The sequence below is a fragment of the Lynx rufus genome, unplaced genomic scaffold (assembly GCF_022079265.1).
Source record: "Lynx rufus isolate CCGP_SWC_20201006 ecotype Redwood Valley unplaced genomic scaffold, mLynRuf1.p SCAF_4, whole genome shotgun sequence".
Classification (NCBI taxonomy): domain Eukaryota; kingdom Metazoa; phylum Chordata; class Mammalia; order Carnivora; family Felidae; genus Lynx; species Lynx rufus.
The window spans coordinates 11783563-11916499 of NW_025814856.1; the positions used below are offsets into that span (position 1 = coordinate 11783563).

Sequence of the window (132937 nt, forward strand, 5' to 3'; positions counted from 1 at the left end):
ACAACTCTTAAGGAAACCAGTAAAATGCATACTCCTGGGCGAGATGAACTTGAAGAGACCCCTCCCGCCCACCCCAAGAAGCAGACTGGAAAAATGTCTAAAGCCATCCTGCTTTGACCTGCAAACATGCTGTGAAGGATTTATCCCAAATCAGAAGTATGTGCTGTGCTGTGCACTGCAAAGTTATCCCATAAAATGGTGTTTAAATGTGCAGCAGTAGGGATCGGTTAATTATAGCACATTCCCTCAATAGAATTCCCTCAATAGAACAGACGCACAAAATCAAGAGGATATTTAATTGCATGAGGAAATGTTTCTGGCATACTTTTTTTTTTTTTAATGTTTATTTATTTTGAGAGAGTGCGTGAGCAGGGGAGAGGCAGAGAGAGGGAGACAGAAGATCCAAAGCAGGTTCTTGCACCAAGTGCAGAGCGCCCAGGTGGGGCTTGAACTCACAAATTGTGAGATCATGAGCTGAGCTGAAGTTGGATGCTCAACTGACTGAGGCACCCAGGCACCCATGGCATGTTTTTTTAAAGCAGGTTATAAAATAATATGCATATGACATGTTTTGAAAGAAACATGTATAGGGGCGCCTGGGTGGCGCAGTCGGTTAGGCGTCCGACTTCAGCCAGGTCACGATCTCGCGGTCCGTGAGTTCGAGCCCCGCGTCAGGCTCTGGGCTGATGGCTCAGAGCCTGGAGCCTGTTTCCGATTCTGTGTCTCCCTCTCTCTCTGCCCCTCCCCCGTTCATGCTCTGTCTCTCTCTCTGTCAAAAATAAATAAACATTGAAAAAAAAAATTTAAAAAAAAAAAAGAAAGAAACATGTATATAACAGGGCGCCTGAGTGGCACAGTCAGTTAAGCATCCGCCTTTGGCTCAGGTCATGATCTCGTGGTCTGTGGGTTCAAGCCCTGTGTCGCGCTCTATGCTGACAGCTCAGAGCCTGGAGCCTGCGTCTGATTCTGTGTCTCCCTCTCTCTCTGCCCCTCCCCTGTTTGCTCTGTCTCTCTCAAAAATAAACATTAAAAAAAAAAAAAAAAAAGACGCATATATACCCTTCCCACAGGCAACTGCTGTGTTGTCTTTTGTGTGTCTTTCCAGAAACATACTGTGTATTCACAAGCACATTTATATATCCATATATTTTGGAAATTGTTCCCTTCACACATAGATCTAGCTCATTTTTTTTTTTTTAAGTTTATTTATTTTGAGAGTGAGAACACAAGTGGGGGCAGGGCAGAGCCCAACTCGGTGCTCTATCTCACAACCTTAAGATCGTGACCTGAGCCAAAACCAAGAATTGGACGCTTGACTGACTGAGCCACCCAGACACCCTTAACTCATTCTTTTTGATGTCTGTATAGTACAGATATTTTTTAGCTTTAACAATTTTTTTTCAAGCTGAAAAAATACATAGACAATAAAAGTTGTTATTAAAAAAGTAGCGGGTGACTAAGGAAGTCTAATGCCCATCCGGACCTGTAGTCTCAATAAAGCCAAAGCTTGGTGTTACTGTCAACCTCGTTTCCTACAGTAACTGAACCCCGTGTGGTCAACTAGCTGAAGCCACAGCAGGAGGAATGATGTGGGAACAGAGAAGGTCCCATCCAGTCTTTGAGGGAGCAGCTTTCCTCAGGGCCTGATCTTGTCACCGAGCCAGCCTCTGGTCACAAAGGAGTTGCCCTGGGGAGATAGATAAATGGGAGTATTCCAGTCCCTGGAGTGTTCAGCCCCAGGTAGGAGTTGAGACTAGTGTCTGAACAATGGGGCCGCATGCAGCATGAGCTGTTATTCTCCGTAGGACCGGGTCTTGAGTTGTGAGGCAGCAACTCCATCCTGGGGCAGAGCCTCTGGAGGCCCCGTTGCAGCTTCAGTGGCGGACTGCCAAGCCACCAGGTCGCCCAGACGGGAGGGCTCCGTCGAGGTCTTACTGTGGCAGCACGGCCCACGAAAGGACACACCCCTGAGGACATCACCTCCTCTCATGGCGAGTACATGACAAAGGTGAGGAAAAACAAAACAGCGCACTTTATCTTGGCCGCTCTGCCGGGCAAAGGGCCCTGGCTTGGAGTCAGACACTCCTGGATTCCTGGCTTGGTCCATGGGCTTTGTTTCCACTTCCCTGGAAAATGGTGCCAGTATCTCCCTCTTGGGTTCTGATGGTTAAATGAGATGTGTATAATATAAATTTTTTTTTTTTTTAACGTTTATTTATTTTTGAGACAGAGAGAGACAGAGCATGAATGGGGGAGGGGCAGAGAGAGAGGGAGACACAGAATCGGAAGCAGGCTCCAGGCTCTGAGCCATCAGCCCAGAGCCCGACGCGGGGCTCGAACTCACGGACCGCGAGATCGTGACCTGGCTGAAGTCGGACGCTTAACCGACTGAGCCACCCAGGCGCCCCGAGATGTGTATAATATAAAATATGCAAGTAAAATAACCTGAGAATTGTAAGTGTAATAAGGCAAACATTTCCATTCCATTTCCCTCAGATAATTATCCTGTACTTCCTTACCGTTTTCCATATCTCCAATATAGCCCCTATATGCTACTTAACTTAGTTACACATCTACAAATTAAGCCAAGCGTGCTCTGAGGCCTAGGCATCTGTTTCCTGTACTTGACTCAAATGAAGTGTTCAGTAAATCAGTGAACAAAAGGATTATGAATTAAAAGGATGTGGGCAGTTGTTGTAGCAGAAACTCCTACTCTTCAACTGTGGCTGAAGGAAATTCTGTAGGTAATGGGTTTCTGAGTTAATATGCGGGGGGGAATGGGCTTTGGAGGCAGACTTCCTGTGTGATAACCCCCTCGAGCCTCATTTTCATCTGTAAAATAAGGTTAATAAACCTTGTAAGGATTGTGTGGGGAAAATCCACCACTGTGTTAGGCGTGGAGCAGGTCTCACTATTAGCCATTACTCCTCAAAAATACGCTCCATGAGCACAGCTGCTACACGTTCTTGGGTTTTCCGTGTTATTTTGTTCAATAAAGGCATGTCATTAACTGCTGAGCTGTGTCTCTGGTTTTATTCTACCATGTCATAAATTCACACATCACATGTCCTCATCTTTGGCTCAGGAAAAAAAGTTGCAGTTTACTCAGATGTGAGAATCAAGTTGGTTCGTTCTTTCTATCTCTTACATGTTTTGTTGCCGGGCACACTGAAGACAGGGTCACTCAGACCCTCACTGACAAATTAGGACCAGTCATGATTCCCTGGAGACCATCGTTTATTTTTGGTAAATGCCATCAATGAATATACACACAGTATCAATCCCACAGAAGTCTATAGCATTTAATTCGTGAAAACAGGTGACCACTGAAAAAAAAAGAATTCACAATTTTCAGTTCCTTTAATAATTTAATGTTCTATCCCCTTAAGGCTGTTAGACCTTAAGTTACCCGGGTCTGGTTGTATCCCAGCAACAATAAAGGGCCTGTTGCATGATGTATACCAAATACACAGCAAAATTGAGAAATCCCAAGTGCTTCTTCACTTCAACATGTTTGGTTTCTCTCCTTTGTAATAGGGGTTTGATTTTCCCTATAACGAATGACTTAAAATAAGGTGCTTAAAAAGTCCACACCAAGTCTCAAAATAGTGAACAAACACTATTCGAAAATGCCCTCAGCCTCAGTTTCCCCTTCTGTAAAATGAAGGAGTTGGGTTCGAGTTAGTGTCGTAGGCAAGACCACACAATGGATGGGTAGATTAATTTCCTGCCACAAACCCCAGCAAGGAAGAGGGAGAGGGGAACAGAGCTGCAAATGGGAATGTGGGAGTGGGCAGGGGTGGTAGGCCAGGGCCAAAGTGGCTGGAAAACTGGCCTTCAGGAGGTCAGTGTCAGCTCTGAACCTTCAAGTCTCAAAAATATGTCTTTGTCTTTTGATCGGATGATTTGGTCTAATATGATTGTCTCATTCATTCCAGTGTATGTACTTGCTGCAGATTTATGTACAGAATTAAATACCCCATTTATTAATTTATAAACCGTAATAAAACCAGTCCGTTCCCCTCGCCAGCAGATCTTGCATTGGAAAAGGGAAACAATATACAAATTTTAGCAACATCATAAATTTCATAAAACCTGAAAAGACACACAGTTCATTTTGGAGTTCAATTATCTGTTCAAGGACTCAGTCACTATAATCATAAAAACAACTACCACAGTATCTTTGTGGTGCAGAATTACCCCCATTTGTTGCTAGTCACCAGTGAGAAAAGTTCAGCTACAGACTGTAATGCCTCTGTGAAGACACTCAGCAAACTCTTTTCACAAATGCCCTTCAGATTTCCCCTTCCCGTTTTACACAGCAACCGTCTCAAAACTTGGGGCCAACCAAAATAATTACAAAGAAAGTGAACGACACGTGAACACACAGGGACCTGAGGCTGGTGGTGCATAAACTCCGGCCACAAGGGGACCGGGTGACCTCCAGGAACAGCCCACTCATAAGCTGACAAAAATAACCAAACCAGGAGTCCATCATAAGCTATGGTACTCCCTCAGACGGGGAAATGTCTCACCAAGACATAAAGGGTGACCCACTGTCCCACCTGCGGCTTCCTCCGAGTGCCTATTCAAGAGGTTGGGCACGGCCCCGAAGGAAGGCAGACATCACCAGGGACCCCAGCAGCTGAGCCAGCGGTCCCCTCTGCGAGGACAGCATCCTCTTGTGACGCTAGGAAAGATGGAGACGCTGACCTGAACCTCGGCACATGGGCTACCTGCTGGGGCCACATCATTTTCCTGATATGTGATTTATCCAAACCCAAATCCTAGCTTGGTGCTCGCCGCTTCTCCCCTTCACCAGGACATGGTTCCGATCCTAATGCAGACACCCCACCAGATCAGGTCATGGAATCAAAGTGCTGTGGTCTCATCTATTACACAAACTGTTGAGATGACATTCTTGATTCATTCTGCTTTCGGTGGCTGGGGCCATTAGGAGCTTCAGAAACTTCAGCGCTTCCTACTAATGCTGAAATGTATCATGACACGCATCACCAGAAGGAGTTTTTCTTGTTTTTAAAACATTTAAGAACAAAAGCGTTTTCAATCTATAAGCCAGTCCTCATGCGCCCCACCCCCCATAGGAGACAACGGCATAAACACACACAACTGCAAAATATTCCCTAGAAAAATGCAAGATCCTCATCAAGTTAACATCTCCCCACCAAACATCCTACTAAGTCGTCACAGAAGCGAAGACTCATCAGAAAAGACAAAACGAATATTACAAAAACAGAGCTTGAAACACTGAACGTGACTTCCTAATGCTCTGACAGCCCCTCAGCCACTCCCCCTTTGCTGTCCCCAGCAAGGAGAGATGCCCTGCTCTGGCTAGGAAAGAGAGGGCACAGGAGACAGCAGCTGCCCTTCCCTCTGGATCTGGACATATACTGACTCTGACTTGCAGGTCAAAGAATTAGGCTCCAAGAATTCAAGGCTAATTGCAGTAGCTTTTCTCTTTGGAAGATCTGCCAGTAACTGCAAACAGCCAAGGGGTTGGCCGGAAACTGGGTCCATCTTTGTTGCTGGACATGCTTTTAATTAGTACCCCTCTGCTCCATGCCTGCCTCGGCCCTTGGCCTATCTGAGCAGCGGAATTGAGGCAGCTAGTTTGTCACTCTCCAGCATCATCCTACTGTCCTTTCCTTGGCCCCCAGGAACCCCCTCTTGCCTGCTCAGGGAGGTCTGCATCCACAGTGATCCCGCCTCTCCGGAGAGTTACCTGGAAATACTATCTGGAAAGCAGAACGAGAACTCTCAAAATACATAACTTGGGGAAGAAGTCCACACAGAAAGGTAAAAACCTGGCCAAGATCTCCACAGCAACACAGCCCTCGGATGACAGACTCCAGGAAGAAAGGGCCTGGAACACGGGAGCTTGAGGGCGGTGGCCCTTACTGCAGGGCAGCGTCCTGCTGCCCCCAAGGGGCTGGGAAGCCCAGGGTCTTCTGATGGTTGTGCACCGTCCCCTCGGCTGGGTTGTACATTCACTGGTTGTCAGAAGTTTCTGGTACTGCTAGGGAGTGGGGGAAGGAGTCACACAGGTACCACCCTGCCCTCTACACTCTACACGTCATAACGGTTCAAACTGTATGAGTTTGGGTAGCTCTGCCGACTGTACTGGAAGTGATCTGTTAAGATGTTGTTGCGGCCATACTGATAGTCCCCGTGCTGGGGGAAGAGGATGCCATTGTGGGGTTTTTCCAGGGGGCTCCGGTGATGTTCCTTACTGCTCAGGTCCCCCGTTGTGACAGGGAGGAGGTGCTTCCGGGCTTGCTGATTGGCATCGTATTTGGTCTGCAAGATCAAGAGAGTCAGTGAGACAACTGGCTCCTTCCCCAGGACATGCGCACAGGACAGAGGAGCACCCCTTCAAGGCGCCACCGAAGCACTGGCCCTAGCGGGGCTCAGGCATGGCCAGCCCTCCCTGTGAGCCATCTGTGTCTTTACACTGGACCGAACACGGTCTTCTTGAGGAGACCATGAGATCCCTGACAGAGTCTCCACAGACCCAAAAGCCACAGCTGGAGTATGGCACGGACCCAGAATAATCTACACAGGAAAAGGAAAGCCGGGCTAGGAAGGGCCACACCAACACCATAAACCAGTCAGCCACAAAGCTGGGAGCTGGAACCCCAGCCTCTTGGCTCAGGGTGAGGCCCTTTCTTCTCCCCTCCACCGACTCTTGGTGCCTCCTTGGGTATCGAGGGGACACCCCACCCCACCTCAGACTCACTTTGTTATACAGAAAGACCCCCAGGATGGCTGTCATCATGCCTAGGACGTTGGTGCTGGTGACTGGGTTTTGCAGCATGATCAAGGACACCGTGATGACCATGATTCTCTTGGTGGCATTGGCAACGGAGTAGCTCAGAGGGCTGATGAGGTTGAGGATGCTGAAGGCAATGACATTCTGGGCAAAGTTACAGAAGCCGCTGACAGCCAGGAGCAGGAGCGTCCAGGGCCACTGGGACACATAGGTCTACAGAGACGAGAAAACAAGAACAGCACTGGGGTCACATGCTGGCCCTGGCAGAAGTGGGGGAGAGGCACAAAGTGGCTTACTGGGGTCAGCGTCTAGGCGGGGAGCAGTTCCAGCTGTGTGTTGCCGTGTAATAACAGGTGCCTGCCTGATCTGCGCAACCTCTGACCCTCACGACACTGCACGCAGGCACAGCAATAATCCACTCCGTTGCTGCTGAGGACGGGGAGGCTCCAAGAGCCCCAAGGGTGGAGAGCACGAGGTGAACTGGAGCTTCCCTTGTCCCGGACAGTGAGGACTGGGAGCTGTGGGGTTAGCGGAGCAAGGTCTGCTTACTGGACACTGTCTCAGTCCAATTGAGCTGCTATAACAAAATGCCATGGGCGGGTGGGGGGTATAAACAATAGACATTTATTTCTCACCGTTCTGGAAGCCAGGAAGTTCAAGATCAAAGAGACTCAGTGTCTTGTATGAGCTTCCCAGTTCATAGGTGGGGTCTTCTCACGGTGCCCTCATGTGGTGGAAGGGGCGAGAACTCACTGGGTCTCATTTTATAAGGCCAACCAACCCTGTCTGACGAGGGCCTCACCTCCTCATACCATCATATGAGGGGCTGGGTTTCAACATAGAAATTTGAGTGGGGGGGACACATTCAGACTGTAGCAGACATGACACGTTCTGTAGGACAGGGAGGCCCTGGGAAGGCAGCCCCTGAGTATGCACAGAACCTAGTAATACAAGAGTCCCAGGCTAGAAGCAAGAAGCCCTGGGTCTGCCCTGTTACTGAGAACCACCCCCCCCTCCTCCCCGCCCTTCACCTCCAGCCACCTGACCTTTCAAGTCACACTTTCTTCCTCTGTGCGACAGAAGACACTGACCCTGCTGAGCCCACACAGTGCTGCTGTGGGAACAATCAAAAGGGTTCATGGCTGTGAAAGTGCTTTAAAACAGTCCCAAGCCAAACACGAGATGTTCTCAAAAACTTTAGTTATCATCTGACCCTCTCTGGAATGAGGCACTCTGATCAAAGGGGCCCAGAAGTTAAGAACTCACAACCAGCAGACATCTGGACCACAGAACCCCCTTCCCCCACCCATCCCCCTGAGCCTGGGTTGATCCCAGAACAGGCAGCAGCTGAGAATTAGGTGGGGGGCTGCCCCCGCCAGGCGGCTGGGAATGCCCAGTGCTGAACATTTACGGACATCTATTCAGAGCTGGATACCGGAAGGCATGTGGCACCACTCCTATGCCTCCCCACCTCCCACAGTCCTACCTCGGTACCAGTCCTGAGGAACCAAGGGGCACCAAGAGGCTGCTACAGGGCAGGGCGGCCAGGCCGGTGGAAGGGCCCCAGGAGACAGTACACCAGCCACGCACAGCTCCAGGCTGTCCGCCTTTGCAGTGTCTGACCTCGTCTGGAGTGCTGGGACAATCCCCACGTCCCTGTGCTCCAAGGGCAGAGCACCCTCAAGACCTAGTGTGGCTCAGTGAAGGTAGCAAAGCCACAGCTGCGCAGTGGCACCTCCTCTCTGCATCCCAGTCCTCAAGCCACATTGGTACTGGACACAGCTGGGTCCCTCCAGGAAGGTGGCATTTAGTGGCCTGCCAGCATGGGAGCTGGAATGGTCTTAGAATGGCCACCTGATTCCATCTCCACCACCCTGAGAGAGAGAGAGAGGGATCACAAGGTCCTCTCAAAGGGCAGCAAGATACACTTAGGTGACCTCACGGTCACTGACTTTTGCCCCTCGTTGGAACAGCCCCTGTAAGGCACATGAGCCCACCAGCATGCTTCTGTGGCAAGCTGACCTGTTCACTCCCGAGTCCTTTCCTGAGATGACCGACATGGCCTTACAAGCTGTTTTTATGAGCCAGCCAGCTTGCCTAGATCCCTATTTCTCAGAAAAGGAACCCAGTCAATCCAGCTTTTAAAAAAAACTGATACCAGTCAAGTGTTTCTTCCCCACACAATCAGGATTCAGAACCACTCCCTCACCCCGAAACACTCTCCCAGGCCTCTTGGTATGAATCCCCTTCCCCAATCCAGGTAAACTAACGGTGTGTTCTCCTTCCCTCTAGGTTTGTCCTTTTAGAGACGATCCTAGAACTGGAATGATACAGGATGGAACTTTCTCAGACAGGCTGCTTTCACTCAGCAATAATGCCTGTGACATCCACCCAAGCTGTCATAAGGAACAACAGCTGATGACCTTTTTCATTGCCAAGCAACTCTCCGTTGTATGAATGTACCAAAGTGGGCTTGTTTCGTTTTTTATTCACTCGCTTGTTGAAGGACATCTGGGTTGTGTCCAGTTTTTGGTGGTCATGAGGTCATGAGTGGAGTTGCTATAAACATTTGTGTGAACTTGAATTTCATTTCTCTAAAGTTAACACCCACATGTGAGATTGCTGGGTCATACAATTAGCGTATGTTTAACTTCAGAAGAAACTCCCAAATGTTTTCTAGAATGGTTGTACCATTCTGTATTTACTCCAACAACATATAAAAATTCTAGCTGTGCCTTATCCTTGACAAACATGGTATTGTATTTTTTTATTATTATAGCCATTCTAATAGGTATGAGATGGATCTTATTATGGTTCTGTTTCTCTCTAGTGCCTAATGATGTTGAACATATTTTACTTGCCTATTTACATGCCATCTAGACAGTCCCAATGGGAAAAAGTCTGTTCAAGTCCTTTGCCCATTTTTAAGCAAGTTATGATCTTGCTATTGAGTTCTTTATATATTCAAAACACAAGTTCTCTGTTAGTACGTCATTTGCAAATATTTCCTCCCAGTTGGGAGTCTGTCTTTTCTTTCACTTAGTAGTGTCTTCACATAGCAAAAGTTTTAAATTTTAGTGAGACTCCATTTACCAATTTTTTCTTTATGGACTTTGCTTTTGGTGGAATGTCTTAAGAACTAATCCCAAGTCATGATGAAGATTTTTCTCCTGTGTGTGTGTGTGTGTGTGTGTGTGTGTGTGTGTGTGTTTTCCCCTAAAGGTTATCATTACATTTAAGTCTAGAATACATTATGAGTTTTCTGTAATGTGTGAGGTCTAAGTCAAGGTTCAGATTTTTGCTTATCGATGTCCAGTTGTTCCAACACCATTTGTTAAACTACCCTTTGCCCTGTGATTGCTTTTGAATCTTTGTCAAAAATCAATTACCCAAATTTGTGTGCGTTTAGTTGCACACGATTCTGCTCCACTGATTTATGTGTCTCCCCCTTAACCAGTATCTGTACCTTAATACTAAGTCTTTAAATAATGTGATTCCTCCAAGTTTATTCTTTCTCAGACTTATTTTGACTATTCCAGTTTGTCTGCCTATCTATGTAAATATTCCAGTCAGCTTTAAGGTTAAAAAAAACTCAATACCTATCTATCTATCCACACGCGCGCGTGCGCACACACACACACACACACACACACACACACACACACACACAGATATACAGGCATATATCTTCGCAATATTGCAGGTTCAGTTACAGACCACTGCAATAAAGGAAATATTGCGATGAAGCAAGTCAAGTGATTTTTTTTTTGTTTCAGTGCGTATAGGAGTTATATTTATACTGTAGACTGTTAAATGTGCAATAGCATTATGTCTTAAAAAAGGGGTACGCCTTAATTAAATGTACAGAACTTTATTACTCCCAAATGCCAACCATCACCTGAGCTTTCAGTCAGTCATAATCACTCATCATAGATCACCATAACAAATGCAGTAACAAGAAGTTTTTAAGATTGCAAAGATTACTAAAACATGACACAAAGACACAGTGAGCAAATGCTGTTGGGAAAACGGCACCAATAGATTTCCTTGATGTGAGGTTGCCACAAACCTTCAATTTGTAAAAAAATGGAGTATCTGCGAAGTGTGATAAAGCTAAGTGCGATAAAACAAGGTATGCCTGTGTAGATTAATGGATCTCAACTTTTCTTCATTACCACCTTTTCCAAGGAGAAAAACTGAAGTTAAAATTCAAGCAATTATTTATAATTAATACTAAGGAACAAGGTTTTGCTGGTTAGAGAGAATTTTATTTCTTCCTTTCAAATCTATTTATTTCTTTTTCTTGTCTTATTGCACCGGCCAGGATGTCAAGTATGACGTGGAATAAACATGTTGAGCATGAACATCCTGAAATTATTCTTGAATTTAGCAGGAAAAACCTCCAATCTTTCATCATGGTGTTAGTATTCTGCAGTGGCTGAGAATGCAGTTTTCAGTGATTGCAACTACTAGCTCATGTACTCTTTCTTGCTGTATCTTTCTTTCCTCTGTTCTCTTCCATCTTTTTTTATCATGTTCTCATACTTAAGACTTCTTTTCTGTGCCAACATCGGTAACGTTATACTGGGGAAGGGACACCGTCCTTTCAAATGGGCCATCTAAGGCAGCTAATTATGCATCACATTGAGGTCTCTACTGAGAAAAATTCTGTGACTTGAACTAAGTATTTTTAAATGTGGATTTTTTGGGAAAACTAGTATTTAACATTGTTTCTCCTGCATGGCAAAACTGCCTATTCTGCTACTTAAAAACCCTCAATGACTTTATTTTCAACTGGCTGCTTTTTTCATGTACAGCCAAAATGAAAACGTCTAAATTAACTATGTTGTACAAATGGTACCCAACACAAAATTTTTAAAAATTAGTAAGACTTTTGTTTTATGTTTGCATTTTGACTATTTTCATAAGGATGTAGGTTGTGTGTTTAACCGTTAATGTTAAAAACTGATGTGTGTGCAGAATATTCTATATGCATGTTCATGTTTAAAGAATGGCTGTTGACAATAATCAGCTTTCATGTAAAAAAAAAAATCAGGTTGAGGAAGTTTCCTTCTATTTCTAGTTTGTTGACTTTGTATTTTATTTATTTTATTTTGAGAGAGAGCATACATGTGCATGCATGAGTCGGGGAGGGGCAGAGGAGGAAGAAGAAAATCTTAAGTGGGATATGCGACTCCGGGCTCGATCTTACATAGTGAGATCATGACCTGCACTAAAACCAAGAGTCGGATACTCAACCAACTGAGCCATCCAGGCGCCCCTAGTTGTGTTTATCTTCATGAACGATGTTGGGTTTTGTCAGATGCCTTTTCTGTATCAGTTGAAATGAATAAGTGATTTTCTTTGTTAAACGGTTAGAGATTACACTGATTTTCAAATATTGAATTAGCCTTGCATTTGTGATTTAAATCCCATTTTGTCATAGTGTATTATGCTTTTTATACATTGCTACATTCGATTTACTAGTATTTGGGGCTTTTAAAAATATTTTTTTATTTTTTTTAAGTTTTAGACGGAGAATGTGAGTGGGGGGAATGGGGGAGCAAGCGAGCGAGAGAGACAGAGAGAATCTTAAGTAGGCTCCATGCTTGGCAGAGAGCCCTATGTGGGGCTTGATCCCATGTCCCTGGAATCACGATCTGAGCTGAAATCAAGAGTTGGATGTTCAGCCAACTGAGGCACCCACGTGCCCCTACTAATATTCTGTTAACAACTTTTGCCTCAACATCCATGAGGAATACTGGTTTTGTTATATGGCCCAAAGCATTCCCCTGTCTTCTGTTTTCTGGAGACTGTAGAATTGATATTTATTTTTTCTTAAATGTCTGGTAGAATTTGCCAGTGAAACCAGCTGGGCCTGATGATTTCTTTTTAGAAAGTTTGAACCTATGAATTCAATTTCCTTAAAAGCTATAGGACTACTGGGGTGCCTGGGTGGCTCAGTTGGTTAAGTGTCTGACCTTGGCTCAGGTCATGATCTCGCGGTTCGTGAGTTTGAGCCCCACATAGGGCTCTGTGCTGACAGCTCAGAGCCTGGAGCCTGTCTTGGATTCTGTGTCTCCCTCTCTCTCTCAAAAATAAAAATAAAACGGGCGCCTGGGTGGCGCAGTCGGTTAAGCGTCCGACTTCGGCCAGGTCACGATCTCGCGGTCCGTGAGTTCGAGCCCCACGTCAGGCTCTGGGCTGATGGCTCAGAGCCTGGAGCCTGTTTCCGATTCTGTGTCTCCCTCTCTCTCTGCCCCTCCCCCGTTCATGCTCTGTCTCTCTCTGTCCCAAAAATAAATTAAAAAAAGTTGAAAAAAAAATTAAAAAAAAAAATAAATAAAAATAAAAATAAAACATAAAAAAATTAAAAAAAAAAGCTATAGGACTATTTAGGTTATCTAGTTCATCTTGGGTAGGTGAGTTTTGATAGTTTGTGGTTTATGAAGAATTGGTCTATTTCATCTATGCTGTATATAGAATAGTCAGTAATATCTCTATCATTTTAATGTCTGTGAGGTCTATAGTGATATTCCCTCTTTCACTCTTGATGTTTGTAATGTCTTCTTTTCTGTTTTGCTTCAGTTGAAAATATATTTTATTTCCCTTGAGGCTTCCTCTTGGGCCCTGCATCATTTAGAAATGTGTTACTTAATTTCTAAATGTTTGTGGAGATTTTCCTGTTACTGCTATCAGAGAAGATACTTTGTATGTTTTAATATCTTTTTTTTTAATTTATTTATTTAGAGAGAGAGAGAGAACAGGTGGGGTAGGGGCAGAGAGAGAGAGAGGGAGACAGAGAATCCCAAGCAGGCTCCGTGCTGTCAGCACAAAGCCCGACACGGGGCTCAAACCCACAAATCATGAGATTGTGACCTGAGCCGAGATCAAAAGTCAACACTTAACCAACTGAGCCACCCAGGCACCCCTGTATGTTTTCAGATTTTTTGTTAAAGTTTGTTTTATGACACAGAATATGGTCTGTCTTGGTGAATGTTCCATGAATACCCGGAAAGAATGTCTATTACACTGTTGTTGGGTAAAATGTTCTACAAATGTCAGTGAGATACCCAGTTGGTTGCTGATATTATCTTTTTGCTTGGTGGGGTTTTTTTTTTTTATAGTTCTATTGGTTCTGGAGGTTCTATATTCACTGGATATAAAACTATGTGTTGCTAGTTCTTAGTTTCAGTCCTTTAAAAATGTTACTTCACCTCTTTCTGGTGTTCATGGTTTCTAATGAGAAATCCACAGTCATTCAAACCGCTGTTCTGTAAGCAATGCATCATTTTTCTCTGGCTGCTTCCAGATTTTTTGCTTGTTTGTGTTTTAATCTTTTTTTTGTGTCTGTGGGTCAAACTGGATAATTTCTATTGATCTGTCTTTGAGTTACTGACCCTTTCCTTTGTCATTTCCATTCTACTACTGAACCCATCCAGTGATGGGTTTTAAGCTACTCTTTCTGAATTTCCAAAATTTCCATTTGGTTCTTCTGCCTTTCATTCTTTACATTGGTCTCAAGAGAATTCACATTACCTTTTGGGGCATGATTATAATCATTGCTTTAAAGTCATTGTTCAGGGGGTGCCTGGGTGACTCAGTTGGCTAAGTGTCTGACTTTGGCTGAGGTCATGATCTCACACCTCATGAATTTGAGCTCTGCATCAGGCTTTCTGTTGTCAGTGTGCAGCCCACTTCAGTTCCTGTCTCCCTCTCTCTCTGCCCCTTCCCAGCTGGCGCTTTCTCTATCTCAAAAGTAAATACTTTTTTTTTTTTTTTTAAAGACATTATTCAGGGGCGCCTGGGTGGTTCAGTTGGTTAAGCATCTGACTTTGGCTCAGGTCATGATCTGAGGTTTGTAGGTTTGTGGGTTTGTGGGTTTGAGACCTGCATCTGGCTTTACAATGACAGTGCAGAGCCTGCCTGAGATTCTCTCTCTCCCTCTCTCTGCCCCTCCCCCACGTGCCCGCTCGTGCTCTCTCTCAAAATAAATAGATAAACTTAAAAAAAATAGTCGCTGTTCAATAATTCCAAGATCTGTGTCATCTCAGTGTTGGCATCTGTTAATTGTCTTCTGTGAGAAGGGACTTGAAATTTCCCTGGTTCTTCATATGCCGAGTAATTTTGGATTATATTCTGGACGTTTAGGATATTGTAAGACTGTAGGTCTTACTTAAATCCTCTACAGAATGTTGATACATAATTTTGTTTTAGCAGACTCAGTTGGGTTCAGGCTACAAGCTTGACAGGCCTTCTGGGGGTGTTGGTTCCACTGTCAGTTGTGTTTCCAAAGCCTCTCCAGCAGTACGCGGCTCCATCCTGAGTGTGCGCTACCCAGCAGTGAGTCTGGGATGTGGGCAGCAGTCTACCTCATAATTCAGTGTCAGTCTTTGGTGTGCTATTAGGGTCAGATCCTCACAGGTACAGCTCAGGGGTGAGCCTAGGATTTCATGGTGTTTCTGAGGTCACTTTCCCAAGTTCCTCCTTCTCCACGATCTCCCTGGTACTGACCGTTGCCTAGGGTTCCCCTAGGAACCAGTCCTCTAGTCAAAGGGCCGGGGCACAATTATCCCGCTCTACACTATGGCCTTCCCACAACTGTACCTCTACTTGGGACCAAGCAGTGGGCTGATTAAAAGAGAAAAATACACAGTGGGGGCTAATCCCACTCTGACCGCAGAGCGAGGCTGCCCTCACTCAGCATCTCAGGTGCTGTGGGACCCTGCTGCTACCATTGCCACGGGATTGCCAGGGGCCTGGGACACAGGAGAACAAAGAAACAAAAATAACAGAAAAAGCCAGAAGGGCATTTCCCCTACCCTGAGCATCAGGAACCCCCTTTCCTATTCCCTGATCCAGAAGTAGAGGGTGTCTCGCTCTGTTCTCACCATGTGCAGCACCCGGGGCTGCGAGTTAAGGCTGAAGATACAGGAGGCAAAAGAAAGACAAACTGAGGGGCACCTGGGTGGCTCAGTCAGTTAAGCATCTGACTCTTGATCTCGGCTTGGGTCATGATCTCACGGTTCACGAGTTCGAGCCCCATGTCAGGCTCTTCACTGATGGCAGGGAGTCTACTTGGGATTCTGTCTCTCCCTCTCTCTGCTCCTGCCCTACTCACTCTTGCTCTCTCTCAAAATAAATAAACTTAAAAAAAAAAAAAAGAAAAGAGGGGTGCCTGGGTGGCTCAGTCGGTTAAGTGTCTGACTTCAGCTCAGCTCATGATCTCACGGTCCGTGGGTTCGAGCCCCGTGTTGGGCTCTGTGGTGAGGGCTCAGAGCCTGGAGCCTGCTTCGGATTCTTTGTCTCCCTCTCTCTCTGCCCCTCCCATGCTCATAGTCTGTCTCTCTCTGTCTCAAAAATAAAAACATTTAAAAAATTAAAAAAAAAAAAAAAAAAAAAGAAGAAAAGAAAAGCAAACTGCTGACTCAGTGGTAATTTGAAATCTGGTCTTCAACTCCAGCCTGTCCACTGCCATTTACTTTTCTGTTCTCAAATAGCTGCTTCACTCATCTTGTAAAAGCTTTAAAACCAGGCCGCCTGCTTCGGAGTCTAGTGATCCCTGCCTGGCTTCGGTCAAGCTGTCAGCAGTGGGGCTGCCCGTGTGCAGAACTACCCACCACACACAGCCTTTGAATCCTGGTAACACGGCGAGCGGCAGACTCCAGGTGATGCTCTCCTACCTGATCCTTCTCCCTGTACCGCCACGAAGCACAGCACTGGGATGGGGCTACGTCACCCGGCGTCCGTGCCAGAGACACAGGGCAGGGAGGGGGAGCCCAGATAGGTAGGGGCCCTGCCTTCACACCCCAGCACTGTCAAATACAGAGTGCTCCCCGGAAAGCTGTCGGAACGTACAAGGACCCCATCAAGGTAAAAAATATGTATGGGCTCGACAAAGAGAACAGGTCACTAAAGGTATTACAAACAAGGTAATCACTGGAATAAAACTAAAACGTGTCCTGAACGCAAATACAAGCAAAGTTACTAGAGCCGAGCCTGGAAGCACGTGTTTGTGTGCATGTATACAGAGACACTAAGGAGTTGTCACAGGACGTAGTAAGAGAACTGAGACGAAACCCACCAGCAGTATCTGCAGCCAATAAAAAGAATGAGAAAGACCTAAATATGTCAATAGGGAATAATCGATCCCCAGGAAATATCAGTGAGGGAAAATAGCAAAATGCTCCTTTCTACCTAAAAAGTCACTTTCTGTGTAAGGAGGAGAAAGGTAGGAATATATACAGATGTGCTTATATTTGCAAAAAGAAACACTGAAAGAATAAACCAAGAGCATAGCAATGAAGAACTCCAGGGAGGGACAAGAAAGCAGGAGGTGATAGGGACTGAAGCCAGACTTCTTGGGGTTTTTTTGTTTCTTAACATTTTTATTTTTTGTTTTTATTTTATTTATTCACTTTGGCGGGGGTGGGGAGTGCGTGCTTGCGAGGAGGGGAAGGCGAGAGGGAGATGGAGAGAATCTTAAGGAGGCTCCACACCCGGCACAGAGCTCCACGCCCTGAGATCATGACCTGAGCTGAAATCAAGACTGGACATATAACCCACAGAGCCCCCCAGGCGCCCCTGAAGCCAGACTTCTTTGAATAAACCTTCTCATCTCATTTGGCTTTGGAAATACAAAGGTATCTGACAAATTCAGTGTTGGGGGGGCGGGGGGAGGAAAGCAATGCCACAAATGGAAAACAGATGGAAGTAAAAGAACCCAACCGGACAAGCTGGTGACACAGGCACACTGTGAAAACAATTATTTCCAGTGCCCTTAGAACACAGCATTCCAACTGTGCATCTTTAACGGGACATGTCCTAAGGACAAAGAAGACCGGCAAAGAAACCTTAAACTCAGAATCCTGTCCGCAGCTGGCCTGTGGGCATTTTCACTCTGAAGCGATTATGTGTGCATACAGTGGAATCTTGTACGTGAGTAATTACGGGAAGGAATCAAGCGTACCCGAAAAGATGTACACTTAAAAATCACAGCCGTGACAAATCCTGTCATGTTACATTGCAACGAACTGGAATGAACTCTCCCCTCTGCCCCAACAGGGCTTTCCTAGTTTTTTACCACAAAGACTTAAAAGCAATGACAACCCAACAGCGGTGAGCACCACGGCCTGTCTCTCTCAGCAGCGCTCTCTACCACAAGCAACCCGGACTCTCGAAGGAGCGGCTGACTGCAAGTCTGGGACAGGAGAGGCACAATATGGGAAACAACATCCTGCTGGACCAAAAGCTACCAAAGGCTGACCTGTGCTGTCAGAAGGACAGGGAGCCAGTGGAAAGGACTCCATTGGCCGAGACGGGATAATCTGAATAGAAAAAGTGGTAACATGTGCAACTGACATAGGCGTCCACAAAGATGTTGAAAAAAAAGAATATATAAAAGGACCTTCCTTTACCCCCACAAAAAACACCCCCCCCCCGTTCACTGGTTAACATTTGCAGTAAGCTAAGAAGTGTTCTCTAAACATTGGTAATTAAGAAAAAAAGGAAAGAAAAGCACTGAACTGCTTTTCGTGTAGTTGAAAGTAACACACTAGTCCTGAGTGATGATGGAAAGCTCTTTACAGAAAAATTACAGCTAATCAATATGGAAAGGAAGTGAGAACAGAGCCAGTTTCCTCATCTGGAAAATGGAAATAACGTGCACTGTGTCTCCAGGCAGTGCTGAGGATTGAAGACCAATGCCAAGAACTCTATCGGGCCTCATTAAGCCCTAATAAAATTTACTACCCTCTCTTACCCTCTCTGTAACTCCGGCTTGGAAGAAGTCTTATCACTTACCTCCTCCTTATCACTGTCATCTGCTTAGTTTCTTTCTTTTTTATTTATTTATTTTTTCACCTGCTTAGCTTCCAGTGAACCGTCTGGAGGCTGGCCCTGCACGTGGTAGGAAGCTTCTCTTGCCGGCGCTCAGAGAGCTCCGCACACACCCAGAGTAAAGGAAGTACGGACAGAGATGACACCAAGAGAGGAATCAAGCTATGCAAGCACAGTTTTGACAAGTCAAAGTGAGATCTGAGCCAGACAGACTGTCAGGACAGGAAAGTCGCCTGTGCCGGCATTTTCCTTCCTGATGCCACTGGCACAAATGAAGCAGCCATCAACACCTGAGATCCAGCGCGCTGGAGGAGGAAGTGCAAAGGAAGACGACTTCCTCGACTGCACGAAAACTGCGTCATGACAAAGCCGAGCCTTAAGAGGGCTGGCTGGCTGCCAGGGGCCCCGAATGTCCCAAAGTCAACACAGGTGTAACTGCCCGGCAAAGCAACTGCTTTGGAACTCGTTAAGAAAAGGGTGTGTCCGTGGCACTGGCCAACTCACCAGGTCGCTGCTGACCAGGAAAGCTGAAAGGTCCACCAGGACCCACGTGGGGATCATAAAGAAGACAGCGTGGCAGCCCAAGATGTTCAGCAGCCGGAGATGGTGGATCCGTGAATCTCTTAACACCTGAGAAGAGAAAACCTCTTTAAAGGCCGATCGAAATGAAAAATGGCAAGAAGGGCTCCAGTTACCCAGGCCCCAAACACAGGGACTATACATAAGCCCTGACATCTGACCTTGACCGCCAAACCTACCAGTGCCCTATGATGAGACACACAGCCCGTGCCCAAGACAAATATGAAGGACTGACAGTGAAAAACACCAACACTCAAAACTGGTAAAGCTGTAGTGAAACAGGCACTCTGAAATTCTACTGGTTTATGTCTAAATCAGCTCGTGCACATTCCAGAATGCAACCAGGCAAAGTCTATCAGCAGCCATAAATGTTTCATATACTCCGACCCAACAACGTAAGGAAATAACTCGAGACAGAAAACCTGCACACACAAAGATGTTTGTTGCTGCGTTCCTTATAATGAATGGTTGGAGAGCAATAGTTTTTTTCTTAAATACTTATTTTTGAGAGAGCGCGAGTGGGGGAGGGGCAGAGAGCAGGGGACAGAGGATCAGAAGCTGGCTCTGCACTACTAGGTTGACAGCAGCGAGCCTGATGTGGGGCTCGAGCTCACGAACCATGAGATCATGACCTGAGTCAAAGTCAGATGCTCAACCGACTGAGCCACCCAGGTGTCCCTAGAGCAGTAATTTTTAATGAAATGGGAGAATGTTGTAATCGTAAATGAAAATGTACTAATTTTACTTTTCAAAAGCACAATTCTGAAACGTACCTATAATATCACAACTCTAAAAACTGTACAGAAAAAGACCCCTACTAGCATTAACAGTAGTTCTCTTTGGGGCACCGGGGTGGCTCGGTGGGTTAAGCGTTGGACTTCGGCTCCAGTCAAGATCTCACAGTCCGTGAGTTTTGAGCCCCACGTCAGCTTCTGTGCTGACATCTCAGAGCCTGGAGCCTGCTTTGGATTCTGTGTCTTCTCTCTCTCTCTCTCTCTCTCTCTCTCTCTCTCTCTCTCTCTCCTCTTCTCCTGCTTGCACTCTCTCTCTCTCAAAAATAATAAACATTAAAAGAAAAAAAAAAACCCAGTACTTCTTTAGGGGAAAGTACTGTGATTTTGCTCAATAGCGTGGAAATCCCTGGGCGCAGGGCAGGTCTCTATTGATTAGTCATCTCCAGCACCCACTATGGTACCTGACACAAGTTTTCTGATTTTGGGGGGTGGGGGGGCTTTTCTCTAGTTTTCCACATTGAATATATGCTAATTTTATAAAAGGAAACAAATTACTTAAGAAAATGAAACAAATACAAAACCAGCAGAAGGGCCACAGGATTTTTGTTTGTTTCAACACCAAGGGAATCCCTCCTTGACCGCATTTTCACAGGCCACCTGCCTGTGCACCCGCAAACCGCCAGGCAGATCCCAGACGGTACCCAAATACCTTTTTGGAGAAAATATTCTGAAGCGAGAAGCACAGTGTGGCAGCAAGGGCGCTGATGAGCCCCCACATGTCGAATGACAACTCGGTGACGGTGGCCAGCAGGACGCCGCTGATGATGGGAATGAGCGACAGGTACACCTGCGGGAAGGGGGGCAGGAGGGACGGATGGCCGAGGCTGAGCCAGGCTGCCCCCCACACGCCCCTGGGCCTGGAGGAGAGCCTCGGTCTCCCGTCCCTCACCAAAGGGAAGGTCCAACTTTACAAGGCCCAGAGCGTATGCGATGGTTCCTGAGATCTGGTGGCTAAATGGCTCCAAACTTCCGGAGAAATGGGATCCGTTTTTGACCTCTAGCTCACCCTTTTCCTACAAAGGACACTTTAAAAGCACTGCAGGAATTTTAGGAGGTGGTATAAGGCCCTCTCAAACGCCCCTGAGGGTCAGAGCAAGGGTTCCGGACTGGGGGGACCTGAATTCCAGCCCCCCCCCACCCCCCTGCTGGCTGTGGGCCTCAGGCTATTAGGCTATTTGACTCTCCCCTTTCCCTTTAAGTCCCACTTCTTCCCCTGCGATCAAGAATGACAATCACCTGCCTTATCTATCTCATAGGGTGGGTCCCTACATATCCTGTCTTTATCGTTAGTCTTTCCCTAGGCCATTCCTCAGTCCTTCCCCACAGTGGAAGGTGCCGGCTCCTTGCCCAAGCTGGGTACAATGTCCCGAACGACAGGGAAACCTGATAAACATGACGTGATATCGAGTGATGAAGCTACACACCTCCCAGGCAACTCGGACCCAGGGAGACAAGTCACACCTGACATCACCCTGGGGGCGGGTTCCAGAGCACACCCAGGTCTTACAGACAAAAAAGAGGCGGAAACAAAAAAGTCAGCCAGAAGTGGCCCAATTTCTATAAGCCGATCCAGGGCACCGCCACTCTGAGTTACATAAAATACAGGATGCCAGAAACCAACCACCTAGAGAAGAGGCGCTCTGTCCAGCATGAAATGGATTCCAGCTGGGACGACAGGAGTCGCACTTCCACTTAAGGGCAAGGAGCAAGGCCGTCTCTGGCTGAAGCCACAGCTCCTCTCGCCCCAAGCCAGGAAATACCCAGGCTTGGCATCTTGAACAGACACTGGATTGTGCCCAAAGCATCTTCCCTATGCAGTCCTAGGCTCTGCGTGTTGCTTTCGTTTCCAGTCCCAGACACTCACAGTTCCTGGTTGTTTTTATTTCGAAGACTTTGTTGGATTTTGCCAAAATCACTCCTTTGACTAGCACCTCACTTCGGACCCCAGAAGTCCCCAACCTGACTGCGGTCACTCGCGAAGAAGTGAAACTTTGTCAGAGTTCCAGCAAGACGTCAGATGTTCCATTCCGGGTCCCCCTGGAGGGGCACGTGGGGCCCGGCCAAGATGGGACCGAGTCACTGCCCACTAGCAACCACACGTAGGGAATCAAAACACGAAGGGAAGCTGGACCTGAGAGGGACAGGAGTGTCCCTAAGACCACACGGCAGAGACAACTCGGGGACACACACGCTGCACACCACTGCCCCCAAAGTGATTACAGAACATTAGTGAAAGGGCCACCAGAAGCCTCTAAGCAGACTTCCTGATTTGACAGGAAGCCAGGAGCCGCGACCACGTCACCAGCTGGGCACCAGCCAGGAAGCCCTTGGGGCCCCCACCGGCCCAGAACCCTCCCAGGTTACCTTGGTGCTTTGCTTCTCCTTCATGATGATCCGGGACAGGAGAACCACCCAGATGGGCATGGTAGCCTTGACTGCAAAGAGAGGCCAGGGGGCTCTCAGGGAGCCGTCTCCGTCCCAGAATCCACCCTGGGACCCCGTCCCAACTCCACTAGTGCGATGGGAGCGCCTGGCAGCCCTTCAAGCCTCCTCGGCCCTTCTCTTTCCGGGGAGCTTCCCCGCAGCCCAATAGCTGCGACCCGCCCTGCTCAGCTCCCAGCTCTCTTCCCAGCCACTTCCCTCCCCTAGACCCCTGTGCGAGTCGCTCCCCTGCTAAAAGTCTCGTTGGCCCCCAGCCCCTTGCCAACAGAAGTTGACTTCTCGGTCTGGTATTCCAGGCCGTCGGGCCGCAGCCCCGCCAGCGCACTCCTACCCACGCGCCGAAACCCCGGGCGGCGCGTCCCGGCCGCCGCCCCCCAGGCCGGCGGCTGCACCCACCAGTGTGCGCGTAGGACACCGGCACCTTCCAGATGCTGACGTGCGCCGACACGGACGCGAAGTACTTGCCGAAGGCGAGTGGCAGCACGTAGCGCGGGTAGAAGCGCGGCGGCAGCAGCGGGCCGGGAGACGGATGTGGGCCGGGCCCGGGGCCCGAGACGGGCGGCGCGGGGGGCACGCGCCAGGCGCGCAGCAGCGGCGGGAGCCCCGCGCACAGCGCCAGGATGTGGCACAGCGACACGGTCACAGGGAACGGGAAGGCGCTCAGGATCACCTTGTTGACCACGTTACCGCCCGCGCTCAGCGCGTACCACAGGAGGCACAACGCCGCCACCCGCGCGCCCTCGCGCGCCCCGCCGCCGCCGCCGCCCGCCGCTCCCGGGCCCCCCGCGCCCGCGCCCGCGCCCGCGCCCACCGCCGCCGCCGCCGCCATCCTGCCCGAGCGGCCACCTCTTCCCGCCCGTCCGACGGCCCGACGCCGGGCGGGGGCGGGGCCGGGTGGAGGCGGGCACGCCGGCCAACGCCGCTCTCCACTGGTCGCCGCTGCCTTGCGTCACCGCCTCGCGCCGGCCGACGCGCCCGCCACCACGTAGCGGGCGCGGGCCCCGCCCCTCGGGTGGGCTTCCGGCGGCGCTAGGCCTATTCCGGAAGCGGAAGGGGGGGGACGCGGACCCTAGCCCGGTCGCCGCCGGGTTTCCCCGCCGGTGGGTTGGCCTAGGGGACCCGGAGCCAGGTCTGGAAGTGAACGGGCAGGAGCGCAAAGACCCTGTCGCGTCAGCGTCTGTGATCGGGCCATCCAGCCGGGGGTCAAACCTCGATGTCCACGCTACATCGGCTCCTTTCAGCCAGATTCCTCATGGGCAGGAGGCAGTGGCGGCGGACAGCAAGGGTAAAAGAGCAGGTCTTTACTGAAAAGAAACCAAATTGTGAAAGCTTCCCATAAGCTACATCCTTTTTCTGCAAAAACACGGGAACGGACTCCCGTGGCCGGACTCCGATAGAGGGGCAAGCCCGGTCTCTGGGAGCTCGTTCTGAGAATCACTGCGACGTGCGCTGCGCGGTAGGTATTACCCCATCCCCATTTCACAGACGGACAGACCGAAGCCCAGAGAGGGGAGGCGACTTGGCTCAGGTCCCCTGGCCCATTCGGGAGCTGTGGCCGTGGTAGTCTACTTGGGCACCTGTCTCCAGAGCTCTTGCCGGAGGGAGAGGTGCGAGGCCCTGAGCGCTGATGCCCAAGGCCAGGCTAGAGCAGCCCCAGACCCTAGCAGAGGAAACAGGATGGTGTTTTCAGCAAGATGTTCCTATACTGAAAGACTGATGTGTGTTCCAAACATCACGTACTGACGAACTTTCCGGGGAGCGGGGGGGCGGGAAATGGGGGGTTAAGCTGCCCTTTTACAACGTCCTTACTTGGCAAATTATAAAGTGGCAACCCAATGATTTCCAATATGCGAGAGGGAAATCTCAGCTTAACCATGTTCCCCAAAGCAGGCACTATGTTTGTCCTGGGCTTACTGGACACTCAGAAGTGGTCCCTGCAGGTGGGGGCAGGGAGCAGGGACCCATCCTAACGCCCAGGTCTGAGAAAGGGAGATGCTCATAAGATGCCAACCTGTACCCTAGTATCTTACAGCTGTGCCTACACATCTGTGACCCTTTGTCACAGAGCAAATCACTTCCTGGGGAAGTCCACACAGCAGCAAGGCTGGCCCACATTACAGGCCACAGTGGACTTAGCAAGGAACTAGTTTCTCCATAGCAAACAGTTCTCTGACATGGCTTTTTTTTTTCTTTTCTTTCTTTCTTTCTTTTTTGTTTTTGTTGCTTAAACTCTGATCATTTAACTTAGTCCTCACAGCTCTGGGGTAAGCACTTTCATCTCCCACATGCGGACACATGCATAGAAGTGAAGTGATTAGGGGCGCCTGGGTGGCTCAGTCGGTTGAGCGTCCGGCCTCGGCTCAGGCGATGATCTCGCGGTCCGTGAGTTCGAGCCCCGCGTCGGGCTCTGGGCCGACGGCTCGGAGCCTGGAGCCTGTTTCGGATTCCGTGTCTCCCTCTCTCTCTGCCCCTCCCCTGCTCACGCTCTCTGTCTCAAAAATAAATAAACATTAAAAAAAAATTAAAAAAAAAAAGTGAAGTGATTAGCATAGAGCCACGCAGCTGATAGGTTGCAGGTCCAGAATTCAACCTGACTGTCCTCAAAGCCACTTCGCCGATCCACTGGGCGCCCATCCATTTCGCCTTATGTTAGGGTGGGTGTGCCCCGCACCAAGGCCATGTCATAGATCCCTGCTGGTTCTGAAATTGTGGTTCTGGGTTGACTCCCAATGCTCCCGGACCCCTTGTTCTGCCCCGTGGGACTGTTCCCCTTCAGGGGAGGCAGCTCCCTCATCTGTGAAAGGAAGTAGGTACGTCCAACGTGACCTGTTCTGGAGTAAAAAAAAGGACCTGAAAACCAAAATCTTAGCTTATGGCTTCAGGGATGAGGGAGAAGAAGGAAATAGTATCACTTTGTAGTCAAGGCAGAAAAGTTACTTTTAAAAATAGCACCAGCCACACACTAAGACAGCCCCAGGCCTTCATGGGGAGCTAGGAGCCTGGGACCAGAGCCAAGGGTGGCTTTGCCAGACATGGCTCTGGGCCATGCCCTGTAAGAACTACAGCTTTTTGTGGGGTAAAACGAGGTTACGGAGACCTGGGACATGGAACCTCTGTGGAGGGCTTCCCTGGGGCAGGAAAGGACCGGACAGAGACGGGGTAACATTCCTGCATGTGGACAGTGACCAGCATCTGTCACCCAATGCTAGTAGGTGACCCCGGAGGCGGGACAGGCAACAAACGGGGCCCGAATGAGTGAAAGGCGGGTGGAGGTCAGTCTTCATGCAGAAGGTTAATAGGCTGACTTCGCCACTCCCGGCCCTGCCGGCCTCCCTGCAGTCTGGCCATGCAGCCCAAACCTTGGACACGGGGTCCACATCTCTGCAAATCCAGAAAGGCTGATTTGTCTGTAAGGGACCGAATCAATAACGGTTCTGAGACTGGTTTGTGCAAATGGTTTTTTTTTTTTTTATTTCCACATTTATATCACAAGTTGTCCACTTACTGGACCAAATAGCAAAGTTGCTCCCTTCTGTGTCCTGAGAACACAGAAGTCTAGGTACTGTACATTCACTAAGGCTCCTTGTTTTTGCAAATCGCGTTTATGACAAATAACCATAAGGCAAACGAATCTAAAGGAATGGTTATGAGTGTTTCCAGCGCACAGACAGGTCTCCTCTTGCCCAACAGTACAGCTTACACACCAGTAGCACCCGCGATTACTTTTGTCTTTGGGGAGGGGGGGAATCTGGAAAGGTGAACTTTTCAAGATATGTGCAGGAAGGGGAAAACGAAAAGGGAGAAAGAAAGGAAACTTATTTGGCTGATGGTCAGATGGAAAAGGCGGATAAAATAAACTCCTAGAACACTTAAATTTTTGCAGCATTTTTTTCAAAACCGGGTCTCAACGGAAACCAGATAAAAACGTGTGGATGCCCATGGAGCGCAGGTCACAGCAGCCGGCCAGCTGGCCGCTGCGGCTGCCGAGCTTCTGGCACCGTAACTGAAGCACTGGCCGGTGGGGGTGCAAACAGAGGCCACGGTGCACGTACACCCACTGCCTCACACACTCAGGGCCAAATTTAGAAAAAGAAAACGCAAATGGATGAGATGCGTGCTTCTGTTGCTGTGTTTAAAGGTAACCTCTCCCACAGGTTTTCTGTGCCTGCCTGCAACTGAGGTCCCAGCTTACAGGTGCCGGGAAGTGTCCACACCGCTTCCGGGGTGGGGAACTGACGCTTTTTATAGCTGGTTCGCTATAGAGTTCTGAACTCACTTTGCCGGCCTTCCTTCCACACGGTCCTTCCTTTGCAATTTTGTTAGTAAACTGGTAGCAGCATTTCACAAAAGAAGGAGAATTTTGAGGGAAGGGCTCGGAGAGACCTCGAGACTCCCGCCCCCTCCCTCCGCCCCGGGCCGGACTCCCCGGCTTCCCAAGCACGGGGGGCAGCCCGCCCGCCGTGCTGACTGCAACGTGGGAACGCACCGAGAGGCCGCCGGGCCGCTCAGTCCAAGCAGACATAAGGCAGAATGTTCAACCGCCCGTCGTCGCCGTGCGGGTCGAGCGATATGCACTGCGTCCAGTCATACCAGTTACCCTGTGTGTCCTGACACCCGTTCACCCCAGGCCACCGGTGGCCCTGGATTCTGTCCAGATCGTCCTGTGTGACCTCGCGGCTCAGCCCCGGGCGGTCCGTGGGCGCGCTGTGAGGCACCAGCACGTGCGGCTGCCTGGCCCCACGCCGGGTGCTCTCCTCCTGCCTCAGGTACTCGGACATGAAGTGGTGGGCGCCCGGGGTCTGCGCGCCCGACGAGGAGAGCAGGCTGCTCTGCCGGCTCAGGTAGGACTGGATGATCTCGTTGCGCGACAGCTCCTTCCAGTTCGTCTGTTCGAAAGGGCTCTGGAGGCTGGCCTTGGCCTCGGGCTTGTCCAGCTCTGTCCTGGGCTGCTCTGTGTGCACGGGGCTGTCAGCCCGCACTGGCTCTTTCTGGGTCAGAGGTTTGATCTGTCTGGTCATGGGGTCAAAGGTGAGCTTCCGCTCTTTTAACCGGACGGGCTTGACGCCCGCCTCGGCCACCTGCCCGTCCAAGTTCACCGTGTAGTCACGAGGCCGGTACCTCTTCTTCTTTTTGCTGTCCGAGCCGCCAGAGGAGGCAGCGTCGCTGTCCGCCTTGGAGGAGTCTGGGGAGAAGCCGGCCCGGGGCAGCAGGGGCTCGGCCGGCGGCAGCCCCACTTTGCAGCCCTGCCCTGCCGGCCGCTGGTGGCCCTCGGGCTGCTCCAGCCAGCGCACCGGGCTCTCCGCACTGGGCAGCAGCTCGAGCCGCCTCACGGGGGGTGTGGACGGCCGGGCCAGCGGAAGCGGCGACGGCACCTGCGTGGCGTCGAGCGGCTGGGGCCGCGGAGAGGGGCTGGGCGTGGAGCCCTTGGGCGCGTACGGGCTCCGCTGCCGGGCAAAGGAGCCCTCGTGCCGTGAGTTCCGGGGACTGAAAGAGCAGCGAGGCGGCCCCTTGGGGTGGGGGGGGCCCGGAGTCTCGTCCACCCGGTCCAGCTGCTGCAGCACCGCAACCTTGGTCTGCAAGCAGGGCCCGGGCGGCTTGCCGAGGCCCGGGGAGCTGGTGTGCGGCCGCACCGCGTTGACGGGAATCTTGCCGCCGTGCTTGTCGTTCTCGCCGTGCTCCAGGCGGCCACCCTCGGGGCCCGTGTGCCCGCTGCCGTCCAGGGGGCCGGGGAAGCTCTCGGGGCTCCCGCCGATCCCGTTGGTGGGGAGGGGGGAGGAGTTGGGTACCAGGGAGTCGTGGCTCGCCTTGGAGACCTTGGGAGGTGGCCCGGGGTGGCCGAGGTCACGCTGGTCTCCCCGGCGCTTGCGGCTGCCCAGCCTGTCCAGCCGATGCCCCCGCAGCCTCTGGAGGTCAATGCGGTTCTTCAGGTCGTGGATGCTCTTGGGCGTGCCGGCCGCCCCCGCCTCCGGCCGGCAGTTGTGAGCACCCCCGTTGGCGGAGCCGGCGCCCCCCGCCAGTCCCCGCAGCGCCGCCTCATTCTGGTGCACGGGCTCGATGAGCTTCTGCCAGCTCCGCAGCAGCTTCTTGGCCCGCTTGGCGAGCTCCTCGTTCTTCGTCTTCTTGCGGACGTCGTTGATGAGCTTCCCAAGTCGAGTTTCCTGCAACCAGAGAGGGACGATGACACGCTTCTGGGACAGGAAGTCCCCGTGAAAAGGGAGCAGAGCCGGAAACCGTGGGAAGGGCCCCCCTGGTCTTTGGACTAACCCCACTGACCCTTCCATCACAGAATTCCTGGATACAAAACCCATAGGGATTTGGGGGTCCTTTGTGACATCTACCTTCTCAAATTTAGTCCTCAAGCCTTAGGGCCCCAGGTGGCATCTCAGAAGCACCATCCCACAGGCTCCCGGCACCTGGAGACTGGGGACCGTCAAGGCCAGTGCAAGAGCACTTTGCCAGGGAAGCTCTCTGGGTGAGAGCGCTCTATGGCCAGGGCAACAGTGAAAGGAGGGATGGAGCCAGCCTGGCTCACCGGAGACGCCCCCAGGCATGCCTCCCAGCTGGCCCCGCGGCGTGACAGACACCCTGTGCAGGAACGGGCCCCAGCCAGGGAACTAAGGCTACCCAATTCCCACGCTACCCAGAGGAAGACGTGGCTTTTGGCACAGCACAGGTTGGGGGGCGGGGGTGCTGCACCCCCGCCACACGGCACTCGCAAGTCCTCAGGTTGGGGAAGCCTGGGCCCGGCCCACCCGGCTCCTCCCAGCGTTGGATGCCGGGGACACTCACCTCCAGCGCCTCTTTGGTAATGGGGTATTTCTCCAGGCTGGAGATGACTTCCAGCACCGCCACCATGTTCCGGATCTACAAAACAAGAGCCACTTGTCAGACGTCTGCCCTTCTCTCTGTCCTAGCCCACTCTGGCCTCTGCGTCCCCAAGAGCCAGTGGAGTCAGTAACACCAGAGCTTCTCCTCGCCCCACGCAGCCTCCTACCTGCTCCTAAGGCCAACAAGGTGCCCAGTGGTCACCCCCATCCACCTCCTCTAGTGCATGGGGTACAGTTTACCAGAAGCCCATCCATGGTCATGCCCACCTGCCCAGGTGCTTGTCACAAAGCTGACACTTGTGACATGTATGAGCTAGGATCTGCTCTTGCTATGGGAGATGTGCTCAACCCTGCCACCTCATGGGGGGGGGGGGCAGGATGCTGAAGGATTTAGCAAATAAAACACTAAGCTTAAAAGATCCATACCGGCATTCCTCCTTGCAGTGTTCTTAGCTTTAGTGCACTTCACAGATACTGTGTCTTTCACAAACCGAAGGTGTGCGGCAACCTTGCATCGAGCAAGTCTATTGGGGCCATTTTCTCAAAAGTATCTGCTCACTTCGTGTCTCTGTGTCACATTTTGGTAATTCTCACATTTCAGACTTTTTCATTATTATTATTATTTGTTATGGTGATCGGTGGCCAGTGATTTTTAGTATTTACTTATTTTGAGAGAGACAGAGACAGTGTGAGTGGGGGAAGGGCAGAGAGAGAGGGAGAGACAGAATCTCAAGCAGGCTCCAAGCTGCCAGAGTAGAGCCCGACGTGGGGCTTGAACTCACGAGACCACGAGAGATCATGACCTGAGCTGAAACCAAGAGGCAGACAGACATTTAACCGACTGAGCCCCTCAGGCGCCCCTGTGATTAGCGATTCTTGATGTTACTGCTGTAGTTGTTTCGGGGTGCCACAAACCACACCACACAAGAGGGCAAACTCCGTGATACTGTGTGTGTTCCGCCTGCCCCACTGCCCAGCCCTTCCCCATCTCTCTCCTCTCCTTGGGCCTCCCTGTTTCCCGAGACACAACAGTGTTGAAATTAAGCCAACTGGCAATCCTACACTGGCCTCTAAGTGTTCAAGTGAGATAAAGAGTAGCATGTCTCTCACTTGAAATCAAAGGCTAGAAATGATTACACTAGAGGGGAAGGCGTGCCGGAAACTGAGGCAGGCTGGAAGCTGGTAGGCCTCTTGCGTCAGTTAGCCTGGTTGTGAAGGCAAAGAAAAGTTCTTGAAGGAAATTAAGGTGCTTCTTCGGTGAACAAACACAAGTGATAAGAAAGCAAAACTGTGTTACTGCTGATGTGGAGAAAGTTTGAGGTCTGGATAGAAGGTCAAGCCACCACGACGTTCCTTTAAGCCGAAGCCTCGTCCGGAGCAAGGCCCTAACCCTGTAATTCTACAAAGGCCGAGAGAGGTGAGGAAGCTCTCACGTTGGAGGCCAGCAGACACACGTCGGGTCACGAGGTTCCAGGAAAGACGCCATCGCCCCTGACGCGGCAGCGCAAGGCGAAGCAGCAGGTGCAGACGCAGAAGCTGCAGCAAGTGATCCAGAAGTGCTAGCCGAGATCATTCACGAAGGTGGTTGCAGTCTAAACAAGACTTTTTTTTCTCTAAAAATTTTTGGAAGTGTATTTATTTAGAGCACGAGCGGGGGAGGGTCAGGGAGAGAGAGAATCAGAAGCAGGCTCCGCGCACGGTCAGCACAGAGCCTGTTGTGGGCTCAGTCTCATGAACCGCAAGCTCACGACCTGAGCCGAAATCAAGAGTCCACCATTAACTAACTGAGCTAAATAACCCATGGAGGCGCCCCTAAGCAACAGATTTTCAGCGGAGGCCAAACAGCCTTCTATTGGAAGAGGAGGCCATCCAGGACTTTCAGAGCTAGAGACGAGAAGTCAATGCCTACCTTCAAAGGACAGGCTGACTCCTACTGGGGGCTAATTCAGCTGGTGACTAAGCTGAAGCCTGGGCCGATTTACCACTTGGAAAATCTTAGGGCCCTTCAGAGTAATCGGCGCTGCCTGTGCTCTAGAAATGGAACAACAAAGCCTGGAGGACAGCACATCTGTTTACGACATGGTTTACAGACTCTTTAAAGCCCACTGTTGACGCTTACTGCTCAAAAAAAAGGATTCCTTTAAAAATATGACTGATAAAAAAAAATTAAAAAATAAAAATAAATATGACTGCTCACTGACAACACACCCAGTCACACACAAGCTCTGACGGGGATGTGCAAGAGATTCACGTGGTTTCCATGCCTGCTGACATAACATTCATTCTGTGGCCCATGGATTAAGGAGTAATTTCAACTTTCAAGTCTTATTAAGAAATACATTTTGTAAGGCTGCTGGATCTGGGCAAAGTAAACTGAAAGCCTTCCAAAAGGGTTCACCATTCTACATGCCATTAAGGATATCTGTGATTCATGGAAAGAGGTCAAAATATCAACGTGACCAGGAGTTCGGAAGAAGTGGATCCCAGCCCTCACGGATGACTTTGAGGGTTCAAGACTTCAGTGGAGGCAGTGACTGCAGGTGTGGTGGGAAGAGCAAGAGAACTAGAATCCAAAGTGGAGCCTGAAGACGATAGGCCTGCAGTGCTCCGATCTCGTGACAAAACTTGAACGGAAGAGGAGTTGCTTCTAACGGACGAGGAAAGAAGGCTTCTTGAGCTGCAATCTGCTCCTGGTGAAGATGCCGTTGAAGACTGTTGGAACGACGACACAGGGTTCAGAACGTCACAGAGGCAGAGTGGAGGGGGCGGCGGCAGCGGGATTTGAGGGGACGGACTCCGATTCCGAGAGAAGTCCCACCGTGGGTGAAATGCCATCAAACAGCATCGCATGCTGCAGAGAAGTCGCTCGTGAAAGGAGGGCTCCTTCGACGCAGCGAACTTTACTACTGTCTTATTTAAGACATTGCCACAGCCACCCCCGCCGTGAGCGACCACCACCCCGATCAGTCAGCAGCCGTCACGTGGAGGCAGGACCCTCCACCAGCAAAAAGATTACGACTCGCAGAAGGCTCAGATGATGGTTAGCATTTTTTTTAGCAATAAAGTATTTTTTAAGTTTTTAAAATTTTTATTTAATTTTATTTTTAAAAAGTGTTTATTTTTGAGAGCGTGAGCGGGGAGGGGCAGATAGAGAGGGGGACAGAGGATCTGCAATGACAGCAGAGAGTCTGATGTAGGGCTTGAACTCACGAACCACGAGATCATGACCTGAGCTGAAGTCGGACGCTTAACCGACTGAGCCACCCAGGTGCCCCCCAAATTTTATTTGAGGGACAGTGGGCGCATGCACTCACAGGTGCACAAGTGGGGGAGGGGCAGAGAGAGAGACAGAGAGAGAGAGAATCCCAAGGCTCCATGGGCTTGATCCCATGAACCGTGAGAGCATGACCTGAGCCGAAATCAAGAGTTGGACACACGGGCGCCTGGGTGGCTCAGTCGGTTAAGCCTCCTACTTCAGCTCAGGTCATGATCTTGCGGTCTGCGAGTTCGAGCCCCACATCAGGCTCTGTGCTGACAGCTCAGAGCCTGAAGCCTGTTTCAGATTCTGTGTCTCCCTCTTTCTCTCTCCTCCCCCTCTCATGCTCTCTTTCTTCTCAAAAATAAATAAACGTTAAAAAAAAAAAAAACAGTTGAACACTCAACTGACTGAGCCACCCAGGTGGCTCAGCAATAAAGCATTTTTAATTAAGGTATGTACATTGTTTTGTTTTGGTTTTTTTTTGGACGTAATGCTACTGAACATTTAACAGACTATGGTACAGTGTGAATATAACATCTACAGTAAAACCTTGATTTGCAAGCATAATTCCATTCCAGTAACATGCTTGTAATCCAAAACACTCATATATCCAAGTGAATTTCAAGAACCATTGGTTCAGTTGTGCTCATGTGACATCCAGCGTCATGTACTACTTGTATTGCAAGACATCATTTATCAAGTTACAATTTATTAGAAATGTTTGCTCGTCTTGCAGAACACTCACAGAATAAGTTACTTGCAATCCAAGGTTTTACTATATATGCACCAGGAAACCAAAGCATTCATTGGCCTCCCTTTACTGCGATAGTTGCTTTATTTCGGCAGTCTGGAACCCACCCCACAGTATCCCTGCGTGCCTGCACACAATCATCCGATCGGTTTGGTTACATTAGCAAGACCTTTAGAGTTCATCCAGAGACAGCAAAAAGTCACAAAGTGGGGAGATGACAGATGCCACAGTGCCGTGAGGATCTGTATCTGGAACACAGAGAGAACCTGGCCCGGGAGACATGAACAGGCACCGGGCGGAACGGGAAACTGCAGCACCTGTGCCCAGCTCTCTCCAGAAGCCACGAGCAGCTGCCCTGCAGACGTGCCCACCAACCGGCAGAAGTGGCATCTGATGGTACTAGGTAGTTCAGGGGCCCAGCCAAGCCTGGGGAGGGATGGGCTTTGTCTGGTGGTCTCCTGTTTGCAGATCTGACCCAGCCACTCCATGCCCTCCCCTCATACGATGTGTTTTCACACAGCCCTGCTTTGTGTAACGTAACCACCCCGTGGGGAAGGTACTATTACCACCACATTTTACAGACAGGAGAAGGCACACAAAGGTGCAGGTCAGGTGGTCAAACGTTATGACATCAATGTCTTCCAAGAGTCAACGGAACAGAATGAAAATTCCAAGAGCAACAGAAATGATCAACTGTAGTTTCAGTGCATCGACAAGACAAAGCTCAGACCATGGGAAGTGAAGTCACAGAACATACAGACTGCATGATTCCATTTACACCAAACATCAGAGCAAAGTCACAAATTAAATTTAAAATTTGTCAGACTTAGCCCCTGGCTGGCTCTGTTGGTAGAGCACGTGACTTTTAGTCTTGGGGTCACGAGTCTGAGCCCTATGTTGTGCATAGAGCTTACTTAAAAAATACACACACACACACACACACACAAACACACACACACACTCAAGCAAAAACTCTTAAGTCTTCTCGAAGAAACAGGAGACTATCTTTGCAACCGTGGGGTAGACAAAGATTTCTTAAGACCCCCCAAAGCAGTAACTGCCCAAGAAAAAAGCCTGACAAACTGGGCTTCATCGAGATTGAGAACTTCCACTTACCTCAAGAGGCAAACAGCCCGGGAGCACTGACAAAGCGCCCAGTGAAGGACGCAGCTCTGGAAGAGGTGAAGAACTCCCTCAGCTCAACAACCCCCAGCAGCTGCAGGTTTTGGTGGGCTGGCCGGCTGGGGGAGCCCATATGCCAGGAGGAAGCCCCCCCTCCCTTCCAAGATCACACAGCCCATCACATGCCCACACACACTGGACGGAGCATGCAGGCGAACGGGAAGGGCACGAGGAAAGGTACATGTCCCACCCAGCCACCACCACCACAGTTCCCTGTAGGTTTCCAAAAATATTCCTTGCATTGTATATACACTTACCGCGCATTAAAAACAACAACAACAAAGCAAAACATGATTCTATGCCTTGCTTTTCTCACTAACATCAGAAACAACCAGCATCGCAGACATCCCCCCTTTCCTCTTGGTTCCAGTGGGGTGGGGGTGGAGTGAGGGGGGGTACTTGAGCAGAGCTGTGTCCCCCCTTTTCCACTTACTGTTACAAACAAGGTTGCAATCCCTACCTTTACTAGAGGAGATCCTGGGCTAACACACAAACTGCTAGAGGGGCTATTGGCACAAGGACCAGGAAGGATTGTAATTAGCCCCCAGGGAGGCGGCTCCAATTCCAGGCCCCCTATAGGAGAGGAAGGCGGGAAAGCCTGTTTCCCAGTCCTTGCCAGTACTGTGGTGTATCAGTTTCCCGTTGTTGCCAAAATGATGCACATGATCACAGAAGGAGAGGCTTAAACAACATGCGTATATATATCATGTCAGTTTGGGGGGGGGGGGACGGACAGTAATGTGGTTCAGGTCGCCCTGTGCTGAGACCCAGCACAGGAGGGTAGGCAAGCCACCCTCCTTTCAGGGAAGTTCTCAAGGCCGTTTCCTATTCCTTTCCGTGTTGACAGAATTTCGCCTCCTTGCTGTAGAACTGAGGGCTCCCTTTTCCTGCTGGCTGGCTGGCTGGCTGGCACTGAAGGCCATTTCAGCTTCTAGAGGGCACTGCATTCCCCAGCTCATGGCATCTCAGTTCACTTCCCACGTCTGCAACAGCACCAAGTCCTCACACTGCACCTCTCTGACCCGGCCAGACAAGGGTCTCTACTTCTGAGGATCTGATTAGGCTGGGCCCACCTCGATACTCCAGGTATGTACCCTTCACACCCACATAGTCCCTTCTGCCACACAAGGTACCACGTGCCCAGGTTCTGGGGACTAGGATGCAGACATCCTTTGGGGCTTTTACTCTGCTGGCCACATGCATTCCTCGGCTTTTCTGATCTGCCTTCTTTGCAGCTGAAGGCAGCTGTCACCTCCACCCGCCACCTCAAGTTCTTGGTGTCTTTTTTTTTTTTTTTTTTAATTTTTTAATGTTTATTTACCTTTGAGGGAGACAGAATGAGGGGCAGAGAGGGAGACATGGAAACTGAACAAGGCTCCAGGCTCTGAGTGTCAGCACAGAGCCCGATGCGGGGCTCAAATGCACGAACTGTGAGATCATGACCCGAGCCAAAGTCAGATGCTCAACCGACTGAGCCACTCAGGTGCCCCTCCTGGTGTCTCTTCTGAGTGTAAACTGCAGTGACCACACAGCAACAACAGTGGCCCTCACTCTGCCCGTCAGAGCTCCCACAAAGCTGCCCCTATGCCACGGGGTCCAATCTGCACGTTGGCAACAAAGGCCTCCCCTCGCAGTGTTTTCATTCAGGGCCGTGTCCGGGAACACATCTGGATGGCCCCCAAAACCTACTCCAAGCTGCACTGAGGGAAGGGGTCTGAGAGGAGACACTCCATCACTTACATGCCTTTGACGCGCCACAGACAGGGACCCTGAGCAAGAGGAGACGGGGCAGTGAGGAGGCCGGTACCACAGGGACAGCGAGGCCGCCGTCTCCCTGTCCCCAGCCCTGGGATTCCAGCCCTGATGGGCTCCTGGGCTTGCCACATGGCCTGTCTCCACCCCAGTGACTTCACCCTGGTATATTTAGAGCCCTCGGCCCCATACACTCCTGAACCTCAAGGCAGGCTCTGGGCAGCTCTGCAGGCCAGAGTCCCAGGGCCACGTGCAAACCTCTTGCTGTCAGGAACAGCCTGGCGCACCTGCACCGGTGGCCCTTTCCTGCTCTGGCTATCTCCCCTGGGATTCATTCTCAACAAAAACAAGAACACCTCTCAAAACCACCTGCCAAAGGGCTGTCCCAAAAGGGGCGGAATTCATAAATGAAGGATGTTCTGAGCGCCCGAAGTCTCTCATTTTCTCATTAAGGTTCCTTCAGCAGATGCAGATTAATTTGTATTTCCTTAACAATTAATGAAGCCGAGTGTCACCTCCCCTTTCTACCAATGATGACTGCCCATGTGAGCTGCTCACCATTCCAAGCCCACTTACTCTCTAAGACCACCCTCTTTATTGGAAACAATTAATCACCCGGCCAAGGAGCCCACAGGGTGGTGGTGGTGGTTGCCCCACCCTGTGCACATGGCAGTTGGGCAAGGAAGGTGTCAGGAGTGGGGGAGGACTACTCTGGAAGTGCAAGGAGCAGGCAGGGCAGGTGGGGAAGGCTGGGCAGTGGTGGCACAGAGAGGACCCCAGAGGTCTGTTCCAAGGCAGGGCAGGAAGTCGGCAGGTGATTACTGGCGGAAGTGACTCCTTAAGTATCTCACAGAGTGCCTTCGGATCCTAGACTGGAGGTTGACGGGCACAATCAGATATCCTCAATAAGACAGGAAAGTCAATGTCACACAGACAGCTGTGCCAGCCAGCATCTCCAGCATCAAATACACAGGCACCCCCTAAACAAGGCGCCTCCCAACTCCGGCATAGGGAGAAAGAAAACACATCCTCCCTCACACCTACGGGCCACCCCAGGGACACATGCTCCTCACCACCAACCCAGTTCCCAGGGCTCTTATGGGGACTTCCCACCGCATGATAACCAAGAACAGGCACAAAGGAAGCAGAAAGGCCTTGGTTCCTGGGGGTGCCCTCAGGGCACGCCAAGTCACCGGCAGCCAGGCTAACCGGCAATATTAGCTGCTCGACTCACAGTGAACAGGAAGAAGGGGGTCTGGACACGTACAGGCGACAGTCCAAAGGAGAGGACGGCACCCCGCAGCAGTGGCCTGGGTGCGAGTCTGGACCACGGAGCGCAGGACGCTCCCATACTGCTCAGGCCTGAGGCTGGTGACACCCCCGTCCTCCCACACCCACGGTCAAGTGGGAGCAACGAGGAATGTGCACCGCACTCCACAGCACACTGCGCTGTGTGAACCATTAAAGCACACTGTTCATCCTCATCTTTTTATGACACATTTTAGAGTATTTAGTGAAGAAACGAGGCACCCTGGAATCTGCTACAAAATCCCCTTGGATGTGGGGCGCAGAAGGGGACGAGATGAAGCAATGCGGATTGGCTCTAAATCGGTACCTGCTGGAGCAGGGGCACGGTTACGTTATTCTCTCTACTTTTATGTTTGAAACCTGCCACAAATCTAAAAGGTTACAAACTACACCCATTTCCTAACACGTGGACGATTTCACTGGGTCTGGAATGAGACGGCAGTTGGCAGCGGTGCGGAGATGAAGTGAACAAATACTTGTTTTTCAATTCCACACGGTGGCTTCTCACTGCACCACCCGGCACCTGCATGGGGAGAGGGGCCGAGGGCTGCTGGGATGCTGTCTCCCTCCAAGTGAGCCTGTCTCTGGCCCCCTCAAGCTCTTCAAACTACTGGGTATGTTCTATCTGGTGCGATCTTTGGAGCTCCTCACCAAGCCCCCCGCAGGCTGCTGAGCTGCTGCTCAACGGACTCGGTGTAAACATTCCTACTAGAGTGGAAAGGGGTCTGGGGTCTGCTCTCCCAAGGTGGGTCCATGCCTCCCTAAAAAGAGCCCAGAGAGCCAGAACTCCTCCTGCATCCAGACCTGCTCTCTGCCCTCAGATAGGGAAGATGCCACAGGGTCCAGGAGACACCCACCCAGACATGGGCCAAACAGCTTCCTGGGGGGCTCTCCAGAGAGCTGGGGATTGCCGTGCCCACGGAGAGGGCAGGTTCTGTGGTTGGGTTCCCAGGGTGCTGAGGCCAGGGAAGGAGAAGTCAGCGAGAGGGGGCCTAGGCTGCTGACGTGATGGCAAGCCCCAAGCCATACCAAAGCCCTCGCCCATCTGTGGATGCTAGAGTGTCCGTGTCCACACAGGCCTGAGGTCAGAAGCCAGGGGAAGTCAGAGTCAGGGAGCACCTCACAGCAGGGCCAGGCCAGGGCAACAGTAACCCAGGGAAGGGACAGCTGGCCAACGCTGCCCTGTGGCTGCCCTCTGAAACCCGGGGATGCCACTGGCTTCTCCAGAGTCCAGGACACCAAACTGGCTTCAGAAAACCTGCCGACAGCAGGGTACAGGGAATCATCTTTAAAACCAAACCCAATGGAAAGACTTTAACTGGCCCTCATCACATGTCTGAAAGTTGCCCTGTGAATAGGATCACTGGTCTGACCCTGGATCTGTGTGTAGCGCTGGGGCCAGTGCAGTGGGGTACACCCACCCCTGACCAGCTTCTCCTCCCCTATTTCAGGGGATATGCAGGTAAACCCCAGGCCCTGAGTAATTAATTAGCACCCTGTGGGGGATTTCCAACCCCATGTGAAACAGGAACTGAGACACTAAGCTTCAGAGTCTCTGAGCCCATGGCTGACCATTCTGTTCTCCACGCATCAAGGGTTCCCACTCTGTCTCAAATCCCCAGTCTCTCAGGAATTAAGCTGGATGTGTGCAGCCATGGTGGCAAAGGGGAAACCCTGTGCTCCTTGAGCTCTGAGCACTGGTGGGGCCCAACGGAAATGAGCCAGGGCAGGCCCACCCAAGCCAGATTCTCATCGGGCTGTTGGGTTCCCCCAGGAAGCTGAGCTCTCTAGCTTTTCATCCTTGAAAGCCCACTTTACAGATAAAGAAACTGAGAGTCTGAGAAGGTAATAAAGATTCAAGGTTCATCACACAGCTAGAAGGTGGCGGAGTGTGGTCCTATACCAGCCTGGCATAGACTCTGCCTATCACACACAGGTGCTTTACTAGGTGAGGTGAGGGAGGGCACCCAGATGCCACCAGGCTGGTAACGTTGGCATCCCGCCCGCATACTCTCCCCAACCTGCCCCAGCAAGTAAATGCACAGGTTATAGTTTCTTGAGCCACCCAGGGCCAGTGCCCTCATGCCCAGCACATCTCTGGGCTGCCTCTGCCTTCCCTCCAGGGTAGCCTAGAGCCAGGGAGACCCACACACCTATCCAGCATAACAGGGGCTTCAGCTCACCCCCAGTGTTCACCCTAAGCAGCAGGCCACTTGGTAAACGACAACAGCACTCAAGCCTGCCTCCCGCTAGGCCCCAGCAATGGCGCACACAAGCCTTCCTGCTTCTGATGCTGCACACCATGTTCCCAGGTGGGTGTCATTCTTTCTGTGACTCAAACTGCCTCCTGCCGCGAGCTGGTGCGAGAGATGGTGGCACCTGCACCCCCCAAAGATCCTGGCTGAGCCCAGCCCATGTCCCACCCTGTCTCCCTGAGGAAGGAAAAGAAGTCAGTGTGGCTTGATCCTCCCTCTTGGCTCTGGAAGGTGCATCCTCCTGGCCCTGCTGTGCCCTGCCTGGTTCCACAGCCAAGCAGGAGTAAGAGGAACCTCCCTTAGGTCATCTGCACTCTGCCTGGCCAAGATGCCTTCTTCTGCCAGGCCCCCAGTGGCAGCCTTGCACCCACAGGGGTGAAATCTCTCTCATTCATGGCTTCTTATAGAAAGAAGGACATGGGGGGGTGGGGGGGGGCCGTGTCCCAGCTGCAGCAGCGAAGCTCAACACTTGCAAAAGCACAAAAGCACTTCCTCATCAGAGGGGCCCATCTGCTCCCCAGGAGCGTCCACAGCTGGAGCATGGCCACTGCGTGCATGGCCCTGATTGTCACACTCACAGCCCACAGAGCACCCACGACCAGAACATGTAACTGCAGCTGCAACTCAGCCGAGGGGATGGAAAACCCAGCCTGGGCCCAGAGAGCGAGCCAAGCAGCCTGCATCCCACGAGCAGCACAGCACAGGAAAAGGAAGCCCAGGGCAGTGGCCGGAGCTCCCCGTCAGCTCCCCGTCAGCATGAGCGGCCAGCATGAGCGGCTGCCATCCTCCATCACTGAGGGAGAGGCTAGCAGGTGAGGGCGTGGGGAGGGCAGGAGAGGCAGCACTCTCCCCGCAGCAGCAGTCCCCAAAATGTTCCTCTCTCCCTCCTACTTTTTATTTCAGCAGCTCTCTCCAGCAAAACTATGTACTTAAACTTTCCTGACCTCTGAATCAGGCCAACAGGACACACACAATTCTCATTACGATCCGGTCCCTTCTGAGAGTGCAAGAGCTCTCAATGTGTCATCCGTAAACTGGTTCGTTCCTGCACTGATACAACTGCAAAGTCAGAAAGCCAAGCAGAGCACTTGTTTGCAGGGGGGTCCAAGTAGCAGAGCATCCGACGACAGACAGCACTCCGGTCAGGGTTTCTCGTTCCCACCCTGGCACTCCCAGAGGAACAGCCAGGAAGAATACCAGCTGTGCCAGACATAATGGCCCGATGCCCATGGGAGGGGCACCCACAGCGTTCGACCCACATGCATGGAGAACACAGACAATCCAAAGCGAGACCCAGCCAGCTTTACAGGAACTCATAGGGGCCAACCTCCAAGAGACCGTTAAGCAAACCATTGAGGTGACAGGAGTGCGCTCCAGCACTGCCACGTGAAACACCCGGTGGTGGGGCTGGGCGGGAAAGGGCCAGGCGGGGGAGCTGTGCACAGATGCCACGGGGCTGAACCTGGCCTCTACTGTTGGCCCAATTTGGACTGAAGCGAGAGCAGCCACCAGTCAGCCCAGCTCCTCCCCATGAGCAGGGAAGCCCGAGGGAAATGCTGGGAAAACCACACATCATCTCTGCAGACCCAGAACGGGTGTGCTGACCACCGTCCTGAGAGACTGTGCCCACGGGGGGGGGGGGGGGGGGGGAGGCAGGTCAGGTGCACCCTGCCTACCCACCACCAGCCTGCTCTGTGGTCTCTGAGATCCCTTCAGGCAGTGCAGTGCCCAGCATGGTGCCAGGCTACCAGTCTACCAACCTGGGCTGCTATAGGATCTTGGGAGCCAAGAATACTCCAGAATTCCCCCAACAAGTCAGCAGTTGCTTCCTAAGCAACTACGGCAGGCCTGGAGTATGCAGGAAGGCAAGTGTGGCCCAGGCCTGAGGTGTGGATGGAGACGGCCAGAGGCAACAACAGAAGCAAAAGGGAAGCACCACAACCAAGGCTCACCTGAACGGCCAGGAGCCCAGGTGCAGGGGGACCGGAACTGCGGCTACATCCAGAGAGTGCTTTTAAAAAGGAGGAGTAGGCTGGGCAAAAGTGACCACGCCACACAGGAAGTCCAAGATGCCCCTGGTTAGCAGTAAGAGTGTGTAACATGTGCATAGCATTCAGGGTCTGGTGGCCCTCACTTTCCTGAGTGGGGGCCACACTGGTTAAGTCATTTGGCAAGTCTCCGGGTTAGGTATCAAGGAGCTCTTGTCTCCTTTTATTTATTTTTTTTAAAGCTTATTTATTTATCTTAGAGAGAGAGAGAGAGAGAGAGAGAGAGAGAAAATGCAAGTGGGGTTGGGGCAAGGGGAGGGGGAGGGGGGAGGGGGAGGGGGAGGGGGAGGGGGAGGGGGAGGGGGAGGGAGAGGGAGAGGGAGAGGGAGAGGGAGAGGGAGAGGGAGAGGGAGAGGGAGAGGGAGAGAGAATGAAGCCCAAGAAGGCTCCCAGCTGTCAGCGCAGAGCCCGACGCGGGGCTGGAACCCACGAACCATGAGATCATGACCAGAGCCGAAGTCAGACACTCCACCCTATGAGCCACCAGGTGCCCCCTCGTCTCCTTTTAAATAGGAATCTGAGATCAGCAAACCCACCAGGGTTTAAACGTAACTAATGAAGGTGTGCCTGTCCTAAACTGGATGGTAGCCATCAGCCAGGACACCACCTCAGCCCATTAGGCCACGAACTCCATATCAAGTGCTCCAGGGCAGAAAGCACCAGAGAAGACTGCACCGGAGGTCAGTGGATGGCCTCTGATCCTGCCCACCCACCCAGCCCACTCGGCTGTTTCCTTAGCCACTAAGTGGGAGGATGACAGAGGCTTCCTACAGGCTCCTAGAAGGGGAACAAGAAACACACACGGACGTCTAGGATGCTGCCTGGCACACAGTAGCGCTCAGAAAGGAGTCACCTCCTACACTTGGGCCCAAGACCCCTCACCTATTGCCCTACAGCTCAAGGGCTCTGTGTATCTGTGTGGAGCTGGAGGAACCACAGTGGGCGCAGGGACTTTCTCAGCAGGCAGTCCTGTAACAGGGCCACCGTGGAGAGAACCAAGGACACAGTCACCCATGGAACAGAAAGGTGAATCTGTACATTGTGTCAAATGTCATATAAGGATGGACACGCATAGCCCGTGACCCAGCGATTCCACTCTGAGGCACATACCAACAGAAATGTGAACACCCACGCATGGAGAACGTATTCAGAACAGCCCCAACTAAAAACCACCTGAATGGCCGTCAACAGCATCATGGATGCCCAAATCACGGTCTATCCATTTAGTGTGGAATGAACAAACTGCTGCTACGCACAACATTAAAGATAAATCTCAACACAGTGTCCAGTGAAAAAGTCCAGTAGAAAAGAATGCATTCTACATTGGATTGAAAGCTCCCAAGCAGGCAAAACTTCTCAGTGGTGACCAAAGTCAGGGAAGCTGGGGATGGGGAGCTGCTAAGACAGGGAGCAAGGGTGGCTTCTGGGGAAACAAATGCTCTATTCCTGGACCCGGGTGAGGGGTAACTAAGATGCAATCATTGCACGTGCATTCCGTAAAATGTAAAGCTCACAACCGGCGCCCTTCTGGATGATCCTAAAGGCCATCCTGTCCCAGAAACTGATGCCAGAGCTGCGGGGTTGAAGAGGAGGAGAAGGCACTGGAGAGTCAGTCCCTGGCTCCCCCACAGTGGCACAGACCACTCTGAGGTCCCGCAGAGAATTGCCGCACAAGCCCCGGCTACCTGCTAAATTCACTTGTTCTTTGAAGCATACCTCTGCTTCAAAGCTCACAGAGAAACGTGTCCACACACTCCTGCCCCCGGCAGAGGTCAGGTCTGGGGAGGTCAAGTGTGCTCTGCAGCTTCCAGGGAAGGAGTAAGTCCGCAGCTCAGTGTCCCCAAGAAGAAGGAAGCTTGAACGTTACTAGAGAGACAGGCAGGCAGCACCTACTGCCTGGGCACTGCTGGCCAGCACTGTGCTGGGCATATGTCTCTTACCATACACCATGGCCTCTTTTGAGGCCACACACCCCCAAGTAGGTATTATGCTGTTTCCCCAGCATGGAAGCCAGGGCACCCATTAAACACCTGGCCACAGGTTCAGTTCTGACCTAAGCTGTTAATTCTGGGCAGTCAGCCCATGCCTGATTCCATGCAACAGGCCATTAGCAAGTATACAGGTGACCTGGGCAGAAAACGACAGCCGGCTTGAAGGAGGGCAATGGAACAATTAAGGTAAGGAAAGTCTTCACGCCTAACCCAGGAAAGAAGATACCAAAGAAAACTAGAAATTAGAGGAGGGGGGAGAGTGGCAGATAACATTTTAAAATCAAAGTAACTTGCCATATTAAGAGGCTAAAAATGAAAAAGCCTTGTGATTGTTTCAAAAGATATGGAAAAAATATTTGACCAAATTGGGCATGTCTTCCTGATAAAAACTTTGAGCAAACTAGGAACAGAAGAGAACCTCCTTGGTCTGACAAAGTGTTTTGACAATATCCACGGCTAACATCATATTTGATGGTGAATGGCTCCATGTTTCCCCCTAACAGGTACAAGACAAGGATATGTTCTATTCAGTCTTGTCAGGAGGTTCCAGTCAATGTAATAAGGCAAGAAAAAGGGGAAAACAACAACAACAACAACAACAAAAAGGACATCTAGATTGGAAAGAAGGAAGTAAAATGGTCTTTATTCACAAATAACAGAAGTCTATATTGAAAATCTTAAAGCATCTCCAAAAAAGTTACCAGAACAAGTGAATTTAGCAAGGCTGCAGGATACAAGTTCAATATAAAATTCGACTGTACTTCTATATGCATTTTCATTCAGAAAATGAAATTTTAAAAAACCAATTCCAGGGGTACCTGGGTGGCTCAGTTGGTTCAACACCCAACCCTTGATTTCAGCTCATGTCCTGACCTCATATTTGTGAGATCAAGCCCCGCATGAGGCTCCGTGCTGAGCATCGAGCCTGCTTGGCAGTCTCTCTCTCCCCCCTCTCTCTGCCCCTCCCCCGTGCATGCACCTGCATATGTGCTCTCTCTCAAAATAAATAAACATTAAAAAGCCCAATTCCATTTATAATAGCAATTAAAAATATAAAGTACCTAAGGATACATCTGACAAAAGACATGAAAGCCTTCAACAGTGAAAAGTGCAAAATATGGCTGAGAAAAATTAAAAGAAGCATCAATAATCGGAGAGATACACACAGTTAATGGACTGGAAGAGTCAATAGTGTTAAGATGCCATTTCTCCCCCAAACTGATCTACACAGTCAATGCAATCCCAACCAAATTCCAGCAGGGTCTTTTAGAGAAACTGGTAAGTTGATTCTAAAACGTATATGGAATCACACAGGTCCTAGAATAGCCAAGAAATTGGAAAAAAAAGAAAATCAGAAGATTATAATTAAGACAATGTGGTACTAACAGTAAAGACAGACAAACAGACCAATGGGAACAGAACAGAATCCATTAACAGACCCACACATTCATGGTCAACTGATTCTTAACAAAGGTATTAAGACAATTCAATGGGGGAATGAATAATCTTTCAATTAACAGTGCTAGAATAATTGGATAGCCGTATGCAAACAACAAGTAAAAAATCCTTGACCTCTACCTCACAAGATATACAAACATTAACACAAGATAGATCATAAACCTAAATGTAAGAGTTAAAACTATAGAACATCTAGAAGAAAACACGGGAAGAAAATACTAGTGACCTTGGGCTTGGGAAGGACTAAAAATATAACAGAAAAAGCATAAAATTTAGAGAAAACATAAAGTGGATTTCATCAAAACTGAAAATCTTTGCTCTTCAAAACGTGACACTATTATGAAAAAAAGGGGGGGGGCAAGCCACAGACAGGTTGAAAATATATATGAATCACATATCTAAGAATGGACTTGCATCTAGAATACATTTTAAAAAACCTCTTTCAACTCAATGAGTAGGCAAAGAACCCAATTCCAAAAAAAAAAAAAAGGAAAAGTGGTTTGAATATTCAAATCTTTCATAGAAAAGACATGCATGGGAAATAAACACATGAAGAGATGCTCAGCATTATTAGTCATTAGGAAAATGCTTAAAACCATCACTACAAAACTATTAGAAGAGCTAACGTGAAAAAGGCTGACCACACCAAGTGCTGGCCAAGATGTGAAGTGACAGGAATTCTCATACACTGCTGGAAGTTATCATGTGGTATAATCACCTCGGAAGACATGTGGGCAGATTCTTAACCCGGAAGTCCATCAACACAGGGGGTAGCTAAGTGAACTGTACTATATCCATAGGATGAAGTAACGGATCTTGCTCAGTATTCAAAAAGCAACAAAAAAGAATGAACTCTTGACATAGAGTTTTCAGATGCATGAATCTGAAAATATGCTGAATGAAAGAAGAACCCAGACCAAAATAAAACAAAAAACAGCACATAGTGCATGATTTCACAAAATTCTAGGAAAGGCAAGCAAATTCTACAGTGACAGAAAGCAGATCAGCAGTTGCCTGGGACTGAGACAGACTAGAGGGAAGATTACAAAGGTACGAAAAGAAACTTCTGGAAATGATGGATATGTTTATTACCCTGCTTGTGGTGATAGTTTCTCAGAGGTATATAGGTCAAAATATATCAAATTACACACTTTCAACGTGCAGTTTACTATAGGTCAATTCTACTTCAATAAAGCTGTAAAACAACTGTGGAGGGAGATGATGCATGCAACAAGATGGGTGAAAAGAAGGGGCAGTAGGCAAAGAGCAAGAACACTTTTTTGTTGCAGGGGAGGCATCAGCGCCCCCAGACCTCCCTGGGGGTGGAAGGCGGAGCTGCAAGTTCCTTCTCCCCTCACTAAAATGAAGAGGCTCACGCCTGGTCATCCCACCGGTATCATAAAGACAACAAATTCGATGTTGCATGTAACAAGGCTCCAGGAGGCACCAATAAACATCAGCTTTTCTTTCTGGGACATTCTACATGCCCCTACAAACACCTGTGCATCCAACACACTGTGAATCTGAACTGTGGCTTAAAATAGGTGATCTGTGGCTTAGAACAGGGCCCCAGCCCTCAGGGGGACACACTATGGCTGAAGCTCGGTGACAGCGTCTCACAGGTTGTGAAATCAAAGGCTTAGCAGCCACCAAAGGCTGAACTTAAGGACATGTGCCCTCCTCAGCCTGTCCTCACGGTTTTGCCATTCTTCAACCGGAGACCCAAGGGAGGGGGCCGCCTTCCCATGCTCACATGGAAGAAAGGCCATGGCCACGAACATCTACAGAAAATCTTTTTTTTTTTTTTTAATTTTTTTTTTGTTTTCTTTGAGAGACACAGTGAGTGTGGGGGCGGGGCAGAGAGAGACAGAGACACAGACTCGGAAGCAGGCTCCAAGGCTCCGAGCTGTAGGCACAGAGCCCGACGCGGGACCCAAACCCACGGACCGTGAGATCATGACCCGAGCCGAAGTCGGACGCTCAACCGACTGAGCCACCCAGCCGCCCCAACATCTACAGAAAATCTTAGGCGAACGACAGTCCGTCTGTTCTTCCCTAAACAATGGCGTGAGCAACGACTGGTATCCATCCTCCTGACAAGAAAATAGCCTCTATATGTCTGAGGTTTCTTTTCCCTCCCACCTCTGCATGGTTTTCTCCAATGGGAACTAAGCTCCTGTGACCAAATCTGTCTGGAATCCTGACTCTCCCTCCAGACAGCTGAGCTAGACCCTTAGTTAGCACCGTCAAGTGTGACCTGGGGCTCAGCAGCAACAGAAGGGTGAAAAGAAGGGGCAGCAGGCAAACAGTAGGAAGCACCGTCACCCAGGGTTTCTGAAAGAATTCTGCTTCAGCTCCAACAAGGACCAAGTAGCTTCTGTGGGCTGGGCCAACGACCGATTACAACACCAGTGACATTTCGCAAGGGGAGAGGATACTTCCCAGGTTCCAGTCAACTGCTTTACATACCACTGCCTTGGAGGAACATACCTGGTTCAAAAGGTAGCAGCTGTGAGAACATCACCAAACCCTCAGTTCTGAAAACATTAAGTCAACTAAAATAAAAACTCACACACCTCACACTCAGCTGAACCTCGCCCAGGACTTGACCGGTCAGCCTGCACCAAGCTGGTGCTGCCTCTGCCACAGATGCCCACCCGTCCACACTCCACCTACCGCCAGGCTCCCGCAAGGAGAAAAGCACAAGTCCCCTGCCACAAGGCAAAAGGCACCACTGCCTGGCGGGGGGGGGGGGGGGGGGGGGGTGGGGAGGCAGAGGGAAAGCCAAGGCCAGAGCAGGAGGAGGCTGGCAATTCCCCGTCCCCTGAGGCTGTGGCGGCACAGACTTTGTTGCTCCTCCAGGCGAGCGTATTTGCTCAGCAGGACTCAAGGGCTTTGGGGAGAATCTTTCGTTTTCAATACAGTGGCCTGGAAGTTACCACAACCACAAATATTTTCTCCAACTTACCTTCTTGGCAACCCTGGAATTATTCCAAAGGGTTACATAAGGAAGGAGAAGAAGCCGTGTGAGGTTTCTGCAAAGCCAGACATAAAAGGAACAGAGAAACCAAACATCACAATCCACCACGGTGGCTTGGTGACAGCGGTGACAGCATTATCTGCTGGGTGGCGGCACTGCTTGCCATGGCGGATGAGTGGGAGGTTGCTGGTAAAGGATGAGGGCACAGTGGAGGGTCACGACAGCTCCGGAGGCCACATGCCACCAAGAGCCAAATCAACTGCTTCCTGCCAGCCTTCGCTGCTGGAGGCCTCACTGGGCCGGCGCGGACTCCCGCAGCACTTCCTGTCTTGCTCCAAACTACCTGCATCTCACAGCAGGGGAAGCAGCGGCCAAGCTGACCCTGAGGCCAGGAGCCCACCCCATGGCTGACGGGCGGAGGACAGAGCCCGCAGCGAGTCCCATGGTCCCCTTTACCAAGGTCCAAGGACAGCAGGGTCCCGGCTGGACTCCGGGACAAGCCCTGCAGCGGCTTTTCCTGGTCTTAAGTGCACGCAAAGAACACTGAGGGGCACTGGGAACAAAGAGGATTTCACCATGCACCGTATTTCCTTTTACGTATCATTTGCTAACATCACTTCCTCAATATTTTAAACCTATTTTCTGACGTATTTTCTTGAGCCTGTTTTTTCCCCTTTTCATCCTCACCATACAATTGGGTAACCAAACACGTCGGCCACAGCAAAAAAATGCAGGAGCGCAATTAGGGGAAGAGAGAGAAGGAGGGATTTGACTGCAACCTATGGTAACACCACAGAGGAGCTTACCTGCCACCACACTGAGCACCCAAACGAGCACCCAAACAGCTTTGCCTGGGCAACCTGTCAGCAGAGCTGAAGAGGGGCTGCCCGCTCTGCCTCCCCTGCTCTCTCTTCACAGCTCGTCCGGCACCCGCCCTGCGGCCTCATCTCCCTCCACCCAGAGCTCCTCAAGCCCCAGCCCCACATCCTTTCCTTCTGTCTCCACATCTCGTCTCGGAGCTTCCTGGACTTCCTGCACGGTCCCACCTTACGCGCTTCGTATCTGCATTGCAAGCCCTGGTGTTCCATCCACACTCCAACCGCCCACCTGGAGGCTCTTCTTCCGCATCTCAGAGGCACTCGGGGTATCCACGGGCCACTGGGCACCCCCCCCGCCCCCGCTTGTTGGACCCTGCTCCTGCAAGGCTTGTGTGCTGGGAGCAGGAGCACCCCTGGAAAGAGGCAAGCCCAACGCCCGCTAGCCCCCCTTACCCTCCCCTCTGGCAGGCACTGCGCCTCCCAGTAAACCCACCCGCACTAACCCCTTAAGCGTGTGGTCTTTACACCCTCATTTCAACCCCCAGATATGGTGGGCCTGAGCCCACCTCTTTAGCCAACTGTGTCAGGTGCTTTGTCTGAGTGTGCCAGCATATGGCTCCGTAACTTTTTAAATTTTTTTTAACATTTATTTATTATTGAGAGACAGAGACAGACAGAGCATGAGCATGGGAGGGGCAGAGAGAGGGGGTGAGATACAGAATCCAAAGCAGGTTCCGGGCTCTGAGCTGTCAGCACAGAGCCCGACGTGGGGCTTGAACTCCCAAACCGTGAGATCACGACCTGAGCCGAAGTTGGATGCTTTACCAACTGAGACACGCAGGCGCCCCCTGGCTCCATAACTTTTTATGCCCTGAGTCTCCTTGGTCCCTTTGGTTTTCCTCTCCTCTGAGAGCATCTTCTGAGCCACCACCTTTGTCACATGTGTGCCCTCTCGAACTCCCAAAAGCCCGAGAGATAGATACCAACATCATGGCTCAGGTCTGACCCCAAAGGCCAAACTCTGCAGCACTGTCTCCCCTGAGCCCCTTGCATTCCCACTGACCTGAGCCGTGGCAACGTTTCTGTGGGTGACTTTCTGGCACTTGTCCAGAAACAGTGACAATTACGTAGTTGAAATTGCATTACAGATGCTATTTTCTCTTTTCATTTAACTCTCACTTCCTCTTATTGCTACATAATCTTCATAATGATCACGTTTAACAGCTAAATATTTCATCAATGCCTCATAATTTCCCTGACCTTCTCCAACTGCTGGACATTCCATCTCCTTCCAGGTTCTCTGATTGCAACCAATGTTGCAATGAACATCTTCAAACATACAACTTCCTTCTCTCATTTTTTTTTTCCTTAGGAATAAACCCCCAGGTGTTAAAATTTGCTCCAAGGGTCCAAATACTTTAATGGCAACGGGTACCGCCGCAACTGTTTTTGATTCTCGGCTTACACAATGCAGTGACCCCTTTGCTAGGGGAGGAGAAAGCAAAGTGTCCCAAAGAGGTGGGCCCACCTGCCGGGCAAAGCTGCACACAGGCTGTCAGGGCTGCTATCCTACTCTTGTCATCTATCCATCGACTCTGCACAAGTATGGCAGTGTGTCTCCAGATAGGGGTGCCAGCAGGGGAAGGAAAGGGGACCCAGGACAGACAATCCTCCAGGTTTGGCACTGAACCCACCTCCTTGCACAGACATACAGGGAGAAGAACTGGGCTCCGCCCACCCACTGCTCGGCTGCTGGGGAGACAGGCACATTATCAGTGAGACCGTCACCCTACCTAGTGGGGCTATGACACACCTGCATGGACACAACGGCAAAGGGCTGGGGATATTCCTGGAATGTGGGCTGGCCAGGAGGCTTGAAATGGAAGTAACTGGAGCAGATCTAGCCGCCTGCCATCACTCTCTTGCACCCCTCCAAAAAGGAACGGGGGTAGCAGGATCTGGGGTGGGATCTCTAGAGACTCATCTGGGTGTCTTGGGCAAAGTGAGGCCCTGAATGGGGGATGACAGCTTGCTGTCCCTTCCCGTCTGCCCACCTCTCGGCCGGTGACCGCTATGTGGCACAGCACACTACAACCCCAAACCTGAAAACTAGCCACAAACTGGGCCAACCTAAGGCAATGCAGATTCAAACTCCACAAGAGGACAGCAACCCCACCACGCAGTCTGCATCCTGTAAACCACGCAACAAGAGGATGGCCCGTTCGTGCTCACTAATGGGGACGTCAGAGGTAACAAATACCCCTGGGCCCATGAGGATGGCAAGCATGAGCCCCTGAGCACTCCATCAGGCATTGCCCGGACAATGAAGTGTCTGGCTCTTTCTCCAGGAGCTCTGGGTATTTTTAGGACCTACGTACAGTGGGTGAGCCACAGCCTGGGATGACAACCCCAGCCGCTGTTCCCAACTCTGTGCCCAGCACTACTGGCTTACAAACACAATCTCTATTCAAAGCAACCTCAAAGGCAAGTTTAATTCTCTTTTCACAGATGAAGAGACAGAGACCCTCACCCAAGGCCAGACCAGGTGAGCCAAGATCTGAACCCACACCTGTCTGACTCCAAATCTAAGGGCTCTGGTGCTGCTACCCTATATACTATATCCCGGTGTAACAAATTCTCCAACATTTCCACTTTTAAAAGTCCATTGTGGCAATCTATTTCTTTGCAAGCAAGAAGCTGACTTCCCCTTGTAGTTTAATGCCCATACATTTATGATGAGAAACTGGAAGCAACCAGCTAGGACAAGCACGCATAGGCAAGCATTAGAACAAGCTCATTTTCAAAAACTGCCACTGGAAAACGCTGGAGAAAGGACACTGAAACTGCCTTCCCCGAGTCTGTCCTCTCCAGTTCCCGCTTGCACACAGAGGTACCCAACTATGTGGGCGACTCGGTGCCTTGCAGCCACTATCCGTCCCATAGTCTTGCAGCATCATTGCATGGCCACTTTCTGAGGCTCTTTTTAAGCTGCCTCCTTGGGGCTCCCAGAGCCCAGGCCCGTCCCAGCCCCAGGCCAGTCCAAACACAAACTATCCCTTTGATCCAGGTCCCATGTGGGTTCTGGGGACACAAAGGTGAGGGGACCCAGCCTGCCTCATAGTCTTCATTACCTCAGCAGCACCTGCTGATAGCGCACCCTGCACCATAACCCTGTTTTTCTCTCCCCCAACACAGCAAGTAGAATTCACAAAACTTGTTACCATTGAGAAGTCACATCAACAATTAACATCCTCTGCATACCCTGTGATGACTGCCAAACTGTGCAAGCTGCACGGCACTAGATAACGGTCCCAGTCTCCTGGGATATTCCAGACCTGGGCCCCTACCTTGCCACCCTGCTACCCTGTGACCCCACGGTCCACAGCTCCCAGGTCACCTGCGGCACCAATGATGAAGACAACCTCACTTCCGACACCAGCGTATCAGGCCTGCCACGCTACACTGATCACCTGTAATAAGCATTAGGACTAACTCTAAGGGAGAAAATGTGCTAAGATGACAGACATATTAGATATAGTAAGTTCAGCAGTAGCTGGAAACTCAGACACTGTTAATGAATAGAAGTAATGACTACAATAAACAAAACAGAAGTAATAAAAAATACAGTACATGGACCGGGAAAACAACTGATACCAAATCCCAGGTCCCACTCAAACCTCCAGAGCCCCACACACATCCCCAGAAAGCTCCTGGAGGGGGTCAGCACTCCCCTGGACCCTGAAGCAGGAAGAAGCCTTGTAGAGAGACTGCTAGTCAGGCCAGGGCTCCTAGGGCACCTGAAGGCGTGTCCTTTACATTGTCCCCACTTCACTCCTGTCCTAAGCAATAGTAACTGGCCTTTGGGCAACGAGTTATATTTTTTCTAGTGCCATTACAATAGATGCACAGCTGTGAAAATAAAACATGTTCACCTCCAAACCCACAAAGCCTTTTTCCACGGTGGGCAACACTGATCCCCCCGCCCAGAGCCTTTGCCTTATCTACTGGCAGCCTCTTCAACTCACAGACGGGCTGGAGTCTCTGCCCCTCCAAAACAGATGCCACACATCTCACAAAAAGACCACAGACATGATGCAAAGTGTGTGCGGGCCCTGCCTGAAGCAGCAGAGTGGGACTGCAGCAGCGACGGGAGGGGAGAGCAGGACCACGTTTCAACTAAAGTACTAAACACTACTTTTTCTGCCCCTGAACCCCACAGTAAGGTGAGAGGAGCCAGAAAAAAACCACTCACACACTGCTACAAACTCCTGGCCAAGGGATCTTCTCACTTCTCCCTGCTTCTCTAAGACTTGGGTTGGGGCCTCCTCTCGGGGTGGCAGGCATTCATCTGATCCCCGCTCAGTGCCTGCTATATGCCAAATTCTGTGTGGGGGTGGGGTGGGGACTGTCCTCAAGCCCGCAGTGAGAGTCCCATCCTGGTGATGGAGACAGGCGAGTGTACCGGCAGGGCTCCAGTGAAGGCACTGCAGGGAGGGGAGAATGGGGGTACAGAGCCATAGGCATGCACAGACATGGAAGGGGGAGGTACAGGGGGACTGTGAGGCAAAAAGGAAGAGGCAGGCAGAGGCCTGCTGTGCCAGACATTGGTTTGGGAGGAGCTCCAAGCTCAGCCTGTCTCGTCGAATTTGGGGTGCTCTGGGGATGTGCGGTGGAGGGGGCTGAGTTGGGCTGGGGTTCCCAAAGCCCCTCCACATGCTGCTGGTACTGCCTCCCCCACCCGCACCAGCCTTGGGCTAGAACTCGGGTTCTGCTGTAGCACCCTGCTGTGGGGCAGGGCCAGCCGCTCTGGGTCTCGTCTGTGCCCTGGGACCCCACGCAGAAGTCTTTCCACCAAAAGGCACTAACCGCCACTTGCCACAGGGGCACGGGCTCTGCCTCTGCCTCCCTCTCGGCGTTAACACTGGGTTCCCACCAGGGTGAGTAAAAGAATAGAGAGATAAACCCCGCTTCCCCTTCACTGATCACCGACCAAGGCCCTTTGCTCCTGAAGTTGGATCTGGACTCAGAATCTTTTTTAATCTGGGTAGGTAAACCGCTGAGCACTGGGGTGCAGGGGGAGCCCAGCCCATCCTCTTCAGTAATACGCGGCAATCTCCCCCTCCCATGACCTGAGTTCCTCTAACTGTATGTCTGCCAACAACACCCAAAGGGAGCCCGTGTCTGACGGTCTGACCAAGACTCTAAAACACACAAACACCAAAAACCACACATGCGCCTCCCTCCCCCCACCCTGACCCAGAGGCCCTGTCATAATGTCGCAGCCCTGCTTTCTAAGCCCCGATCAGCACCTCAGGCTCCTTTCTTCCAAGGCTGTCTTCTCACTGCAACTCTGATACTGCCCCCGCGTCAAGCAGGAGGAGGTCTCTGGGTGTCCCCCCCCCCCAGTCTGTCACTCCCAGTGATAAGCCTGCAGGCGCTGCTTGTTGTGGGAGCTTTGCTTGGAAGATGCACTATGAAGAACTGGGTTCTTTACAGCCTCAGTAAGGCCAATTAGGCACTACTCTATTAAAAAATTCTTTCTTTCTACACACACACACACACACACACACACACACACACACACACACCAGAAAAAAGAAAGAGAATAAATTCTTACACACAGCTCTATAAATTATAGTCCAAGGGGGTCAGCCTCTATCTGCCCCTTTTTACAGGGAGGAAGTTAAGGCACAATGAGGTCACCTACTCTGCCTGAGGTCACACAGCTGGGTTTGGGGCCCAGGCAGCCTGGCAACCAAAAACTGGCTCTTCACCACATGCTCCACTGCCTCTCACAGAAATACACAGATAAAGCACAACCGTGGCCTTGAAGGCGCTCCCGGTGTGGCTGGGCAGGCAGGCAGGCGGACGGGGCTGTGGGACGTGCAGGGTCTTCTGAGGCCTTCAAGGGGCAGGATGGGGGCGCCTGGGTGGCGCAGTCGGTTAAGCGTCCGACTTCAGCCAGGTCACGATCTCGCGCTCCGTGAGTTCGAGCCCCGCGTCAGGCTCTGGGCTGATGGCTCAGAGCCTGGAGCCTGTTTCCGATTCTGTGTCTCCCTCTCTCTCTGCCCCTCCCCCGTTCATGCTCTGTCTCTCTCTGTCCCAAAAATAAATAAACGTTGAAAAAAAAAATTAAAAAAAAAAAAAAAAGGGGGGGGCAGGATGGAGGGTGTTTCTGAGGAGACCTTCAGGGTACACAGGAGTCCGTAGACCAGCCCAGAAAGGTGAGAACTCGGCAGGCTGAGAGCAAAGGGTCAGCAGCACACAGGAGCACAGGTACAGAGAACACTGGGCGGGGGGCGGGGGAGGGGCAGGTCACACAGTGGACCCCAGGCCATGCTCAGAGCAAGGAGTTACATGGTCAGATCAGACTACAGATTTTTGGACACAGCTGCCTGGTGGAGAACTCACAGCTGAGGCAGAGAGAAAATCTGCGGGCCTGGCCAGCCCCACAGAGTGAGATGGTGACAAGCAGGACGGCGTGGATATGAGACAAAGGGGGACACGGAGGCAGGGAGGACCCAGGGGCTCAGGCCCTGGCTGAGGAGAGGGACGTGGGCAGGAGGGGATGGCCTGCAGCTGGATGCCAGGGAGCCACCACGTGTGTCTCTTAGCTCGCTCGCTTCCCAAGGTCCTGAGCGTGAACTTCCCACGGACCACCATGATTCACCCATCCTGAGATGCACCAACGTGTCACCAACCACTAAGAGACAAATGGTGCCTAATGGAAGACGAGGCCTGGCCCCAGAGACATTAAAATGTGACTGACAGGGACACCTCACTCCTCAGTCCTCGTACCCTGAGTGTTCAGAGGCGGGCAGAAGCACACGGTCTCCCTCACACCCATGATGCTATCGGGGACCAGATGCTGTCCCCAGCCATGCCCTCCCCTCAAGCATGTCTGAACAGATCCCAAGCCTGGCATCCCCAGCTTCCCTGCCCCCACCGGGGCTGTGGCAGCAGCTGGCACACCTGAACGCCACATCTCCCAGCTCTAGCTCCCCCACCCCCAGCTCCACAGGCAACCTTTCCACACTCCATTCAGAAACCACTTGGGACCCCAGTGGGAGAAGCCTCAGCCCTTCCCTCCACCGGCATGCCTCTGCTCTTCTGCACAGAGCCACTGCACCCTGTCACCCAGGTGATGCTCACACAGCACTGTGGCTGACAAGCACTGCATATGCAATTGGATGGGGCAGCCAAAGGAGTGAAGGGGTGGGGCATGGAACCAGAACCTTCCACTCTAAGGTCATTAGCAAGTCACCTGTCTGGACCCTTGCTGTGTCTCTAAGGATGGCAATGCCTCTCCCGTGGGATTGGGTGAGAATCTGCCCTGCACACGGTCAAGTGCTAGCCAGCCAGGGGTCCCGATCTGTGCGATGGGAAACGCTGCAATCATCGCCTCCACGGGCTACCGCTAAAGCAGATGTGCTCAAGTGCTCAAGAGCTTTTCTGATCACCAAAGTGACATTGGACGGGAGCCGCAAGACAGCCAGGTAACAGAGCCCAGTGGTCTTCCCGTGGATAAACAGCAGGACTCTAACACTGGCTGCTTCTGTGTGTCAGGGACAGACATGCCCCCCTGACTCAGCCCCGCAGGCCTCCTGGAGCCAATGCCAGCTCCATCCGCACTTGCCCTCTCACACCTAACCTCCGCTTGAGAGAAAGTGGGGGGAGGAATGGGAAGGTCTCTGGCCCAGTGAGTCTCCAAACGGTGCTCACAGGGACCTGTGGTTGCACAGGAAGCTGTCTCTCCCTGTTCCCCATCCTTCCAGCACAGATCTGAGCAGGGCTATGCAGGAGGCTGCCTGCCCTGCCCTGCCCATAGGGGGTACCCATAGAAGTTGCCTCTCCATATCTGTCACTGTGAAAACCAGCACTCCACACTTTTTTTTTTTTTAATGTTTATTTATTTTTGAGAGAGACAGAGCGTGAGTGGGGAGGGGCAGAGAGAAAGGGAGACACAGAATCCGAAGCAGGCTCCAGGCTCTGAGCTGTCAGCACAGAGCCCGACGCGGGGCTCGAACTCACGGACCACGAGATCATGACCTGAGCCAAAGGTGGACACTTAACAGACTGAGCCACCCAGGTGCCCCAACCAGCACTCCACACTTTTACTGGCTGACAGACCTAGTGGAGACATGCACACAAATATTCAAAAAGCACTGTTTTATTAATAAAAACTCTGGGAGTCAGCTCCATGACAATGAAAGAGATACTATCACAGAATATTATGCTGCAGTTAAAGGAATAAATTCTACTCATATGTAACAAAGACAGAGCCAGGACATGCTGAGGGAAATGAGCTGGCTTCAAAATGACAGACTTGTGTGCCAGAATTTATTTAAAAGTCATGCACAGTGTTCTAGGATGTGTCTTTACACACAAAGAAGACGTACTCCAGACTCGAGAGTGGTTCCCTCCAGAGTGACAGAGGAAAACTGCATCAGTGACAGAGGCCAAAGGGGCCTTCGCTGTAGCTCAAACACTTACATTTTAAAAGAAGGATGTATTTATTGTTTGTTGTACGGACAGATCAGTGAAAAGGAGAGGGAGAGAACAGGGCAAAGGAGGGCCCAGGAGTGCAGGCCACACCTGGATGTGCAGGCTGGAGAGGGCATCAAGGTTTGGGGGGGGGGCGGGAAGGGGGGTGTCGTAAGTTGCCAGAGGCCGTTCTGCAGAGGGGACATTCTGGATCTACAGGGACTGCAAACAGGGACGTCAGCTTTCAAACAGAGACAGCGGGGTGTGGAAGGTGACCTGAGACCTGGTTTGCCAGAATGCACATTTAACACCTGTTGTCTTGTGTAACTTTTAATAGTGCCTCGTTCACTCTCAAAGTGTCCTGGTCTGGAGGTTGAGAAGTATAGTTGCCTTGGCCATGGGTGCAGGGAAGGAATCACAGCCAGGCCTCCTGAACACCTCCAGAGGAGGCGGCACGGGAAACCCCACTGGCCTCTGCCAGCGCCCCTGTGCAGTCCAGTGAGAGCAGCAGCAGAAGGGACTGGCACAGGGCACCCCGACCAGGAGGTGGCACCTCCAAGCTGCCGAGGCACTCCAGGAGTGGGGTCTCCATGCTGGTGCCGGTGGACACTACCGGAAAAGTGAGAGGCTCAGAGGAGCGGTGGGCAGGGAGACACGGGTATGACAGGGGAAGGGGTCAGGTGGAAGATTCCCAGGGAGAAGAGAACCAGCCCAGATTCCGCAGCACTGGGAGGGAAGGAGCTAAGGGGCTCATCCTGCAAACGCAAGGCCCTAGGAAGGAAACAGCGGAAGGCTTCACGAAGCTCTTAGTAACAAAGCACCTTGTCACATTGGTCTTCTCCTCCAACTCTTAGCAAATCTGTCACTCAATGGGGCCAGCTCTCCTCCTTCCTCACTCACCTCACTCACACACATACTTCTTCACTTCTGCCTCCCCGCAAAGAGATGGGCATCAGATCACTGGTCTGCCAGGCAGCTTGACAGAGTGAACCAATGGCAGCACCTGACCCTTAGCGGATCACCAGCCTTTACAGGCCTGGGCGCGTGCACGTCTGGAGACTGCAGTGGACTGGCTTCTCAGGGGATGCTATTTCCCTCCTCCCTACAAGATCTGGGATGTGATGGCTTTGGGGCTGGGTCCCCAAAAGCACAAACACCTTCATCTAATTAGGAATGACACTAGTTTGCACGCTGGGCCAGTCCCATCTCACTGACCCGGCAGTGTGACTCTCCATAAAGCAGGGATACTGGGCCCTGTGGCCAGGAGGGGACAGGCCATTGAGCCTCTGGACTCTCCGAAGCTGTCTGGCCCTGTAAACAAGGCCCACGCAATTGGCGCAAATTGCAATGGGTCTGGGTTTCATTCTTTCCTTTTTTTGAGGGAGTGGAAACAAACATGGCATTAGCTATGCTGAAACCCAGAGCAACTTGTATGGCCCAGGGGTGAGGTTAGCACCTCACCTTGCTCTGGGAGGAGGAAGTAGCCAGAAGATGGAGCTGCTCATTTCCCACACACGCTGAAAAGGAACGCGTGTCTCTAACATCAGGAAACCTTGGACGTGGGAGCCCAAACCCATCTGGACCGCACACTGCCAACTGCTGCTGACAGCAGAGAACAGACACGAGCTCTCATTCAGCAGCTATCTATTTACGGGGAAAATAAAAATGCATTGCGCACGTGCTGAGGAGGAAGTCAGGGAGCGGACAGAGCTGTGGGGCTTCCATAGACAGGCGAACACGACAATGTGAGTGTACCGAAAGCTATGAGGAAAACAAACACGCAGCGTGTTACAGGAAGGCTTCCTCTGACTGCTGGGCCAGGAGAGGTAGGTGGGCACCACAGCCCCAGAGAACCAGGATAGCAAAGGATCTGGAGGAGAGTTCTGGCCCTTCCCTACCTTCACTGCAGCTGGCTCACTGCACGCCCCTGAGGGGCTCTGAGCACAGCCTCTGAACTGAGAGAACCATCCAGGCGGCCAGCTACAAAGGCCGTGATGCCACCTTGGACAAAGAGCCTGTGGCTTGCAGCCCAGATCTCCATTTGCACACATACCAATACTTCTGCTCTTCTTGGGCTGCTGTGCCCTGCAGCCAGGGTCCTAACTGGCTAGCAGGAGGGACTCTACCCAGGACTAGGCTGGAGGCAGCTCACACCAACCCATGAGAGCCCATGGCGAACTTTCAGGAGTCTTGGGAACCAGATGTTAAAACACAGCCACTGTTAAAAAATGCAATGATAGAGACTCACAAGTTATACTGAAAACAGAGGTGATGAGGGGCACCTGGGTGGCTCAGTCAGTTGACTGTTCGACTTCGGCTCAGGTCACGATCTCACCGTCTGTGGGTTCAAGCCCCATGTCAGGCTCTGTGCTGACAGCTCAGAGCCTGGAGCCTGCTTTGGATTCTGTGTCTCCCTCTCTCTCTGCCCCTCTACCACTCACCCTGTCTCTCTCTCAAAAATAAACATTAAAAAATTTTTTTAAAGAAATCAAATTTCTTTAAAAAAAAAAAAAAGAAAGAAAACAGAGGTGATGAAATGCAACTCATCATTTCCCATTTACTTTCCCACATTACTATTATTTAGTTTTTGAGTTTATTCATGACTATTGTATCTTCACGGTGAAAATGGTGTGCTACTGAGGCATTTCTTCCCAGCTCCATGTTTGGTGACATCATGCTAGTGGCCTGAAATCAACCCACCGTGGAAGTATTTATACCATGGAAATTGGCAAATACTACAAATCAGGGCTTAACTGTCATGTTGGTGGCCTCTAGACCAGGAGTCTACAAACTCATAACTCCTATGAGACTGCATATCCAGTCCAATGCCTGTTTTTGTAAATAAGGTACTTTTTTCCATATCACCTATAAATTCAGATAACAAAATTAGCCATGTAAATAAAGTTTTATTAGAACACAGTTATACTCATTCATTTTCATATTGTCTGTGGCTGCGTCTGTGCTATAAATAAAGGCAGAGTTGTGACAGACTACATGGCTCACAACATTTACCATCTGGCCCTTCACAGAAATAGTTTGCCAACACCTGGGGTTTAGACTTAAGAAAGTGATGGAGAAAATGTTAATAATGCAGATTAAATTTAAGTTTGTCATACCTGTAGCCATTACATTAGGAATAGCACAAAATAAATGAGGAAACATCCTTCCAGTGTTTGAAAACTATTATCTGATTCAGCATTAATATAAACAAAATTATCAATCGACATTCATGTCAGAACTACACTCATAAGCTGACTACAGATACAAAAGTACAGCAAAAATCAAGAAAAGCAATCTGTGAAACAACTGCTACACAGAACTGACAATAAAAAGGACTGTGTATTTTATTACTTGTAAACTATATGCTATCTGTCCTGTATTATCAGTAAAATGTATAAACTTACGTGTGTATGTATATGCTATTTTTTTCCCAGAAAAGCTTGTTGCCAAACATTTACTGGCACACCACACAGTAAATTAGAGTATGTTACTTCAAAGAACTTGAAATAAAAGTTTGAATGAAACTAAAATCCATTTGCATAATTACTGTATTTCAACACTACAAACGGAAAAGAGGGAAGAACCTGGATTCATTAGATACAGCAGCTCTTGTCAATTACTAAATGTTTACTAAAACATGACTGTAAGTTTCATCACCTCCACATGCAAACAGAATTTCTCTACAGTGATTATCAAAGGCAAGCAAAAAAATCCAACCTAATAAAAGTGAGGTTCATGGACATGGCACTCCCTTTTATAAAGATTAATACTACTACTTAGAAAGTCAATACAAGTTCATTATTTAACACATTCCCTAATGCTTTATTTTATACTTCATTTTTCTTATCATTACACTGAAGAAATGTCATGCTCACGTTTTTCCCTTCAGTCCCACTTGCAGTTCCCCAGGGCACTGTCTGGACACCAGCATCTCCTATGTGTGCCAAGACATGAAAGCATCTGGAGGCAGTGTGACACAGCGGGGAGGGGATGGGACTCTCACAATGAGCAGCCAGGAGAGGCCTGAAGGAATCTGATGGTCACAGATCTGGGGAGAGGACCTCGGCAGTCATGAATGAGGGAGAGGAAAGTATACATTGAGGAAAAAAGGGTCTGAGTCACAGAGCATCTGTAGATCATGAAAATAAGGAGTGGGATGTCTACTCTAAGAACACAGGATCTTAACTGGCAGAGTAGTGTGATCTGATATTGGTTTGGAAGCCGCAAGAAGGAAGTTCCCCAACAGGCAGATGGCCAAGCATACGCCAAAGACAGAGAATAGACATTTTGGCTGCAGAACCACTAGGACTTACAGATGGACCAGACATAGTAAGGTGGCAAAAAGCAGGAAGCACAATCACACCAGGAGTTTAACAGAGCCACAGGCATGACTCCACTGACTGCGATGAATAAAGTCCACGACTCCAAGCACGTCCTCTTTGTCCTGGTGGGCTGGACCCCAGTCCTCTGAGAGCATCAAGAACAGGACTGGCGGCCCTGACCAGAGTAAGCACTGCACGCCCCTGCTATCAACCTCCTGGGTATGTAAGAGAAGTAAGTCCCTCCTCTCCACTGGCTGCAGTACACACAGGCCCCGCATCCACTCCACATCTGACTGCTCTCAGTAGTTCTTGAGTGCTCTTCAGGCTAAAGCAGTCTACTTTTATTTTCATTTTTTTACTGCCTAATTAAAAAGACAACGCTGGCTCAGCTGGTTAAGCACATCCGACTTTGGCTCACGTCACGATCTCAGGTTCGTGGGATGGAGCCTTGAGTTGGGATTCTCTCTGCCTCTCTCTCCCCCTCCCTGCTCGCTCTTTTTCTCTCTCAAAATAAATAAACATTAAAAAAAAATAAAGACAATGGAGCATAGGAAAAACAAAAACAAAGTACTCCTACTGCCTCAACACAAGCGGTTCTCATTTTACCCAAAGCTCTAGTTCTTGTGCCTTTTCTGCTTGTGCTTTAACAAAAATGCTCCTTTTCTTCATCATAGCAAGACTTGTCCATTTTTCTACAGAGGCTTCAGGACTCTTCTTCACAGCCCTATGCCACTCGACTCTGCAGTGTACTGTGTTTCCTAAGCTTCTCCCATGCCGTTTAATTAATGACATCAACAATCACAATCATGTGAATATATCTATTAGCAGTGTTATTAAAATTCATCGTGTATCTATCTGTTGGTAAGTTCCTAAGAGTAACATGACTAGATCAAAGGACACCAGTGGCTATGCCTCTCCCTATGTAAATACTTCCCAAAAGGGTGAAGTATGAAGTAGCTCCTGGATCCTGCCAGCAGGGTGGTGTGGGATGAGGTGAGTAGGGTGGGAGACAGACTAGGAGATACAAAATGGCAACAGGGTAGCTTTAACGCTAAACCTTGATTTCCTGACAATGCCATTCTTCCCACACATTTGAGTACCAGGTATAATTTCTGATTATTAATCACATCAACATCTCTGTCTGCTAATGTCTCTGAGATCTTGGGACTATTGATTCTGCATACCCTATCTTCATACAGAAAGGACATTCCTTCCTAAAGGCGAGTTCACACACAAATTCATAGTTTGATCACCCTCAGCTGCAAATGCCGTACAAAGAAAGGGATTCAGAAAAGTTCAGACAGATTTTAATCCTGACTGGGAGTTCCAAACCAAGCACCTCTTCCAAAGAAGTACGCCTTCCGTTCTACCAGTCTGAGATTTTGTTCTACAACCTATTTCTTCCTTTTTCCCACCCCCAGGGAGCTTTTAGAAATGTGTAAAATTATGCAACGTTGTCTGGTAACTGCTCACACTAAAGGGAGGCCTATCTTTGAGGAAGAAGAGCATCAGTGAAAACCAAAGTTAAGTATCTACAAAATCATCCAGGAGAATAACTGCCCCTACTCCCAGGAAAGTGGGAAGGGGCTTATATGTACAGGTTCAGTGCCTTCTATGTACTCTTCAGTATGGTAGGGCTTATCTTGTTCTCACTTTTTAGACAACAGCTAATTTGAGATTGACAGCAAATATCTGATGTGACTTGTCCAATGAAAAACATCTCAGAGAGAGCCATAGAGATTTGAATCTGGATCTGTGAGAAGTGAGATGATTCATTTTCAGAAATACCAAATAAAAGCTGTGCTGTTTAGTTAACAATAGGTTTACAACCTTTTGGAAATATGTAACCACCCCCCTCCCCCCGCCCCCTGACAACTGAGTCCCAACCCTTAGATACTTCACTTCCTGGTTCTTCTTTCCCTCCCCATTTTGTGGGCTTATTTTTTGTGGACTTTGCAATGAGCATGCACCAAAGAACTGAAGTCTTTGTGTTACCTCAAGGAACACACATGTGTTCAATCAGACTTTTTCCCTTACATGGACATTGGCAACTACCTGTAAGGCTGTAACCTCTGTAGTATTCAGCCAATGAGGAACCAGGGGAGAGACTTGCACACTAGGAGATAAACTGCCTGCTGTAACTGCCCCAACTGTGCCCCTGTCCATCAGACACCTGTTCTTGCAAGAATGTTTATTAAACCCTAGCTTCCCTGTGCTCTGAGTCCGTGTCCCTCCTTTGATTGGGGTAGTGGGCTTATTTCTCACAGGGTCTAACTTCAAACCCTTGCATATTAAATACTTTTTAAAAAAATGTTTTATTTATTTTTGAGAAAGAGAGAGAATGTGAGCAGAGGAGGGGCAGAGACAGAGGGATACAGTGAATCCAAAGCAGACTTTGTGCTGACAGCAGACAGCCCGATGCAGGGCTCAAACTCAGGAACCATGAGATCATGACCTGAGCCCAAGTCAGATGCTTAACCGACTGAGCCACCCAGGCACTCCTAAAATACTTCTCTTTCTGTTCTTCATTCCATCTGTCCATCTGCCCATCTCTCTTTACTTAGGAGGAGGCTCCAAGGATATCTATTTAGTTGTTAGCAACATTAATCAACCCAGACTTAAGAAATGAGAAGGCTTTCTTCTCCCTAAGAGGAGACCTCACGAATGGAGCGAGCAGATATAGCTCGGAGGCTCTAGAGACATTAGAGACACCAAAGCTGTGTGCCTGGGTGGGGGTTGAGAGAAGAGGATGGCTAGGAAGGGACAGGAGCCCCATTCTGTGCCCCTATGCCAGCTCAGGTGCAAACTCCTCCCCCACCTCTCATGTGGAAAAAGGCAGCAACAGCCCCCAGTCCTGACCCAAAGCACAAGTAATCCGAGAGGCCCTAGAAGTGCTCTGTCCTCAGGTGGGCATGAAAATTAAATAGAAATTTAAAAGCCAGTTCCTTGGTCTTACCAGCCACATGTTAGGTACTCACGATCCCCATGTGGCTCACAGCTACCTTACTGGATAGCACAGACGGAGACCATCTCCATCAGGACACAGTGCTCTGGAAGGAAGCAAAGACCTCCACAGGGATTCTCCTCTCCTCTCCCCTCCTCTCTGCAGCGCCCGCCATATTGTCTCATGACGAAAGCAAACGCTCTTGAGGTCAGCTATGCAGTGACCAGGTGACTAGCTATTTAACCTTGCTCATCTATGAAATGGGATAATACCTAGCAGAGAGCGAGGACACATTAACAGCTGATGCTTTGGTCCTCCAGTTTCTATTAAGGTCCAAAGATTAAGAAATAACCTTTACGAAGATTACACCAAAAGACCTTGAGCAGCTGATGTGTTTAGCAAGGCTGCTCACCAGATTGAATGGGATCCAGACCCTCCCTGGCTGAACTCCACAGGCAGGTCTATTATCACTGATAGGATTATTCTCCCCTTTCTGCAGGGCCTCCGGCATGGACAACCTCCCTCCCACTTTTGCTCACCTATAACAAACAGTACCCAGTCCTTCATGGTCATCTAGGTGACTACACAGAAGCTGGGCACTGTCCCTGCCATGGATGTGCTGAGCCTCTCGGGACACCACCAAGAGATGGCTCCCATAGCCCCAAGCCACAAATAAAGAAACTGAGCCTCAGAAACATTAAATGGTTTGCCCCAAGGCCACATAGGCAGAGGCCAGAGAAGGAGCTGAAGTGGCAGCCCTCACAGCTGGTGTTCACGGTTCAGAGCCCCCTGCTGGGGGGAGTCATCTTGGCCTGGGCCTTGCCCAAGAGAGGGAGGAGGTATATGCTCTCCAAGCACACCCTCCCCCTTCCCTGGGTCCTGTCACCAACTTACAGAATCCCGAGACTCCCTAGAACTACGGGACACACAGGGGACAGGCTTGGTGCCAGAGTGCTAACTATGCCACTACAGTTCCAAGAGAACAAACATACCACGGGAGGACCCCGAAAGGCTGAAGTCTGGAGAGGGCCAAGTACTCCTGTCAGGAAGAGGAGAATCCTCCAGGGAACCAGCCACCCCAACCCCCACCCCAATACTCAAGAGCTGAGCGCTGCCCTGCCCAGGCCCCACCAAACCTGAACTCTTACTCTAAACCCAACTAGATCCTCCCAAGTTAGGTACTGCTTGTGCTCATCTGTCACTTGAAATTAGAGACGGACCCACATTGGTTCATAAACTGGTCACTGACTCTAACAGAATGAACAGGCTCACTATGCACCAGCGAAAGAACCAAGGCGGTGGGGGGGGGAGGCGAGGGATGCGACACAGGCATGCTAGATACGTTAAAGATGCTATGAGAAAGATCAGACCAGGACGCCAGGAACAGCCAGAAGACAGTGCTCCTGGAAGATCTGGCCCTGGCCTTGCTGGGGGAGGCACCCTGGGCCCAGAGCCCAGAGAGGCAGATAGGAAGGGAAGGAGGGAGGAAGAAAAGGGGGAGGGAGGAAGAAAAGAGGGAGGGAGGGGAAGAAAGAGGGCAGGACATCCAGGTGTGGGTACACAAGCAGGTCAGCAGCTGAGCGTGGCTAGAGCAGCAGTGGGGGAGAGAAAACGCCTGAGCCAGACACTGGGGCACAACGTTCTCGGCTGATTCTGTCTAGACTCTCTTGATTGCAAGTAACAGAAAAGGCAGCTCAAATGAGCCTCATCCAGAAAAGAAGTCAGTGGCTCACTTAACTGAAAAGTTCAGGGCAGGACTCGCCTTGGGCCAGCTGGGCCATGGTGACCTAATCTTCCCTCAACTCTCTGAACAGGTCTCACTCCTGGGCAGGCTGTTCCCAAGCAGGAGATTACAGCAACAACCAGCTCATATCTTCCCCATTCACGTCTACCCCAACTACCCCAGCAAAGTGCTAAAACTTTCATAGGATCTGATTGGGTCATGGGCCCATTCTCAAACCAGTCACTGGCCAGGAAGACACAGCCCCATGATTGGCTAGTTCTCAGTAACTAATCATCCAATAGGCATGGACCAGAGGGGAAGGACAGGAACTGGCAGCTGGATGGGCTGCCCACTACCAAGCCTGTGAACTGTTAGCTACCCTGTATATCAGCACCCGGGGCGCATCTGCACTGGGGCCACATCCCATTCTCAACAGCCTTCCTAAGCAGCGTGTGTACATCCTCCTGACAAAACTCAGGCTGAAAACCTGACCTCATCCAAGGCTGCAAGGCGAACAGCAGAATCAAGATTCCAGGTTAGTTCAGTCTAATGACAAACCCAAGTTTTTCTACCCAAAGACCGTTTTCTCCACTATATGCTACCTAAAGGACTCAGACTTTATATCCAGTCAGCCACGAAGCCCCTACAGAGAGGATGAAACGTCTGTGTTTGGGGACATTCACTCTTTGGCTGGTGTGGAGAGAGCAGGAGGCAGACCAGCTGCTAAGCAGCTGCACTAGACCTCCCTGGAGATCCCATTTTTCAGGAAGGGGGCTGCCATGGGAGGCGGACCCCAGGAGAACTCTGAAGTAGCCCAAGGAGTGGTGGCACCACCAACCACCACAGCGTGGCACAGAAAGGCAGGAGGAAAGAAGGTGCCTCCACTTTGGAATGCGCCTCCTGCACATCCAGGACAGCAGTCTGCTGGAGAGAGAGAGTTCAGGTGCTGTTGGAAGCCATGGCTCTAAGAACACCTGGGGAACGCCTTCAAGGCAGACAGGGTCTTGGGCAGTGCAGGGCAAAGCCAAAACACTTGGGGGTAAGGAGGCACCATGGGCAGGGGTTTGGAGAGAATGGAATGGCCAACACAGCAAGGTGCAAGGGGGACAGGGGACGACGGGCACCAATCAGTGTTAGGCCTCAGGCCTGGTTCACTCCTGCAGAGGAACATTCAGCACCAACCCTACAGCAGAGAACTGAAGACAGCACAATGACCCAGGAAGACAGTCTGGAGTGACAAACACAAGCACAGCAGATGATGCCACTTCTATTTCCCAATTTGGGGAAGCCCACCACCCACCAGATAGAAAACCATGTTCACCGTCATCCTAACACAGGAGTTTCATCCTCAGGGCGACAAGCAGGTGCCCAGTCTCCTCTAGGAGGAGCTGACAAGCAGAATCACAGAAACCCTAAGACAGCCCTGTCCCCGCCCCTGCCCCCGCCCATTTCCGACCAGCCACCTGGGATAACTACAGCAGTCTGGGGGCACCTATTGTTTCTGTCTGAACTGCAGACCCTGTCTCTACATGCTCCTCTTTGACCTCCTGTGGGCATGGTCATTTCTTCCAAGGCCCCCTCACCCCCAAGCCAAGCCAGAGCTGATTCTCCAAGAGTTTTCACACTGGAAGCAAGTGTGTGAATCCCTTCTTCAATGGCCTAGCCTTCAAAAAGTCAAACTCTGAGGCTGCTTCATTTCCCACCACATTGGAGAAATCTGTCCACAAGGCAGACAGAAAGAGAGACACACACACACTAACAGCACTCTGACTCAGTGATGGGGTGAGAGAAGTTACAAGCAAAAGCAGGGCAAGCTCACATAACACTTGGGAGGGCGATGTTTCTTGCCCTTTGGTGAGAAGTTAGGCTCCTGCATTCAGTGCCAGCACTGGCTTGTCAACCAATCTTCAAGCTGAGAATTTTAAATGCTTGAGAAGCTCCGTTAAAATAGAAGTGAAAGTGAAATAACCATTCACAAACCTTTCCCCCCATGATCATGCCTGAACTAAAACATGTGGCCCACTTCTGTCACTGCCAGGCTGCCAGCATCCAGCCAAGGGGGAGCAGACATCACCAACTTCAGGTGCTTGCTGAGAGCCACCCCTCCCCCCCACCCCAACAAACGGAGGGAAAAATGGAGAAGGCTGTGAAGGATCACCTGACCCTACCCTTCTCAGTTAACCTAAGGGGAAGAAGCCAGGCCCGGAAATGCAGGTACCAGTTTCCGGTTACCCAGGTTAACCAAAGGGAGGGGACAAGCAAGAGGAAAGGGGCAGAACGATCAGATGTGAAGAGACCATCCAGTGTCCATCCATGCCTCTGAGCCAAGAGGACAGAAGTCCAGAGAACTCGGCTCTTGCCTGGGTCCGGGTGCCGCCTCACAACTACAGGAGGCCTGTGTGAGCCCGGGGCCTCCTGGACTGCACCACTTCCCCTGCCTGCACCAGGTGCAGCACCAGGAGAGATGACGGGCTTGGAAGAATGAGCAGCACTGTGGCAGGCTCTCTTAGATTCCCCAAGTGCTCCTCAGCCCAGAATGGGGTAGAAGCTACAAGCCGGCACCCACTTTAACACAAGGTAAGAGCAAAGTACCCAAGTGTGACCGCGGGGAAATCAGAATCTGTGGGTGGGTACTCAGAACGCCATGCTGTGACCTCCTATCATCCAAACCACTCCATTGCTTACTCCAGGCCTTACATTTCAGTTACACCCATTTTGTTTCTGGACCCAAGTCTCCCAGGCCAGCATGCCCAACTATTTGATGGTATTATCACACCAGAGTGGTGATTAAACCCGCACGCACTCAGGGGACATTGCCAGCTTGTTCTCCATACCACTACCCCCTCCCACAAACAGGACTCTGATGTTTCCTGGGAGCATCCCCTCTATTCTGGGCTGGTTTGGATGGAACCAACACCAGGGGTGAACCAATCAACACAGCCTACTAATTGCATCAAAGCCCATAGATGGCATCAGAAAATGTGTGCTGGGACTTCTGGGAGAGCATCACCTCGTCTTTCTTCCCCTGGCTGATGGTCAAAGAGGGTGAATCCCAAAGCTGCAGGGGTTGGAAGGACAAGGAGGACACCCCACTGCGCAGAGGGAACACTACAAAAGAGATGGAACAAAACCAGGGCCTCACCCGAGAACAGACTCACCTCAGAGCCTTTGAGTGGCACAAGCCAATCAGCCCTTTCACATTTGAGCTCCCTCTGGGGGAGGCTGGCCAACAGAATACTTGAAGCAAATGTGAAACCATCAGCAAAAAGGGTAAACCGTTCCTATTTTATATCCTACACGCATCACTGGCACTTGACCCCCACAGACAGCACTAAAAAGTCAGCTTGCCAACTGCCTGCCTGGCACAGTTGCAAGATGCATGGGGCAAATAAAGTTGGGAAGGGTCTACCTGACGTGGCTTCCCGAAGGGCTGGCCTTAAGAAGAAGAGGGCAGTTAGGTACCTTGGGGATCACCTGGGGAAAGAGGATGTGGCCACCACCTCATATGCCAACCTGAGCCGGACCAGGGACCTGATGGCAAGAGAGGTCGAGAGAGCTAATGAACCCAGCCCCCCTGTGGGCAGGCAAAGCTGCGGCCAGCTTGGTAGATCAGGTGGTTACCCAGAGCCAGGTGTGTGACCAGAGGTGCGGGTAGGGGATGGGGCCAAAGGTACAAGTGCGGGCAGGGCAGGGGGGGCTACCGGTGCCTGGAGGAGGACTGCCAGGCCACCTACCGGGCTCTTGTTGTGAGCTGGGCTCACATACACCTAAGTCTTCCATGAGAAGATCACAGAACCCCCCACCACGGAGTCAAGGCTGGCCACAGCCAACCACTTACAAAATCACTCTGTGCCCACAGTGGATGGGTGACCGGGACCGCCACAGCAGCCACAAGGCTGACTCACTGCAGGGTATGGCCTGGAGGAACCATCACCCATTTTTTGGCCCTGATGAAACCCAGGGAAGCAGAGCGTCCAGAGAGTCTCGTTTGTCACGTGACCAAAAGGGCCCCAAGGCAGCATTTGAACAGTATCTCCAGGGTCCACAGACAGACAGGGATCTGAGATCAAGAGTCATCTTTTTTCCCCTGTCACAGGGGTAAAAAATAACAGCCAAGAAATAGAAGGGAAAAAAATGCCTCACACCTTTTCCTCAGCCAGTTCAAGAGACAGCACAAAGCATCTCAGGTACAACTTCCCTCCCAGCCTGGCATAAAAACATCCCGTAGACAAACCCAGCATAAAGACCCAGACTCTGGCAGGAGAGTAGAATGCTGACCTTGTACCCACTACTGCGCTCTCTCAGGTGACCAGGGAGGTGGTGGCAGGTGGGTGAGGACTGGGCAGGAGGGAAGGATTCCCGATCCCAGCGTGATCCTTTCTAGCTGTGTGTCTGCTGGGTAAGTGCTGACAGTTAACTCCCGATATTGGCCCTTTTCACAGGAAGATCAACAAGCTTCTGAGCACAGGCTTGCTATGGAAGCCCTAGAAACATGGGGATTAACTCGTGCTCTACTACCAAGGAGCTCGCGATCCCAAGGAAAATGCAATCAACAAGACCGGTTATCAGCAGGAATGTAGGGTTTTTAAGTTATGTACAGTGCCTGAGGGAGACAGTCTTGGATTAAAGCAGGAAAGGTTTCTGGGAGAGAATAGTAGAGATGACAGGAGGTCACAAATGTGAGGTACAGAGAGTCCCAACCTAGGTGTCACACACAAACAAAGAAGGTTAGCTTACAAATTTAAGTAGATGCCGTTTTGATAAGATACAACTTCATTTCAAAGCATGACTAGATTAAGAGTAGCTTCTTTCCTTGAATTTTCTCAAAAAAACAGCTACTCAAAGTACACCTGTCAATATATGCAAGTTCCTGAATATTTCTTTTTTTTTAAGTTTATTTATTTTTGAGAGAGAGCACAAATTTATTATTTTTGCGTGAGCACACAACTGGGGGAGGGGCAGAGAGAGAGGGAAAGAGAGAGAATCCCAAGCAGGCTCCGCGCTGTGAGCACAGAGCCGGACATGGGGCTTGCCCTTATGAACCATGAGATCATGACCTGAGCCGATATCAAGAGTCAGACACTTAACCAGCTGAGCCACCCAGGAGCCCCCTGAATATTTCTGATCACAGAACTGGATCCTGACAGGCAAAAAGGTTAGGAGCCATTAGGCTAGAAGATTTCAAAGAGGGAAAGACTGTCCGAACTGGGATGGAAATGGAAACACAAAACAACATTTAAAAACACTTTGTATTTATGAGGTTAAACCACAGAAGACACAGCGGAGTCCAAATTCCCTCCTGGGCACTTCTTATGTAGGAGGCAAGAGACTGTCAGAGTTAAGCCCACTGCTGCTGAGCCTACCAGCACTGGGTATAGGCCCATAGCCTCCTCCACGACAGTGGAGATCATTAATCTCTGCTCTCTCCTGAAAGGAAGATGGAACATCTACCTCTAGGACTAGTTCAGAGAGCAAACAGGAAGCCAAGCGCTCCACACTGTACCTGGCACGTACTAGGTGTTCTGTAGGCTGCGGCTGTCCGTTTTACAGCCTCCAGCGGATGGATGGAGCCAGGGAACTTCCTTGCAGTCCCAGGAGCATTCGAAGGCTCTCGACCCCACCTGCCTGGCAATGACATGTCACCTGATACGACCTTTCTCCTTTTTAGCAGGCTCCTCACGCCATCACAGGACCTCCAGGAGTTTTTGGGCAGGCGTCTGGGGGTCCAGACAGAGGGCCCAGATACATGTGCACACCCACTTGGCACAGTGGTTCTGGACTGTCTTGAGCCAGCTCGGACAATAATCAAGAGCTCCCCAAGTGCAGCACGGCCTCCCTCCAGGAACTCCTGCCTTCCCCTACTAGGTTTGCCTCGAAAATCCACACAGAGCAAACCTAACCCGGGGTACAACAGCTCTTCAAATACTTGAAAGCAGACCCCAGGTCCTCCACAGAGCCTGACACTTGTCCCCCTCCCCTCCCACTGCTGAGAGGGCAAATTGTTCAAGGGTTTGCCAGCTATTCATCAAATTCTGTCTCCCTCAGATCAGAGATGAACCAAGAGCTGGCTTTCTGTATGTGACTGTAAAACTTTTCACTCTGAAAACAAACTATACAGTGCTCTAGAAGTCATTTCATGCTCTTAAGAATTCTGAACTACCTTTGAATAAGAAACATGAACAACTCCTCCATTTGGACCTACGAGCTATAGCCCTGTAAGGCCTCCCTGACGCTGATCCCCACCCTCCACCCCAGATTGCCCACGTGCACATTCTCTTCCTGTTCCAGGTCCTTCAAGGGTAGTGGCTGGGCATCTCCAGGTCTGCACCCTCCACACCCAACACCATAAGCAATGGCTAGAAATGTTTATTCAACTGCTGAGCCACCTTTTTCAGCTTTACCACATTTCTCCATCAACAGTATGTATCAGTTGACAATTGAGATGTTAAGTGTATGGCCTCCTCAGACCTGGAATTCATTCAGAGAGCACTTTTAAACACCACATGCAGAATATTGGTATGTCTTCCTTATGCAAGAAATACTCCCCAGTTCAAGGAATCAAGGAATCTCCATGTCAATACTAGCTCAGTGCTCTGAGAGCGAAAAGGGGGAGTTTCAGATGGGGGCTCCAAGTCTGGGCACTAGAAAGACCAGGCTGAAAACGCACTGCCTATGCAGTCACTCGCCAAACCACAAACTCAGTCACCCACTCCAACAACCAGCTGAGGGGTCCCAAAGGGACCAGACAGACTCAGGACAGCCTCCCATAAGGGAGAAGAAAGGGGCACAACTTCTACTGATGGAGACAAAGCCCCCAGCTTCCAGAAGGCGATTTACAGTGGGGGTTGGGCAGGAGACATGCCCACAGAACTGCAGTCACCTAGGGACTGGACTGAGGCCTGGTTCCAGTTAAACTGGCGCTCTGAGAAGATGGCTTGCAAAGACACCAAAATCGAGGCACAGGTGAACAGCTCCTCTCCTTCACCTAACCTCAAGTGCATGTCCTGCCACACGCAGCTACATCTTGAGCCCAGGAGCCCAGGTGACCATGGAGTCTTCTTACAACTGCATCAGGACAAAGGCCCCTTCCCACAAGCTGATCTTGGACAATCCTCCAGGACTCTGTGACTTCCAGGCAGGACAACATACTATGATTACAATTAAAGCCACTTCTGAGGACCACCAGACCTCTGTGAAGACAGAATGTAAAATCCACCTTCTTCTAAGGGAGAGAGTGAGTCAGAACAAGGACCTACACCTGCGTCACAAGTGACACTTATTACCTGCCTGTTTCCCAAAGTCATAAAATGCCACACTGCTCTCTTCTTCACATATCGTGGCCACATATGAAGAACAAAGACAGGAATGTCACTGCCATTTGGGCAACCAGAGTGATCAGAGAGTCCACGTGTTTAGATTTTATAACCTCTAACGTGTTGGAGAGAATCAGAACCAACAGTCTTCCCTTTTACAATGTGTAACAGTCCTCCTTTCAGCAGGATCAATGATGTTTTAAGTTAACATCATGAGTGCTTGTAATCTTGAAGCAGAAAACAAAGCCAGCACACAATACTCATGAAAAGTTCCACATCAGTTGGCAATTGCCACACCACGATATGGTCTGGCCCAGGATTCTGTCCCTGACAGAAACCGTAAGATGTTTCCAGGACAGGCTGTCTAACATCATCACCTTGTTAGATCTCTCACAGGTAAACCTAAACCGATTTGTAATCTCATATAAACTTATGTAGGACAGAAAAGGCTCCCGCATCTTTTCTTACCAGCTCCAGAACACTGACCTCTTGGGCCTCTTCTCAAGCCATCGCTCCACCTTTGAGAGCAGCGTGGTGGCATTTAGAGCTAGAAGCACTGTCACTTAAACTTCAGGTAAGTCCCTAACTTTAGGGCAGTCACCTCAAATTAAGTCAGTAAGAAACAAAAGCGTCTTGTCCTCTCCTGACCATGGGAAGCACCCACTTAAACAGCACCTACTGTCTTTATGCTGTTGGTTTCTATGCCTGCAGGAAAGGGAGATCAGTTGCTCACCATCCCTCCCTTACAGAACTGTTGTGGGGAAGCAGGAGACCCTGTTCAAATGCTGCAGAGTCAGGTAAAGCATATATCTCTGAGTGGAGTTCTGGTATCTGTGAGAATTTTGTTATTTTAGAAAGTTCACATAATGCACCTCACATTAAAAGAAAAAAACTTTTAGAACAACTCATGTGAGCCTCTGCTACCCCTTCCAGAATCTGAACCCTGGATCCGGAAGGAGCCTTACGGGTGCATACACCAGTTCCCAGTCCCACTTTGTACATGAAGACCCTGCAGCCCAGAGAAGCTGGGTGGCGTCTTAATCTTCTAATTTCCTAGGGGGGGAAATTATCATTCTTGTGTGTCTCTCTCTGCAGAGGCCCTTTGGTCACCTCTCCTTGGCGCCTGACGTCTGCATAACTGTAAGGAAGAAAAGTCATTTCTGAAGTTTCCTGCCAGAGAGCCTGATCAGTAGGAGGCCTTTACACAGACATCTTGGGCAAGTTCAAGTCCCCTTCTCCCCCAGTGCCTTCTCTGGCCGCTCCCTGTTCTGATTACAGAGATGCTCACCTGCTTTGTGCAAGGCCTGCTTTGTGCTATTATTCAACTTGTTATGGGGTTACAGTATCCACTCCACCGTCTCAGACCTATTCTATCCATGTGCCTCACGGTTCTAGAGACTTCTGAATTAGAATATTACACGACTAAACTTCAGCACATATAGCAAGAAGGATGCGAGGATTCAATCAGTTTAACCAGCACGCAGCACCCTAAAGCACCTAATGCTTCAGCCCTGGAGAAAGAAGACAAGAAACAAACCATGCTCACAAAGCCTACATTCTGGTCAAGAAGGCAAAGCCTGAACTTCCATGAAACGAGGAGTTCCAATACAAACGAGAAGTTCATCACCTGCTGAGAAGACTGTGCTTGAGTGGATGGACTCCCAATTTCTGGGCAGAGGAAGAAGGCATGGCCCTTGACTGTACCCACAAAGACTAAGCGGGAAGAAACGCGCACACTGCGCTTCCGAGATTTTCAACACCCTGGCTACATACACCACAAGGAGAGTAAGGCTTAGATTGTTCTGAAAAATTGTTAGTCGCTTTTTGAAAAGAAGTGTAGAGGATTTACTTTATTACTGAGTTGGCAGAAATTATTAAGTCAGAGTCTGCTGTTGCAGAAATTCAAATACTCCAGAGACTGAACTGAAAACATACCCACAACTTTCCCCTTAAGAACTCCTTTGTCAAGGAGATGATCGGTAAATGCTACTTTGTTATTTCCCTAACTTCTCAGCTACTTGTGGATATTAGGTCAGCTGCCCTGACATTGATTTTTCAAGCAAAAGCTAAGTTTGTTAACCATAATTGCATGCCCATAGAGGTAAGCATTACATGACACAATTCCCTGTCGCTTCTCTCAGAAGAGGTTTAATTTTAGTGTTGGCTCTTCAACACTGTCCCCATTTTTTTTCCATGAGCATCTTAAATATGTGTCAACTAACTATCCCAAAGTGGAGTTCATAATTGGCCAAGGTAGAGAAAAGCAGCTGGGTGCCGGCACTGCCTTCTTGGAGCTACCTCACACTCACCTGAGCCCAGGTCAATCCAGAGAAACTGCAGAATTATGGTCGCACCACCTCTGTCGGCAACCTATTCTGCCACGGCTCCAGTTTCTATATGGGGTTTGCTTCAAGCCACGCTCCTGTCAAAAGGTTCTAACAATGCTCACAGATGGTCACTGGCAATGGCAGCATTTAAAGGAGGCACTTTCCTCATCACTCGTATACGGAGACAGTTTCCCAATTCCATCCACCACGCTCACATTTAGCAGGACTCTATGCATACCCATCACTAAAGTCCCCCCCAGACAAGCCATATGACATGTGAACCCCATGCCATTACAGCAACCATGGGCTCCTATGAATGAATACCACTGTACACACTAAAATACAACAAAAATGAGATTTGTTTCTTTCTCCCGCTTCTGGCTAACCCCCCTTCCTCGTTGCCCTCCTCTCCTCTCCCCCTAGGATCCCTTTAGATTACAGCCTTACACAATACTGGAACCTCTGAGGTCACTGCCCTACCTAATCTACAACATATCATGACCGCCTGTCAAAGCGCCTCCTGATCCCAAAGCTCTCCTAGGTGGCATTAAGGATCAGTGCTAATATCTCAGCAACCTCTCAGATTCCCCGAAGGCAAACAAGCACGTGGAATTCAAGAAATTACACTCTGGACAAAAGATGCAAAAGTCACCAAGCTTTCATTTTTCATGTCATTTGTTTTATTCTCTAATATTTCAGTCTTAGGAACTGCAGCGGCTCCAGTTACTGCAAAATATTCTGGAAGGTTTTATATAGCTTGTGCCTACTCCACCCCCAAAGTCATAACAAAAATGTATACAACATTTGTTGAAGACAATTACCACCAAGTCGATCTTAATGGGGCCTGAAGACTAGGGACAAGAGGATTACTTATGATACAAAAACCAGAGACTTACAGACACCGTAACTCCTCAATTTCTACCAAAATTATACAAGCCAATGTGAATTATTCCAAAAATACCAGGCTAAAGCACAGTCCTAAGAGTAATTAGTCAAACCAATGTAAAGGAAAAACAAAAACCCTACAGTGAGAGAAACCGGAGTTACCTGGCCCAAGACAAAAAGGTTTTTTCCTTGGATCTCCAGCATATTAAAAAGTGATCTCAATGGCCACTTCCTGGTCTCCCAGCAAATGCAGGGGCTCATCTCATACCTGCCACAACATCTTCCTACTGCTCAACCTGCTCCTGCCACAGGAGAAAATGACCCCTACTGCCAACAATCCCTTTGAGAAAACATGAGGGGAGACACTACGAGTCTTCCCCTACACACGCGAAGAGGAGCAGAGAAGATCCCTCTGCAAACAGTAGCCTCGGTGGAGACCATCTAAGAAAGCAACACCCTGGGGTTGACCCTGACCCTGTAAGTGACAAGCCACCAAGCCGGAACCCTCAGGTGGGGGGAAGTAATAGCCGAAGGAGCGTTCTTGAAGAACAGGAAAGAAAATCACCACCTCTAATTCACACCAAAAAGCGGGGCTCTGGCTTGGTCAGAAGACGCAATGGGCATTTAGGCCTAGAAAGGCAACAGGAAGGATCCCACCCTCCCCACGATCATCTACCGTCGGCAGCGATCCCAGGAGGGACTCGGCAAAGGCATGTCCACTCGCAGAACCAAGGGGGACTCTCCACGCGCCCTGGGCACCCGGCTAAGGGCAAAGCAGGCTGGGGGCGGGGAGGCGGGGGTCCCTCTGAAGCCAGGAAGATGCTTCCAGCCGGGAGAAGAGGAAAGGAGGACTTTCCTGATCACCCAGAAGGCCGAGACACAGGCGACACAGGCGCCCGAGTCATACCCCGGACACCAGTTGCTCCACAGCCTTTCTCCCTCCCCTCCCCCCCGCCGGGAAGACTTCCCGGGGGTCGCGGGTCCCCGGGGAAGGGCAAGGCGGGTGAGCTTCGTAAGGAGCAGTAAGGGTCATACATCTGGAGCGGAAGAAAAGGCAAAGCTCTGGCCTCAGTTCCCTTCTGCTCCCTCCGCCCAGGCCGCACGGAAGCCTCGGCCTCACGTACCCAGCGCCGCCAGACTGCCTGACCTGCCCCCGGCTCGGGCCCGTGGGGCGAGAGACCGGGATGGCAGCGGCCCTCGGGGGCAGGTGGGCGTCGGGCGGGTTCCCCGGAGCCCGGCGGGCGAGGGGCATTGGGGAGGGGGAGGGTCCCGGGCCCACGCGGCCTCCGTCCCGGCCCGCGCAGCGGGTTCTTACGTTGCTCTGGGGGTCGATGGCCTGCAGCAGCCGGTCCCTGATCTGCTGCGGAGACGCCGGAGCCGCTGTCATTGCCTGGGCGAGGCGGGGGGGAGCGGCCGGGCCAGCGGGCGGGCGGGCTGAGGCGGGGGACGGGGGTCACTCACTCGCCGGCCTCCGGGAGCGGAGCCTCATGTTCCCCGCGGTGCCGGGGAAGGAGGGGGCACGCGGGGTGGCGGAGAGGGGAGCCGGGGCTCGGGCCCGGGGCGCCACCGCCACCGCCACCAGAGGAGGAGGAGGAGCCACCGGAGCCGCCGCCGCTGCTGCCGCCGCCTCGAGAACCAAACTCCAGTGAGCTGCCCCTGCGCGGAGCACTCTGGGTAACCCGCGCCGCACGCAGCGTCGGCGCCACGCTGAGGAGGTTGGGAGATAGGGCGGGCAGAGACGCCGGGTCTGGGCGGGGCCGCGTGCGAGCCACGCCCCGCACCCCCACGCATGCGCGCGCAGGCGTACTGGTCCGCCGCCCCGCCCCGCCCATCGCCCGCCGGAGGTAGCCGTTGGGAGGCGGTTGGGCGGGGCAACGGCCGCCGCTTGGAGGCCCCGCCCCCGGCTGGGCCCTGGGGAGCTGAGGTTTCCGACGGAAACGGGCGGTGCGCGCCGAGTCCTTGAACCTGGGCACTCCGGTCGGCCGCCTCAGGGTTGGCGGCGGAAGGACTCTTCGTTGGGGAGAAAAGCCTTCCCCGTACCGAAGGAGGTGACGGGAGTCGCGGGCGGGAGAAGTTGACAAGTTTTCCGAGCCTGGGGTCCCCAGTCCCTCGATCGCGGTTCCTGGAGGCGAGGGAGCCAAGTCCACGTTGTGATAATGCGCGCGGAAGGGTCATCTTTAGAGGAGCAGAGGGATGCCCCCACCCCTCCAGAGGGCGGGGGTCTGCAGTGCTTCGCGTGCTGGGATCACCAACACATGAGACAGCGAAGCGCGTCTCGGGAGAGCCCTCACTCCAGCTAGAAAGCCCCAAAGCCAGCCCCTTGAGCCCACCGACCCCCAACGTTGCAAACGTGTGTCAACGCCAGGGTTTCTCATCCTGGGCACCAGAGACATTTGCGGCCGGCTCACTGTTGTAGGGGCCGTCCTGTGCATTTTAAGATATTTAGCATCCTGGGTTTCTACCTACTAAACGCCAGGAGCACTCTCCTCCAGTCAGGTCAACCAAAAATGTCCAGTCATCGCCAGAGGTCCCCTGGCAGGCAGAACGTCCCCTGTTGAGAACCACTGGTTTAAAAGACCCACCCTGCTTTGCGTGGAGATGCTGGAAAAAATGAAACCCTCATTCTCTGAACAATACATTTCACAAAGGAAGAAATTGAGGCCCAAGGTCACCCAGAGTTACAGGTCAAACCCAGAATTAAACGTCAAGTCTAGGGAGTCTCTTTCCCATCTCCACTTTACTGCCTTTTTTTTTTTTTTTTTTTTTTCCACTGCTCTCTGCTAGCTCCAGCGCTCGCTCGCTCGCTCTCTGGAAGCCCTGTTAGAAATACTGTTATGAGAAGGGGTGAAAAGGCAGGCTGAGTGGATTATTAGCCGCAGCCTCCGGAGAAATAAATTTTTTTGTTGTTACAGGAAGACCTAGATTTAAAACAGGAGAGAGGCAGCTGATGAGAACCACACACGCGCCTTGGATCTGTGCTACACCTGTGAGTCTTGCATTTGTCATGCTTCTGGGAAGCGTTTTTGCAAAAACGGCTGTTTCTGCACGTGGTTGTGTCTGCTTCCTTCTGCACATGTGAAAAGTTTTACATCACACTTGCAGGAGAAAATAAACATGGGCAAAAAACTTCTTTTTAATTTACTCACTCTCCCTCCTAGAATGAGGTGCTTTGTGTACATGGTCCAGGTTGGAAACCAGCCCATTTGGAGATACTCTTTATCTCACTTCAGATAAGCAAAATAAACAAGCTCTCCCTCCAAGCATATTCTGGTCCTGCCTTTCTTTTAATTTCTAACTCAGATGTACAGTCTCTTATTTATTTTTTAAATCAAGGATCACATAGACATAAGCAATTTGTTTTGCATGGGCCAGGTCATTTAAGAAAAAATTTGGAAAACACTCAACTTACCTGCCCTTTTTAAAACTAAGAGGCAACATTAAGATGACTGAGTTCTGTAAGGGCACTGACTCCACTCAGTGTCCCCATTAGAACAATGCCTATTACATATTTTTGAAATAAGTGAATGAACATGTCACCAATACATGACAGCTGTATACACACACCCAGACAGAGGTATTAACTGTTCAGTTCCATAGATGGGGGACACAGTGGGGCTCCATAAATATTTAAGGAAATATTAAGTATAATACTATATACACATTAGGATGCACCTATTCATGCAGATAACTATATATATATATATATACACACATATCTGCATAGTTTTAGTTATATATATATATATAGTTTTATTCCACATTTAACATATATGTAGTAGTAAAATTAAATCAGATCGCCACTCAATGGTAGTCTTGAAAACGTTAGCTTCCCTTAGGTCCAAGATAGATACTGCAGTTCACCTAGCAAGACTTTCTGCTTCAAGGAAGAGACACTTGAAATGGCTCCTATCAGTTACACAAAGGCAGGGCTCAGGGTAAATCCCCTTGCTGTAATGGTTCTTCGTCAGCAATGTGTCCTTTAAATTAGGTTCAGAGGACATCCACCCCACTGTCCTGAGAAGACAAGATATTTTGTGCTTGTAATGCCCCTGAAAAGGCTGCCTTACCTCCTAGTGAGATGGCTCCCCAAAGGGCAAGAGGCTCCGAGCCCATGACTTGCCCTTGCCATGGGAAGTGGCAGGAAGTTAGTTTTAGGAGCCTGAGCGTAGAGCGTCCTCAGCCAAGCTTGGAGGTAAAGGGAGTGGGCTCGTTTTACTGTAGGCCCAAGCCGCATAAGCAAGGGCATCACAGAAGGGAGCTGCGAGCAGGCCGGTTCACACAACTACTTAGGACCAATCTTCCACAGCAACACCACATGGTGGCAAGTAATAACAGCAGGGGCTCGCCCAGCGGACTCATTTCTGAAGTGAAAGGAGGCTGTACCCCCTTTAGACACCTACACCCCTGGGAGCTGCGCAATTTAAAGTTATTGGACTTACCCCAATAAGGTTATGTGAGGCCTTCGATGAATAATAGGAAAAATGTGAGTAAACCACCACCCTACTTGGACCCCTTTGTTCGCTCTGAATTTAACATCTGGCGGGAATTTTTAAAAAACGCTGTCCTCTATTAGCTCCTTCAACCCTATCAGTGATCTCGGAGATGGGCTTCAGAGTTCTGTTTGGCTTTGCGGCAAGTCCTGCTTATTCTAAAAGTGAAACTGATTTCAATTGGTTTTGAATAGTCCCCTGAAAGGTCAGTGCTCTTAGCAAGGGCTTCAAAGACAGACAAGAGAACACAAATGATTTCACTGTGGGTCCAAGTAGGGGGATGCAGGCACAGAGCCTGCTCTGGAGGATCTAGTTTTGAAGCCAAGCACAGGAAACAGGTTGGGGGCCCAGTAATACAACACCATAATTGTATGGTCTGAGCAGAGCAGCAGGTGCACCAGGGAGGGCAGAGCCACTGCGGATAGGAACACTACGAAAGATGTTGGACAGCAATTCCAAATGTTCATACCCTTTGACCCAGTATTTCACAACTTCCAAAATGTATCCAAAGAAAGCAATCAGATGTAGACAAACGTGTACATATGGGGAAGTAGACGGCAGCATCGTGTGTACGGGTAAACAATTAGAAGCAACCCAAGTGTTCAGTAAAAGCAAAGTATGTGAACAAATTAGGGGTCGATTCGTGCAATTGGGAAGGTTACGGACAGAGGGGACCACAAGATTCTCTAACTCCACCTGGGTAGTGGTCTTGTTTTATGGTATACGCAACGTGTAGAAATTCACCACGCTGTACATGACACTTTCAAAATAGATAAATAAAAAGATACATAGACCGATGACAGATAATCTAGGCACTGAAATCAGTGCTGAACAACATGGGATGCTCCCGATTTCATATTAAATGTTAAAATGCAATATATGAACTATATATCTTGCGATCATCATTTTGGTTTTATAAAAACATGTATACTTCTTGGACATGATGCACAGAAAAAATACTGGAACGAAAGAAGCCAAAATATTTACAGCCGTTATCTCTGACAGGCAGAATGCCAGGTGATTTTTCTTATGACATTTGTGCCCGAAGTTCCCCATTTTCTAGAATGAAGATGTGGTGTGTCCTCGTCCTCTCATCCAGTGCTGGGGTTATTCTGACCTCTAGTAGCCTCCAGCCATCATCTTCTGACTCGGACACAGCTAATCAGAAGCGTGCCCGTAATCTCCAAAATCCTGAACGTGGATTTGCCATCAGGCCTCCTGACGGATGTCCATCTAAATCCTAACAGTGTGCATTTTGCCCACTGCCCCAGTTTTGAATTCTTCTTAGTAATAAAGAGAATGACATTTGTTGAGTCCCTGCTACGTGTCAGGTTCCACACTGAGGGCTTTACATGAGGACCCAGATGAACCCCTCCGGACAGTCAGGCCCCTGTGTCAGTTCCCCCTCTTGACGCTTGATGGCAGTGGGGGGAGGGGTGCTACAATTCGCTCTAGAGAATGCAGTGGAACCATGCTCTGCCCGGTGTAGGTTAAAGCTTTAAGAAGGCCTGGCAGTTACCACCCAACCCAGCAAATCCACTCCTATCAATCTCCCCAAGAACACTGAAAACCTACACTCACAGACTTGTACAGGTAAACGTCCACGGCAGGACTATTAACAGGTACAAGGTACAAACACCAAATGTCCACCAGCTGGTGAACAGATAAATGAGATGTATATCCACACACTGGAATATTATTCAGCCATGAAAAGGAAACTAAGAGAGGCAGCATCCACCTTTGCAGTCCTGGGAGCATAGAGCTGCCATGTCACAATCTAGTGGCTGTGCTAAAAGGCACTTTGGCAAGAGCTAGTGACCCAAGGCCTCTGTGAAGGAGAACAAGGTTCCCGGTGACAGAGAACACCAAGCCCCATATGCCTAACCCCAACAGGCTGGGACAACTCAGGTGAGGTGCCAGGCAAGTGAGTTGAGAACCTCTTGGGGTTCAGAGCTGGCTCCACTGCGCCCCAGCCAATTTCCTGCCCAAAGAACTGTGACTCCTAATAGTAGAGGTTTTTAAGCCACTTAGTACTGGGGTCATTTGTTACTCAGCACTAGCTAAGAGAGACAGGGTTGCTAATGTAACCCTCAAGTGACACATGAGGAAGATCCTGAGCTTAAACAGAGAGGAGAGGGGCGCCTGGGTGGCTCAGTCGGTTGAGTGCCCGGCTTCAGCTCAGGTCGCGATCTCACGGTTCGTGGGTTCAAGCCCGTCACTGGGCTCTGTGCTGACAGGTCAGAGCCTGGAGCCTGTTTCGGATTCTGGGTCTCCCTCTCTGCCCCTCCCCCACTTGCGCTCTGTGTGTGTGTCTCTCTCTCTTTCTCAAAAATAGATAAACGTTAGGAAAAAATAGGGAGGAGACTCACACACAGCCACTTCACCAACAGTGCAGCTGGGATTCCAGACGGAATCTTTCTGATGCGGAACCATGCTCTCCGGCCCTCATTGCTACTTAACTCCTCGGCCCCTCCCGCCTGGTGTTGGTCTTTGGCCGTGTGTCTCCTGTGTTTCTGTCCTCTCCTGAACCCGTGCCCTGTCTCATTCTTCTCGCCTGCTGACAGTTCTCTCCTCTGACCTGCTGCACACACGTCCAGGCAGCTTATTTTCTTTTAAGCTTTAATTACCTTCTTTATTACACTGACCTTCAGCTAAGTACAGGGTAACAAATAATCACACATAAAAACAACACAGTGCACATAGTCTTAACACATACACTTAGGCATGAAGAAAATAAAGGATCAATCTGCCTCTCTGTTGATTCCACTTTTCCACTACTGCCCATGCTTTTTTCTAGTAGCTGCGGGAACACTCCTACGGATCCCTTTCATTCACCTTTAATTCTTTGGAAGGCAGACCAGGTAAATACGCTTGTGAAACTGTAAAACTGATTTTGTCTGCTTTTGGCTTACAGTCATAAAATTATTCTCGCCTTTTTTTTAATTAAAAAAATTTAATGTTTATATTTGAGAGAGAAAGAGAGCGCGCGCGAGCAGGGGAAGGGCAGAGAGAGAGACAGAATCTGAGGCAGGCTACAGGTTCCGAGCTGTCAGCACAGAGCCTGACGCGGGGCTCGAACCCACGAACCACGAGATCATGACCTGAGCTGAAGTCGTCCCTTGCCTGAGCCACCCAGGCACTCCTTGCCTTTTCCTTTTTTAAAAAAAGACCTCCAAAAACTTGCCAAAATTGTGTTTCTGAAATGTTCAAATAATCTCATCGCTTGGCCAGGTGGTCTAAATCACTTGTTAGATTATAGGCTATTATGTATTACATATGCATACGTATGTAAATATTATACGTGCAAAATATAGAGAATATATTATGGTTTCATATTCTCCCAGTTACTCTGGTGAGGCAACGAAATAAGGTCAGTAACTGTTCTAATGCTCTAGTGAATGATTTTGATAAACATTTTCTTTAAGCATCTCCAGAAATAAGAGCAGATCACCCTTTCTACCTCAGTAAAGGAATTGCAGGATAAAGTCAATTTATTGCAGCTTTTTCTGTTCCAGATGGTCTTGCCAACAGACAGTTTGGATCTTCTTGCCCCCTGCTCTAAAAACTCAGGGACCTCGGCTCACGTAAACCCTTGGCCTTGTGAGCCACGCCCCCTCACCGGCACACGCATCACATGCTACAACGTGGCACACATAAACGGCCCATCTTCCCGACCAGCCTTATTCCTCACCATCCCTAAGTAGGTTTTCTCCACTCCTGCACACTGGTCACCTAGCTATCCAACCAGGTGGCCTGGCCCTTGCTTCTCAGGGGAGTGACCTGGCTAAAGTCACATGACTGGATTTTAGACAGGATTACGACTGCAGCCCAAAGCTCAGGGGTCCCAGACTGGCAGAGAAACGCATGAACCAAATCAGCTGCAAGCCACTTCCCCAAGGAGCAGACAAGGGCCAAGGGACTGATGTCAGAAAGCAACCAGGAGCAGACAGGAGCCACAGTCAAAGGCCCAAACTGGCCAATGGAATGTGTCAGAAACAAAGGCACAGTGTTGTGCCTCAACCCAGAAAGCAATGTGATGCTCTAGAAAACACGCCCTACAAATACTGCAGGCTATATATACAGAGAGGAATGTCAAGTCCTGACGAGACCGGGTCCTGAGCCATCGCTGTCACAGACGGAGAAACTGAGGCACAAACAGGACCAATGACCTCTCCCCAACATCACTGGCACGTGAGGGACAAGGGAACGACTCGGAGCGCAGGCCCACGATCCCCTCCCCGCGGTTCCCAAACCCCATAGCTCGAAAAGCCCAAAGAATTTCTTTAAGTTTGCGCCAGGCCCATGTGGTTGACAAAGGCTGTCTGAGGCCGTTCCACCTTTGTCTGTCCAGCTCTGTGTGAATGTTACGAAGTCTGGCTACAGAAGTGTTACTTTTTGATGAGGGAGCGCGGCCAGCCCAGATACCTCGGGGTATCGTGTCACGTATAGGACACGCTGCTGGAAAGTGCAAGTTCTGAATCCGGAGTTGGCTCGGGTGCCCCAGGCCTCCGGACACGTCTTACGGATAAGGGTGGCCTGAGATCCACGTCAGCGAGCAGGTGGAATGAGCCCAAATAAAGGTGTTTGGGGGCGGGCGGGGGGTGGGGGGAGCAGTGCAGCAGCACAGGAGAAGGGCCAGGGGACGAGGCTTCACGTCAGCTCTGCTGAGGACACCGGGAGACCTTGGGCAAGTCACTTCCCTGGATAGGCCTTCCATTTCCTCATCGGGAAAAACGGGATGACGGCGATCCTTTGGACACCACTCGTTGTGCCAAAGCATTGCGGTGATGCCTAAGAAGACCTGGCGGAAGGGCTCTGAACTTCTTCTGTTCATGCAGTAAGAGATACGGTGCAGCTTAGGAAAGAACCCCACCCCCGCCTCTGACACACCAACCACACCATGGACACCGCGTGCCAGGTCCACTACATGCACATCTCACACAACATCACACCACAGAAAATTTGGCTCAAAGGGGTAAAACCAGGGAACCATCTGTGCCCCAGCTGCGCTGCTACCCCCTCCCCAATGGCCGGGGCTCCCTCCCTGCATCATTCTGGCAACTACATGGTTCATTTGTCTTAAAGTGAATCTTTCAGAACTGGATTATTGCACCTAACCGCTTGCATGCGATTCCCTTACCTCACTTAGTACTAAGTTTCACAAGGAGACTTCTGGAGGCATGAGCAAGCAGAAGTCCTATTTGAAAAGGGTCTGACCAACAGCCCAGGTAACTGGGCCTGCCTCTTACCCTAAGAACACCCCGAGCTCGCCTAATTCTCAGGCTCACGGAAGAGAAGTACAGAAAGGACAAAAGTTCCATCGGCCCCATTTGTGCCTTTTTCCTTTTTAGCCTCGAAACGTGGTGGTGGCTTTCCTCACACTTCCTAGATGCTCTGATGTTTACATGTTTGTGAGTTTTTTCTTCTTTCCTGATTACAAGAGTAACAGATCTTTGGTACAGACAGTCAAGTACAGCAAAATATAAAATAAGATTTAAAAATCATGGCCTGGGGCCCCTGGGTGGCTCAGTGGGTTAAGCGTCCGACTTCAGCTCAGGTCATGATCTCACGGCATGGGTTTGAGCCCTGCATTGGGCTATCTACTGTCAGCAAAAACCCCCTTCCAATCTTCTGTCTCCCTCTCTCGGCCCCTCCCCCACTCGTGTTTTCTCTCTCTCTCTCTCTCTCAAAACAAATAAGTCAACTTAAAAAAAAGTGTTAAAAAAATAAAATAAAAACCACTGCCTGATGGGTACATGTGAAATCAAGCACTAGTCTCCCTTTTTGTGTGTTTATAATTTTCCAGAAGAAAGTTAAAGACGACAAAAGAAGTCACACAGCCAGGCCTGTTTGTATGTGTGCTGTCTCTGGCTGTCTTCACACGGCAAAGGCTGGGTTGCACAGTTGAGAAAGAGACTGTGTAGTCCTGCAAAGCCAAAAGTATTTACTGTCTGGCCCAGTGTTAGGCCTGATAACATCACCCCACCCCCAACAAGATCCTGGCCATAATACAGTACTTGGAACCTGTAAACAAATTGTGATACATGGTAAGAGAGAATTAAGGTTGCAGATGGAAGTAAGGGTGCTAATCGGCTGACCTTAAGATAAGGAGATTATTCTGGATAATCCCAGTGGGGGGGGTGGGCAATGTAATCACAAGCGTCCTTAAATGGGGAAGAAAAAAGCAGAATCAGAGAAAGATGGCATCTTGACAAAGACCAGAGCAGCCACTGCTGGCTTGGAAGGTGGAGGGAGGACGGGGCCACGGACCAAGAAGGTGGACAACTTCTAGAAGCTACAGGCAAGGCAAGGAAACAGATTCTCCTCAAGAGCCGCCGGAAGAACCCAGCTCTGCCAACACCTTGATTCTGGCCCAGCGAGACCCATTTTGGGCTTCTGACCTCCAGAGCTATAAGACCACACATCTTATAGTTGCCACAAGGGCAATTCCTACAAGGCCCCGGATGAAGAAAGCTTACCACTCTCTCTTGTAGACGCGGCTGCCCCATTTGAGGTTTCTGCAATGAAACACACTTGAAATGTAGCTACTCGTTTGACTCAGCAGTCGGGTTTTTAATTTTAGTTCATTTGAGATGGGACACTGAAATAGCCACGTGTGGCTAGTGGCTACCGCACAGCATCATTGCCACAAAGCGTGGTCCGGGGACCAGTGGTACGGGCATCACCTGGGAGTTGGGTGAAATGAGAAACCTCGGCCCGTGCACCCCACCCCCACCCCTCCCACCCCCGTCTGCTATTCCAAATGCACACTTTGCCAAGACCCCTAGGGGATTCATGGGACATCAAAGTCTGAGATGCTGAGGTCAAAGCTACCTTCCCACTCACATGCAAATACTTCACTACGGAACATCAGGAAACAAAGTCCGTCTGCACCAGTTGTTAGGGTCGGCTTTCCGGACCACGGGGAGTTCTCTGAAGTTTTTAATGCCTCGAAGCGCACTATTAGCCAAACACATGGACTTCACTGCTCCTGAACCTCTACTACAGGGCAGACCTTTGACCATCTATTGTGGACTGAGCTCTACCCTCTCAAAATTCACGTGAAAGTTTTAACTCCCAAAGTGAGGGTTAACCCTACCTGTGGGGATAAGGCCTTGAGAGGGGTAACTCAGGTTAACTGAGGTCATAAGGCTGGGCCCCTGATCCAGTATGGCTGGTGTCCGTGTCAGAAGAGAGATGCACATGCGTGTGCACAGAAGACAGACCGTGTGAGCATACCGCAAGAAGGCCACCATTTGCAAGCCAAGGGGAAAGATCTCACCAGGAGCCAACCATGCTGGCACCTTGACCTGGGACTCCCAGCCCCCGGAACCGTCGGTTGTTTAGGCCGCCCGGTCTGTGACTACAATACTACCTCATTTAGGCTTCACAAAACCCCATCAAGGTCTTTTAAAAATTTTGTTTTTTAAATTTCTTATTTTGGGAGACAGAGAGCGACAGAGTGGGAGGGCAGGAGGAGGGGCAGAGAGAGAGGGAGACACAGAATCCAAGCAGGGCTCCAGCCCCTGAGCTGTCAGCCCAAAGCTCAACGCAAGGCTCGAACCCACCGACCGCAAGATCACGACCTGGGCCGAAGTCTGACACTCAACCGAGCCACCCAGGCGGCCTGAGATCTTTTCATAGAACTAATGACAGGGGCGCCTGGGTGGCTCAGTTGGTTGAGTGTCCAACTCTCGATTTTGGCTCAGGTCATGATCCCAGGGTCGTGGGATCGAGCCCCACGTCGGGCTCTGCACTGATAAGCGTGGAGCCTGCTTGGGATTCTCTCTCTCTCTCCCCCCCCCTCTGCCCCTCTCACCTGCTCATGCTCGATCTCTAAAATTAAAAATTTTAAAAAGGTTTAAAAAAAAGTAATGACAGCAACGAAAATAACACCGCTTACTGAGTGCCTGCTGCACGTGAGGCACGTTATAGGTGTCATGGCTCTCTCCCTCGCTGTCCCCATATCACAGATGAGGACATGGGGGTACAAAGATGCCAATGCACTGCCCCCCATCACACTCTGTAAGGGACAGAGCCTGGGTCTGGCCCAGACCTCCATCTTGCTTTCTAACGTAACCATCTTTTCCACTCTTTCCCCTGATTCACAGTAAACTCTAATTAAATGCACTAAAGCTTTATTCCCCTTAAAATAACTTCTACAACTCCCCCAGCATACTCCACACTCTGTGGCCCACATTTACCACGAACGGCCACAACGATTAATGTGAACCAAACACAGGCCAACAGGAACCACCCATAAGATGTCTTAAAAAAAAAAAAAAAAAAAAAGTACCGTCTGGGGGCACCTGTGTGGTTCAGTCAGTTAAGCGTCTGACTCTTGATTTTGGCTCAGGTCATGATCTCACGGGTCATGAGTTCGAGCCTATTGGTCTCTGTGCTGACAGTGAGGAACCTGCTTAGGATTCCCTCTCTCCCTCTCTCTCTGCCCGTCCCTCCTTTTCTCTCTCACAAACCAAATAAACAAACATTAAAAATACATACACTGTCTAGTCTAGGGAGTCAGCAAACCTTTCTGTAGAGTCAGACAGTAAATATATTCAGTTTTACGGGCCAGATGGTCTCTGTCGCAAGGACTCATTGTCCCCAAAGCAGCCACTGATGATACATAAATGAATGGGTGTGGCAGTGTTTCAATAAAACTTTATTTATGGACAAAGAACGCACAATTTCCTTTCATTTTCTTCTCGATCCTTTACTGACCATTAAAAAATGTAAAAACCGTTCTGTCTGGCGGGCCATGCAGTCAGGGGGTGAACCAGATGTGGGCGGCAGTCTGTTGACCCCCAGTCTCATCCAAAACAACCCACAGGTCACACAGAAAACTACAGAGACAGACACGGAAGTGGTTCTTGCCATTTTCTAATCGAAAAATGTGGACTTTGAATTTCTCACTAGTTCTAGACCCCTTTCGCCCAATTTCCCATGAGGAATGCTCACTATTACCAAACTCTCATTTCTAGCAACTCTGGAGTACTAGAGAGGGGCTTGAAGAGAGTCAAGTGCTTTTCTCTGTGGAATAATGCAAATCAAGGGAATAATGAAAACAAGCCCCTGAGTAGAATTTACATCTTTCTTTAACAAAATAACATGCTGGGGCATGTGGGTGACCCAGTCGGTTAAGCGCCCGACTTCGGTCAGGTCATGATGTCACAGTTCGGTTCCTGAGTTCGGGCACTGAGCCAGGCTCTCTGCTGACAGCTCAGAGCTTGAAGCCTGCTTCAGAGTCTGTCTCTCTCTCTCTCTGTCTCTCTGCACCTCCCCCCGTGCGCACTCTCTCCTGCTCTGTGTCCAAAAGTAAGCAAACGTTAAAAAAAAATTTTAAATACCATGCCTTCTGCTCTATACGCAAACAGCACACGTCTTTCATCAACACGGGAAAACATCGGGAGGTTTGTCAAATATTTCATAAACACAAATTTGGTTAAGAAGGAGATAATGAAATGGTTGAAATGAAACGAAAATGCCTCACTAATGACAGCCTCGCTGGCTTTTCAAATCTAACCACTTCAGAGGAGAGCCGATCTCATTACCACGTTGCACGGCTGCACGGAAAGAGCTCCCGCTCGGGAGAATTCACAGGGAGCCCAGGAGCCATCTCTCCCCGAACTATTAAGAGGAATAACATTCCATTTTGGTCTATTAAGCACAGCTCTTGAAAATGGCTGGCTCGATTTTCAGCAAATTCGAAAAACATATTTGCAAATGTGTTTATGAAAACCGAGACCACGAGGTGTGCGGAGGACTCCACCCGAGGGCCGTGGGGGCGGGGGTGGGGAAGGGGAAGGGCACCTTGAGATTCTCTATCATCCCCTAGCTCCAGGGTCAGCAAATGTGGCACGTGAACGGGCCAGAAAGACAGTATTTTCAGGTCTGTGGGGCAGATGGTCCCCGTCACATCTCTGCCATTGTAGCAAGAGAGCAGCTAAAGCAGCCTTAGACGATACCTATTCGGAGGGCGGTGGCTGGGTGAAAATAAAACTTTATGTACAAAAAACAGGTGGCTAGCCAGGCTCTGCCTGGGAACCACAGCTCCTGACCTCTGCTCTAGAACAGCGGGACCCGAAGTGCAACGAGAAACCCACCAAATGAGGGACACGTTCCACTTCTCCGAGATGGAGGGGATGGAAGAAGGAGCAGAAGGAGGTTTCCAACATGCACCTCAAAGGGCAGGTGCTGCAAACGGTGGCCTTGTTTTCATTCTCAACGTGCGGCTCCTCACCTTGGCCGTGACTCCATGCAACATGCTCCAGGGCAAGCAGTAGTGGGCCTTTATTACTTAGATGGTGGTTAAGGTCCTTAACCCTCAGGATCAGGGTAGACAGCCAACCGGTGTGATGTCAACCACAGTAGCTTTCACAAAGAAACAGTTATCTGGGTGGCGCCTGAAAACCTCGTCCTTATGAACAGGTTAAGCAAACTGAAGTAGCCGGAGATCACTCCCGGCCAAAGCTGATGGGGATCTAGAACCCAGTTCTTGCACATAGGAACATACGCCACGCTCAGTATGAACAAATGAACAAACAAAGACACAAATTACCCAAGATTCGTTTTTCTTTGGAGTTCTCAGCTCAAAGCTGTCGAGATGATCTCTTTTTCTTTTACCTTTTTTTAAAGGTTTTATTTATTTTCTTGAGAGAGAGAGAGAGTGTGTGTGGGCAGGGGAGGGGCAGAGAGAGAGGTCAGCAGAGGAGGCAAAGCAGGCTCTGTGCTGACAGCAGTGAGCCCGATGTGGGGCTCGAACTCACAAACTGTGAGGTCACGACCTGAGCTGAATCAGATGCTTCACCAACTGAGCCACCCAGGCGCCCCAAGGTGGATCTCTTTTAAAAAGTGACCCCGAGGGGCGCCTGGGTGGCTCAGTCGGTTAAGTGGCCGACTTCGGCTCAGGTCATGATCTCACGGTCCGTGGGTTCGAGCCCCACGTCGGGCTCTGTGCTGACAGCTCAGAGCCTGGAGCCTGTTTCAGATTCTGTGTCTCCCTCTCTCTGACCCTCCCCCGTTCATGCTCTGTCTCTCTCTGTCTCAAACATAAATAAATAAATGTTAAAAACAAAAAAAAAATTTTTTTTTAAATAAAAAGCGACCCTGAAATTCATTAGGGATGATATACCAAATTGTTCATCACAATATTATTTATGAAAGACAAAACCCGGAGACAACTCAAGTTTCCATCAGCTGGGGACGAATTAAATTAATCACGACACATCATTACAATAACTTCTTTGCAGTTATTAAGAATGGTAACTGAAAAAAGAAAAAAACACAAGGGCACCCGGGTGGCTCAGTCGGTTAAGCATCTTGGCTTCAGCTCAGGTCATGAACTCATGGTTCGTGAGTTCGAGGCCCGATTCAGGAGGGCTGTCTGCTGTCAGCACAAACTCCACTTCAGATTCTCTCTCACTCTCTCTCTCCCTCTCTCTGCCCCTCCCCTGCACATGTGCACATGTGCATGCACGCGTGTGCGCTCTCTCTCTCAAAAATAAACATTAAAAAAATAAAAGAACCGTAACTGTAGGAAAAAACACAGAAATGTATCATCAGATGAGAAAAGCAGGCTAGAACACACAAAGATACAATTTATGTCATGAAAATGTATGCCCCATACCCAATGCACATGCAGAGAAAGAGCCAGAAAGATGTGTACCTTGAGTGACGCCCTCTGTGGGAATGTTGATTATTGGTAGTTGTATCCTTTCGAGTAAAGCCGTATATTACAATTTATCTACAATGAACATGCGTTGGTAGTAAGAAACTTTAGAATAAAGCAAACAAAAGCCACTCCAGCTACCATAGTGGACCGGATGATGCAGCCTTCCTAGATACTCCAGAGTCACTGGTGAAGGGAGCCAGCGAAGGTCACAACGGTTATAGCAGTGGCATTTGTCAGAGTGGACAAAGTACAAGTTCAAAGCACGTACGAGAGGGCCAAGGTCAAAGAGAGATTTACTGACACCAGGCAGTGATTAAAACTGAGCACCGTGGAGGCGCTCCTGGGCGCCTGTCGATTAAGCGTGTGACTCTTCGTTCCAGCTCAGGTCAAGATCTCACGGTCTGTGAGTTCGAGCCCCGCGTTGGGGTCCATGCTGGCAGTGCAGAGCCTGCTTGGGATTCTCTCCCTGCCTTTCTCTCTCTCTGCCCCGCTCCCGTTAGCGTGCGCATACTCTCTCTCTCAAATAAATAAACTTAAAAAAGTTTACACACACACACACACACACACACACACAACTGAGCACCATGCAGCCTGTCTGGCAACTCAGAACCCAAGCTGGCTTCTCCACCATCAAACAACATCATATCCAGGCATGTATCTCATTTTATCGCCGTGTTTTCTACAAACTGACGGTTTGTGGCAACTAGTTTCTTGGCACCATTTTCCCAACAGCGTCCAATCACTTCACGTCTCTGTGTCACATGGTGCTAATTCTCAACATACTTCAAACTTTTTCATTATTACTGTATTTGTTTCGGTGATCTGCGATCAGAGATTATGGCTCACTGAAAGCTTAGATGACGGTTAGCGCTTTTTAGCCATCAAGTGTTTTTTAATTACGAATGCACGGGTTTGTTTTTTTTTTTCTGATGTGATGCTTAATGTACAGTTACTAGACCAGAGTGTCTATAAACACAACTGTTATATGAATCGGGAAACCAAAAACTTGACTTAACTTGCTTTATTGCAATATTCGCTTTACTGTAGTGGTCTGGAACTGAACCCACAATATCTCCAAGGTTTGCCTGTATACCGTTGTATATAAGGAAAATGCTAGAAAGGCAATAGGAAGATAGGAAAATGTTTTCTATGCTGGAAAACTGTTTCTAATTCTTTTTTTTAATGTTTATTTTTTGAGAGAGAGAGAGAGACTGAGCACTAGCGGGGGAGGGGCAGAGAGAGAGGGAGACAAAAATCGGAAGCAGGCTCCAGGCTCTGAGCTTGATGTGGAGCTTGAACTCGTGAACCGCGAGATCATGACCTGAGCCGAAGTCGGACACTTAACCGACTGAGCCACCCAGGCACCCCTCTAATTTTTTTAAACCATACAATCTAGGGGCGCCTGGGTGGCTCAATCAGTCATGCGTCCAACTTCGGCTCAGGTCATGATCTTGTGGTCTGGGAGTTCAGGCCCCGCATCAGGCTCTCTGCTATCAGCATGGAGCCCACATGGGATCCTCTGTCCTCTTCTCTCTCGGCCCTTTCCCTGCTTGTGCGCTCCCTCTTTCAAAACTAAATAAACATAAAAAAATGAAAAACACAAAAAATAATAAAAACAAAACCAATACAATCGATCTTTAAAGGTGTGTGTGCACAAATGTAGGCAAAGGAGAGAGAAAATGCAGGCAGTGAAGACACCCACTCCGAACATTTAAGCTTGCTGAACTTTCCAATCGCCCCAGGCAGATGGGACCCTCAGACCCCTTTTGGAGACTGGAAACTGAGGCAAGGAGTGGGGAAGCAAGCAGCCAAGGTCTCACTAGCAAGGAGCAGAGATGGGACTCGAACCCGCACCTAACTGACCCAGAAGCATGAGCGCTTAAATTCTGGGCAACCCTACGCACCCAAAACTCAAACGTCAATAATCTTTGACATTAATGAGGGTTCTTGAAAAGCTTCCTCAAGATACACATCCATGAGACACAACTTTCAAAAGGTACAGCAGCCTCCGAAGTGATGCTGATGGGAGCTTAACAAGGAGATAACAGTTCTCTGGGGAAAAAAATACAACTATTGAAACAAAATCTCAATGACAGCATTCTCTTCGCAGAGCGCGATTCACCCCCATAACACATGAATGCCTCTCCTCACCGAAACCTCAGCACCAGTCTGAATAAGGCGGCGAGGTTTCCTCGCACCACTGACGCGGCTTGATGAGTGACCAGGCAAGATCTCGGCACATCTGTTCTGGCTGACAAGGACACAGGCCTGGGCGAAGCTCGATTCGGCCGCTACGTTCCCCGGCGACTTACAAACCACACGCCCGGGTGTGACAAGGGAATAAATTACACAAGCAGTGAAGGAGAATGACGTTGGCAAAGCAGCAGTGAGAGCGGATTTGACCCTAGTCTAGCAAAACCCCGCTGCTGTCACCGGCTCTTTCTATACCGCCAAGAGTGGCCGGGTCAAAAATCACATTGGCCCAATTCCAGCCGCACATTTATTCACGCAAAATCTCAAAAGGGAAACCTAAATATTGCCTCTTTTCTGACTTTTTGACAGCCTCCGAAATGAATCCTCAGTGTTCCCCACAGTGTAGTTCACAACAACTCGGGCCGGAAGTCAACTAACTTCTTGGTTAAAAAATATATAAACAAAAGATCCTTTTTAGAAATGAGCTTTATTTTCAATGCGACTCAGTTCTGCAAGTCTACAGGTTTACTTGGTTACTTCTTCCTCCCGTCAGGTTTACCTACAAATCAGGATTTCAAAAACCACAACGAACAAATCAAACACCGGCAGGATCTGGGTGCTGACCACCGGCATTTCGTCTTGGCAATAAAAGGCCTCCCTTTCAATGAAGATTCTGTGCAAAATGCTAGATTTCCTCGAGTGAGGCTTCTTGATTTTCAACCTTGAAATCCCTCACTTGAAAATCAGACCCGGAATTCCAAACTTTGAGAACTGGGTCCTGATACCCCCCATGGACGGCACCCTCGTTCCGAAAATGATACAATTAACGGCCCCAAAAGTGACTTTAACAGAGGGCTTCAAGGCAAGGCGAAGTTTCTCCTAACACCCACATCTGCCTGCTCTGTACCTCTCTTCCATGGGAATCGGTAATACTTCACCCTTAAAGTCCTAGGGATGACCTCAGCTGCACTGAGTGGCCAAGCAGAGCCCATCGAGACAGGAAAGGAATTTGGACACAGGCCCAGCAACAATGAACTTGCTTGTTATTCGTAAATACAGTCCAGTAAAGAGGTTCCATCAAACTCAAAAGCCAACCCTTCTGTTTCAGATCCCTGGATAAAAATGATTTTTTCAAAACTTGGGTAATCGGAACCAAAAAGGATGGTTGTTAAAAATAAACGGAGAAATATCCAGAAATGGGTTTCTAGCGGAAGCTTGGAAGAAGAGGAATTCCAATCTAAAAAAGCAATCTAGACATGTTCTTTTATCCGTAGGGAATGCAATGTTATCACATTCCCCTTCCATAAGCCCTCCTCAAACTCCTTAAGTAGTCAGCATTTCAGAGGAGAGACCAAAGTGAAAAGATCTTTGAAAAGAAAACAATGACGTGGCTGGGAAACCGTGTGCAGCTTGGCGAACATTTTTTTCCACCCACCACGAACTTGGGCTTTCTGGGAAGATCGCTGGTTTTCCAGTCAAAACCATTCTTGAAGTCATCAGGAACGGAGGAAGGGAGACCCGGCATCTGGGAAGGTGGTTCCTGGTTCCTGGTTCCTGGTTCCCGGGAAGGCGTATATCTGGGGCTCAGGAGCCAAACAGCCTGGAAAAGTCGGAGGGCAGAAATGTACATGAAGATGCGAACAAAGCAAAGCTATTACTCTGAAAACACTTTCAGAAGATTTTTTACGTTACTGTTAAGATTATTTTGTACCCTTTATAATTTTGTAAGTGATTTTTCTGTTATGCAACGTGAACATACTTAACACTACCAAACAGTACATTTTATTTCTTTTTAATGTTTTTATTTATTTTGAGACAGAGACAGAGCATGAGCAGGGGAGGGGAAGAGAGAGGGGGAGACACAGAATCCGAAGCGGGCTCCAGGCTCTGAGCTGTCAGCGCAGAGCCTGACGCGGGGCTTGAACTCACGGAGTGTGAGATCACGACCTGGGCTGAAGTCGGAGCTTAACCGCCTGAGCCACCCCGGCGCCCCCAAACAGTACATTTTAAAGAAGAAAGCTATTTAACAAAGTATCTACTTCATCAGAATCTGTAACATTTTAGCCCATTCTCTATTACTGCCAGTCAGTGATGACTTTCATAAATTAAAAAAAAAAAAAGATATTAACGTTATTCCAGTGAAGGAAATCCTGAACAGGGAAGGCTTGGAAACTGTACAAATGTCCATGAAGTTGAGAATGGGTATGTAAGTTATGATAGAGGTTTACTGAGGAAAACCACAGGGCTGTTAAAAAGATATATATGGTGGGGGGTTGCCTGGGTGGCTCAGTTGGTTAAGCATCTGACTTTTGATTTCGGCTTAGGTCATGACCTCACAGTTCCTGAGTTCGAGCCCTGCATCGGGCTCTGTGCTGACAGCGTGGAGCGTGCTTGCTTGGGATTCTCCCTCTCCCTCTCTCTCTGCCCCTTCCCTACTCTCATGTGTGTGCACGCATGCACTCTCTCTCTCTCTCTGAAAATAAACTTAAAATACACACACACACACACACACACACACACACACACACGGAACTCTGTTACCTTTATGACATTTCTATAAATCCAAACTCTTTCCAAAATAAAAAGCCTTTTTGAAAAAAAAGGACAACAGAAAGTGCAGGACCAACTGGATTACGACATACGCAAAAGAATGAAGCTGGATCCCTACCTCACACCATCTACAAGAATTAACTCAAAGTGGATCACAGACCTAACTATTAAAATTAAAATTAGAGGGGCGCCTGGGTGGCGCAGTCGGTTAAGCGTCCGACTTCAGCTCAGGTCATGATCTCGCGGTCCGTGAGTTCGAGCCCCGCGTCAGGCTCTGGGCTGATGGCTCGGAGCCTGGAGCCTGTTTCCGATTCTGTGTCTCCCTCTCTCTCTGCCCCTCCCCCGTTCGTGCTCTGTCTCTCTCTGTCCCAAAAATAAATAAACGTTGAAAAAAAAAAAATTAAAAAAAATAAAATAAAATAAAATAAAATTAAAATTAGAGAACTCTTAAAAGAAAACTTAGGCCTACAGGTGCCTGGGTGGCTCAGTCGGTTGAGCATCTGACTCTTGATTTTGGCTCAGGTCACGATCTTGCAGTTTGTGAGTTTGAGTCCTGCTTCGGGCTTTGCGCTGACAGCGTGGAGCCTGCTTGAGGTTCTCTCTCTCCCTCTCTCTCTCTACCCCTCCCCTGCTTGCATGCTCTCTCTCTCAAAATAAATAAATACACTTTTTTTAAAAAAAAAAAAAAAAGAAGAAAAGAAAACTTAGGCTTAAATCTCCATGACCTTGGGCTAGGCAACAATTCCTTAGCTACTACACAAAAAGCACAAGTGACAGAAGGAGAAATAGATTGGAGTCTACCAAAACTAAGATTTTTTTTGTGCTTCAAAGGACACCATCGAGAAATTGAAAAGACAACTCCCAGAATGGGAGAAAACACTTGCAAATCACATATCTGATAAGGGACTGGGATCCACGCTATAAAAAGAACTCTTACAACTCAGTAATAACCCAACTAAGAAATGGACAAAGGATCTACACATTTTTCCAGAGAAGATACACAAATGACCAATAGGCACATGACAAGACGCTCGACGTCATTCACCATCAGGGAAATGCAAATCAACCCTTACATCCGCTAAGACGGCTCGGCTCTCATCAAAAAGACCGACAATCGCAAGCGTTGGCAAGGGTGTGGGGAAACTGGAACCATCATACGCTCCTGGTGGGAAGGCACACTACTGCAGCGACTTTAAAAAATAGTCTGGCAGAAGCTCAAAAGGATAAATATAGAGTGACCCTAAGACCCAGCAATCTCACTCCTCGGTATTTACCAGACAGCCTCGAAAACGTGTGCCCGAATGTTTGTATCAACAATGCTGGAGACAGCCGAAAAATGGAAACATCCCAGATAGCCATCAACGGACGGATACAAAAACAAGCCGAGGCGCAGCCATACAATGGACTATTCTTTGGCCACAGAAAGGAATGCAGTGTTGACATGCCACGGCATGTCGGAACCTACGAGACATCACGCTGAGTGAAAGAAGCCAGACACAGAAGGGGCCACACACTGTTGCGATTCCATTTATGTGAAATACCCAGAACAGGCAGATCCATCAAGAAAGCTGGAGGGAGGGGAGAACAGGCAGGAACTGCTTAATGGGTCCGAGGTTTCCCTTTCGGGGGTGATGAAAACGTTCTAGAATTAGATGGCCGTGGTGGTTTCACAACCCTGTGAATACACGACAAAACACTGAGTTGTGAACACCAACTTGCACTTTTTTTGTACTTGTTCATCCTTTTCCGTGGTTTTACATGCTCGCGTTCTCCCGGTCTTCCTCTCCCCAATACTTCAGTATGAAGATTGCAACATAGAGAAGACTTAACAGAACGGTCCAGTGAACACCCACATATACACCACCTCCATTCTGCAATTAACACTCTGTTGTACAGAGCACCTGTCAATCTGTCTCCCTTATCTTTGATGTGTTCCCAAGTTAAGCTGCAGACGGTAATACTCTTGGTCCCTAAACCTTCAGGCACGTTTCTCTCTGTATTTCAAGTTTTTCGTGCCTTTTTAAAAATTCCAAAGTAGCTCAGCTCAAGCAATACAGAAGTGGGTGCAGGGAACTGTGAACCATCCCCTCAGGCCCTGTTAACCTCGTCAGCGGTCACAGCATGGTCACCTCTGAGCATGGTCACGTCTGCGGACAGCCTGGAGTAGATCCGTCCAACTCCCTGCCTGGAAGTCTCCCCACACACTTCAGGCATTTATTTAATGTTTACCGTGTGCAAATCACAACTGAGGCCAGAGTGCGCATTTAAGTGACATCCAGCCACCTTTGCTTTCAGAACACTCCCCTGTATAGACAGAAGTTTTAGCACACCATCAGTGACGGTAGCATAACAGTCGTACGGGCGTCCTTTGAATTACCTGACTATTCCCCTGTTCTTGGACATTTAGGTGATTTCCAGTTTTGTTTCGTTTTCTTTTTTTTTGTTGCAAAAGTAGAACAGCTTTTATTATTTAAAAAGCCTTTGTTACTTTGAACACATCTAAGCCCTTATTTTATTTATTGTTGAGAGACAGAGCAAGCACATTGGGGGGGGGGGGTGGGCAGAGGGAGAGAGAGAGAATCTGAAGCAGGCTCCAGGCTCGGCACACAGCCTGATGCGGGGCATGAACCCACGACCCCGGGATGACGACCGGAGCCGAGGTGATTTCCAGTTTTTTAATATCCTGGGAAAGCCGGTCACTGCCTCCCTGACAGGGCCCTTTCTGAAAAAGATCTTCCCTCCCTGTGGCCCCTACTGGAAGAGCCGGCCTAGGTCAGGGGTCGGCACACTCCCTGTGTAGCAAGTGGCACTGTAAGTAGTTTGGGCTTTGCAGGCCAGGCGGTTTCCATCACAAGGTTTCAAGCGCTCCACGGTAACCAAAAGCAGTCACAGAAATGGGTGTGGCCGCATGACAATAAAACATCAGGAAAACCAGGAAATAGATACGGCCCAAGGGCTGTGGTTCCCTGACTCAACCTAAGTGATTCTGCCGGCACCAGGACAACCCCAATCTAGCAGGACCTGGGTGACACCAAGCTAGGCCAATCAGGCTCTGCTCTCAGGAAGCAGAATCAGCACACTAGGCTACAGACTAAGCCAGCCTTGGGCCAAGCTGGAACGTCACAGAGCCTGAGGCTACTACCATCCTGGTCACCGGCCAGCAGAGGAGCAGTAAAGGAAGCTAGCTGGCAGAGAAGGATGATGAAGCCGCTGGACAGAAAAGAACAAAATGATAAAAACACACCGAGCTCGCCCCTGCCCCAGGACCTTCGCGCGATGGCAAGGCTGCCTCTCGTTCTTTAGGTTTTGATTTAAACAGCACTTCTCAGAGAGGCTCTTCCCGACCATTTCCCAAACTGAGAGCCTCCCATTTGCCTCATGAGTGAGGTTTTCCTATTTATTTGTTTTCTGTCCCTGTCCCATCTGCTATACTGTGTGCATTCACTGATGGCAAGGACAATGGCTGTCTTGGTCTCAGCTATAAGCCCAAGGCACAGCCCGTGCTGGATAGTTGTGAATGAATGAAGGAATGAATGAACGAATGAATAGGTGGGAACGTGGAAAGACCGAGGCTGGAGGAGCACCCCCAACACTGTTCTACCTCCTGTGAATCTTAGTTATGCTTCCCATGCTCTTCTGCAAATCCCCTGGGCTCTTCACGAGCCCTCTTTGTACCTGGACAGGCCTCAACCGAGCTCCCAAAGAGGGCCTCTCTGGGCATACATTGCGGTCCTCATTCTGGGCTCTAAAACACTTTCCAGTGACACAGTGAACCCCCCCTCCCCCCCCATCTCCTAAGTCCTAAGTCCATCTCTAACAGCCACTGGACTGGCACAAGGTCCCCCCAGCAACCCTAAATTCAGCATCTCAATTATTCAGGACAGTCGATTTTCCTTCTCTCCCTCTTTAGGGTGAAGCAAGGGACCAGCCCAGCATGGACAAAATGCCAGATTCTCCTACTGTTTTTCCCAAGTCTGTTTACTAGGAGTCTCACAATTCGTTAATAGCAGAATCAAAATTAAGGCCCCGCTGCTGGGAGGAAAACCAATCCCATTAGATTTGTTAAGCCTAATGAGGAAATGAAAAATGGGCACGAAAACAGAAAAAAGTCTGAAACCCTTCTGCTGGCTTCCAGCAAGTCAGGAAGCAGGAACCCAGCAGCACACTGGTCATTCAAGCCACATTTTCCACCCTGGCAAGACACCGAGCATACACTAAACACTGGCAAGAGGTAACAGGGCCAAGGCTCGAGGGAAGGTATCTCTTGGCAGCCTCTGCGGAGGTACCAGAAACAGCCAGGACTTGGAGAACACCGTGTTCCGGTCAAAGCTCCGGCCTAGACCACAGTGACACAGTCTAACCCGTGTAGACCCTGGGAGAGTTCTTATTTTGAAAGCAGAAAGCGTGACACAAAAGTGCCGACAGAGGAGACAGGGAATGACCATCAGGTGGGTCGATCTGGAGAACGACACTGAGGATGACACGGAAGGGGACAGGCAGGCTGGACTTACACGATCATGCAGAACATCATGAAGACATTCCACAGCGCAATGAAGATGCGGAAGTATCTGAGGCTCAGTAGGAACTCCCGGATGTTGTCACCTGCAAAGGCAGAAAGCATTTTTACAAGCACGGCTCACATGTCTGCTGTCACGGCTGCAGTGTGCTTCTGCAGTTTCCGCCCGCCCCCATCCCACTACCCCACGTTCCGGGGGCAGCATGGCTTTCCCTGTGGGTCGCCTCTGCTCCCCGACCCTTGGCATTCTGGCAGTAGCTGCCACTGACCAACCCCTGAGAGCACCCAGTCCCCAGTCTCTGATTGGCTCAGGGAGGGAACCTGTGACCCAAGTCTACCCAATGAGAGTCAGTCCTGAGATTTTTGTCTCAACCACTGGGAAGGAGGCATTTGCTTCCTGTCCATCTTTCTGGGCTAGGAAGTTGTAAGCCCAGTCCTTTGGGTCAGAGATAGGCAAACTGTGGCCCATGGGCCAAAGCCAGCCCCTCCCGCCTGTTTCTATATGGCCTGTTAACTAAGAATATCTTTGATACTTTTTAATGGTTAAAAAAAAAATCAAAGGAGGGGCGCCTGGGTGGCGCAGTCGGTTAAACGTCCGACTTCAGCCAGGTCACGATCTTGCGGTCCGTGAGTTCGAGCCCCGCGTCAGGCTCTGGGCTGATGGCTCGGAGCCTGGAGCCTGTTTCCGATTCTGTGTCTCCCTCTCTCTCTGCCCCTCACCCATTCATGCTCTGTCTCTCTCTGTCCCAAAAATAAATAATAAAAAAAAAAAAAATCAAAGGAGTATTTTGTGAGACACAAACGTTACATAAAATTCATATTTCAGTGTCTATAAATAAGTTTTATCAAAATACACCCATGCCCCCTCATTTATATATAGGAGATAAACCTCAGAGCTATTGTTGATTTGGTTCCGGCTCCAGACCACTGCAATAAAGCAAGTCAAATGATTTTTTTGGCTTCCCAGTGCATATAAAAGTTACGTTTACACTATACTATAGTCTATTAATAAATATGCAGCAGCATTACATCTAAAAAATAATGTAAATGCATTAATTTAAAAATTATTGGTGGGTGTATAGATGGCTTGATGCTCGGTTGAACATCCATCTGGCTCTTGGTTTCGGCTTGTGTCATGATCTCCCAGTTCGGGAGTTCGAGCCCCACATCTGCTGGGGATCCTCTCTTTTTGCCCTTCCCCTTCACTTGCTCTCTCTCTCTCTCAAAATAAATAAACTTTAAAAATATATATATTGCTGGGGTGCCTGGGTGGCTCAATCAGTTAAGCATCCAACTCTTCATTCTGGCTCAGGTCATGATCTCAGGGTCTAGAGTCAAGCCCCCCATAGGGCTCCAAGTTGGGCATGGAACCTGCTAAAGATTCTCTGTCTCCCGGGGCACCTGGGTGGCTCAGTCGGTAAAGTGGCCGACTTCAGCTCAGGTCATGATCTCAGAGTTCGTGAGTTTGAGCCCTGTGTCAGGCTCTGTGCTGACAGCTCAGTCTGGAGCCTGCTTGGGTTTCTGTGTTTCCCCCTCTCTCTGCCCCTCCCCTACTTGCACTCCGTCTCTCCTCTCCCTCAAAAATAAACACATTAAAATATTTTTTAAAAAAATTCTCTCCCTCTCCCCGAGTGCACGCACACTATCCCTCTCAAAAAAAAAAAAAAAAAATACTGCTAACAAATGCTAACCATCATCTGAGCTCTCAGCAAGTCATAATCACTGATCACCGAAACAAATATAACAATGAAAAAATGTGAAAACCTGCTAGAATTACCAAAATACGACACAAAGTGGGCGAATGCTGTTGGGAAAATTGTGCCAACAGACCTGCTCGCTCAGGGTGGCCACACACCTTCAGTTTGTAAAAAACAAAAATTCTCTGCAAGGCACAATAAAACAAGGTATGCCTGGATTTGCCGTGGCTGCTTTCAAGGAACGGAGCTGAGATGCGGCACCAGAGAAGGTACGACCCACAGGGCACCTGGGTGGCTCGGTCAGTTAAGCATCCGACTCTTGATTTGGGCTCAGGTCACGATCTCCCAGTTTGTGAGTTCCAGCCCCGCGTCAGGCTTGCGCTGACGGCAATGCAGAGCCTGCTTGGGATTCTGTCTCCCTCTCTCTCCGCCCCTCCCCAGCTCATGCGCACACGTGGTCTCTCTCCCTCTCAAAATAAGTAAATAAGCACTAAAAAAAAAAAAAAAAAAGAGAGAGAGAGAGAGAAAGAAGGTATGACCCACAAAGCCTAAAATGTTTATGATCTGTCCCTTTACAGAAAAATGTGCCAAGCCCTGCTCTCGGGTCACCTTTGTAAAAACAAGCAGCCTGAGAGTAAAACCAACCCAGAAAGACAAGGAGAGGATTGCATGCAGGGCGGCTGGTATGAGCCCTGAATCCAGGTGTGCCTGAGAACCGTCCTACCCTTGGGAGGTTTCAACTTGCCTTACCCTTTGGCTGGGTTTTCAGTGTTTGCAGCTGAAAAAGGACACTAATTCAGGCAAGTAAAAGGGGAGTTCTGTTTTGATGATGATTCACTCTAGTTCCCCGATGCCACAGAGCAGAACCCATTTCGAGAGGAAACAGCTTGGTACGATGAGACTCCAGAGATGTCGGTTCCAGAACCCTCCTTCAGGGTTTTAAGTCAATCATCCTCCCTTACTAATCCTCCAGAATGAAATGAACGGGTCCAGATAGGGTAACCTACAAGCATGCTACCCAAAATGTCATCTCTAGACCACGGCTGTCCATTAAGTACAGAAAATACCAGGCAGGAGCTCAGAAATTTACACGGCCACCCGATATGACAGCCATCTGGCATCACTGCATCATCCAAGCACCAGATGAGCACACAGACTTGCTGAACGCAGCTTAGATGAGTCCGGTATTGTTCAACCCACTGGGACAGCCACGTGCAGCTCAGCCCAGACTGCAGATGTCAAACGCGGGTCCATCCCCAGCATGTCTGAGAGGCAGTGCTCGGCAAGGCCCTTCCTTGAGCCCAGCATCAAAAAACAAAACAAAACAAAACAAAAACAAAAAAACAGGCTCTCCTGCCATCAATGGGTGCTAACTAAAGGCCATTTGTTCCAGGCAGCAGCCAAGTGCAGGGGATACAGGGAGGAACGAGACAGGCATCCCTGCCCTAAGGAGCTCACACGGAGGACAAATACTAAACAAGTTAATCACACACCTGATTATTCACCATGACAAGTGCCATGGGAGCATACAAAGGGGGCATCCAACCTAGCCCATGCTGGGGAGCGGGGGTTAAGCGCTTCGAGGAAGTGTATAAGCTCTGACCTTAAACTTGGGCAGGAGTTTACTGCCCTTCCACACAGGTGACCTTGGTCAGCCCCTGGCCTATAAATGCCCTAGTTTCCTCCTGTGTAAATGGGGGTGATGGGCAACTAGGAAGACCTCAGCACAGTGCCTGGCACACAGCTCTCAACAAATGCAGCCACTACTGTGTCAGGGGGTCAGCCAGGCACAGGGAGAGGGGCATTTTCTGCAGCAGCAGCAACAAGCACAAGATTACTAGCTGGAAGGAGACGTGCACAGAGCCCCTGATCACAAGGAAGCCACTGTTGTGACTGTCCTTATCGTGGACACTCTCACCACCACCAAGCCCTCCCACATCCTACCCGCCCCAGCTCCGATTTAGATCTATAGACCACAGCCCCAGGAGTTGGTGTAGTACCTTCCACAGAGTGGGTAAGCAATATACACATAGCTGCTGAATGAATGGATGTATGAACGAAAGAATGAATGGATGGATGGTCTAGTGACTGAGGGTACAACCTGCGGGGTCCGAAAAAGCCAGGTTCCAATCAAGAGGCTGTCACTGGTTTACTATGTGACCACAAGCAAGTCAAGCCACAAGACTGAACCTCAGTTTCCACACCTATAAAATGGGAAAATGCCCTTTACCTTTTAGGGGTGGAGACGGAGAGGAAATACCCATAGGAAGCACCTAAGGGGGCAGCCGCCACCAGGTAGGCCCCCAATAAAAGGGAGCTGTCAGACTGTCATCAAATTCACTGCCCCTCAGGGTTCCTATTGTCCCTACGCAATGCTCCATCATAGCACCCACCGCCTTGGCTGCTCCCTGCTGTGTCCCCAGCATCCAGCACAGTGGCTGGCATGTGACAGGTGCTCAATAATGCTTGGTGAATGAATAAATGTATGGACACAGTAGTCATGTACACGTCTCATGTCTCAAACAGTCACATGAATAAATTCAGCAAGAAGTGTCAAACCTAGGGCCTCCAGAGGCCAGGCAGGTGAAATGATATCATGATGAGGGGCTGGGGCGAGTAGAGGCCACAGGCCCTGCTTCAACGGGGTCCTGTTTTTCTCAACTTCACCCAACAGGTGCCAAGAGGTTGCTTGAACCCTGAGCTGTAGGATGTTCAGATTTTTCTTGAAAAATTTTCTTGAAAATTCAGACAACTGAATTTTTATGTGACATCTGATTTATTTGAAAGCTAATGTTGGCATCTAATTAAGAAAGAAAAAACAGGTCTGCAGTACTCTGAAAGCAATAGCTACTTGTGAGGCTGTTCAGTTGCTCGTTCATTCATTCATTCATTCATTCATGCTGGAAAACTGGCACCAAAAGGGCACAGAAATGGGCCAAAACAAGTTGGAGCAAGTGTGAGGGGCAAATATTAGCCACATGGTATCATACATAAAGGAAAATTCTAACTGTACGAAGTTATATGAGTTCTGACTTATGCGGGGAGGGTTAGCAGGAGAAAGAAGGTCGACAGAGGTGAACAAAAGGAACAGCACATCCTCAGGCCCAACTCTCTCTCTCTCTCACACAATCACACACGCACACACACACACACACAGATTATTAAAAAGAAAACTGAGTTAGGGCTTGGTAAGAACAAATTGTCCTCTCTGAATGGACTAATTTCAGAGTCCAGAAAGGAGGTCTTACCTGTGCTGGGCTCCCTCGACTCCTCCCCAAAGCCCTGCGTGTCCTTCTTTTTCCTACAAAGAGGAACAGACAGTATCCACTTTCGGTGGGACATAAAGACCACTCAGTACTCTGGCCCTGACCCTCAGCTCAGAGGGCCTCGGACACCGTTTCAGCTCTAGCCCTGCAGCGGACTTGGTGACCTCGGGGGGTTTAATGCCCCTTTGGACCATCATCTACCGGCCAATCACAGCAAGGCCTGCAGCCACCAAGGTGGAGAGGTTAGTCTGTGGGTACGAAGGAAGGCTAAGAACTCTGGGGGGACCGGCCGGAGGCTCTCCGGGATGCAAGAAGGGAGATCGCCGGAAACGAAAAGTCTTGATTTCAAGTCACCATGGAGCGCAGGGTCACAGAAGGACAGACCAGGAAGGAGGCGTGGCCAGAGGGCTGGCTGGGACTTGGGGGCGTGGCCTACGACTTGGGGCGGGCTCACGCTCGTGGGGGCGGGTCTACGGGTCCCCTGGGTGGAGCCGCGATCCAAAGCGGCCTACTCACAGCTTAAAGTTGAGCACCGCCCCGGCGTTCATCAGCAGCGTCCTGCGAAGGGAGAATGAGGTTACCTGGGCCTCCCCTTGTCCCTCTTATCCTTCCTACCCCAGCCTCTGGCCCCCCTAATTACCCGAACAGCAGGATGTCCCCGATCATCGTTACGGCCGAAGCGTCCGTCAGAACCGGAAGCGGAAGCCTCGAAGAGGGAGGGGAGAGGAGCACAAACCGACCAATCTCGAGGCCGCGCTGGCGAGGGCTGGTCCAATCGAAGGCCAAGACATGCAGGGTCCCGCCCTCTGAAGGCCAGGCCCCTTTAGGAAAGAACAAGCGCCCCTTTTCTCTGGGAGGCCCGGAGGGTATTGAGGAGAGGGCGGGGCTATGGTGTGACGTCACCCGGGGCGGAGTCACCCGCGGCAGTATTAGGTTACGCACTGGAGGCGTGCCGCGCTGGAGTGAGGCCCCCAGCGCGCAGGAAAATTAGTGCAGTAGCTTTATTTTCTGGGCTGGGGTCTCCGATGCGGCTTCTGGAGAAACCGGGCCTTCTGACCACTGAGATGCACAGGGCAATGGGTCCTGATGCAGTGGGCTCTAGGCACCGATGCCCGGGGCGGGCGGGGGGGGGGGTTCCTCCTGGGCCCCAGTGGAAGGCGGGGATCCCCACTAGGCTGGCGCTACGGGGGAGTGGGGGGGAGGGAGGAGGTCCCAACAGAGCTGTCCCTTCGGAGAACAGGGATCCCCGTGAGGAATGGAGATCGTAACTTACAGAGCCCCATAGAGGATTAGGGTCATGACAGCTCCACAAACAATTGGGGTCTTGACCCTCTGGGATATGGGAAGATGGGGTTCACAACTGGTCGGGCCCCACAGAGGGTGCTGGTCCCGATCCAAGGGCTCCAAAGAGGACATGGATCCTAATCGAGTCCCACCGGGACAGGGTCCTAACTGATCCATCCCGCCTGGGTGGGCTCCGCACGGGAAGGACCCCCCCCCCCCGCCAGGGACGGCTACCCTGTCCAACGCACACCACAGGGACCCCTGCACCCCGCCTCGCTGGGCTGAATGGGGTCGCGATGGCCCGAGGGACGGAGTAGGGGACACCTGACTAGGCTTCAAGGGACAGAACGGCCCCACCACCCGCCCCGGGGCCTGGGGCCGTCCCTCCTCTCCCGCGGGGGCCGGGTTGGGGGCGGCGCCTGGCGGGCGGGGGCGGGTCCAGCGGCGGGGGCGCAGTTGCCGGGCCGCGGGCTGCGGGACTTACTGGGCCGGGGGCTGGGGTGGGACCCGGCGGGCGCCATGGAGCTGCTCTCGGCGCTGAGCCTAGGCGAGCTGGCGCTCAGCTTCTCGCGGGTGCCGCTCTTCCCGGTCTTCGACCTCAGCTACTTCATCGTCTCCATTCTCTACCTCAAGTATGAGCCAGGTGAGCCAGGGCCAGGAGCCCGCGGGGGCTGGCATCGCGGGGAGGGGGCGGGGGTAAACCTGCGGGTCCGAGGCGGGGGATGCCCTAGATGCTGGGGGGACAGTCCGAGGGACTGGTTCCGGGGAGCAGCAGGTGCCGGGATCATGCGGTTCTTCCACATGGGGTGGGCGGAGGGGGGGGTGGGAGACAAGAGGGAGAGCAAGGAGAGAAGCCCCCGGGATTGTGAGGCTGGGGGAGGGGGAGCAGATACGCGCTGAAGGGCAGCAGAGGAACGTGATTGTTCAGAGGAGGGGGAACAGGTGCTTGGGAGGGGGCTGGGAGAGCAGGTCAGGGATCCTGGCATGGTCCTAAGAACTTGCGCAAGCGGCGTAGGTCTTGGTGAGGGCGCAGGCGGGGGTCGGCGCTGCGGGCCAGTCCAGATGTCCTGGCCGGCCGGCCGCAGCCTTGACCTCCCCTCTTGCCCTTGGCGCGCGGAGCCCGAGCGGCTGCTGAGTGTCTATATAAGGGCCGGCCGTGCTGGGGGCAGTAATCCGGTTCTGAGAAAGTGACACCGGCGCCCCCTCTCCGCTGCGGCCCTCGGGCAATCTCCCCTCCTCCTCCGGCCGGGCGAAGCTGGGTCTCCTCTCCCGGCAGGAATTCTTTCAGCCCTGGCTCCTATCCTTCCACTGACTGAGCAGAACCGGCCCTAGGGCAGGGTGATTCGGGGTTAGCTACCCGCGCCAGCTCCAGACCCCCGTGGAGAATCGCAGGAGAGAAGAAAGACTGCTTCTTGGGTCTTTTGAAAACATTTTTTAAGTGATGGTAAATAGCCTCCTTAGAATGTGTTCTATTTTTATACAAGGCTCACCCAATGTTTCTTGTTCATCTCCTGGTGTTATAACTATTATAGCACGCCAGCAAAGGAAGGGGAGTTGAGAATTTAGCCTTAGAAAAGGGATCAATCATCCCGAAACTTTCTCCCACTTAGATGAAATCACTCCTATATTTTTCTGGCAGAATAGAAATAGCTTTTTTTTTTTTTCAGATGATAAAAATAGGTGCTTCTGTATATTTAAAAATCGAGCTGAGAAATGCAAAGGAGAAAGAGATAATTACAGTTAATGTGTTGTCGACCCTTCCAGACCTCTCTTCTATGCATTTATAACCCTGTAGAGATGTAGAAACATGATTTTATGCAAACGGGATCATAGTCTGCTTGCCAAGTGTTTTTATTCCATTTTATTTTTGTCCACCCACAAGCTAAAGCCTATCCTTTAAAAGCTGTTCTGGAGACCAGTTACTTTGCAAAGCAAAATAACCTTTGTATTGTCTTAGCATGAACACAGGGCTGTATTTCCTGTCCAGGACGAATTTTTGGTGGCTCAGGCCAGGCCCCTGGGCAAGTACAGAACCTAGCACACCTTGGGCTATCTAAAACCGTGGAGAGCAGGAGCCCCGTTAGCAACGTAAAACACAAGCGTCTGGAAGAAAGAGGTCTTCAGGCTGGCCAGGAGCTTGCAAGAGGGGTCGAGATGTTTCTGCCAGTCACAGAGTGAATCATCTGAACTAGAGACAATGGAGCCTGAAGGTTCCTGAAGGTTGGGAAGGCTCAGTGGTTCTGAACCCTAGCCGCTTATCAGAGGCTCCTGGGGCCTCTTAAGCCCCCATCTCATCTCCGCCCCCAGATAAACCGAATCAGAATATCCCCATTTGTAACTGGGGAAATAGGAAATAGTGACTAAGGTAATTTACATAATGCAATGAGCCTGTGGTCCCAGGGCTGGTAGATGACAACCTTGGGATTCAAACCCAGGTCTGCCTGACCCCGGAAATCACTACGATTGCTTCCCCTTAGAAAAGGGAGGTGACTTGGACTTAGCTGTTAGCCCTCCGGTTTGGTGTTCTTGCCAAGCCTCTATAAAGCTTTCTTCTCAGTATCTGTGTGCTGATTGCAGAACCAGCTGTAGAATTGTTGGGCCCCCTCATTTAGAACTTAAGAATCTCAAGACAGTGACAGCAGAACACTAAACTGAATGGGAGGCCCCTCTGAGCACAGGGTCCTGGGCAGTTGCACAGGTAGCACACCTGTGAAGCCGACAGCCAAGCTGGCTTGTAGGAAAAAAAAAAAAAAAAATCTCTGAATTAGGAGTCAGTTCTGCCTCTACCACTGAGGAAACACCGGGCTGGTTACTGTGCCTTCGAGAGCTTCTTCAGCTCACTCATCTATGAAATAGGCTCATTGGAACGTAATCCTGGACTCTTCTGCTTGGCTGTTGTGAAACTCTATTGAGACCTTTGTCAGTAGTAGGGTCTAAGGCACTTGTGAGAGGTAGTTACCATCATTTGTAAGGCCGTGGGAGGATGTGTTTCCTGGGATGCAGGCATTTTCCAGGTCAGGCTTTCATGAGAAGCCTGAATGAGGACAAAGCTCAGAGTGTGGTCCTCAGGTGAACAGCATCTATGTCCCCTGGGAGCTGGTTAAGAAATGCAGAATGCCAGGCACCACTCCCCCTCACCCCAGACCTGCTGAATCAAAATCTGCATAATATTTAAAAAGTGATGGGCTAAAAGAGGCAGGATCTCCTTATTAGACCTGGAGCTTCTCAGTAGGGGCAGGGGGGACCAGGTCTCTCACCTCCAGGACCCCCAGCTCTCTACGGGAAGAGGAGAGGAAGCAGTGGATGTTGGCTGCATGACCGAACGATTGAATGATGAATGAATGACAGTCCTGGATACTTTAAGCCTTGACCTATCCAAAGAACCTTCCAGACCAATAGACTTTTTTCTAGAACAGTTTTATTTTTTTAATTTTTTTTAATTTTTTTTAACGTTTATTTATTTTTGAGACAGAGAGAGACAGAGCATGAATGGGGGAGGGTCAGAGAGAGGGAGACACAGAATCTGAAACAGGCTCCAGGCTCTGAGCAGTCAGCACAGAGCCCGACGCGGGGCTCGAACTCACAGACAGTGAGATCATGACCTGAGCCGAAGTCGGACGCTTAACCGACTGAGCCACCCAGGCGCCCCCCTAGAACAGTTTTAGATCCACAGCAAAATGAAGCTGAAAGTACAGTTTCCATCTACTCTCTGACCTCCGCCACCATCAACATTCTGCACAGAGGGGTACATTTGTCACAATCAACAAACCAACCTCATTTATCCACATCGTTATTATCATCACTGTACATCTTATCAAGCACGGTCTATAGTTTACATTAGGGTTACTTTGTGTTGTACATGTTGTGGATTTTGACACATGCATAACGCATATCCACCATTATAGTATACAGATAGTTTCACTAACCTAAAAATCCGCCAAGCCCCACGTAATCATCCTGCCCCCTCCCCCAAGCCCCTGGCAACCACTGATCTTTTTTACTGTCTCCATGGTTTTTCCTTTTGCAGACTGTCATAGAATTCGGATCGTACAGTGTATGGCCATTTCAGACTGGCTCCTTTCCCCTATAGCAACATGCATTTAAGCCTCATCCATGTGTTTTCGGGCCTGAGAGCTCATTCCTGTTTATTGCCGAGTAAGATCCCATGGTGTGTGTGCACCATAGTGTCATTATTCACCTACTGAAAGATGTCTTTGTTGCAGTTTGAACATTTTCTAAAATGCTGTGGGGCTAAAGAGACGGCTCCTCGACCCCTGTTTTGGGACCTCTGGCACAAACTGTAAGTTCTTCCAGGGCCACTGTCTCTCACAGGGAAAGAAACCAAGGCAGGTGGCTGAACTCGAAGGCTCAGGGGAAGACTTGCCCTAAAGTCACTGAGAGTCTCTGTAAATACATCTCTTACGTTTAGACCTCAGACTATATAGCACAGAGCCACAGCAGAGCTGAGACCGCCCCGTGGAACCTTCTAGTGCTTCCCTGCCATCCACAGACAGGACACTGACCCCCGGAGAGGGAATGTTGTGCTGCCCACCCCAGGCCAGAATGAGGAACCTGAGGGGAGCTTCCTCCTCCCTCGTCAGGCAGAGCCGATTTTTATAAATCCATCAGCTAAAATTTCCACCCACAGGTACTTTCCATTTCAGATCCAGTTCCAGGAATAACTCTTGCATAATTGCTAAGCACTAAGCAATAATTTCTTTTTGTCCTCACTGGCGCCCTTTGAAATGAGTAAGAGCACTGGGGTGACCACCTCGCCCAGGTTCAATTAAGACAAGCATCAGAAGTCCCATGTCCCAGGAGGTCCTCGGTCCCGGGCCACCCCAGAGTGGTTGGTCACTCTAGCCAGCACCACCCGTTATACACAAATACACCAGCTGAGGCCGGAGGAGAGGAGTGACTAGCCTGGGCTCACCCAGCGAGAGGGGAATGCTTTGGTGGCAAACCTGGGATTGCAACCCACATTCTCCTGGATCCTAATGCCGCCCCAAAACCCAGCAAGAGAAGCCAGGAAGGAGTCTGGCAAAGGGAAAGAGCCCCCGGGGGAAGGTTCTCGGCCACCACCTTGCTGTGGATCTTCAGGGCAGGCCCATCCCCCATCAGCCTCAGTCTTCTCATCTGTGGCAATGAGGAGACTCCTCCTGAGATCACTAAGGTTGATAGCGCTGAGAAGCGTGTTGATAATCGTGCACATCGCATTGAATCATCACAACTTGAGGAGGGAGTGCTCTCATTCTCTTCTTTTGAAAGCAGAGGAAGCGGAGGCTAGTGGGAGGCAGTCATTTGCCCGAGGCCACCGTGGGCCTGTGACTTTTCTACCAGGAGTCACCCACGGGAGCCTGCTTTACTCCCACAAAAGCCCCTTCCCCCACTCCCTGGCCTCAGTCCCTGGGATGGTCCCAGAGGGCACAAGAATGACCCTGGAAAGAATTCAACCCCTCAGGGTTATTTTTAGATGCAGAGGTATCCATTTCTGCAAAACATGGGTGCCTCACCTGACCCGGCTCCTGCGGGACCCACCAGTTGCTCCGAAGGATTAACTCTCAGCTGGCCACATTTTAAATAGACGCCCCAAAGAAGAGGAAAGAACATTCTGCCTCATACTGTAGGACCTTTGTAAATGCTAAGACTTAGGACTACCCTGAGGGCGGGGAGAAGATGTACTCTGGGCTTGTAACCCCAGAGTGAGGAGGGAAAATTCGATCCCAGCCCTTGTTAGGAGCTGGGCAAAGAGGGGATTGGGGTTCACACCTGATAGAAGAAGCCAGACACAGAGCAAAAATGGTCTGTCCAAGGTCACCTGGTTAGTTGGGGGGGTGGGGGGCAGGGCAAAGAAAAAGGGGAGTGTGTTTAGGACTTCCTCTCAAACAACTTTTATCAGGCAGGTTTCCTGATTATAAAATGTGGTTTCTGCAAGAGAATAGACGGGGTGCCTGGGTGGCTCAGTCGGTTAAGCATCTGACTTCGGCTCAGGTCACGATCACATGGCTTGTGTGTTCGAGCCCCGCATCGGGCTCTGTGCTGACAGCTCAGAGCCTGGAGCCTGCTTCCGATTCTGTGTCTCCCTCTCTCTCTGTCCCTCCCCCACTTGTGCTCTCTCTCTTTTTCATAAGTAAACAAACATTAAAAAACAATTTTTTAATAAAAAAAGAGCATGGATAAATACTTTGTGATCTGTTCCTATCATGGAATACCTCACAGCAGAGAAAGATGAATATTACCCTTGAAAATATTGCACTCAGTGAAAGCCAGAGGTAAAAGGCTATGTGATATGATTCCACCTACATGGAATATTTAAGTTCAGAACACTTTCCTCACCCCAAAAGGAAACCCCATACCCATGAAGAGTCACTCCCCATTTCCCCCTTCCCCCCAACCCCCAGCCCCTGTCAACCACTAACCTGCTGTCTGTTTCTATGGATTTGCCTTTTCTGGACATTTCCTATAGATGACATCATATACCATGTGACCTTTTGTGTCTGGCTTCTCTCACTTAGCACGTCTTCAAGATTTGTTCGTGTTGTAGGACTTCACTTCTCCTTAAGGCTGAATCATATTTCATTGTGTGGCTCGATCACATTCTGTTTATCCGTTCATCTATTGGTGGACACTTGGGTTGTTTCTACCCTTTGGCAGTTGTGAACAGTGCTGCTGTGAACATGATTTTTTAAGAGTCTTCCGGAAATTTTTGTTGGGTTCTTGCAGATAGGATGTAGCCTGGCGCCCCACTGCCCACCCAAGACCTCCTGTTCCTGGAGGAACAGGATCCCCCTGCCCACCCAAGACTTCCCTGGTTCCTGGCCCTCTGGTCATGGCCATCAGAGAGGGGACAGGTAGCGAGGGGGCTCAGTACAGAGTGTGAAGCCCAGTGTGATAAGGCAGATGAGTACCCCATAGCCCTCCTGCTTATCAGCTTTCCAGGAGACTCTTGTTTTCACCCATTTTGGTGATTAAATATTTCATACACATGGAATAAATATCACAGATACCGCTCTTCCCTCTACACAGATTTAACAGATGTGCACATAGATTTGCTTCAGATATTTTTTATTTTTATTATTATTTTTTAAATACTTTTTTTTTCTATGCTCATTTATTTTTGAGATAGAGAGCGCTGTGGGGGAGGGGCAGAGAGCTAGGGGGACAGAGTATCCGAAGCCGGCTCCACGCTGACAGCCGTGAGCCCGATGCGGGGCTCGAACCCACGAATCATGAGATCATGAACTGAGCAGAAGTCGGACGCTCCACCGAAAGAGCCACCCAGGTGCCCCTCAGATGATTTTTTTAATAAATAAATAGAGACCCAGCCAACCCTGTCCCTTCCCCATCCCTCCTTCTCTAGATGTGACCGCCACCCTAAAATTGGCTCGTATTGTTCCCACGCCTGTATTTACACCTTCTCTGCTGTGTATGTGTCGCTAAACTACATGGAGTATGTTGTTTCAAATATATTCTTAAGATATACATAAATGTATCCTCTTGCAACCTAACGTTTTTACTCAGTAATAACCTGAGTTACGGGATTTATCCACGTGGATTTATCTAGAGGGGTGGTTCTCAACCAGAAGGGATTTTGTTCCCAGGGCCATAGATCTAATTCACTTTTACTTATTTATTTTTTACTAACAAATTTTTTTAATCTTTATTTTTGAGAGAGAGACTGAGCACGAGCAGGGGAGAGGCAGAGAGAGAGGGAGACACAGAATCGGAAGCAGGCTCCGGGCTCTGAGCTGTCAGCACAGAGCCCGATGCGGGGCCTGAACTCAGGGACCCTTGAGATGGTGACCTGAGCCAAAGTCAGACGCTTAACCGACTGAGCCCCCCCAGGCGCCCCGATCTAGTTCACTTTTAAATAGCGGCTCTGTGGTAACCCATTTTGTGTGAGTCTCCACCCCTCACTAAGAGATAGTATATAACAGTGTGGCGGTGAAATCCTCCCCCTGACCCCCACCCCGGTCTCCTTTGCTAGTTTCTTTTGAGTCAGCCGTGAGGAGCAGAATTGCTGAGACGTGGGCAACGCACAGCCTCGGATTTCCTCAGTGTTGCCAAACTGCCTCCAAGGTGGTGTTGCCTATAGATTCTCCCAACTGTGTGTATGGAGGGAAACTGAGGCTTTTTTTCCCTCTGGAGCAGGGGTACATACTCCTAGCCCCCCCCCCCCATAAAGTTGACCAAGCTAAGAAGGCAGCTCCTTCTACAGAAGGGATTGGACTTCATGTTTCTTGGAATGAAAACCCTACACTGACCCTATTCCAAATAAGGTCACATTCTGAGGTTCCGGCGGACATGAATTCTGGGCAGGGGGACACTGGTCCCCCATATAACCCGCTGCAAGTGGGGATATTGATCCCTCTGTTATGCGTGATTAAAAGCGATAGAGTCAAGGCTGACAGTTGCCTGGGACAAAATAGTAACTCCACAAAGAGATAGAGCAGGGGAGGTTTTCATAGTGCATCCCAAAGTGCGCAAACACAACCTCAATGCCTACGAGCTGTTCTGCCCACATTTGCAAGAATGTAAGCTCTGTGAGGGCAGGAGTTCATTCTCTCACAACTATTTATTGGGCAGCTACTATGTGTCAGGCACAGTGCCACGCACGGTGGCGGGGGTGGGGGGCAGCAGCAGGTAAGACTGATGAGGTCCCCATATTCAACGAAGGACTAAGACCAAATCAATGTTTTGAGTGTATCGACCGTATGCATAGGTATTGATGTCAATAGCTTCAGACGTAGTGCATGTCACGGAGAGGCCACGCATTCAGATTTGACAACTTAGAGACAAGAGGCATCCAATTTCTAGAAGCAAGGTAACCTTAAAAAAAAAAACAACAACAAGCCAAACCTGGAATCATTTATTTTGATTAGTGTTTTGATTAACAGATCACATGTAACCTTGTCATTTCACATCCACATTGAGTGGCGTTGTCACTGGATTCAAGTAAATCATTTAAGGGGAGTCTTTGGTACCTGCTCTGGCCATGAGAGCTAAGTGTCTGTGCCTTACAGCTTAATCCTAAAAGCATTCTCTGGAAAATGAAACTAGTGGGGGAGGGAAGAAATCAAGAAATCAATAGTTGTCCCAGCAGGAAACACCAGGTTGCAACTCTGGGGTGTGGCTACAGAAGATTATGGCGATGTTAACATGAAGATAGGGGACACCTGGCTGGCTCAGTCGGTAGAGCATACAACTCTTGATCTCGGGGCTGTGAGTTCGAGCCCCACATTGGGCATAGAGATTACTTAAAACAAACAAAATAATTTGACATAATGATAGAACCTATTTATAAAGATTCTAAAGACTTTACGTAATACAAAGTGTGAGGATTTGATTCAGAGGCATTAATCCTATTCCCCTAGATACTTTTTATAAACTTACTTTTTAAGAACTAGACCTTTGCCCTCTATTTCGATGTGGGAATTAAACACATTTTTTAAAAAGTTAAAAACTCGTAAGAAGTTGCAAAAGTCGTGCGAAGAGTTCCCAAGTCCCCTTCCCCCAGCTTCCCCCAACGAGATCGTCTTACATACTGGTAGCTCATTACTCCAACCAGGAAATTGACACTGCTACAATTCCATTAACACCAGCTACTGACTTTATTCGGCAGTATTGACATACGCTTTTTTTTTTCTAAAGTTCTTTTTTTTTTTTTTTAGTTTATTTATTTATTCTGAGACAGAGAGAAAGCATGCAAATGGGGAAGGGGTAGAGAGGGAGAGACAGAGAGAATGCCAAACAGGTTCCACGCTGTCAGCACAGAGCCTTATGCAGGGCTGGAACTGATGAACTGTCAGATCATGTTCTGAGCTGAAATTAAGAGTCGGACACTTAACTGAGCCCCCCAGGCACCCCAAAGGTTTTATTTTTACGCAATCTCTATACCCGTTGTGGAGTTAGAACTCACAACCCCGAGATCAAGAGTCTCATGCTTTTCCAACTGAGCCAGCCAGGTGCCCCCAGCACAGAGATAGCTTTAAAACAAAACAAAACAAAACAAAACAAAGGCTTGTCTTGAACACTGAGATGAAGCAGTAAATGCAGGTATGCTCTGGTGGACATGGGGTGAAGGACCCAGAATGTTCCCATTTGGTCTCTCCTGCAAATCCTCAGGGTTCCTAGGAACACAGTTTGGAAACCATTGTTCTTGGGAGCCTATCCTCCTAGCCACGGATAGAAGATCTTGGCTTATCAGGGCTGCAGGACATCAGGACATCAGCCAGCTCATTCCTCTGTCGCCGTGTGATGTTCAACATTGTTGCCCATAAGAATCACCCAGGAACATCAAAAAATCCGTAAGCCCAGCCACACCCCAGACTGGCCAACCGAGATGCTCTGGGGTGGGGCGCTGCTGTCTGATTTGTAAAGTTGCAGGCCGATGCACTGAGCCATCTTCTTGAGGGAGAGGATTCCTGTTCCTCTCCGCTAAGCAGAACCATCCTTTGCTGTTGTTGTTGTTGCCTTGGGTTCATAGGAAGACTCAATTTAGTATCATTTATGAGTGTGTATCCTCCATTACAGAAACCGAAATAAGTTACATTTTTTTCCGTTGTTGTTTATTTTATAACAGCTTTATTGGGCTCTAATTCATATACTACCCAATTCACCCATTTAAAGCATCCCGTTCATTGGTTTTTAGTATATTCACAGAATTGTGCGACCATCCCCTCCGAAAGAAAGCTCTATCCTTTAACTGTCACTCTCCATTCTCCCCCATTCCCTCTAGCCCGAGGCAACCTCTCATCTACTTCCCGTTGGTGTTAACAATTAAGTTGGGGTGTCTGGGTGGCTCCGTCAGTTGAGCGTCCGACTTTGGCTCAGGTCATGATCTCGCGGTCTGTGAGTTCGAGCCCTGCGTCAGGCTCTGTGCTGACAGCTCAGAGCCCGGAGCCTGCATCCGATTCTGTCTCTCTCTCTCTCTCTCTCTCTCTCTCTCTCTCTGCTCCTCCCCTGCTCACACGCTGTCTCTCTCGCCTTCAAAAATAAATAAACATTAAAAGAAAAATTAAAAAAAGAACAATTAAGTAAAATACCAAGACCCATGGTAGAATGAAGTCCACAGGGTTGTGGGAGCCCAGAGGCAGGAGTGCCCGACTCAGCAGAGCCAGGAAGCCTTCCTAGAGGAGGTGGCATTTGTGCTTGGCCCCTTCTGCTTGTGTGTCTTTATTTCTTCCGGGCCACTAGCTCGTAACAGAAAATAACAAGTGTTGGCGAGGATGTGGAGAAGGTGGAACCCTCATGCCCTGTTGGTGGGAATGTGAAATCGTGCAGCGGTTGTGGGAAACAATATGGCAGTTCCTCAAACAATTAAGCATAGGGCGCCTGGGTGGCTCAGTCCGTTGGGCGTCTGACTCTTGATTCTGTCTCAGGTCATGGACTCGTGGTTCGTAAGTTCGAGTCCCATGCTGGGCTCAGTGCTGGCAGTGCGGAGCCTGCCTGGGATTTTCTCTCTCCCTCTCTCTCTCTGGCCCTCCCCTACTCTCTGTCTCTCAAAATAAATAAATAAGTAAATATTTAAAACTTAAAAAAAAAATGTTAATATAGAATTACCATATGACCCATCAATTCCACTTCTGGATATGTCGCCACAAGAGTTGAAACCAGGAACTCAGATAGATATTTGTACATGCCGTGTTCTTCACGGCATTATTCACAACAGCCAAAAGGTGGGAACAGCTCAGACGTCCGTCGGTGGATGAGTTGAAGAAACAAAATGTGGTCTAACCATTCAATGGGATATTTTTCAACCTTAAAAAAGAAGGAATTCTAACACTAGCAGTGCTCCAACACGAGCGTGCCTTGAGGACATCACGCTAAGGAAAATAAGCCAGACTACGAAAGGACAGATACTGTGTGATCCCACCTACATGGGGTCCCTAGAGGGGTCAAATTCACAGAGACCGAAAGTAGAATGGTGGACGCCAGGGGCTGAAGGGAGAGAACGGGGAGTTAAGTGTTTAAGGGGGACAGAGTTTCAGTTGGGGACGATGAAAAAGTCCTGGAGATGGATGGCGATGATGGTTGCACCAACAGTGGGAATGTGCCTAATGCCCCTGAGCTGTGCACTTAAAAAATGGTGAAAGTGGTACATTTCGTGTATATTTTACCGCAACAATAAAAATTTAAAAAGAGGGAGAGACCGAGACACTGGGCGTGAGCCTGTAGGGATCTTGGCATCAGCCCGAGGCAGCAGCAGCCCTATTGAAGTGTTCCCATCTGCACTTGGCTCTATCTCCACGCCTCCCTCTCTTTGTGGGGATAATGAGAGTGATCACTTGGCGGTGGGTATCAACGACGATTGAAGGAGTCCTTCATGTGGATGTGAACCCGGTGTCTGCGACCTGGAGCTGCCTAACTGGGAGCTGGCATTACCAATCATTGCCACCTCTCTGAGCACAGAGGAGAGAGGCCCGACCCAGCTCTGCCTTTCCTCTGTGTGACCTCAGGCATGTGTCCCGCCTCCCTGAGCCTGGGTTCTTCCTCTGAAATGGGCGAGCTGCAAGGCATGGGGCGGGCGCTCTGCAAAGGCAGCTGAATTAGGATAAGCTGACCAGAGGGCATGGGGACAAAGCACGCTCTTGGCACCCCAGTGACGGCCTCTTCCCCCCGCCCCCCAGGAGCAGTCGAGCTGTCCCGGCGCCATCCCTTGGCGTCCTGGCTGTGCGCCATGCTGCACTGCTTCGGGAGTTACATCTTGGCGGATCTGCTCCTCGGGGAGCCCCTGATCGACTACTTCAGCAACAATTCCAGCGTCCTGCTGGCCTCGGCCGTCTGGTAAGCACTGTCAAGCTGGTGGGATGTGGGAGAGCAGAGCCGGGGGCAGGGGTGACCCAGCCACCTGGGAGGTGGGAGGCGGGAGGTTGGAGGAAATAGGACCCATCAGCACAACCTCCACCGTGGGCCTGAACGCACTGCTCTCCGCTGCCCAGCTCTGTCCGGAGCCCAACAAGTTGGGGGAGAGGGGAGGTCTGGACCCAACCTCCCAGGGACCCCCCACGGTCTGTCTCCCCCTGACGCTCTTCATTCTCTCCCCAAAGGTACTTGATTTTCTTCTGCCCCCTGGACCTCTTTTACAAGTGTGTCTGCTTCTTACCTGTGAAACTTATATTTGTGGCCATGAAGGAGGTAGTCAGAGTCCGAAAGATCGCCGTGGGCATCCATCACGCCCACCACCACTACCACCATGGGTGGTTCGTCATGATTGCCACCGGCTGGGTCAAAGGTAAACAGGACCATGATAACGATGGAAAAATCACCTCGGTTAAGAACCCCTGCTCAGTGTGCTACATGTCGGGCACCCAGGTCGGCATAGATATTGGTCCAGGCTAAGGGGTGTCAGGACTGTTGCGGGAGTCCAGTGTCTTTAGCCAACACCTTTAGAGTAAATGGGAAAATTCTTCCGGAATTTAGCTGTCAAAGATTAACAGGACAACGAGACAGTGACGGCTGTCTCTCAAGCACGTTTTCTCAGCTGCAACACTTCTGATATTTGGTGCCAGATCACCCTCTGGGGGGGGAGGGGTGCTGTCCCATGCGTTGTAACATGTAGAGCAACATCCCTGGCCTCCCCCCACCAGAAGTCAGTAGCACCTGCCAGCGTAACAACCAGAAGTGTCTCCAGATGTTGCCAAACGCTTCCTGGAGAAGAAATCACACCCCTGTAACTATAGGGGTTCTTAACCTTTGTGGACCATGGCCCTTTTTGAGTCCGGGAAAGCCTTTTATGTTTTTAAGTGCATAAAATGAAATATATATGATGATAAAAGAGGCCCATTATTTCAAAATAGGCATCAAACAAAGTTTTAGTATGGCATAGTCATTTTATGCATCTCTACCGAGGCACTCAATAACAGACCATTCGTTAGCAAATAGGGAATTCTCAACCTTTTGAAGTGCTGTCCAGCACAAATGATATTATGAAACCATCTACAGCCACGGGAACGTGAAAAGGAAATAAATCTGTGGATTCTGTTGGTGATGGAGTCATAGACTTGCAAATCCTGCTCAGCTCACTACCTCCCTTCACAATGGAAGGAAAGGTTGTGTTTCAGTGAGGGGCGTGAAAAAGATGTAGTTCGGTTTCCTGTCCGTGTTCATGGATGCCCAGTGAAGACTTTATGACCCAGGACAGGTTTGAGTTGAGCCCTTTGTGCATCTTACCCCATTTGATCCTTAAGACCCTGCTTTAGAAGTCTAATGTCATCCCCTTTCACTGAGGAAGGAAATGAAATCACTTGCCCACGGTCACACAGCTAAGGGAGTGCCGCGAGGTCTGTCTCTAGGTCCTCTGAATTCACCGTCCACATTCTTAACTACTCTGAAGGCCTCCTTTCGCCTCTCCTCTAGCTATGCTAGGAGGTAGACCAAGACAGACTTTAAAACAAACAAACAAAAATGCTACTAAAAATAAAGAGGGGTACTTTATAATGACGGGTCGATCCACGAGGAAGATGTAACAATTACAAACATGTATGCACCTAAAAACACCAAAATATATAAAGCACGAACTGAGAGAAGTTAAAGGAGAAGTAGACAATTTGACAATAATAGTTGGAGAGGTGGACCAAGGGGTAAAAGGAAGACAGGGAAAGAAGGCTCAAGCAGGTGCTAACACCACTGGACACCTCATCCCTGCTGCCTAATACCAAAGTGTGTACTGCGAAAATATCGGGGCCTAGACTCACCCTCCACTGAGCTCCAGCGTACTCCACACCATTGATACATGGGGCCGGATCATGCTCTGAGGTGGAGGCTGTCTTGTGCTTTATAGGATGTTGAGCAGCATTCCTGGCCTTTGCTGACCAGTAGCAGCCCCCTCCCCAGTTGCAACAACCAAAAGTGTTTCCAGACATTTCCAAGTGCCTCCTTAGGGGCAAAATCACTCCACATATGAACCCCTGGTCCAGTGGTACATACTAGGCACCTCAAGTAGCATAGCTACTCCTGGAGTAGCTCTAGGAGTCCAACCTCTTTAACCAATACATTTGGGGTAAATGGAAAGATTCTTCTAGAACGATAATCATTTATGTCTGCATATAGGTCTCCTTATTTACTCTCCAGGAAGCCTATACTACAGAGCAAATTCCGTAGAGTTACAGCATGCCTCCTGGAGGGCAAGTGGCCTAAGAAAGATTGAGAGTTCAGAGCCCTGAGGAGGAGAGAGACTGGGATGGGGAGGCTTCTGGAAGCCTTATGCACAGCTCAGGATCCGGGACTCCCTAAGGGCATCAGGGCAGACAACCCAGATTTGTCTGAGACATACCTTGCAGATGAGATATGACCTCAATTCCTTCATGCTAGTTTTGCTCCAAATATGCCATGTGACCCTCTCTGAGCCTCAGTTTCCCTGCTGCAACTGATGAACAGACCCCCAGGCTCAGTGTCCCTCTGGAGAAGCTGCTTCCTTGGGAATTCAGCTGAGAAGAATGGGGAAACTGGAGGTGGCAGGCTCATTCAGGGGCACCTTGTCTTTGTAGGCTCTGGTGTCGCCCTCATGTCCAAATTTGAGCAGCTGCTCCGAGGGGTCTGGAAGCCGGAGACCAATGAGATCCTGCACATGTCCTTGTGAGTATCCCATTTCCGCCCCTCATCCTTCCTGTATGTACAGGTGCCTCTTGGGCCTGACCCTGGGTTGGATACTCCTGGTGACTTGGAAGCCTCAGCCACTGATTCTGTCTTCCAGAAGCTTCCAGAGGTCAAGGCTGGGTGACCCAGAAATGGGGAACCAGGGCTCTGCCCAGGGGGGAGGGGCAGGCAGAGTTGCAGGGAGATGAGATACTTGACTCGGGTTATGAAGAGTGAGTAGGAGTTTTCTGGCAAAGGAGGAACCTCTGGACAGAGGCCAGCACCTCTGCCACCTGTCAAGTGAGAAAAGAGCAATGATTCTGCCCAGCTCTGGGGGGTCAGGGCACAGAGTATGGATGGGGAGTGAGGAGTACAGAGCAGGGGATACAGAGCATTGGTGGAGAGCGTATGGCACAGAGTGTGGATGGGGAATGTGGCTGGGACGAGGTGGGCAGAGCCAGCTGCATCCAGGACTCCGCGTAGGGCCTCATGCCGCATGTAGCCCATACATTGCTTTTTTTTTTAAGATTTTGTCTTTAAGGCATCTCTACACCCAACGCAGAGCTCGAACTCACAACCCCAAGATCAAGAGTCACACATCCCACCAACTGAGCCAGCCAGGGGCCCCTGTAGCCTATACATTTTTAAAAGACCTAACTGGTTTGGGCTAGTTCAATTTTCTCCCAATCGACAACAAATAAAAACCATGGCCATTTAAAATATGACAAAATTAGGGGCGCCTGGGTGGCTCAGTCGGTTGACATCTGACTTCGGCTCAGGTCATGATCTCACAGCTCGTGAGTTCGAGCCTTGAGTCGGGCTCTGTGCTGACAGCTCGGAGCTCGGGGCCTGCTTCGGATTCTGCGTCTCCCCCTCTCTCTGCCCCTAACCCACTCGCATTCTGTCTCTCTCTCTCTCAAAAATAAATAAACATTAAAAAAAAATTTAAATACTACAAAATTAAAAGGCTTGCCCATACGCTCATGACAATTCCCATTTCACACCTCGGAAGAGAGAATTCGCTCATTTCACCCCCCCCACGAAAGTGTATTCCCACCCTCAGGCCACCGACAAGGAAATGGGGACCCAGACAGCTAGCTGTGTTGTCTGCAACCAAGTGGGCAGGTGGTTTCCCCCCTTGGATTCCTTTTCCGCCTCATCAGCTGAGGGTGAGGGGCCCCCAGGAACCACACGGATAGATTCCGCAGCACCGGTCCCTGGCGGGCGAGTGCTTTGGAAATACCAGGCAGAATTATCATCATTAAGGACGGCAGTGCACAACAGATATCAGGAACGGAAGTCACGGGTCTGTCTTCTGCAACAAGTTAAAATATTGAAAACCTATCCCGTAAGGAAGTTAAGAAAGAAGAACCTCTCTGGGCCCTGTTAACCCTTTACTGTGCAGGGAGACATCACCGTATCCGTGCCATGCAGGCCCCTTCCCACCTCATGCTCAGGAGAAGCTGGGATGTGAGCTGGGGCCGGCAGTGGGCAGGCGGGGTCGGGGCCAGAGGTAAAAAGGCCTGGGCTGCGTGGCTGGCGCCTCACGGTAACTGAGGCTGCCCCCTCCAGCCCCACAAAGGCCAGCCTGTATGGAGCCATACTCTTCACCCTGCAGCAGACCCGCTGGCTCCCCGTGTCCAAAGCCAGCCTTACCTTCATCTTCACCGTGTTCATGGTGTCCTGTAAGGTAAGTCTTGCTGCCCTGACCCACCCCAACCCGCACCTTCCAGGCTGGGAGCTCGGGCTTGTAGTCTTGTGTCCCAGAAAGGACAGCCCTAAGGCAGGGGGCTGGGGAAGGGGGTGCCAGGAGGTCCGTGCGTGGGAAGAAGGTCTGATAAGAGGAGTGCCCAGCAGGTAGGGGACTGGGTGAGAAGAATAAGGCCCTCTGGGCAGAGGGCCCAGCCTAAGAGTGGGGCAGGAGTGTACGAAGTCCATTTGGAGAATCGGGGGGTGGGGGGGGGAGCTTGTGCCTTGGCAGTGGAGAGCTGAGGGATGAGACCCAGGGAAGGCACACTCAGGACACAGGGGACCCAGGCTAGGCCAGGAATGGTGCTGGTCTGATCCTGAGGCCTTGAGTTGGGGTTGACTCACCCAGGGGGGTTCTTCAGGGACCACACTGCCTTCCCCATGCATCTGGGGAGCGTGGCTGCTGGCTGGCTGGCGGGGAGGGGACCCATAGGCCATTGAAAAGGGGAAGGCAGTGAGCAACCTCAGGCCAAGCACTGTTCCTCTCTGAGCCCAGGTGGGAGGCAAGGGGGGAGATCGCCTGTCTCCGTGTGCCCGATGCTATCTGGGTTTCAACACCGGAAGTTCCGTATCCCGGGAAACCTGGGACAGTTGGTCACCCTCCTGGGGGTGCATAAAGCTGGGGGGGGGGTCTGGGCTACCTCTGACCTTAACCTGGCTGACCTTCTCTCCCCTCTTCCCTCTCCCATCCCCCTACTTTGCTTTCTGCCTCGGTTTCCCTCTGTCTCTCTCGCTGTCTCCCTGCCCCCCTTCCATCCCACCTCAGGTGTTCCTGACGGCCACTCACTCTCATGGCTCCCCTTTTGATGTTCTGGAGGGCTACATCTGCCCTGTGCTGTTTGGGGCTGCCTGGGGGGATGACCATTACCACGACAACCATGGTGGGTCCCACGGCGGGTCCCACGGCGGCGGCGGGCCCGGCTCCCCGCACTCAGCCCTGCCTGCTAAGTCCAAGGAGGAGCTGAGCGAGGGCTCCAGGAAGAAGAAAACCAAGAAGGCAGATTAGTGGGTGGCCCAGAGGCCTTGTGGGGTGCCGGGGAGAAGACCCAGACCCAGGACCCTCAGAGTTGGTGTGGGTGCCTCCTGGGCTCAGCTTTCCCCTCTCCGGGCCTTGACGTCCCAGTCTACAAACTGGGGCCATCAGCCCACCCTCCAGGGCTGATGGGGGCGGGGGGCGTTAAATGAGATATGGGGCTGAGGGGCATTTGTGGGAATGGAGGGGTCCCTCTCTTTCTGCCAGGCCACCATAGCGACCCAGCTTTATTCGGGGGGGAGGCCCACAGAATCCTGGCAGTGGCTCCAGCCAGAAACTCTAGCATTATATTCTTGCTCCATCATTTCCTCTCTAAAATTACATCTTGACTCCGAAAGAATTTCAGGTCAGGTTGAGAGTCACGAATTTGATGGCCATTTCCTAAGTACCTGCTGGGAGGCGGCTGCTATGACCTTCCACGTCTCTTCTTGCCCACCCCTCCTGGAAGGCACCGGGCAAGTTGCCTCCTCCAAGCCTTCCGTTCCCCATCTGTACGGTGGGGACCCCCAGCCCTCCTCCTTATGGAAGTGTTGGTGTGCGCCTGGATGTGAACCAGCCTTATAAACTCTTAAGCACCACGCAGTCGGGAGGGGAGGCCTTGACGGATGTTCACCATGCTTGGGAGCGGCTTTGCATTTTAGATGATTTGTGTTTGTGGATCGGAGAACCCCACAAGTTACCTGGCACAAAGGGGGCCTTCGGTAGACACACCTAGGCCAGTCTGGAGAGCTTGGAGGGTGGGGGAGGCTCGTTCTGATCTTTGGCTTCAGGCTGGTGCTAAACCAAAGAAATGCAGTTGGCCGGGCAGGGGTCCCAAGATCCAGCTCTGTGAAGGGGCTCGAGCACCTGCTGTTGGGCCCTAGAAGCGTCAGGCCTCCCTCATGCCTGCGTCCTCCACTGCTCAATCAGCCAATCAGAGGAGTCGGCTTGCTCTGTGCTGGGCATCTTGCTGCCGCTGGGCGGGCCCGGGACATGCTTCAGGGTGAGTGAGGGGAACGATAGCTGAGCCCCCACCCCCTGCCCCCCGCCTCCTTCATCTCAACCTGTGTTACCAGGACATCCAAGCAGGGGTGGGTAGATGAGGTGTGGCCAGTCTCAGGTGGGGTTTTGGCCCAGACTGGGCCCGCTTAGAGCTGTCCTCTGCACGTGGGTACTCAGCCTACAGCTGCGTCAAGATCAGGGCGGGGTCAGCAGGGCCCCCGGATGTTGCCCGGCTGTTGGGAAAGTGCCTTGATCCTGTGACACCTGGGAGGGAGCTGGGTGGGTCCTGAAGCTCCGAATTCATCCTCTTGCATGTTTGTCAAGGCTCGGCATGAAGGTTCAGCGAATAAATCGGTTGTGAAAGAACCCTTGTCTCTTGCCTTGTCTGATTCATTCCTGCTCTTTAGGCCTCAGGACACAGGGGGGTTCTGTACCCTTAGAGACATTCAGCGTTTCCAGGAAGACGAGGCTCACGAGTGTCCCAAATCGGGATGGAGTCTGTGGGTGAAGTCCGGGGTTTGGAGTTCAAATATTTACTGTGTCACCAACAGGTCACGGGGCCTCCCCCTCTCCAAGCCAGTTTGCCTTTTGGGGGCAAAGAGGGTGATGATAATCACTGCCCTTTGTAGGCAGATGGGAGGATTATTGGGTGATTGGGGTTTGCAGCTCAGTCTGTACAGGACCTTGTTTTTTGTTTTTTAACGTTTATTTATTATTGAGAGACAGAGAGACACAGAGCATGAGCAGGGGAGGGGCTGAGAGATGGAGAGACACAGAATCGGAAGCAGGCTCCAGGCTCCGAGCTGTCAGCACAGAGCCCGACGCGGGGCTCGAACTCACGGACCGCGAGATCGTGACCCGAGCCGAAGTCGGACGCTTAACCGACTGAGCCACCCAGGCACCCCATGTGCAGGACCTTGTTAAGAGCACAACTTGGGAATCACACGTCTGATAATGGGATTATATCCAGAATATATAAAGAATTCTCAAAAGTCAATAAATAGCCTGATTAAAATTAGCAAAGGATTTGAATGGACACTTTGACGTTGAGGATATACAGATAGCGCACGCACACACACACACACACACACACACACAGAAAGCACATGAAAAGATGCTCAACATCCTTAGCCATCCAGGAAATGGGTGGGAAGATACCCAGTTCGCATTCTCTAGGATGGTTAAATTAAAAACACTGCCCGGGGCGCCTGGGTGGCTCAGTTGGTTAAGCGTCCGACTTCGGCTCGGGTCTTGATCTCATGGCTTGTGAGTTCGAGCCCTACGTCAGGCTCTGTGCTGACAGCTCGAAGCCTAGAGGCTGCTTCGGATTCTGTCTCTCTCTGCCCCCCCCCCCAACTCGCACACTGTCCCTTTCTATCAAATATAAATAAACATTTAAATTTATATATATATATATATATATATATATATATATATATATATATATAAAAGACTGCCCATACTAAGTACTGGCGAGGATGTGTGGAGCAAGAGGAACGCTCATATTCCACAGGTGGGAGTGTAAAATGGCGGGAGTGTAAAATGGCGTGGCCACTTTGGTAGACAGTGGCAGTTTCTTCAAAAATAGGGTGTTCACTTGTCATATAACCCAGCTGTTCTACTCAGGTGCTTGCCCGGGAGCAATGAAAATATGTACATGTCCCTACAAAGACATGTACACCAACATTCATAGCGGCTTTGTAATAGCCCCAAACTGGAAACAACAAACAAACGTCCATCAAAAGCTGAGTGGACGAGGGGCGTCTGGGTGGCTCAGTCAGTTAAGCACCCAACTCTTGATTTTGGCTCAGGTCACAATCTCACAGTTTGTGGGGTCGAGCCCCACATCAGGCTCTGTGCTGACAGTGCGGAGCGGAGCCTGCTTGGGATTCTCTCTCTCTCTCTCTCTCTCTCTCTGCCCCTCCCCTGTTCACACTCTTGAGTTCTATTTCTCTCTCAAAATAAATAAACTTTTTTTTTCAAAAAAAGAACACACTATGAGTCCATTTAAATAAAATTTAGAAAAGGCAAATTAACTTAGAGTAACAGGCTGATCAATGGGTGCTTGGGGAGACGAGGACTAGAAGGGGAAGGTGGGAGGAAGGGGGAAGAAGCAGGCAGAAACTAGGCGATGGGAATCTTAACAATCCTGACTGTAGTGATGGCTTCGCAGGTCTATATGTGCATTACAACTTATCAAACTCTACGCTTTAAATATGCGCAGTTTATTGTATGTCAATTCTATCTCAGCAAAGGTGTAAAAACTTTTCTAATAAAAAAGGAAAAACTCCTGGGCGCCATGGGTGGGGCAGTCGGTTGAGCGTCCAACTCTTAATTTCAGCTCAGGTCTTGATCCCAGGGTCGTGGGATCGAGCCCCACATCGGGATTCTCTGTCTCTGTCTCTCTCTCTGTCCCTCCCCGCCTCTCTCTCTATTTAAAAAAAAAAAAAAAAAAAAAAAAAAGGAAGGAAGGAAGAAAAAACTCCATAAAAAATTGGGCAAAAAATCTGAACAGACAGTTCACCAAAGAGAATATATGGATGGCAAGTAATCACATGAAATACACCTTAAAACAACAAAATACCACTGCATATCTGTTAGAGGCTGAATCGTGTCCCCCCAGAATTCATAAGTTGAAACCCCAATCCCCAGTACCTCAGAACATAACCGTATTTGGAGATAAGGTCTTTAAAGAGGTGATTAAGTGAAAATGAGCTCTTTGGGTGGGCCCTACTCCAATACGACTGGGGTCCTTATAAGAAGAGGGGATTAGGACACAGACACGGGCAGAGAAAAGACCATATGAGGGCCCAGGGAGAAGATGGCCATCTACAAGCAATGAAGAGGCCTCAGAAGAAAACACACGTTGCTGCCGATGCCTTTGTCTTGGACCCGGAGCTGTCAGAGCTGTAAGAAAATGCATTTCTCTTATTTAAGCCACTCTGTCGTTATGGCAGCCGTAGCAGGTTAATACGATACGGCTTAGAATGGATAAGATAATAGCTAACAATGCCAGGTGCTGGTAAGGATTTGGAGCACCTGGAACGCTAGCCGAGTGCCGGCCAGAAACAGCTGGGTGGTCTCATGGGAAATGAAACACCGTTCGCCATATAATGCCGCAAGCGAAACATAAAGTCGTGTTCGCCCAGGAAATGTTTAAAATGGCTGTTTTCAAAAACCGGAAACATCCCACGTGTCCTGCAGCCGGCGAGTGGGTGAACATCACACGATGGAATACTACTCAGCGATGAAAAGGAACCGACTGCTGATACACACAGCGATGAGGCTGAGTCTCAGAGGCATTTGGTGAGCGAATGCAGTCAGCCTCGGACTACATCCTGTGTGCTCTCATTACAGGATGTGTTAGGAAGAATGGACTGATAGGGGCCGAAAACAGATCAGTGGGTGCCAGGGCTGGGGAGTAGAAGAGGCGGTCTTCGAAGGGGCCAGGAGAACGGGGCGGGGATAGGATGGTTCCGTATCTTGACCATGGTGGGGAATCCACAACCGTCTGTCTTTGCCAAAGCTGAAAGAAAAAACGGAATCGGCCGTGTAGCTTCTCAGACCCGTCCACACCCTGGCTTTTCATCCGCGGGGCGTGTGGCCTTGGGCGAGGAGCTCCCCTTCTCTGAGCCTCAGTTTCGTCTCAGGGTGACTAGCAGGAAGGTCTGGAGCCGGATTCCCAAGGCCAGCTTTGCAATTCCCCTGAGCACCTCTCCTTGGGCTCATCTAGCACCTGCTGGGTGTTGGTGATAAGCTGGCTGCCCGCCAGGGAGCACCAATGTGCTAGGATCTCATTTTATGAGAGAACAAACTGTACCAAAATAGCCTTCCAGCCTATTTTGGGAAGGGGGTGGGTAGGCCACTCTCTGGCTGCGGGATGATTGGCGGGGGAGGCTGAGGCTGCCGCCCCTTGTAGGTGTAAGAACTCTCAAGCCCAGGCGCTCAAGCCCAGCCTAATTTTAGCTGCAGGAGTCATGCTCTGTGGTTTCCTGGGTCTTGGCTTCAAAGAAACGTCCTGTGATTATCATCACCATCACCACCATCATCATTATCATTATCATTATTACTGTCACTATGGTAAAATACACAACATCAAGTTCTCCATCTTAACCATTTTTAAATGCATGGTCCTGTGGCATAAAATACAGTTGCACTGCTGTACTGTCCTGTACAACCATGGCCAGCCGTCCCCAGAACCTTTTCATCTTCCCAAACGGAAACTGTCCCATTGAACCCTACCTCCCCCTCCCCCTCCCCCAGCCCTTTTTTTTTAAGTTCATTTGTTTATTTTGAGACAGCACGAGTGGGGAGAGGGAGAGAGGGAAAGAGAGAGAGAGAGAATCCCAAGCAGACTCCACGCTGTCAGCGCAGAGCCCGACTCGGGGCTCGATCCCACAAACCGCGAGATCATGGATGACCTGAGCTGAGATCAAGAGTCGGACAGTTAACCGATGAGCCCCCCCCAGGCGCCCCCGGGTTGTTTCTGCTTTTTGGCCATTGCAGATAGTGCTGCTATAAACATGTGTTTGAACACCTGTTCTCCGTTCTTTGGGTCATACACCTGGGAGTGGAATTTCTGGGTCATAGATTTTTACAACCTAATCTTGGAAAGGACATTCCATCACCCCACCTCCCTTCTAAGTGGCCCATTTAACCAGTTTTGACAAATGTATACACCCACATGATCACCCCCATAATCAAGATAGGGAACATTTTTTCCATCATCTAAAAAGTTTCCTTGTGTATTCTTTCAGCTATATACTGAGATGAATATCGAGAAGTAGAATTTCGGGATCATACGGTGATCACAGATGTAATCGTCTGAGGAACCACATTCTATCACTTCCTTTGTCTC

General features: G+C 50.2%; 4 protein-coding genes across 7 annotated transcripts; 1 reads left to right on the plus strand and 3 right to left on the minus strand.

Annotated features, from left to right (window-relative positions):
* Positions 1 to 3219: 3219 nt before the first annotated feature.
* Positions 3220 to 23272, minus strand: SLC35E1 (solute carrier family 35 member E1). Its single transcript, XM_047096620.1, has 6 exons — positions 22840 to 23272; positions 22366 to 22436; positions 20651 to 20788; positions 19133 to 19258; positions 6758 to 7003; positions 3220 to 6318 (listed from the first exon to the last, which is right to left on the minus strand). Exons 1-6 carry the CDS (start codon positions 23270 to 23272, stop codon positions 6088 to 6090), a joined length of 1245 nt encoding a protein of 414 aa, XP_046952576.1. The 3' UTR covers positions 3220 to 6087.
* Positions 23273 to 25887: 2615 nt separating this feature from the next.
* MED26 (mediator complex subunit 26) lies at positions 25888 to 78661 on the minus strand. Of its 4 annotated transcripts, none has more exons than XM_047094558.1 (3): positions 78386 to 78661; positions 29233 to 29307; positions 25888 to 28601 (listed from the first exon to the last, which is right to left on the minus strand). In XM_047094558.1, the coding sequence occupies exons 1-3, from the start codon at positions 78455 to 78457 to the stop codon at positions 26949 to 26951; spliced, it is 1800 nt and encodes a 599-aa protein (XP_046950514.1). In that variant the 5' UTR covers positions 78458 to 78661; the 3' UTR covers positions 25888 to 26948. The 4 variants fall into 4 exon arrangements, with proteins under 4 accessions (XP_046950514.1, XP_046950518.1, XP_046950516.1 ...); XM_047094562.1 differs by lacking the exon at positions 78386 to 78661 and adding an exon at positions 48711 to 49418; XM_047094560.1 differs by lacking the exon at positions 78386 to 78661 and adding an exon at positions 48243 to 48704.
* Positions 78662 to 95895: 17234 nt separating this feature from the next.
* SMIM7 (small integral membrane protein 7) lies at positions 95896 to 108162 on the minus strand. The gene is made up of 5 exons (XM_047096675.1): positions 108097 to 108162; positions 107973 to 108014; positions 107439 to 107491; positions 102489 to 102579; positions 95896 to 97027 (listed from the first exon to the last, which is right to left on the minus strand). Exons 1-5 carry the CDS (start codon positions 108120 to 108122, stop codon positions 97012 to 97014), a joined length of 228 nt encoding a protein of 75 aa, XP_046952631.1. The 5' UTR covers positions 108123 to 108162; the 3' UTR covers positions 95896 to 97011.
* A 1096-nt stretch (positions 108163 to 109258) lies between these two features.
* On the plus strand, positions 109259 to 128461 carry TMEM38A (transmembrane protein 38A). The gene is made up of 6 exons (XM_047096538.1): positions 109259 to 109383; positions 121370 to 121526; positions 121790 to 121974; positions 124229 to 124316; positions 125889 to 126006; positions 126832 to 128461. Exons 1-6 carry the CDS (start codon positions 109260 to 109262, stop codon positions 127069 to 127071), a joined length of 912 nt encoding a protein of 303 aa, XP_046952494.1. The 5' UTR covers position 109259; the 3' UTR covers positions 127072 to 128461.
* Positions 128462 to 132937: the final 4476 nt, after the last annotated feature.

Bases quoted from the DNA above. Each gene is read 5' to 3' on its own strand.
- SLC35E1 (XM_047096620.1), bottom strand. From the start codon at position 23,272: ATGGCGGCGGCGGCGGCGGTGGGCGCGGGCGCGGGCGCGGGCGCGGGG. The intron at 20,789-22,365 runs GTAACCTGGGAG...CCCTTCCCGCAG, and splicing joins AGGAGAAGCAAAGCACCAAG to GTGTACCTGTCGCTCATTCC. The intron at 6,319-6,757 runs GTGAGTCTGAGG...TTGATCTTGCAG, and splicing joins GGGTCTTTCTGTATAACAAA to ACCAAATACGATGCCAATCA.
- MED26 (XM_047094558.1), bottom strand. From the start codon at position 78,457: ATGACAGCGGCTCCGGCGTCTCCGCAGCAGATCAGGGACCGGCTGCTG. The intron at 29,308-78,385 runs GTAAGAACCCGC...CTTGTTTTGTAG, and splicing joins CCATCGACCCCCAGAGCAAC to ATCCGGAACATGGTGGCGGT. The intron at 28,602-29,232 runs GTGAGTGTCCCC...CTCTGGTTGCAG, and splicing joins TTACCAAAGAGGCGCTGGAG to GAAACTCGACTTGGGAAGCT.
- SMIM7 (XM_047096675.1), bottom strand. From the start codon at position 108,122: ATGATCGGGGACATCCTGCTGTTCGG. The intron at 108,015-108,096 runs GTAATTAGGGGG...CTCCCTTCGCAG, and splicing joins GGGGACATCCTGCTGTTCGG to GACGCTGCTGATGAACGCCG. The intron at 102,580-107,438 runs GTAAGACCTCCT...CTGCCTTTGCAG, and splicing joins GTCGAGGGAGCCCAGCACAG to GTGACAACATCCGGGAGTTC.
- TMEM38A (XM_047096538.1), top strand. From the start codon at position 109,260: ATGGAGCTGCTCTCGGCGCTGAGCCTAGGCGAGCTGGCGCTCAGCTTC. The intron at 109,384-121,369 runs GTGAGCCAGGGC...CCCGCCCCCCAG, and splicing joins CTACCTCAAGTATGAGCCAG to GAGCAGTCGAGCTGTCCCGG. The intron at 126,007-126,831 runs GTAAGTCTTGCT...ATCCCACCTCAG, and splicing joins TGTTCATGGTGTCCTGTAAG to GTGTTCCTGACGGCCACTCA.